We start from the raw sequence: 144,179 nt of genomic DNA on the forward strand, positions 1-144,179 counted from the left end.
ATTTCCACTTTCTCCTTTCTTTTTCATTGTCTAAATTGCATGCTGACAAGAACAGAAGGGGGTCATGGGGTGGGAGGGAGAGGCATAGTATCAAATTTTCGTAAAATGAAAATACAAGAGAATGTGAGGCTTCTGAAAACAGACTTTCCCTAAGACTTCATTCCCCATTTGGAATGTAACGGGACATATTCTTGGCTAAGTTAAAGCAACTCCCTTTTTCTTTTCCTTCATGACCAACCAAAGCTATATTTTGGCTTACATATGGAAGGGTTTTCTGCTTAGCCTATGCAGTGATAAACCATACTGAGGACATCACCCTTTTCTACTGAGAATCCCTTTAGAGACAACACTGCACCATGGCAGTAATCCTAAAAATGCCCTATACAAATGTGACAACCTGGTAAAGATCCATAGAAGGCACACATCCTTCTAAAAGTGCTCTGTTCAAGTCTAGTACATTAGCACCTACCAGTCTGTGGGTACAGCACAATAAATCTTGAGCACAGATCAATTCCTTTCCTACGTACTTCATGTGCATTATCAGAATAATCATTGTCAATGAACTGCGCTCTCTGGGTGCACAGGGAAGAGAACGTGTCAAGAGACACAGTGAGCTCCTGTTATTCCTGATTCATGTCACATTCCACCTGACTATACTCTCATTCCCAATGGTTATGATTTTTAAAGTTCTAGAGAGCACCTGATGAATAAGGCCAATTCTGCTGCTTGTTCAGATGGGAGAGGACGGATTCCTCTCACAACTTATTTCCATAAGCCAGGTTTGCAAGTAGGACACCTTTAAAAGTTTTGTGAAGTTCAAAATGGCAGTCCATTAAAAAAATATTTTACATCAAAACTTTAAGAATATATTTTCAACATTGTTTGTTCGGAAAACAACAACAAAAAGAGAGGTTTATACAGGAGGGCTATACTTTTAATACTAAAATAAATACATTGGCCACAAAACTATGTGTTCACAGTTTTATATAGATGAGAAATGGATCCTCTTTTGTTGCCCTCCTCACAAAGAACTAGGGGCCTTATCAGAAGTACGATTTGAATCTATTAGTTTATCCCTTAATTATTTCCTAACAGCTTATTCACTAGATGATGTGCCCAATTGTATGTAACATTTCCACAACATGTTTAAAACTGGAAAAGCTGATTCTGGAGAGCTGATTGGAACCAGAGGAGGCGGCAGGGCTGACCTCCTTGAAACTTGCTCTTTAGAAGCATCAAATCTCAGTCAGTCACATTCACAGACCCTGCATCAGCTTCCTCTCTGTGTGGGTTCAAATGAAAGAAAACATGCACTGAAGCCCCCACAGGGGAAAATCATTGGTTGTGTGATTTGGGCTGAGGAAATTAAGGGTGTCAAAGAGGGTGGTGCAACATTAACTTTGGCCCTTAAAATTTTATTCTGGCAACATTTGCAATGCAGTTTAACAATGAAATGACCCTCTCAGTTAACAGCTCAGTGGCATCCCCTGCACTGCTCCTTTTAAGCATACTATTGCTGAGGCAGATGATTCTTCAACATCAACTTCATTGGACTGGTCATGTTGTACAGATTATCATCTTCCAAAGGAACTACAGTGGTACCTCGGTTTACGAACTTAATCTGTTCTGGAAGTCCGTTCTTAAACCGAAACCCTTCTTAAACCGGGGCACGCTTTCCCTAATGAGGCCTCTCGCCGTCGGTACCCTTCCACCATTCGGATTCCGTTCTTAGACCAAGGTAAAGTTCTCAAACAAAGACACTATTTCTGGTTTTGCAGAGTTTGTAAACCAAATCGTTCTTAAACCGGACTGTTCTTAAACCGAGGTACCACTTTATTCCGAACTTTAAAATGGAAACCGTAATTCTGGTGGTCAACAAAAGAGGTTTAAAGACTGTCTCAAGACAAATCTAAAAAAAAATGTAGTATAAACACCAACAATTGGGGGACACTTGCCTGCGAGCGCTCCAATTGGAGAACAGCCTTTACCAAAAGCATCTTTTCACCAAAGCCAGATTAAATGTATTCCCATCAGAAGTGTTAAATGGCAGACTGAGAGGTATCCCTTATCAAAATAGGATCTGTGTATGCTTTCAGAACGTCAACTGCATGAGGCATATTTTACTGCATTGCAGAAAATATGATCAAGCTAGGGAACAATTGATTAAACCACTATTGGCAAATTGGCCAGGTCAATCTGAAGCCTACTATATCAAATATCTTCTGGGTGACAAATCCAATGATATCACAGTGGCCGTGGCAAAGTTTCTTTCAGTAGTCATATGAATCAAAGATCAACATACCCGTGACTAAACAAATAACACTTCGGTTATAGACAACCCTAGGGGTATAGACAACCCTAGGGGGTTGTCTTTATGAATCTGTATTTTAAGCATGCTATGTGTCATTGGACTGCAATAAAGATTATTATTATATTATATTACTATAAAGTGTCATGGGCTTTGAAGACACTCGAACTCAGGACGCAAGGGAGAAACGTGCTAAGAGGAAGGCACACTTGGCAAATCCACACCGTGATCAACTCCCGCCCGGGAACCAATGTCCCCACTGTGGAAGAACGTGTGGATCCAGAATTGGCCTCCACAGTCACTTACAGACTCATTGTTAAAAGCGTGTTTATGGAAAACAATCTTACTCGGCTACGAGGGATCGCCAAAGAAGAAGAAGATAATTATTCACATTAATTTCTCTAGTAAGATCCTATTAAACTTGTCCCAGTCTATAAGCATGCATTCAAAAAAAAAAAGTGTTACAGAACATTGTGGTGCCTGAGGCCTAAAACCCAAGAAATGCCCCCATGGTGGCAAAGCTATACTAAATAAACTAAATAATTGACTATTCACTGTATTTTAGAATAACAGCAAAATCTTTCACTTGAGACAGACTGCCTCATCCTGTCTAATATGAAAGACAGCCTTATTATTGTTTTAAAATTAAGCATGCAGGGGTGGACTTTGGTAATCTTTCGTAATATAGTGCCCTGTGCTAGGCCAAAATTTGGTGCCTCCAATGGATCTTCTCAATTTTGTGCCCCCTCAGCTTGGAGCCCTGTGTGGAAGGACTGCTCACACCACCCTGATTCTGGTGTTGAAGCATGTGCTTACATTTGAAGCAATTTGGAAACTGAGGCAGGGTGTGAATGTGTGGGTCAGTCCTGCTGCAACTGCTTGTTCAAACAAGGTTTATGGTAATGATTACATTCACAAATATCTAGCAGTGTCCTAATGAGAAGGAAATAAGTCAGCAGAACATGATCTTTATGCTGGGTTTAGAGCCTTCAGTAAAAGTGCTTTTCAGGGGATGGATGAAAAAGACATTTTAAAAATGCAAAAAAGTGGCTTGAAAGGATGGTTGAGCAAACTGAGATAAAAGTGTATCTGTGCTCAATTTTCTACCCCATTCCCCAAATAATTCCTGAGTATTATTTAATGTCATCAGAGATGAAATGAATGGGTTTAGGCTTTGTTAAGAATTATGCTTTGCTTTGCTTGAAACATATTTATGAACAATGACCAGGATCCAAAAAGTCCAGTGTTCTGTTTGCACACCAGAGCATTTCCAGTCCCCTTCAATGTGCAGTGCGCTGTTCCCCTAAAAGGTGTCACCTGAATGTTGAAGTAGGATTGATGTCCATGAAGGATGCAGATTTTGGGGGGTGGGGGGAATCATCAACACCCCCCACCCCCATACCAAAGTATGGTATGGCTCTCATTGAAATCCTCATAATAGTTTATAATATGATGCCTAAAATTTTATGGGATAAACATTTAAAATCATAAATTTACCTCAGTACCTCAGTAAGTACTTGAGGTATGTGTACTATGACTGTATCTGTAGATTCTTGTTTAAGTCAGAGTTTTTTCCACAGACAAGTTTGTTTTTACTTTAGATCTTTGTGGCCTCTCTCACACATACATTATTGGCACAATACTTTTTTTGTATCTGATGTGTAATTGGTTTCTTTTGTGCAAATCAGAAACATACTAAAGAGAGTGAGCATGGCTTCACAAAAAGGCACCCCATTTTCACCCAATTATTCCAAGCTATAGAGTTACCAGCAGAGCATTTTGCAGCAAGCGGATCTAACTTTAGACAGAGCTTGAAAATGGCACCACCAATTTGCCAGCCACATAAACTTCTTCAATATTCCTGTCATCACCTGAAATCAGAAAAATGAAAGAGATGTATGCAATCTGTTCCGTCAGCCTTGATATCGATATTTTTCTAAGGACACAAACACACCATGTAGCTAAATTATGTACAGATTCACATGCTTCCAGGAACTGAACTTGACACCAGGACTTAGTTTATACTAGTAATTTCCCAAGTGCACATAGAAGGGGGGGCACATTAACCATCTCCCCCCCTCAACTGTTACGAATGTTCTCCTGGCCATCTCTTTTGCCAGGCAACTTGTTGGATGATGACCCCAGATGTTAAGGGGACATCTCTTTATAGAGATTCAATAATGCCTATTGAAATCAATTACAGTACATTCAATAGATTTCAATAGGGTAAATTTAACCATATAAAAATAAATAAATAAAATCTGGGAAGGGGAGGGGGTGAAATAATAATAATAATAATAATAATAATAATAATAATAATAAAAATCTTACATTTTGAAAGAAAGTTTTAACAAAAAGAGCACCTTCAACGCTTGTAGCAGAAAGATACTCATTTTGCAATTAGATGAAAACATCTGTATAGCAAGAACTGATACATACCCAGATATAGGAATTTCTGGATCATATCCTAAAAATATGGGAGAAGAAACAATTATTCAAAAGCAGTTCCTCCTTTGTAATTAAAGCAGCAAGATAAAAAGACTAATAGTAGCCTTTAAAAAACTAAGCAATATTAACATTTTAAAAGCAAAATCCAGATCCAACATAGCTATTTCCTTTAAAGACATGTGAGAATGAAGAATATTATAGAATGTTGAAAAATTACATTAATCAATCCTCAGCTGTAGATACCTTTTATTCAGTTGTTTCTTACACTGCCATATTATCCTATTCAGAGGTTGTTTTAGGTGGCGCGATTGCAGGGGTGACACTGGTCACCATGCTGCAACGGGAGCCAAAACAACGCTTTATAGCTCAGGCCTTTGGAAATAATATTGCCTGAAATGAACTAATCCAGTTTTTGTCAGTTTTCCAACAGGAATCTTCTGCAGACAATGGGTTGGATCCAGAGACAATTAAGCAGAACTCTATTCATGCAACAGGGTTTTGCTGGTTTTTCCTACCACCATTACAAGCCACTCTTGAAGATAACCCTGGAAGGGTGTGGGTCATGGGTTGTAGAACAGTTTAGAAGTGAGTTTAGAAGTGAGTAATTCAGTGTGGCGGGCATGTGCAAGTGGTAGTGCTTTCCTGTTCATGCAAGACATTCCTGGATCCAAGCCATTTAATTAATCAATATTAAATGGAACAAAAGAACAAAAGAAATTCCTTAGCCATAATTCTGTTGGGTAGAAGCCTAACCAACAAATTCTGTGGTGAGCAGCAAGCATCTTGTATAAGGGTTGCCAATAATCCACAGATATGAAGCAGCCAGAAAGCCACAAAGTCCAGCCCATTGGCCTAAAACAGGTTTCTCCAAACATGGTCAACGTATTTCCATAACACATTGTTCAGTTACCTCAAAAGCATCACAAGTGAACAGCTCAAAAGGACTGTCTGAGGCTTTGGTGTTGATAAGCAGTGCATCAAATTCTTTGCCAACTTCAAAGTTCCCAATCACAGTATCTAGCCCAAGGGCTATGAAAGAAATTTAAATAACAAATTACTCTTTTCTCATTCATAGAATAATAATGATGATGATGATGATGATGATGATGATGATGACAATAATTTATTTATTTATATTCTGTCCTCCCCAGCCAAAGCTGGGCTCAGAGTGGCTAACAACAGTAAAAACAGCACAGTTTCATAAAATCACAGTCAATTAATTGAAATACATTCTAAAATAAATTCAGAATCAAATTAATGGCAACCATTGGGCTAGAGTTCTATGAGGATTACAGAAGGAGAAAGGGGTCAGGCTGTGCCTTGGCCAAAGTCCTGGAGGAACAGCTCTGTCTTGCAGGCCCTGTGGGAAAATGTCAAGTCCTGCAGGGCCCTAGTCTCTTGTGACAGAGCGTTCCACCAGATTGGGGCCGAAAAAGCCCTGGCTCTGGTCAAGGGCAGCCTAATCTCCCTGTGGCCCGGGACCTCCAAGATGTTTTTATTTGAAGACCATAAGGTCTTCCATGGGACATACCAGGAGAGGCGGTCCCGTAGGTATGAGGGTCCCAGGCTGTAGAGGGCTTTAAAAGTTAAACCTGCAAACAAACATATGAAAACCTACTAACAAACATCTGATTCATTAAGTTGCAAGTATGATAACTTGTAATGGGAAGAAAAGAGTTATAGCATTTATGTTAGGAAATATAGCAAAAGTGAAGGTCAATATGGAGTTTTAATGTGTATCAGAGCGGGGGGGTCATAAGGTAGATCAGGCTTTACTGGTAGATCTCTGGGTGATTTACAATAGATCAAAAAGGGCTTCTGGCTCCCAACTGTTGAACAAATCAACAAAACGACTTTTCCTGTCTGTATTAGGCTGTGGAGATGGAAAAAAACTAAGCAGCAATGGACTTTTGTGTTAAAGAACTGTGAGCTCAGCTCAGTTCTAGCACAGAAAACAAAACCCCAGGCTAAGAATGTGCTCTGAGGCACCAGTATGTTTTTTCCATGTGGCTCTGATTTGTAGATCTTTGGTTCTAGTTTTAAAAAAAAAAAAGATCCAACAAGCCTGAAGCCTGCCCACCTCTGTATTACGATGGTGATGATGACAGATCAATAGATAGAGGATATTATTGAAAATTAATTTCTCTATTTAGCTTTATTTTACTATACTGATGCAAATGCTATGAATATAACTTTGAATTGTAATGGGTTTAAATTAAAAAACACTACAATTTACGTACATTCTAAGAGACTTGCACAGTTCCTCTTCTTCTCAAAGGCCAAACCAACAGTGTAGATTTACATCAGTTATGGTTTTACAGCAGTTTAGCTGACTGCCATGACCCCAGCATCTAATTCCTCACCTTCAGCGAACAAGGTTGGGAATTCAGAATAAGTATTGCAGCTTCTGGGAGCTTGCAACCAAGAGCTAGTGAACAGGACTCGCAAACGGGTGTTTGCAAGGATTGCTGGAGGAGACTGAAGAGAAGCTTGTGCCTTGCGGATTCTAGCTGGTTGCTTGAATGAAGAAGAGGAAGAGTTTGGATTTGATATCCCGCTTTATCACTCCCCTAGGGAGTCTCAAAGCAGCTAACATTCTCCTTTCCCTTCCTCCCCCACAACAAACACTCTGTGAGGTGAGTGGGGCTGAGAGACTTCAAAGAAGTGTGACTGGCCCAAGGTCACCCAGCAGCTGCATGTGGAGGAGCGGAGACGCGAACCCGGTTCCCCAGATTACGAGACTACCGCTCTTAACCACTACACCACACTGAGCTGTTTAGAAGCTTGACTGAGTGCAGGGCTGGGCCTGAGGGTTCTGCTGGAGCACGTGATCTGAGGGGGAGGAGCTACTGCTGAGAGGAAGTCAGGCTGAATGCGGAAATGAGTTGAGGAAGGAGTTAGCAGCCGGCAGCAGTGCAACTTCGCTCATTGCAGCTTCTGGTTGCTCAGAAACAGGGTTGTTTGTGAGGGTGTTTAGAGGGGGAATTTAAGGGGAGGCCCAGAGTATTGTCTCTCAGTGTGCAAAGGACCAAGGGACAAGGAGGGCAAGTGAGCTGCTGCAGTGACCTGCAACACCTGTGCTATGTTTGTCTTTCTGCCGGAGATCATGCAAGAGCACACCTGTAGCAGGTGCAAGCTGGTTGTCTTGCTGGAAGAGAAGGTGCAGCAACTTGAGGCTCACCTAGCCTCATTCTAGCTACAGGACAACATGCAGAGTTACTTGATAGAGCTGAGTGGACTGTGATGGAACAGCAACACTGCACTACAGTTCCCCAAGCTCCCTAGAGAGAGAGAGAAGTGGATATGGAACTATGTTATTATATAGTATGATATTATATTATATTTAGTACGATAAGCCCAAGGATACATCTCAAAACCAGGGCTCTTTCCCACTGGGAAAGGCTACTTTACCAGATGGAGGGGGACGCCATTCCTGACTGGAGACAGGCAGGGTCTTCAGCTTGCCAGGTCCTTTCCAGAGGGGACGAGCCCTCCCGTTTCTCCAGACTGACCCTGCCTGCTGCAAGGGATGGTTGTGTCTTTGTGTCTCTCTCTCTGTGTGTGGAAAGAAACACTTGCCTGAGGGCTTGTTTTTTGTGGATTTTCCCTTGTCTATTCTTCTCCTTATTCCCGTTTGCTAACAGGATCATCTTTCTGAGTGAGTTTTTCTGGGCACTTATGAATGCAACTTGCTTTAGTCCCATTTATTCCTGACATAATGGGCAGTGAAATGGAGATCCCTATTATGAAAATATGTGAGTAGATTCTTGTCTGCCTACCTTTATAAATAGCTTGGAAAGATTGATCATTTCAGAATATTTGAATGGAATTCAGGTACTGAAAGCTATTTATAAATTGAGACCAAGGTAGTTCCATCAAGCATTTAGTTTATATATACTGTAAAATAATAACTATTGTAATCTGACTTCAAGAAACATTGTTTGCCCGACACCCGTCAACACTAACACTGCTATTGCTAGGCTTTACAATATAAAAAAGAGTCAGGTCTTGGGAGATGTTAGGTAATCAAAGGATATTTCATTTGTTTTCCAGTTCTTATATGCAATAAATATTATTTACTATACCTCAGCATAAAATGCAACAGCACAAAATTTATTGTTTTACAAATTGCATGGAAAGCAAGAGCATTTCAGCCACAGAAAGTGAAATAGAATAAGGAGGGGGAAATGACTTTTTTAATTGTACCAATCTTGTTTTAATAATACTGAACGTTAGGCACTTAGTAAAATATTGTCAGCGTGGCAGTGTGTTACTTTTTTCAGTGATATCTTTAGTGCAGTTTTCACATTAAACACAAGAGGGTGGTAAGAGGTTAAAAATGATTTTTAAAAGGTTTATTCGACTATGTTTGAAGCAAGAGGAAGAATAAGCAATAGGATCTCTGTGGGGGGAACACGGAGAAATGCTATTGGGTGACAGAGAAAAGGCAGAACTCCTCAACACCTACTTTGCCTCTGTCTTCACCCCAAAGGAAAGTGATGCCCAACCTGGTGATAACAGAATAAATGATGTAAGAAGGGACCTGCAGCCCAAGATAGGAAAATAAATATTAAGGGAACACCTAGCTACTTTAAATGAATTCAAATCTTCAGGGCCTGATGAGCTGCATCCAAGGGTACTAAAGGAAGCTTGTGGATGTAATTTCAGAGCCTTTATCTATTATCTTTGAGAATTCTTGGAGAACAGGTGAGGTCCCTACAGACTGGAGGCGGGCAAAGTTTGTCCACATCTTCAAAAAGGGGAGAAAGGAAGACCCAGGTAACTACTGACCGGTGAACGTGACATCAATACCAAAGAAGGTCCTAGAACAGATAGTTCAACAGTCGGTCTGTGAGCATTTAGAAAAGGGTGCTGTCATTACTAAGACTCAGCATGGGTTTCTCAAAAATAAGTCATGCCAGACCAATCTGATTTCTATTTTTTGGGGAATTACAAACTTGGTGGATCAGGGAAATGCTGTGGACATAGTGTATCTTGATTTCAGTAAGGCATTTGACAACGTCCCCCATGATATTCTCGTGAGGAAGCTGGTAAGATGTGGGTTGAACGAAGTAGCTGTGAGGTGGATTTTTAGCTGGTTGACTGACCAAACCCAAAGAGTACTCATTAATGGTTCCTCGTTGTGGCATTTGCCCATTCACTGTGATTTTGTTTGTACAGGGGGGTGGAAATGGTTAATGTAGATTGACCAATGAGAAAGCTCAGAGGCAGAGCCTACCTGGTTTTGAGGCTCAGCCCAGGGGTTTCACCATTGGGAGATAGAGGAGTCCGAGTCAGACAGAGCCAGTAAAAGACAAACATAGCAGTTGTGACAGCTAGAGTGAGAGACAGGGATAGAACTGAGAGAGAAGAGTGTGACAGTGGGAGATAGTGCCACATCTAGTTATGGGCGTGCATTTGAGAAACCGTTCTGAATATATTTAAAACTTGTTTGTTCTTCAATAAACTTTAAACTTTGTTGTTGACATTACAACCTGACCGAGACTCAGTATTTCACCAGAAGAAACCTGGTTGGTGGCAGTGGAAGAATAAAGCAGTGGTGTACAGGTCAATAGTCCGTGAAACGACCGGGGGCTCTGTACGAAGGCCACACTCGTCATCCTGGGGAAAAGTGACCAGGGGGGGGCCACAGGGTTCTGTCCTGGGCCCGTTGTTGTTTAACGTCTTTATAAATGACTTGGATGAAGGAACTGAGGCGATGCTCATCAAATGTGCAGATGACACTAAACTGGGAGGGGTAGCTAATGCTACAGAAGACAGAATCAGAATTCAAAATGACCTTAACAGATTGGAAATCTGGGCCCAAAAGAACAAAATGAATTTCAATAGGGACAAATGTTGGGTTCTGTACTTAGGCAGGAAGAACCAGATGCACAAATACACGATGGGGGACACCTGGCTTACTAGCAGTACATGTGAAAAGGATCTAGGGGTCTTGGTGGACCACAAGCTTAACATGAATCAACAGTGTGACGCAGCAGCAAAAAAAGCTAATGCTATTCTAGGCTGCATCTAACATGTAATTCACGTTTGACCCCACTGAGAAATTTGTATCCTGTGTTGCCATTGAGATGAATTTTCACCTAGATGAATAGACCTGAGAAGACAGGGGATAGTTTCCATGTCATGCCTTTACATCACACTACTTTTAAACATCAACTTATTCCCCTAAAACACAGCTCTTCTCACCAGAAATCTGAGCCCTCAAGCATGAGTATGCAGAAGCCCTAAGTCCAAAATGGAAAATTCATTCAGAACAAAATCAAGTATCAAATATGAAATTCAAATTTTGAGAAATTCATATTATCAGACAGCCAGAAGGAAATCTTGTCAATTTAGAATATGAGGGAAGAATGTGTATTGCCTCTAACTTTGCACAAGTAGCTCCTTGATAAACCAAAGTTTTGACAGCTGTGCGTTCTAGGGTAGAGAAGTAAAAGAAGAAGAGGAGCTCCATTACCTTGACTCCCTCCAAGAGTTGCTAGTTGGAAAACTTCCTTGAGAGTTAAGCACGTTTCATCCTCTTTGTTAATATGAATGATGTTAGATACCATAATTGCCTTTCTGATAGCATCAAGCATAGAGGCTGAGTAGCCACCAGCAACATCTGAAATAGAACAGAAAATTAAAAGCATAGCCTGGAAGGAACAGTCTTCAGGTGAAAACATGAGTTCCATTAAATATGTGGGGGGGGGGTCCTTAGCATGGCGCAGCTGTGTTACGGAGCGGATATGAGCAGAAGCCTGTTGAGCAGCCTTGGTTACAACCCAGAATTCCTGCCTGCAGACAGGCGGAAAGAGGCACCCCATCGCTCCATCAGGGGTTTTGTTTCTTTTTAAACTTTAAATGCTTTTAAAATCTCTATTCAATAAGCAAATGGGGGGGGGGGAGTGTGGCCCTTTGTTAGCAGATGTTCCACGTGAAGATGCCTGTGAGTCTTTCCAAAATAAGCAGCTACGGAGTCAATGGCTCACCTGTGCCCAGGCCCAGCTTCACGCGATGCTGCAGAACCTTCCTTGCGTTTAAAAGGCCACTGCACAACCTGGATGGGAAGCAGGAGAAGGGGGAAATGTGCCATCTTCACAAACCAAAAAACCCATGTGTTGTCAAATGAGGCTATTGGAAGTCTTTCATAAAGGGAAGCCTAGAAAAAAGGTTTTATATAAACCTTGGCTAAGAAAAAGAGAGTTTTCTCCCATTACTTCCATTCTTTGTTGTTTCACTGTTTGGAACTGAGGTGTCCCACATATTCCCGTGACTGTAAGTTGTTTTAATTGTTTTTAATTCTGAATTATTATTATTAGTAGTAGTAGTATGTGTTTTTTTCAGTTTTTCAGTTACATCTTCTTGTCCATACCATACACAATAAATCTATTTGACTTCCCACCCAGCATTTCATGACATCTTATTTGGCTGGATAGACATTAGTTCAGGCATAGGCAAACTCAGCCCTCCAGATGTTTTTGGCCTGCAACTCCCATGATCCCTAGCTAGCAGGACCAGTGGTCAGGGATGATGGGAATTGTAGTCCCAAAACATCTGGAGGGCTGAGTTTGCCTATGCCTGCATTAGTTCCTTCACCCAATTTTCCACACACTTATATTTTATAAGGTCACAAAGTAACCCCTACTTTGAGGTCCAATTTTTGTAAATATTCCCCTAGGTTCTCCCACTCACTCCTTGTCACTTTATTGTCTTGATTTCTTATTTTAGATGCCATACTGGCAAGCTCTGCATATTCAGTTAATTTGTATTGCCATTGTTCTTTCCCTAGGATTTCTCTTAATTTCTAATAACTTGCATATATTTGCTGCCACTGTTGCATATAAAAATGGGTTGTGGGCTTTCTTAGGTAATTCATTCCCAATTACACCTAGAAGAAATGCTTCCGTTTACATTTCCACCATAAATAAATAAAGGAAAAAAGGAACCCTCTACTTCCAAACATTTCTAGCACACTTTTGAATTTTTTGGGTACATTTTAGTCAGCTTATCCAGTGTCAAATACCATCTACTGTATACTGCATTTTTTCTAATTTGGTAACATGCCGAAAAGTTCATTGTTCATTGCCATAATTTGTGTCTCATCCAAACCTTATATAAATTCCTTCTAATCATGTGATTTAAAAATCCTCTGTGCACCCTAGTTTTCTAATAATAATAATAATAATAATAATAATAATAATAATAATAATAATTTATTATTTATACCCCGCCCATCTGGCTGGGCCTCCCCAGCCACTCTGGGCGGCTTCCATAAAAACCAAAAATACAGTAAAATATCACACGTTAAAAACTTCCCTGAACAGGGCTGCCTTAAGATGTCTTCTGAATGTCAGGTAGTTGTTTATCTCTTTGACATCTGCTGGAAGGGCGTTCCACAGGGCGGGCGCCACTACCGAGAAGGCCCTCTGCCTGGTTCCCTGTAGCTTTGCTTCTCGCAATGAGGGAACCGCCAGAAGGCCCTCGGCGCTGGACCACAGCGTCCGGGCAGAATGATGGGGGTGGAGACGCTCCTTCAGGTATACTGGACCGAGGCCGTTTAGGGCTTTAAAGGTCAGCACCAACACTTTGAATTGTGCTCGGAAACGTACTGGGAGCCAATGTAGGTCTTTCAAGACCGGTGTTATATGGTCTCGGCGGCCGCCCCCAGTCACCAGTCTAGCTGCTGCATTCTGGATTAGTTGTAGTTTCCGAGCCACCTTCAAAGGTAGCCCCACGTAGAGCGCATTGCAGTAATCCAAGCGGGAGATAACCAGAGCATGCACCACTCTGGCGAGACAGTCCGCAGGCAGATAGGGTCTCAGCCTACATACCAGATGGAGCTGGTAAACAGCTGCCCTGGACACAGATTTGACCTGTGCCTCCATGGACAGCTGTGAGTCCAAAATGACTCCCAGGCTGCGCACCTGGTCCTTCAGGGGCACAGTTACCCCATTCAGGACCAGGGAATCCTCCACACCTGCCCGCCTCCTGTCCCCCAAAAACAGTACTTCTGTCTTGTCAGGATTCAACCTCAATCTGTTAGCCGCCATCCATCCTCCAACCGCCTCCAGACACTCACACAGGACCTTCACCGCCCTCACTGGTTCTGATTTAAAAGAGAGGTAGAGCTGGGTATCATCCGCATACTGATGAACACCCAGCCCAAACCTCCTGACGATCTCTCCCAGCGGCTGCATGTAAATGTTGAAAAGCATGGGGGAGAGGACAGAACCCTGAGGCACCCCACAAGTGAGAGCCCAGGGGTCTGAACACTCATCCCCCCCCCACCACTTTCTGAACACGGCCCAGGAGGAAGGAGCGGAACCACTGTATGACAGTGCCCCCAGCTCCCAGCCCCTCAAGACGATCCAGAAGGATGTTATGGTCGATGGTATCAAAGGCCGCTGAGAGATCCAGCAGAACTAGGAAACAGCTCTCACCTTTGTCTCTAGCCCACCGGAGATCATCAACCAGTGCGACCAAGGCAGTTTCAGTCCCATGATGAGGCCTGAATCCCGACTGGAAGGGATCCAAATGGTCCGCTTCTTCCAGGCGTGCCTGGAGTTGTTCGGCAACCGCTCGCTCAATCACTTTGCCCAAGAATGGAAGATTTGAGACTGGGCGATAGTTGGCCATCGTGGCCGCATCTAAAGATGGTTTTTTAAGAAGCGGTTTAATAACCGCCTCTTTCAGCGGGTCTGGGAAGGCTCCCTCACGGAGGGAAGCATTCACCACCCCACAAAGCCCATCGCCCAGTCCTTCCCGGCTAGCTTTTATAAGCCAGGATGGGCTGGTGGTTGGTTTCACTCATCCAAGCAGCCTGTCCACATCCTCGGAGGTAACAGATTGGAATTGATCCCACTCAACTTGACTAGACAGAACTCTAGCACTGTCCCGCCCCGGCCCTGCTCCCACGGTGGAGTCTACTTCTTCCCGAATCTGAGCGATTTTATCTGCAAAAAACTTTGCAAAATCATTGCAGGAGAACATGTGGCCCATACTGGGCCCCAATGTTGCAGGTGGTTCCGCTAAATTGTGAACCACCTGAAAAAGTCTCCTGCTGCTGTTTTCTGCAGATGCAATAGAGGCGGTGAAGAAATTCTTCTTCGCTGTCGCTATCGCCACTTGGTAGGCTCGACGTTGAGCTCTAACCTGTGTCCGGTCAGATTCGGAATGAGTTATCCGCCACCGGCGCTCTAGCCGTCTCAACGATTGTTTCATTGCCCTCAGATCCGTGGAAAACCACGGGGCTGTCCGGGCTCCATGCAATCGGAGAGGGCGCTTCGGAGCCAAACAGTCAATAGCCCTGGTTAACTCCACATTCCAGCGGGCCACCAGGGAATCAGCTGAAAGGCCATCAACATGGGATAAAGCATCCCCTACCACTCTCTGGAAACCATTTGGATCCATTAAGTGGCGGGGGCGGACCATCCGAATTGGTCCCACCTCCCTGCAGAGGGGATGGGTCGCAGAGAAGTCCAGTTGCACCAGGAAGTGATCTGACCATGGCACTTCTTTCGTTTCGCTTTTACTTAGTGTCAGATCACCAACATCCATAGAGGTAAACACCAGGTCCAAGGCATGTCCGCGGCTATGGGTTGGGCCAGACTTATTCAGGGACAGCCCCATGGAGGCCATGCTTTCCACGAAGTCCCTAGCGGCCCCTTGTAAGGTCATGTCGGCATGGATGTTAAAATCCCCTAGGACGACCAAGCTACGTGTCTCCAGGAGAACATCCGCCACGACCTGAAGCAGCTCGGGCAGGGAATCCTTGGTGCAGCGGGGAGGTCAGTACACCAAAAGGAATCCTGTACTGCCCCTATTGCCCAACTTCCAGAACATGCACTCGGAAAACTGGGTCTTCCCAAAGGTACGCATGTCATCTGTAGATCAGGTCAGCTCCTTCTAAGTCCAGCACATTTATATCCTTCAATTTGATCCACTCCTTCATCCAGCTTAGGCAGGCTACTTCATAATATAATTTCAGACCTGGGAGAGCAAACCTCCCTCTGTGATCCTCATCTATTAATATTTTGTATTTGATCCTTGGGGTTTTTCTTTGCCATAAAAAGTTTAGTATATCTTTTTTCCATTTTGTGAAGCAGTTGGTGTTGGATATCACTAGTAGTGATTGGAAAAAATATATAATTTTGGGAAAGACATTCATTTTAACTACAGAATCCTGCCCCCAAAAGACAAATTCATTCACTTCCATTTTTAAAGTCTTTTTTATCTCAGTCCACACTCTATTATAATTATCTTGAAATAGATTCAGATTTTTGGATGCAATCCACATTCCTAAGTATTTAATTTTTCATTCCATTTTGATTCCTAGGTCATTTTCCAGTTCTCTCTCTGTTTGATTATTTATATTCTGAGTTAACTTTTGGCTTTTTATTATACAGAATCCTGCTAGATTGTCAAATGTTGTGATAGCTTCCAAGGCTATTGGTAAACTTATGGATGGGTTCTCTACCGTTATTACTCTGTCGTCTGCAAAGGCCTTAATTTTATACGTTCTCTGTCCAATCCATGTGCCTTTTATTCTCTTCTTCTCCCTAATCTTTCTTGTAAGTACTTCCAATACCAAATTAAATAATAATGCAGATAAGGGACATCCTTGTCTTGTACGTTTTTTTATTTGAAATTTGTTGGTGATGTTTTTGTTAATAACTATGTTTGCTGTTTGTTGCCTTAACAGCATTTGTAAAGGCTGGTCCAAAGTCCATATAGTCTAGAATCTTTGTCATGAAGATCCATAAAATGTTATCAAAGGCCTTTTCTGCATCTAGAGACAGGATTGCTGCTTGCTTCTCCCTCCTTTTTTCCACGTATTCAATTATATCCAAGATATTTCTGTTTTTCATTTGTCTTGATGGCAAAAAGTCGGCTTGGTCTTTGTGGATTACCATATTCAATACCGTCATCATTCTCTTAGCCATAATGTTTGCAAATAATTTATAATAATTGTTTAATGGAGATATTGGCCTGAAGTTCTTTGGGTGTGGAGCTATGTATCTTGTTTTGGAATTAAAGTTATACCTGCCTTTTTCCATGAAGGTGGAACTGGGTTCATTACCTCTGTCATTGGTCGTGCTAGTGTTTCTTAGAATCATAGAATCATAGAATCATAGAGTTGGAAGAGACCACAAGGGCCATCGAGTCCAACCCCCTGCCAAGCAGGAAACACCATCAGAGCACTCCTGACATATGGTTGTCAAGCCTCTGCTTAAAAACCTCCAAAGAAGGAGATTCCACCACACTCCTTGGCAGCAAATTCCACTGTCGAACAGCTCTTACTGTCAGGAAGTTCTTCCTAATGTTTAGGTGGAATCTTCTTTCTTGTAGTTTGGATCCATTGCTCCATGTCCGCTTCTCTGGAGTAGCAGAAAACAACCTTTCTCCCTCCTCTATGTGACATCCTTTTATATATTTGAACATGGCTATCATATCACCCCTTAACCCCCTCTTCTCCAGGCTAAACATGCCCAGCTCCCTTAGCCATTCCTCATAAGGCATCATTTCCAGGCCTTTGACCATTTTGGTTGCCCTCCTCTGGACACGTTCCAGTTTGTCAGTGTCCTTCTTGAACTGTGGTGCCCAGAACTGGACACAGTACTCCAGGTGAGGTCTGACCAGAGCAGAATACAGTGGCACTATTACTTCCCTTGATCTAGATGCTATACTCCTATTGATGCAGCCCAGAATTGCATTGGCTTTTTTAGCTGCCGCGTCACACTGTTGGCTCATGTCTAGTTTGTGGTCAACCAAGACTCCTAGATCTTTTTCACATGTAGTGCTCTCAAGCCAGGTGTCCCCCATCTTGTATTTGTGCCTCTCATTTTTTTTGCCCAAGTGCAGTACTTTACATTTCTCCCTGTTAAAATTCATCTTGTTTGTTTTGGCCCAGTTCTCTAATCTGTCAAGGTCGTTTTGAAGTGTGATCCTGTCCTCTGGGGTGTTAGCCACCCCTCCCAGTTTGGTGTCATTTGCAAATTTGATCAGGATGCCCTTGAGTCCATCATCCAAGTCGGCCCAAGACAGAACCCTGTGGCACCCCACTAGTCACTCTTCTCCAGGATGAAGAGGAACCATTGATGAGCACCCTTTGGGTTCGGTCAGTCAGCCAGTTACAAATCCACTGAGTGGTAGCATAGTCAAGACCGCATTTTACCAGCTTCTTTACAAGAATATCATGGGACACCTTGTCAAATGCCTTGCTGAAATCAAGGTAGGCTACATCCACTGCGTTCCCTTCATCTACCAGGCTTGTAATTCTGTCAAAAAACGAGATCAGGTTAGTCTGACATGACTTATTTTTCAGAAATCCATGCTGACTATTGGTGATCACAGCATTCCTTTCTAGGTGCTCACAGACTGTTTGCTTAATGATCTGCTCCAGAATCTTCCCTGGTATTGATGTCAGACTGACTGGGCGGTAATTATTTGGGTTCTCTCTTTTCCCCTTTTTGAAAATAGGGACAACATTTGCCCTCCTCCAGTCTGCCGGGACTTCGCCTGTTTTCCAGGAATTCTCAAAGATGACTGCCAGTGGTTCTGAAATCACATCTGCCAGTTCTCTTAATACTCTTGGATGCAGTTCATCTGGCCCTGGAGACTTGAATACATCTAGACTAGCCAAGTATTCTTGTACCATCTCCTTAGTTATTCTGGGCTGCGTTTCGTCTGCTGAATCCTTTGCTCCAAATTCTTCAGGTCGGGCATTGTTTTCTTTATCGGAGAAGACTGAGGCAAAGAAGGCATTGAGAAGTTCAGCCCTTTCTGTGTCCCCTGTTTGCATTTCACCATCTTCTCCTCTGAGTGACCCCACTGTTTCTTTGTTCTTCCTTTTGCTATGAACATACCCATAAAAGCCTTTTTTGTTGCTTTTAACCTCTCTAGCAAGCCTGAGTTCATTCTGTCCTTTAGCTTTTCTGACTTTGTGTCTACACGTGCTGGCTATTTGTTTGAATTCCTCTTTGGTGGTTTCCCCCCTTTTCCATTTTTTGTACACATCCTTTTTTAATCTTAACTCAGTTAAAAGTTCTTTAGATAGCCACCCTGGCTTCTTTAGGCACCTTCCATGTTTCCGTCTCATTGGTATTGCCTGAAGTTGTGCTTTTACTATCTCCCTCTTAACAAACTCCCAGCCATCATGAACTCCCTTTCCTTTTAGTATTACTGTCCATGGGATCTCACCCAGCACTTCCCTAAGGTTTATGAAGTCGGCTTTCTTAAAGTCAAGAAATTGAGTCCTAGTATGCTTGGCTGCTCCTTTCCGCTGTATAGTAAACTTCAGAAGAGCATGATCACTCGCGCCTAATGATCCTTCCACTTCTACCCCACTAACCAGGTCATCAACATTGGTTAGGACCAGATCTAAAATGGCTGTTCCTCTTGTTGCTTCTCCCACTTTCTGGACAATGAAGTTGTCTGCAAGGCCAGTGAGGAATCTGTTTGACCTTATGCTCTTGGCTGAGTTTGACATCCAACAAATATCCGGGTAATTGAAGTCCCCCATTACTACTATCTCCCTTCCTTTTGCATGCTTGGCCATCTGTTCCAGGAAGGCATCATCTATGTCCTCTGTTTGGCTTGGGGATCTATAGTAAACTCCCACAATGAGGTCACTGTTATTCTTCTCTCCCTTAATTTTGACCCAAATGCTCTCACTTTGGCTTTGAGGTTCTAAATCTTGGATCTCTTCACAGGTATACACATCCCTGACATATAACGCCACTCCTCCTCCTTTCTTGTCTGGTCTGTTTCTCTGAAATAGATTGTATCCCTCCATTATTACATTCCAATCGTGGGACTTATCCCACCAGGTTTCAGTGATTCCTATTATGTCATATTTAGTTTGCTGTACCAAGAGCTCAAGCTCATCTTGTTTATTTCCCATGCTTTGTGCATTAGTGTACAGACATTGAAGTCCATTAATCATTCCCCCGTGTCTCTTATTTAAGGATTTTTTCCTCCCACCACTAGGTCTGCGTGCTGTTTGCTCCATTCGGTCTATGACATTTGGATGATCATCTTCATCAATTGATAGACTCCTACCTTCAGGAGCACTGTCTCCCTCCCCCACATTAGTCAGTTTAAAGCCCTCCTGATGAGGTTTCTGAGATTTTTTGCAAAAACATTCCTCCCAACCGTTGTGAGGTGCAGCCCATTGCTTGCCAGAAGTCCATCTTCAAGAAACTGCATTCCGTGATCTAAGAATCCAAACTGTTCCTGTTTACACCATTTGCGAAGCCAGTTGTTCACTTCCACTATTTTCCCCTCTCTCCCTGGGCCATGTCGTTCAACTGGGAGGAGAAATGAGATGACAATTTGTGCATTTAATTGCTTTCCTGCCCAGAGCCTCGTAGTCTCTTTTGAACTTCTGGAGGCTATTGCTTGCAGTGTCATTGGTTCCCACATGAACCAAGAGGAAGGGGTATTTGTCAGTGGGTTTTATGATTCCTTGAAGTCGTTCAGTTACATCTTGGATCTTAGCCCCGGGGAGACAGCACACTTCCCGAGACATCTTGTCAGGCCCGCAGATCACTGCTTCTGTTCCCCTCAGTAGGGAATCCCCTATCACCACTACACGCCTCCTCTTAGGTCTGGTCAGGGTTCTTCCGTGAGCTGTCTGTTCCAAGGTCGCCTGGACATTCCCTGAGGACTGCCTTTGCTGCTCGTCTTCATATACCTGATCGACTGTAATGAGTCTGCTCTAATGGAGTCTGCTCTTCGTCTTCCATGCTAGGGGAAAGGACCTCAAAGCGATTGCGTATTTCTAAACAATCAGAGCGAATCCTGGGCCCCCTACTTCTTTGAGTCACGTTTCTCCATATATCTGGCTCCTGTGTTGGTGAACTCTCCTTCTCAGGGGAGTCCCCTGTCTCCTCCTTGGTGGAGACGGTGTGCTCTGTTGCTTCCAAGAAGAGCTCCAGCTCTCTAATTCTTTGGAGCGTAGCTACACGTTCTTGGAAGACTTTATAATACATCGGAAAAAATCCATCAGCTCCAAGCGATTTTCCTAACTTAGCTTTTTTCATGACTATATTAACCTCCAATTATTCAATTATTAATATTAAATATTAATATTGATTAATGTGAATAAGTAATATTAATTTCCGTGTGCTCTGGCTTCCATCACGGTGTCCCGTTGTGCCAGAAGCGGTTTAATCATGCTGGCCACGTGACCCAGGAAGCTGTCTGTGGACAAACACCGGCTCCCTCAGCCTGAAGTGAGATAGGCGCCGCCCGTAACCTTCCAGGGTTCCTTTACCTTTCTTGGAGTAATAATTCCAAAATTCACTTCTAATGTCTTTAGGGTTGGATATTATTCTGTCCCCTATTAGGACTTTGTTTATGATATTTGGTTTCCTTCCTTTTGATAATTGCCGTGCCAGGAGTTCACCAGGTTTATTAGCATGTTCGAATTGCTTTTGTTTTAAGGCTTTTATTTTTTGTTCTATTTCATTCTGTGTTGTAATTGCCGGTTGTGTTTGTAAGATTTTAATTTTCTGTGTGGTAGTTAGGGCTCTGGGCTTATCTATTACTGTCTTCTCATAGTTCTTCAGTTCATCCATTAGCTTTGATATTTCTTTTCTCTTTTTCCTATAAAAGACATTCTGTTGTTTTCCTTCAGATCATATAAATCTTTCGCCCATTCTGTATTTTAAATTGTCATAAACACCAACCCCAGGTCCTGCTGGTGAAGGGAAGTTTAGTATTAAAAGTGATAGCTGTACAATTATTATTATGTTCTTATGTTCTTTGTATACTGTGTTAGTTTTATGATGTTAGCTACCTGGAGCCCGGCTCTGGCTGTGGAGGGCGGGGTACAGATAGAATATTATTATTATTATTATTATTATTATTATTATTATTAAAGAAATGAGTGTTGCATGTTATATGCAAGAATCAGGTGTAATCAACACAATGCCTTCCAGATGCTTAGGACCCCAACTCCCATCAGCTCTGGCCAGCTTTAGCAATAGTGAGGGATGATGGGAGTTGTAGTCCAAAAACCTGAAGGTTACAGAGTTGACCACAAAAAACAGCAGAGTCAAGGAAATTCATGATGTGATAGCATCACATCACATGGTGAACATTCCTACATAGGTGTCAGGGAACTGCCATCGGAGAAACAGGAGGTGAAAGGGCTCACAGAGGCTGAGAGAGACTTATCAGCTGAGGAGGGAACCAGCAGGGGGAGAGGAGGAGCTCCAAGGGAAAGTGAGTCGGAGGGAGGGCTCAGAGACACGTCCAGCGAAAACAGTGGGGAGGTTTCAGGACCTCCCATAGGGACACCCACTCCTCGCTGGAAACTGTCATGCCGAGAGTCCAGAAGACGCGTTTCCGTTAAGGAACTTTTATGCTGGAAGAAGTTCCATAAACGCCCACTGTCTGATTCTACCAGCGACTGATGGAGCCATGCTTAAGGAGCTCCGTCACAGACAGAGGTTTGTGGACTTAGCCAAACTCTGAGGGACTAGGAACTTCACGCACAAGCAGCTCATCATCCCATCACAGCAATCAGACAGTCCCTGAAAGCGGCTTGTGCAGAGAGGCATCATGAGCAACCCAGCCGGAACCGCAGGAGCAGGAGGAGCTGGAGAGGGTCCAAGCCTGGAAGAAAGGTACCGGGTGTTGGAGGTCCAGCTAGCGCTGCAAACGGCGAGGCTAGAGGAGAGGAGGGCGCAGGATGCAGAAAAGGCAAAAGGCGCCCCACTAGCAAGAAAGATGCCAGGATTGGTGCAGAAGTTTGGGGGGGACCCCAGGAACTATCAAGCCTTTAGGACAGAGATGCAGTATGCTCTCAATCTGCAGTTTGACGACTTTCCCGACGAGGAATCGCGAGTGGCGTTTGTGGTGGGCCATCTCGAAGGGGGGGCGAGAGACTGGGTTAGACCCCTGATGGCAGGGAATAATGAAATCCTGAAGGACACGAGGAAGTTTTTTCGCGCCATGGACTTGATGTTTTCCAGCGAGATTGAGCAGGGAGTGGTGCGCAGACAGTTGATGGCTTGTAAACAGGGGAGCCGATCTGTTCGTGAGTACTGGACTGAGTTTACCATGCTGATACATAAATTGGGGTGGGACCTATCGGCGGAACCCATTCAAATGCTTTTCGAAGAGGGGCTTTCTTCGGCGGTGAAAGACGAACTTTCCCGGGCGCCCAGGGTGGAGTCTATGGACCAGCTGACCAAATCAGCGCTGACCATTGGAGCGCGCCAGGAGGCGAGAGCCTTGGAGAAGCGGGAAGGGAAAGGAGAGCGTTGGAGGGATTTCTGCATTCCAGAGATTCCGGAGCCAACTTTCCCGCCGGGAGAGCCGATGGAAATTGGAACAGTGCGCGCGCGCGCAGTTTCAAATCCCAGTGAAGGGTGGAAGAAGGAGGGGAAGAGCGCCAAGAAATGTTATCTCTGCCAGCAGCCAGGTCACTTTGCCAGTGTCTGCCCGCAAAGAAAGGAATGGCAAGGGATGGCGGGAGCTGTTGGGGGAAAGGAGGAGGAAGCCCAGGAGCAAGTAAAAGCCAACGCCTGGCTGACACCGTCAGGGCACAGCAGCCAGGCCAAGGAGCAGTAAAAGTGCCCACGCCGGAACCTCCAAGACCAGCCCTAGTGATAGAGGTGTTGCTAGAGCTGGCAAACGGACACCCACTAAAGACAAAGGCGCTATTGGACTCAGGCAGCTCCTGTAATTTTATTAGTAAGGAGTTTGCAGCTGAACACCAGATACAGACACTCCCTTTAAGTAACCCCCTGCAGGTGACCATGATCGATGGGAGGGAGCTGTTGGGAGAAGTTAGCCTACAGACCGTCCCAATGGTTATGAGGGTGGCCAGGCACACCGAAAGGATAGCGTTCAATGTGGCCACCCTGGGAGGGGCTCCCATTATTTTGGGAATGAGCTGGCTAGCGTTGCATGATCCGCTAGTGGGCTGGCATCAGAGAGTGGTCTCCTTTGGGTCAGCCCATTGCCTGGAACACTGCAAAGAGGGGAAGGCGCCAGAAGGGGCAAAAGCCTTTCTAGCAGGGACGGAAGTAACGGACAAAGGGAAGGTGCCCAAACAATACGCTGACCTGAGCAAGGTCTTCAGCGAAAGGGAAGCAGACAAATTACCACCGCATAGAGTCTTTGACTGCCAAATCAATCTAGTCCCTGGGGCCCAGCTCCCAGTGGGCAAGCTGTACGCCATGTCAGACAGGGAAATGCAGGAGTTAAGGGAGTTTATTGATAAAAACCTGAAGAGAGGTTTCATCAGAGAGTCCAGAGCAGTGGGGGGCAGCCCAGTGTTTTTTGTGGACAAAAAACACACGGATAAACCGAGACTTGTAGTGGACTTTAGGGCCCTAAATGCAGTGTCAGAACCAGTGGCTTTCCCCATGCCCAGAATTGATGACATTTTGACCAGGGTGAGGAAGGGAAAGATATTCACTAAACTGGACCTGAGGGGGGCATACAACCTGATACGGGTAAGGAAGGGGGATGAATGGAAAACCACCATGTTCACCCCTTTGGGGGCTTTTGAATATCTCGTTATGCCCTTCGGATTACAAGGAGGCTCAGCATGTTTTCAATCGTTCATGAACCACGTCCTGGGACCTCTGCTCTACAAGAATTGCGTGGCCTTCCTAGATGACGTGTTAATATATTCAGAGAATGAGGAGCAGCATGTAAAGGATGTCAGGGAAGTGCTGAGCCAACTGCAAGCAAACCAGCTGTGGGTGAAATTGGAGAAGTGTCAGTTTCACACCAAGGAGGTGGAATTCCTGGGGTACCGCTTGTCAGACAAGGGATTAGCCATGGATCCAGGCAAGGTCCAGGCGGTGCTGGAATGGAAGACGCCGAAAACAAAAAAGGATGTGCAAAGATTCTTAGGGTTTGGGAACTTTTACCGTAAGTTCATCAAGAACTTTGCCCACTTAACGGCTCCCATCACGGACTGTCTCAGCAGCAAGAAGAAATTTGTTTGGACGGCGGAGGCGGAGCGAGCATTTGAGGAATTGAAAAGGGCATTCGCTTCGGAAGAACAGCTCCTGCATGTGGATTTACAAAAACCAATGAGAGTGGAAACTGATGCATCAGACCGAGCGGTGGGGGCGGTGCTTCTTCAGCCGGGGAAGAATAAGTCGGAGTGGAGACCGTGTGCCTTCTTCTCGCGTAAGCTAAACAAATCCGAGAGGAACTACACCGTATATGACCGAGAACTACTCGCCATTCACGAAGCGTTCCGGAGATGGAGACACTTACTAATTGGTGCACAACATAAGGTGCAGGTGTGCACGGACCACAAGAATTTAGAGTATTGGAGAACGGCACGAGTGCTCAACCAACGACAAGTGAGGTGGGCCCAGGAGTTCTCCAAATTCCATTTTGAAATTTGCTATGTGCCAGGTCCAGAAAACGTCAGAGCGGACGCTCTCTCACGCAAACCTGAATATTTGGAGGGGGGGAGCACCCGAAGAGAGACATATCATCCCAGAGGACCGCTGGGTGTGTGGGGCGGCCTTGGTGGGGCAAAGGGAATTGGTAGAGGGAACGGTGAATGATGAATACACCCAGAATAAGCTCAGAGGTTTAACAAGAGAGGGAGAAGACCCCGGAGGTTTTGAAGAAAGAAACGGGGCATTGTATTACAAAGGGGCACTATATATACCCGAAGGGGAATTGAGAGGGAGAGTACTCAAACAGCTGCACGACAACCCCACAGCGGGGCATTTTGGGCAACACAAGACCATGTGGTTGGTTACCAGGGAATTTTGGTGGCCCAAGGTAAGGGAGGATGTACGGGAGTATGTAAGAAGGTGTGACCAATGCCAGAGAGCCAAAGGAGAAAGGCGGGCACCGGCGGGGTTATTAGAACCGTTACCCACACCAGAACGACCGTGGGAGGCGGTATCGATAGATTTTATGACTGATCTGCCGAAATCCAAGGGGAAAACCGCCATACTGGTCGTAGTAGACCTGTTAACTAAGATGGGCCACTTTGTAGCTTGCTCACATGCAGTCACGGCGGAAGAGACAGCGAAATTGTTTGTAGAACATATTTTTAGGCTGCATGGCGCCCCCTTGAGGGTGGTCTCAGACAGAGGGAAACAGTTCACGTCCAGGTTCTGGAGGAAGCTCATGAGCTTACTGCATGTAGAGGTCAATTTTTCGACTGCCAGGCACCCTGAAACCAACGGGCAGGCGGAGAGAGCAAACGGTATCCTCCAACAATACCTGAGGTGTTATGTCAATGACAGAGAGAACGATTGGGTCGAAAAGTTGGCGCTAGCGGAATTTGCCTACAATAATGCGGAGAATGTGTCCACCGGGATGAGCCCCTTTTTGGCTAATTATGGGTGCCACCCCAGGGCGTTTCCAGGGGGAGGAGGGGAGAGATGGAGTGTCCCGGCCGCCGAACATTTTGTAGAAGAAATGGAAGCGATCCATCGTCAACTCCAACTCAACTTAGAAAGGGCCAAAGAAGAATATAAGAGGCAGGCAGACAAGAACAGAAGGGAAGGTGAAACCATTAGGGTGGGGAGTCAGGTGTGGCTGTCAACCCAAGGGTTGCCGTTCAAGGGGGGTTGCAAGAAATTGAGACCCAAAAGATTGGGACCATTTGAGGTCATTCAACAGGTCAACCCAGTGGCTTTCAGACTCCGGTTACCGAACCACATGAAACTGCACCCAGTATTCCACAGGTCATTACTGTCACCGTATAGGGGGGAAGGTGAAGGGGTCTCCACACGGGGGCCAGTCTTAGAAGAAAGGGAAAGCAGCAACCATGTGGCGGAAATCATCGACTCCAGGTGGGAGGGTAATCAGGTGGAGTATTTGGTCGCGTGGGAAGGGGAACCTGAGTCGGAAAACGCCTGGGTGACGGCAGAGGAGGTCAATGACGAGATCTTGATCGAAACGTTCCACCAAAGGTTCCCCAGGAAACCTCAGTCAGTAGCGAGGTTCCGGAGGGAGTACTTTGGCACCACCGACGAGGAGGAGGAACTGGAAGGATTCAGGGAATCGGAGTTGGAAGAAGGAATAGACTCCGATGAGGAGGAGTACTTAGAAACCAGAAACAGCAACCGGTGGAGGGAAGTGTTCGAGACTTCGGAAGATGAGGGAGGTTCTTTCAGGGGTTTTGCTCCCTCGCCTCCCGCAGAGGAGGGGAGGGGAGGTGGTGAAGGGGGCCCTGGAGGGGAGGTGGATGTCAGGGAACTGCCATCGGAGAAACAGGAGGTGAAAGGGCTCACAGAGGCTGAGAGAGACTTATCAGCTGAGGAGGGAACCAGCAGGGGGAGAGGAGGAGCTCCAAGGGAAAGTGAGTCGGAGGGAGGGCTCAGAGACACGTCCAGCGAAAACAGTGGGGAGGTTTCAGGACCTCCCATAGGGACACCCACTCCTCGCCGGAAACTGTCACGCCGAGAGTCCAGAAGACGCGTTTCCGTTAAGGAACTTTTATGCTGGAAGAAGTTCCGTAAACGCCCACTGTCTGATTCTACCAGCGACTGACGGAGCCATGCTTAAGGAGCTCCGTCACAGACAGAGGTTTGTGGACTTAGCCAAACTCTGAGGGACTAGGAACTTCACGCACAAGCAGCTCATCATCCCATCACAATAGGTTATGGTGGAGAAAGGAGCAGTATTCATACTTGTGCAGGAACTAGGATGTCAGAGAATTCTGTCAGAAATGGGAGCAAAAAATGCCTCACTTTGCATGCTCATCCCAAGCCAGGAACAAAAATCAGACAAGTGAATATGAGCAATATTTACTATCTTTATTTTAATCTATGAATGTTATCTAAATAATTACATTATTTTCTGCATAGTTTTTAACCTTTCCTTCCACTGAAAGGCTTTGAAATTAATTAAACAATTAATTAAGAAATGAATAATGTAAGTTTTGGCTGGAAGCTGAACTGTAGGAAATGGAGACAGTGCTGATGGTGACAGAGAACAGGGTGGAAATCCTTCTTCCTTACATCCCTAGTAGGAACTCATACCATGTGATATTATCGCATTGTGAATTTTCTTTATTGTACTGTAAATCTACAAGACGACCCGGCTGGTAGCCAGATTCTGCGCCCAGATTTGTAGGCACAGAATAAAATAGCTTACTAGGGAAATGCTGAAGTCGTCCTTTGGGGTGCCTCAGGGTCAATTTTTTATGATAGCCCAAATCTCAGTTGTACGGATGTATGTATATATCTCAATTTTAACTCATGAGCTATTGCTGCGATCTGCTCCAATTGTATATTTTATCTTTATGAACGCTGTTTTTATTGTGTTATGTTATGTGAGCTGGTCTTTGACCGTAATAAATTCTCTATCTATCTACTGTAAATCAAAGGCTGCTGGTAGTGGGAGAATTTGCATCATGTGAAAGACACAACAGAGCATATTATTGGGGTGTCATTTTCAGAGGTATCTCCCTAGTACATTATATGTCTTGTTGTGGTCTAAGGCACCATGTTTCTGTTGGGATGCTGCCAGGGAGACACAGTCCATCATAGCCCCCAAGCCGGCTGCCGGACGATCCATCGATCTCCCATAGACACGCAGTATCAGCAATTAGCGACACGAAGCCTCAGAAATAGTATTCCACATTCTTTTTTCTTTTTCTTTTTTTATAAATTTTTATTCATATTTGCACATATATCCAGGAAAAACATAAACAAAAAATCCACCACATACCTTATACAAATTATATCCACTTCACAAATCATAAATAAAATACATAACTGAGTTAGTCTCAACTGAGCCTTGGACTTCCCTCCACTCCTTTGGTAAGTATTGAATAAATTATATAGTTGCGTACTTTTTAACTCTTTTACATAGGCCTTTCCCACTGTTAGAGTTATTTCAACCCCGCCAGTGTCACTTGAGATTTAGATTCCATATACATTAAATATTTCTTCCAATTATCATGAAATTTCTGTTCGTCTTGGTCCCTTAATCTTCCTGATATTCTATCAAGCTCAGCATAATTTATCATTTTAACCTGCCAATCACCTATGTTGGGTATTCTAATTTCCAATTTTGTGCTAACATAATTCTTGCAGCTGTCGTAGCATATAGAAACAAGATCTTGTCTTCTTTTTTAATTTCTTTACCGACCATTCCTAACAAAAAAGCTTCTGGCTTTTCGGGAAATGTATATTTCAAGATTTTTTTAAGTTCATTATAAACCAATTCCCAAAAGCCTCTCACTTTGCAACACGACCACCACATATGGTAGAGGTCACCTTCTACCTCTCTACATTTCCAGCATCTTTTATCCTTCAACTTATAAATCTTCGCTAATTTCACTGGTGTGTGATACCACCTGTAGATCATTTTCCACAGGTTTTCCTTTAGTGCCGTGCATGCCGTAAATCTCATATTCTTGTTCCATAGTTCCAACCACCTCTCAAAGTCGATGTTATATCCAATATCTATTGCCCACTTAGTCATAGCCTCCTTCACCTCCTCATCTTTTGTATACCACTCCAGCAAAATATCATACATCCTTGACAAATAGTATTCCACATTCTTAGGCTGGTGCACACTCTGTCAGCAGACTTCACACAGCAAAAGATGCACAGCAGGAGAGCATATTTACAAGTTTATTCAACGTTGGTCAGAACAAAGAAAAGACATGACCGCCTGCTTCAGCGTTCAGGCACGAAGAAGGAAACGAAAGCAACTGAAAACATAAACATCCTGTGCAACAGGAAATACGCAGACTCTGTGACTCACAGCCTGCTCCCTTTTAAGGTGGAACGGATATATCCTAACAGTTTCTTGCCAGTAGTGAGGAATGCAGCAGCAGCAGCAGCAGCAGCAACAACAAGCATGCCTCCCAGCTACTCCATTTCAGAGAAACTATCTGTTTTTGAAACTTTTCACTTCTTGTCTCAAAGAGAAAGTCCTGCCATCCCAATTTAATGCTGCAAACAAACAGGCGGCTTCATAGATTACTGCTCTACTTGTAGCTTTCAAAACAGCACTCACTATATCAATAAGAAAATCCCATAACTTCTCACAGCTCTTCCCTTCACTGCATCCCAATGCCAGTTCATTTTCATGCCTCAGGTTGACTTTTGGGCAGTGGCATAGCGTGGGTTGTTGGTGCCTGGGGCAGGGCAAGTGTTGCACCCCCTGGTGGGCTGGGCAGCTGGGGTAGAGGCACATGATGGGGGTGCATACATGGAGCTCCTCGCCCGCTGCCTCCGTCCACCTGCTGGACCCTGTTACGCCCCCCACAAATGTGCGCCCCCCCTGCCCTCCCTGTGCTTTGCCTCTACTGCCAGGGGCACAGGCACAGGGCTGGTAAAACAGATGGCCACTTCAGAGCACCCAGATTTATATCTGTCTTGGGGACATCTGGAAACAGGCTGCTTTGACCCTTCAAAGGGGTACGTGCAAACATCTATTTTCTCTGTGAAGAAGCTGGTACTGTGCCGATTCCATCATCCCATGTTAAAATTATCTAAACCTTCAAGCTATCCGCACTGAAATGTGGTGAACTTTAAAACACAAATATGAAACACAGCATTATCTGAAACACACCTCTATGAGGTATTACCTACTGTAAATGAATTAACTTATTTTACTTACGATATGTTTGAATTAGGGCAATGTACAATGGCAGCTCCTTTAAGATTAAAAACTTGCAGTTCTTCATCAGAAAGATGGCAGCCATGAGCCATTATTGTCTAAAGAGTAAAACAAAAACAGTGTAATTTGTATTTTTATTTTATTCTTAACTTTAACTATCATTTTGCTTCTACTTATACCTAGAGAGGACAATACCTAGACAGGGCCCTGGTGCTATGAAGAATTATTGCCTCTGTTCATTCCTCATAACTCTGCTGTGAGCTCATTTGCTCTCTTCAAGAGAGCCAAATAAGATGTATTATCATTCACACAATTAGGAATGGTGTAATCCTGTGTTTACAAAGGTTATCACGTGCTAGAACGGCTACTTCAATGGGCTGTTATGTGTCGTTCATACCGTTCATATTTCTTTTCCTGACCTCTTAAATGACCAAGGTGAACTGCCCATATATCCCAGTAAATTTTATCCAAACAACTAAAATACGAACGAAAAGTAGTGAAATTGAGTCTATTGGGCTTTTGTTGTGGTTGTTTAATGCTACCTTGAATGAAGGTTATTCTTTATAATAGAAAGTACGGTAATGTTTGTTTCTCAGATAATCAAAGGAAGCACATCAGAGCCCTGCCATACGCAAACTTTTAAACTCTTGGTAGTAAACCCTCATCATTAATGCCTCTATTTAGAAGCATTGTGCTTAAATTTGAATCTCATTTATGTGATTAATGCTGTGTATACAATCTGCTAATTGACACTAAGTCAGCTAATAAAATGCTATGCAAATCTTAAAATCCAAAGGGAGAATTTCAAAGACAAATGAGACATATTCCCTGAAGATTTTCAGAGGCAGCTGAAAATGCCTTGCATGTCTTTGAAAAATCTCCCTCACAAGTGTAATTGAAAAACCTAAGTTTGCCTCAAAGTCAAGTTTATTAATTTCAGAGTGCTTCTGTGGGGAAACAATCACAAAGAAAACTGTCTGAAAAACCTGGGGATTCACACTGCTTTAATTCAAATGCAGACAAGTGTGTTTGTGTGTGTGTGTGTGTGTGTGTGTGTCTGCACACGTTCCTCCACTTTTTAATCTGTGGGAATTTGCTAGGGTTGCCTTATTTTAAAGAGCAAAAAAGAGGAGACGCACACATGTAAGCACCCCTCCAAGCAGCCAGTGGCCAGGATGTTTTGCGACTCCCCAACACACACCCCACCACCCCATAAGGGGCCTCAGACTATGTTATTGTGCATTGTGACCAAAGCAAAGTGGACAGAGGTGCCTCAAACTCTTCTCCTTAACCCACACACCCGATACCTTGCCGCAGCCACCCTCCTCCCAGGTCTTGCCCAGGCAGCTGGTGGAGGAGAGCCGGCAGGGAGAGATGGAGGCTGGGCAGCGGAGGCGCACGGTGAGTCTGGCCAGCCGTGCTGAGGAGACACATTGAACACCTCCTCACACTGCCCAACCATGAGCAAGGGCGCACACACGCCTTTCTCTGCCTCTCACCTCTGAGAGGCCTTGTGCCCCCCTTCATTGCTGCTTCCCTCTCTCCTCCTCTCTCTCCTCACAAACCTGGTTCCGCCTCAACGCTGCCCACCAATTGGGGGGGAGTGAGAGGGAGAAGGGCTGCCTGTGGCCCTGATCCCAGGGAAGAGAGCCTCCTGGTGCTGGAGCGGGTGGACCCATGCTCGTTTTTCTTGGTGCCCACCACTCCGGAACAGGAGCCAAGCGCCCCGACGGCGGGCTTCCCTTCCCGAAGTAGATCTCCTTCTGGCACTTGGGCATGGCGGCAGCAGCAAGCACTCAGTCACCGCAATGGAGGGTGGCAGCAGCAGCAGCAGCAGCCATAAGAGAGCCAGGACTCTGTCTGCTAGAAACCCCACCAAATGCATCCTCCCCAATAACATATCTAAGTATTCTGTAAAAACACTCTACCTTGTTTGTAAGAAGATTGTTTTTATCATATAACTCTGTATAGTTTTGATAAGTAGGGAATAATTTTTCTACGAGTTTCATTTCTCCTTCACTCTCACTTATGTGACTCTGTAAGGAGAAATGGGGTTCAATTACAATGGTCAGCATTTCAATATATGGTTAGCTTGAACAAAAAGACACCATAACTCCCCACTCCAAACAAGTGTGTAATGGCTTTGATTCTACAGAGCACATCACTGTTAATTATGAAGACCATCTTCCATATTATCTTCCCAGGTGACAACATAAAGATATTCTAGTCAAGGGAGTAGCCAGTTTGCAAGGAAATGACACACTGCATATATTATAGATCTATATAAGTATCGGTGTCTCTATATAGATAGAGGCTCATTAGAGAGAGATTTGTGTGGTGGCAGGAGCACATAGCCTTGGAAAAAATATCAAGGAGGGGGGAAGAGGTCAAAGGCTCACAAAATAGTGATACGTTCTTTGGGAAAGCGGGAAAGAGGGAAGAAGGAACTAGCACTGCTGGCTTTCAGCACTTCTTGATTTGTTTCCAGTGCTATTTTGTGCATGCTTACTCAGAAGTAAGTTCCACTGTGTTCAATAGGCCTTGCTCACAGACAGGAGTGGCAGAGGTGTGGCAACTTTCTCCTGGGAGTGGAATGGCTGCTGCTTACTGACCACAACAGAGATGAGGTCTGCGTGGATGGCATCTGCAGGGAGCCCATCTGGCACTCCTGTCAGTGCATCTGTGCAACCCTTAACTTGCTACTGCCTCACCTCTCCCTGACTTGTTAAGCAGCAGCAACTGTGGCTCCATCCCACCAGACAAGCCACTCTTGCTCACAAATACAGCATGAAGAACTGCAGCTTTTGTTCCATTTTGAAGGACTCTGTGGAGTCTGCATAGCACCCAAAATGGTTTAAATATTCATAAAATGGGATTGGATAGGAAGTGTGTGTTGATCATTACAAATGATGTCATGGGCACTAATCATTAGGTCTGTGACACCTGAAAAACCACATTTCACACAGCATTACAAATTGCAATAGGTGTGCAAACGGAACCTATTTTCCTGGCACAATGTATTACTGTTCAGAGTGCTGGCAAAGGTTCCCCACAAAAAGCCAGACTGAGCCCCCAGCAATAATTAACCACACTGCACTTTTATTATATAATGAAATAGTTATAAAGAATGGCTCCCATTCCTATTTAAGTACATTTGATTCTACAGTCAGACAAATGAAGGACATTGTAAGGGACAGTCGCATGGAAATTACATTAAAAATATTCTAAATACAAAGCTTCTTGCTGTTTCCTGATCTAAAGTTTGTGCGCATTGCAGAGCAAAAACTAAGCCCTCTTAGACAGCTAACTCTTCAACTCCCCTGGGCAGACTTCTTGCCATAAGAAGGATTACTCAGCGTTAAGCTGATCCTTATGGGCATGAAAAAAATTGCACTGGGTTTTCCATTTCCCATGCATATATCATGACTGCAGGGCCTGACATCAGGGCTGGTGGCCTAAACAGAGTTGGTGTTTCCTAAGCTACAGTGGGGTTGCCATATTTCAAGAAGTAAAAATCTGAACACAAAAGTTGTTAAGCTTTTTCTTTGGGGGGGGGATAGCCCAAAAAGTTGTCATTTGAAATTGCTGCATAGATGAGTTTTCACTAAATATGATATCAAAAAACTTACCTGCACATGAAGGTCATGAATCTTTGCCAGCTTACCAAGGCTATTAAGTAGTTCCTCTGTACAGGATGGTCCAAAGCGGGGCGTTACTATGGGGTGAACCCTTGGATACTGGGGAAAATGTCAAAGATAGACAATAGACATTTGTGTATAACAGCATGTTAAATATACCTATTCTTAGCTTATTTCTTAGGCAAATTATTAAAAATGGGAACAAATTAAGCCTGTACAGATTACTTTTTCCAAGGCACACAGTTTCTGTTCTGTTATGGCTAAACCACAATTTCAGATAGCTAAACAGTGACATCAGTTAGCAGGCACAAAGTGCTCAGCATGTGCAAATTCAGGCTATAACCCATCATTCTTTACAAGGAGCGTGATCCACATATGGCTTAGTTCCTTGCAGTCTCTCTGACTTCACATTCCCCTCAGCCTGGCTCCAGGAATGGCAATGAGTCTGGAGTGGGGTTAAACAGAACTACAGTGGAACCTCAGTTTTCGAACGTAATCCGTTCCAGAAAACTGTTTGACTTCTGAAACGTTTGAAAACCGAGGCGCAAAGGGTGGTCTGCAAATTTACAGAGAAAACTGAGAAAAATACAGTGGAAGCCGTTCGACTTCTGAGGCGTGTTTGAAAACAGAAGCATTTACTTCTGGGTTTTCGGCATTCAAGTTCCAAAACGTTAATCAACGAAGACGATCAAAAACTGAGGTACCACTGTATCCCTCTCCGTTTCAAATGATTGGGACAGATCAGATAGATGGGTCTGTCTCCATCATGTCTAGTTCAGCTCAAGGGTGAGACGTGAATTCTGACAGGATCACCAGCCCAGTGTCTGTGGGGTTCCCCTGGCGCTCTCTCTCTCTCTCTCTCTCTCTCTCTTTCTTTCTTTCTTTCTTTCTTTCTTTCTTTCTTTCTAGTTCCTATCCCTCTTAGAAAGAAAGTAATAGGGCAAAATGTGCAGGTGCCTTCCAAATGATTTCTGTGAAATGAGGAGAGTAGTGTTGTAACCTTGTGTATTTTTCCTGGTACTGAGGAAAGTAACAGCATCAGTGTGTGTGTGGGTGTGAAATCAGTAAAAATCAATGTTGTGTGATCTACCCAGTCAGGATCAGGTAAGCCTAAAGATGTCGGGGTGGGCTGTCTCTCAATTTTTGTGTTTTGCCATGCTCCCCATGGCACCCATTTTGTGTTATGCCCTGCCCCATAGCGGCTATTTTGTGACCAGAATCCCCCAAACGCTGTCAAATTAAAAATGTTAATGACCCCTACCATACAGCCTAACCTTTTACATAGAAATATGCATGCCCTGGGAGTACAACATGACCAGTTACTGTTCTGGGAAAGGAAAGGAAATTCTACTTACTTTCTTGTCCAGTACTCCTCTAACAAACCTGAAAGGATTGGGGTAGGAAGTTAAAATATATAAAAAATATATTCATCACCATAATCATCTAGATTTCTCTGTCCTTTAATATGAGGTCCCAGGGTAAGTTACAACCATTCTTAAAATTAGCATTATATTTGTAGATATTAGTCCCTCTGTGTTTCTGTATCAGGGGTGTACCTTGTACCTGTGCATTTTAACAAAATTCTTATCTGTTTCTGAATTGTTGTGTGTCCTCTCTGCTTTGATTTGTATTCTGGGTTCTGAGCATCTCTATATAAAACAAAGTGGTCCCCAATCACTATAATCACTATAATCGTGAATTTAAAAATGGTTACAACTCCCTTCCCTTTTGGCCAAAGTGGATGAATTTTACAGAAACACTGAGTCCCTCCAGAGTGGATTACACATCAACTCAATTTGCCTCATTATTCAGCCCCCACATGCAGGCTACACCCCCCCATTATGTGTACAAACAGAAAGATATTTTCGTATGGATCATTTGACAATGTGATCACACAGTAAATCATCACTTTTTCAGTGAGGTTAATAGGACTGTACAAATGTACAGCAGCTAAGGATCTTTATCTCAAATCTACACAAGCTGTTGGTAATTAACAGCAGACAAGTGGTCATTACTATGCTTCCTGTGACAACTAAATAGATAACATGTGAAATGAAGTGAAAACGTAATTATATACAATGGCAGTATTTTTCTTTTAAAAAGTAAAAACTTAATTTTGGCTGTGTATCACAAACCTAAATGAATTCTATTTTTATTGCCTTATTTTTAGATGGCAAAATCGATGTTTCATTTACAATAGTTATGTCCACAAAAAAATTAAGCTCTAATTTAAGATCTGTTTTTCATTCATTTCTTTGATATCTACCCTCCCCTGCATCTCCTTTAAATAACATTTGTTTTCTTTTAAAGTATGTAGAAAAGATTTCCTTGAAGGTTTATGAAGACAGGTTAATTAACTAAATAAGCAACATTAGCAGCAGTTTTTCTTTGATACTGTGGGTGAGTCACACACAAGTACAGCACATGTTGTAGCAGCTGTAAGAAAGCAGGTTCCTTATCCACCACATGTATATTGGATGCCACTAAAAGTCATCCTAATTGTGGGCACTAGAAACATGCTCCTGCCCATGGCAGCGCCTGCACGGACATGAAGAAATTCCAAGGAGCCATTAGAGACACGTCCCAATGGGGTGTACACTGGTATTGAGTCTCTCAGATGCACACATAAAACACGTTGGCACTTTATTGCTAGGTTCAGTTACGATGTTTAACAATATGCCTTTAAAATTTGGTTATTCAACACTTTTAGAATGAAGCTAAACATGATAGAGAAGTTCTGCCTGTGACCCCTATGTGTCTGTGATTCCTGCATGGCAGAGGGTTGGACCAGATTGCCCTCGAGGGTACCTTCCAACTCTACAATCCTATGATTCTTTTTATCAGTTAGCATAATAGTCTGCCTTTTTCCTTTTGGGCACAAGGGGCTGCGATAGGGGCAAGGAGGAATCCACTTGCACCTTAGATTTCAGCAACAATCAAACAAAAGTATGAACAATAAGACAGGTACTGCCATCAGGATTCCAATTTGAGGACACAACACAAAAGGGAAAGTATCTGAGAGGGTGGAGGAAAAAGGAGGAGGACGAGGATGTGATGAAGAAACTCCAAAAGCAATATAAGAGGAACATTATTTTTTTTAGCTTAAAAATCTGTAAAGACAGAAGTATAAATAATCCTCAAAATCTTTTAAACTATCCAAAATATATTGTTATGTATTTTTTTATATATTTACCATTTTATGTTCCAAAAAACATGACTTCAGTGACCCAAGATTTGCTAACAACGTTATATGCACAATACTTAGATATTTAATACTATCCCCCCTTTGTTTTCAACAGGCTTATTTTGATAACTCTCTTTGTAAACCGGATGCAAGCTAAATCCCTTCTCTTCTGATATATAGTAAGCTGTTAAAAACATGGAAGACAGAAATAGACACCTTATGCTTAAAAAAATTAGAAGTGCATTTAAAAATTTATTCAAGAAGAAATGTGTCTCTGTCGGTTTACTTCAAGGGTAAGTATTGTTAAGAATGTAACATGGTTATAAAAATAGCTGTAGCAGGACACTTAGATTCTGTCGTCATGTTACAGCTCAATATTTATGTTTTAATCAAGTCTTCTATTTAACTTTTAGATTCTATGTTTTACCTATTTCATTACTTTTAGAAAAATATGCTACCTAATTTGTACATGAAGAAAGCATTTTACCTTTCCGTCTCCTTGATTGATTCAGTGGTGGTCTCCTTGTACTCTTCAAAACTCTCATTGATGTCCATGCAAACTTTACCCACAAATGCCCTCTGGCCAAATTTATCTGTAAAGAACAAAACTCAAAACAATGCTTTCAATTCACAGTTCTGGCAAGCCTTTCTTTTTAAAACCTACTAAGAAAACTCTCCTTGTAAACCCAGCCTGTTAGCCCTGATCTCCACAGCTAACCTGCAACCTTCATTTTGCTGAAGAAAAATAAGACGTGGTGTTTAGTCTCCATCATGCTGTCTGTGAGCTTTTCTAGAGAAATCAGACCACCCATTGTGAGAGACGCCATATACAATCAGAGTGACACTTCATCAGAACCAGCAACCTAATTCTTATGTTATTTAAGTTGTGGAGAGCCATTATCATTTTACCTATAATATCAGCGAGAAGCAAAGAAGCATCTGTGTGAATTGTTCCAAAGTAGCAGGCTGTAGTTGTGCCATTCTTAAGCGTTCGCCTCTGTAAAAAAGAACTCTGTTTCAGTTATTTGCAGAAACAGTCCTGCAATGAATGCTAGACAAATTTGTTTCAGGTGCAAATTTCAGGAGTCACCATAGACGACACAGATTTTTGTAATGTGCAAAAAAGTGGCCAGAGGCAACAGAAAAAAAGAAAAGAAATGAGTTTATATATAATGGAAAAAATGTTTCCGTTATAGCATCTTCAACTCATTTTAAAAAGATTCCCTGTTTCTAACTTGCATGGTACATTTATAACATGTCACCCATGTTTCTAAATTTCTACTTTGTGCTTGTTTTCCTCCCCTTGCCTTTCTCCTCCCTAGTATTCTAATTCTTTTAAATATTTATTTAGTATAAAAAAGTGCAAGGTAATGTGCAAATTCCATTTCTTCTATCATTTCTCTATCTTAGCTTCTTTTTTATCAGTCTGCTATTCCATTCTGTCTCCCCACTCCTTTTTTACTGGATTTAAAACAGTGTATCATAACATACAACATCATGTTGCCACATATATCACTGAATTTCATTTAGGCTTCATACTGACCACCACAAACGGTTCCAACAATTGAGCCTTAAGGTAAAGGTAAAGGTACCCCTGCCCGTACGGGCCAGTCTTGACAGACTCTAGGGTTGTGCGCTCATCTCACTCTATAGGCCGGGAGCCAGCGCTGTCCGGAGACACTTCCAGGTCACGTGGCCAGCATGACAAGATGCATCTGGCGAGCCAGTGCAGCACACGGAACGCCGTTTACCTTCCCGCCAGTAAGCGGTCCCTATTTATCTACTTGCACCCGGGGATGCTTTCGAACTGCTAGGTTGGCAGGCGCTGGGACCGAACGACGGGAGCGCACCCCGCCGCGGGGATTCGAACCGCCGACCATGCGATCGGCAAGTCCTAGGCGCTGAGGTTTTACCCACAGCGCCACCCACGTCCCTTAATTGAGCTTAGGTACTGCCTGAATAAGCATGCTTATTTCTGATAACATGTTCCACTGAAGATGGTAATATTCAAGCAACTTAACTAAGCCAAATTCTACCAGAGAAAGTGTACATGTGTGTCTGCCCATGCACACACACACACAACTGCACCTTGGGAGCCAGTCATCCATCTGGGAAAGGGTCACAGCTCACAGACAGAGCTCATGCTTCGTGTGCAAATATTCCCAGGCTCAATCTCCAGGTAAGACTAGGAAAGAGTTGCATCTAAAACCCTGGAAAGCTGCTGGCTTACTAGTTATTCAAGTTGCTAATGTTTTGTTTATAAATTGTTTACAAGCAAATGTTTGTCACCTACTGTACTTCTTATTGGAGTGTACATGTGGAACTCACAAGAAGATTAGAGAATCTAACGGGCTGCCTTTATTTCAGCATATCCACTTGAAATGCTCTTGCTTACAAAGGCATAAGCTATCCCAACCCTCAAGACAGAATATACTTACCACCACTCTAGTGTACACCTCTTCCACAAAATCATTGTCTTTGAATTTGGCTTCTGTTGGGTAGGTATATTCCTTCAACCACTGCAAAAGAGGCAGATCGATTCGTGTTCCTGCAAAAGAATACTGTGGAGCATGGATGTGTGCATCAACCAAACCTGGCATGAAGAATTCACTGAGGAGAAAATGCATGAAAAAATAAGAAGAAAAACAGGTTTTAAAATATTATTCCCATAAGTATCTTAAGCCCTGGGTCTTAATAATATGCCTGTGGAACAATCCTCAGCTTAAGCACATAGTAAAAAACAACAACACAGCACATAAATATCATATGTCACTTTTGAACAAAAGAGTAATCTCCATTTCACAAGGAACAATACAGACAAGTGTGGGGCTCTCAAGACATGGAGGGAGCACCCACTGCTTGCCCTACCCTTTATTCACCTCAAGCAGAGCCTAAAAGCACAGGCAATTGGGGACCCTGCATTTCTCCCTTCTCTCTTCATCAACACACTGATAACCCCACAAATGCCATTCGAAGAGGGCTAATATTTGTTTGTTTGTCACATTTGATAGCTCATTCTTCAGTTACATTAGAATTTCATTTCAGTTATAACCCTTCAGTTCCATTAGGGGAAGATGGCAGCTGTTAACACTAAGGACTAGATGCTGTCGACAGTTAAAAGGCACAGAAAAATATAAGGCCTTTGACCTAGTGAAAGAATCACATAAGCCTTGTGTGGATTGTGTCCATGATCTGAACATTGCAAGTGTTATACAATATTTGCTTTATGCTTATTGCTCCTATGAGTTATATAATACTGATTTGCCTCTCTCATGTCTACTCCTGCTATATTACACACTTCCTGTATTATTCTCAGCATTTCAGTCAATCATTACATGTAATTTATGAACATCCTGGCAAATACAGTGGTACCTCGGGTTAAGTACTTAATTCGTTCCGGAGGTCGGTTCTTTTTTTTTTTTAAAGAATATTTATTAAGTTTCCAATTTTTTAAACAAAACAAACAAACAAAACAAACAGAAACATTAAACAAAAGCATAAAATTCATAAACCATCCTTTTAAATAACAAATTTCTCAGACCTCCTCATACTTCTCCTTCTTGTATCCCAATTAAGATTATTTGTTCAGCAAATCCTTCATTTAAAGCATTACAGCTTGTAACATTACCTTATTTTTCAAACCCTTTCCCCCCCCCATCTATGTTCTTATATATCATTGCAGCTAGAAACCTCTCAATTTCAATCCAACACCATCTAACTTTCTTAAATTTTACAATATTTCTGTAAATAGTCCTTGAATTTTTTCCAATCTTCTTCAGCCGACTCTTCTCCCTGGTCACGGATTCTGCTCGTCAATTCTGCCAGTCCCATACAGTCGATCAATTTCATCTGCCATTCTTCCAGAGTGGGTAGATCTTGCGTCTTCCAATACTTTGCGATGAGTATCCTTGCTGCTGTTGTAGCATACATAAAAAAAGTTCTGTCCTTCTTTAGCACCACTTGGCCGACCATGCCCAAGAGAAAGGCCTCTGGTTTCTTCAAGAAGGTATATTTAAATACCTTTTTCAATTCATTATATATCATTTCCCAGAACGCCTTAATCCTGGGACATGTCCACCAAAGGTGAGAGAATGTACCTTCAGTCTCTTTACATTTCCAACATTTATTGTCGGGCAAATGATAGATTTTTGCAAGCTTGACTGGGGTCATGTACCACCTGTATATCATTTTCATAATATTCTCTCTTAAGGCATTGCATGCCGTAAATTTAATCCCGGTGGTCCACAACTGTTCCCAGTCAGCAAACATAATATTATGTCCAACGTCTTGTGCCCATTTAATCATTACAGATTTAACCGTCTCATCCTGAGTATTCCATTTCAGCAGCAAGTTATACATTTTTGACAAGGTCTTAGTTTTGGATTCTAGCAATTCTGTTTCCAATTTAGATTTTTCCACCTGGAAACCAACTTTCTTGTCCAAATTATAAACCTCCCTTATTTGGTAATAATGAAGCCAATCTCGCACTTTATCTTTCAATTTCTCAAAACTCTGCAGTTTCCATCTGTCCCCTTCTAGTTCCAAAATTTCCCAATATTTTGGCCATTTAGCCTCCATGTTAAGTTTTCTCTGAGCCTTAGCCTCCATTGGTGACAACCACCTTGGAGTTTTATTTTCCAATAGATCTTTATATCTAGTCCAAACATTAAACAGTGCTCTCCTGACAATATGATTTTTAAAAGCTTTGTGTGCTTTCACCTTGTCGTACCACAAATATGCATGCCACCCAAAAACATTGTTAAAACCTTCAAGATCCAAAATGTCTGTGTTTTCAAGAAGCAGCCAGTCTTTCAACCAGCAGAATGCTGCTGATTCATAGTAAAGTTTCAGGTCTGGCAGGGCAAATCCACCTCTTTCCTTTGCATCAGTTAATATCTTAAATTTTATTCTAGGCTTCTTGCCCTGCCAGACAAATTTAGAAATGTCTTTCTGCCACTTCTTGAAACAATCCATTTTGTCCAAAATTTGCAAAGTTTGAAACAAAAACAACATTTTAGGCAATACATTCATCTTTATAACTGCTATTCGTCCCAACAAGGAAAGCTTCAAATTTGACCAAATTTCTAAATCTTTTTTCACTTCAGCACAACATTTTTCATAATTGTCTTTGAACAAATTCCCATTTTTAGCTGTCATATTAATCCCCAAATATTTCACTTTCTTAACCACAGTCAGGCCTGTTTCATTTTGGAACTTTTCTCTCTCTATCGGTGTTAAATTTTTCTCAAGAACTTTGGTTTTTAACTTATTCAATTTAAATCCTGCCACCTGACCAAATTCTTGAATTAGTTCTAAAACTCTTTTAGTACTAGATTCTGGCTCCTGTAATGTCAAAACTAGATCATCTGCAAACGCTCTTAATTTAAACTGTTTGGCTCCGACCTGTATACCTTTAACCATCCGGTCCCTTCTAATCATGTTCAGCAAAACCTCCAGGACCGAGATAAAAAGCAGAGGGGAGATTGGGCATCCCTGTCGTGTCCCTTTTTCTATCTTAAACTGTTCTGTAACCACATTATTTACAATTAGTTTAGCCATTTGTTCTGAATATATTGCACCAATACCATTCTCAAAACCATGGCCTACCCCCATACCCTGTAGGTTCTTTTTCATAAAGCTCCAAGAAATGTTGTCAAAGGCTTTCTCCGCGTCCACAAATATCAAAACAGCCTTAGTGTTTATATTCACTTCTAACTTCTCCAAAATGTCAATTATATTCCTTAGATTATCCGAAAGATGTCTCCCCGGAAGAAAGCCCGCCTGGTCCTTATGAATCTCCTCAATCAGTACTTTTTTCAATCTCTTAGCTAAAATGTCAGCAAAGATTTTGTAATCCACATTTAATAGGGATATGGGACGGTAGTTCCTAAGTTGAGTCTTTTCAGTCTCTGTTTTTGGTATTAGTGTAATGTAGGCCTCTTTCCACGATTCTGGTGCCCTTTTCCCCTCCAAAATTTCATTACAAACTTCCTTCAATGGTTGCAATAGCCACTCTTTCAACAATCTGTAGTAGCAGGAAGACAACCCGTCCGGTCCTGGAGACTTGCCCACTTGCATATTTAGAATGGCACCTTCTATCTCCTGGTCGGTTATCTCACAGTTCAGCATGAGTTTACTTTCTTGTGAAATTTCTTGTAATCCATTCGTCTTCAAAAATCGGTCTATATCCATTTCGTTCTGTGGCCCTTGTGCATAAAGTTGTTTAAAATATCTCTGGAAGCAATTTCTGATCTCATTTGGATTATGTATGTCTTTCCCTTCCACTTCCAGATTTGTAATTGTATTTAGTTTTTGTCTTTTTTTCAGTTGCCATGCCAGTAATTTCCCACATTTGTTTGCTGATTCAAATGTCTTCTGTCTCATTTGTTTAATTTTCCATTCTATTTCCTGGTTCATCAATTCCATATATTGTACTTGAAGTAACTTTATTTCTTTCAACATCTCCTGTGACTTTGGCTTTGCTCTCAGTTTCTTCTCTCCTTCTTTTATTTTCTCCAGAATTTTATCCTTTTTCTCATTTCAACTTCTCTTCTTTATTGCATTCTGTTGAATCAGAAACCCTCTCATCACGGCTTTACTAGCATCCCATATTACTCTTTTTTCAACATTAGTGGCCAAATTCACTTCAAAATAGTCTCTCAAGGTTTTTTGGGCCTTTTTGTATACTTCTTCATCTCTAAATAAGGTGTCATTCATCCTCCATCTAAAGGAGCCGGGTGTCATTTGTTTCATCTCCATCCTTACTGCATTATGGTCGGAGCAAGTTTTGGGGCAGATTTCTACCTTTTTTATCTTCGGTGCCATTCCTCTAGTAATCCAAATTTGGTCAATTCTAGTCCAGGTCATTTTTGCTTCAGAGAAAAAAGTTCCCTCTCTCTCTAGAGGGTTCTTAGTTCTCCAAATGTCAATCAGGTCCATATTGTCAGTCAGTTCAAAAAAAGTCTTTGGTAATCTCCCATCTTTGGTGATTACTTGTCTTTGTGCCTTATCCATATTTGTAGAGACAACTCCATTCATATCTCCCATTAAGATTATATTATAATCCATATAGTCCAAAAGAACCTCATGCAACTTCTTAAAAAATTCAGATTTCCCCTCATTCGGTGCATACACCCCTACAATCAGAAATTTTTCTCCTTGAAGTTGAATTTCAATAGCCAGATATCTTCCTTGTTCATCTTTAAAAATTTGTTTCGGTAAAAGTTTCTCCTTTGCATATATCACAACTCCTCTTTTTTTAACCTTGTCCGATGAAATAAATTCTTGTCCCAATCTCTTATTGATGAGCAGCTTCCTGTGTGACCTCATTACATGTGTTTCCTGTAGACAAATCAAATCCAATTGTTCTTTCCTTAATATATGGAAAACACTTTTCCTCTTTCGAGGGGAATTGATCCCATTACAATTCCAGCTTAGAAGTTGCAGAGCCATGGTAAGTTATTTGTTCTTCCCTCCTACTGCCCCGAGTTGCTCTTCTTCCTCAGTCGGTGGTGTGTCTTTCCCTGGTTCAGCAAGTCCATATGACAAATTTGCTACATCCAAAGTTCCTTGTGAGTCAGTTGGGTCCTCTCCAATCACTCCCTTCTGCAGGTTCTCGCCTTGTTCATTAAGAAATTTGTCTTTATCCTCCACAGTCCTTATTCTTATTTTCCTTCCTTTAAGTTTAAAGGATAGGCCTTGAGGAAATTCCCATCTAAAAGGAATTCTATTTCCTTTCAGTAGGTCCACCAGATCTCTGTAATGGGCCCTGACATCCAAAATGAGTTTAGGGATATCCCTAAAAATTTCCACGAAAGAGTCTCCAATTTCCAAACGTCTTTGATACTGTAAATTAAGAATTTTATCTCTTTCTTCTTTTGATCTTAACGAGATCAGGCAGTCCCTTGCTTTATTCTTTCTTTGTTTCCTACCAATCCTAAAAGCACTCACTATCTTAATTTCTTCCTTTCCCAAGTCCTTTTGCCAAAATTCAGTATATTCTTTCATAAGAAAATCCGCCAAGTTGTCTTGTTCCTCTTCTGGTACCGCCTGAAGTCTCAAATTCTTCTCTTTCCCTTGAAGTTCCCACATAGACAGGGTCAAGTCATGGTCCTCAAGTTTCTTATATACCGGTGGAAACCTCTCCTGGGTAGCAGTTGCAATTTCTTTTGCTTCTTCGGCTAATTTCCTGGTGGAGGCCGATTCCTCTATAAGTTTCTCAATAAATTGTGTATTTGAATTCACCTTCTTCCCCAATTCATTTATGCTTGTAGTATTCAAGTCAATTTTTGCTGAGGCCTCCGCTACTTGCTTATTTGTCTCTGCAACTTGTTTAGCTAGGAATTCCAGTGATGTATTAATTTTACTTAATGCCTGGGCGATTGGATCTTGAGATGACATAACTTTTGGTCTTTGCTGTGGAACTGTAACTCCTGATGAACCCGCTGGACCAGATGTTGAGGCCCTTCTCTGCTGTGTAATGTCGGTTTTATATTGTTTCCCAGATCTAAGCTTTTTTTCTTCCGTTTGTTCTATTTTTCCCTTCTCATCTGCCATATCACTCCCATACAACAATCCAAGGTCAGTCTCACGCTTGGTTACTTTGTTTTGAAAGGGAATTTTCCAGGCTCTGTTATTTTGTAGCACAAAGCTTATTGCAACAAATCTCCTCTAGGGGGACACAGTTTCAATTTCAATTTCAGTAGTAACAAATATAGTCCTAGTAGCTCCTCTTTGTTCTTTAACCAAGCACACTTTCCACCAAAAATAGCTTTTTCTGTCCAAAATCTCTTTATAAGCAATTATTCCCTTCACAGAGTATCAACGTTCTTAACACTTAGCACTTTGACAGCTGTCAAAAGCAGTCCGTTCCAGGTTTTAGAGGCAGCCGATGGAAATGCCTCTCGTTGCCTTTGCAGGAGGAATAATCGTCAAATTTCTCCCCTCTGCCCCTGCTAAGCGGAGGGGGATCCTTTTTCTTTAGTGTTGAATTAGAGTCTTTCAGTACGTCTTTCAAAGTTTCTGCTTTATATTCTCTTTGCTTTGTCCTGTCTACAAATTGGGAGAAGCAGACTTCCTGTTGGTACTTCCCCTTTTCAGTGCCAAATTGCTTAAAAATTTGTATAAATTTGTCTTCTTACCCCTACTCACGGGTAGTTGTTTTCAGTCCGAATTTCCAGAAAGGAATCGACGCTCTCCGACAATGGCTTGCGGCTTCGCCCCGTGAAGACGGTACGATGGTGCGCAACTCTCAGCTCCGCGCCACTCACCCCCGCTCTGTTCAGAAGCCTTTAAAAAGGCTTCCTTGCAGTCGGGGGGGCGCAAATGGAGCCCACCGAGCCTCCGCGTTCGCAGGCTTCACCGCCTGCGATTTCTTCGGGTCTCCGCTTCGCCGCAGCAGCCAGACCCACGCTCCACGGGGCCGGTTCCCTCCGGAGCTCAGAGGGAACCCGCCATTAATCGCTGGCATCGACCGGAAGTCTCCGGAGGTCGGTTCTTAACCTGAAACTGTTCTTAACCTGAAGCACCACTTTAGCTAATGGGGCCTCCTACTGCCGCTGCGCTGCCGGAGCACGATTTCTGTTCTCATCCTGAAGCAAAGTTCTTAACCTGAGGTATTATTTCTGGGTTGGCAGAGTCTGTAACCTGAAGCGTATGTAACCTGAAGCGTATGTAACCCGAGATACCACTGTAGTCAATTCTTTTTCTGGTTGCATTAATTCTGAAGCAGCCCAATCATAAACCAGGCCTCCATTATACAGAACACTTTTAATAAGATTTGCTTTCCATGATACTAGTAAATCTTGACAATCTTAACATTCAAAGAAAGCAAACCTGAACAGAGTGCAAACCATTATTATATGGCATTCTAATTTTAATGAACTTTGCCGAATTGTGTGTCAATGTGTTATTCTCTCAGCTGGGTTTCAGAAGTGTGATCTGCACAAATGTTTCTTGCGTAACTGAAATGTAGCCTCCTTTCTATTGCACAAGATGGTAAAACAAAGAGATATCATGCTGCTCTGCCAATTTCCCTCTACCCAAGTCACCCTACACTTATTAACTCAGCTAGAATCTGCAGTCAACCTGTTCTGGCAATGCTTTATAAATGCAAATCAATAAAGATGAAAATAAAAATCTTGCCATTTTAAAAGAACATTCCGTCTTCAGTACCAATTAACACCCCAAACCTAAATGCATTTACTTGAAAGTAAGGCTCACACCCTTCAGTTGTAACTACTCACTTTGGAGCAGTACCCATAGACTGGCTCTCTCTCAGGTAAATGCTTTGCACATTTAACTGTCTTCTGTCAATGTAAGCAAAATTTGTCTACAATGCCCAATTACAAAGCTGCTTCGGATGGGACACTTTGGAACAGAGAAGCAGCTGGGAAAGTGTAAAGTCAGGTGTTTAATGTGTCTTTGGAACCATACAGGAGAAAAATGGTTGGGAGTACTGTTGCATCCATTTCCTCCAATGGGTATTCCATGTCATCATTTTCAACATGTAACAACATTCTTAAACGTTCATACTCAGCATTATACCCATCCTGCAAGGGAAGAAGATTGGGCTGAACGTCAAGGCAAAATGTTGATATATGAAGGTCAAACTGTATACAAAAAACAGTATTTATCAATAACATGGAGAAGAAGTTATTTAGCCTGGAGAAGAGGAGGTTAAGGGGTGATATGATAGCCATGTTCAAATATATAAAAGGATGTCACATAGAGGAGGGAGAAAGGTTGTTTTCTGCTGCTCTAGAGAAGCGGACACGGAGCAATGGATCCAAACTACAAGAAAGAAGATTCCACCTAAACATTAGGAAGAACTTCCTGACAGTAAGAGCTGTTTGACAGTGGAATTTGCTGCCAAGGAGTGTGGTGGAGTCTCCTTCTTTGGAGGTCTTTAAGCAGAGGCTGGACAACCATATGTCAGGAGTGCTCTGATGGTGTTTCCTGCTTGGCAGGGGGTTGGACTGGATGGCCCTTGTGGTCTCTTCCAACTCTATGATTCTATGATTCTATGAAGTTAAGGTGGGAGCCATAATATATGGTTTCCTTGGTTTTTAGAACATGAATAAATTTGTAATTGCTTTAATTTAAGCCAAAGGTCTCTCTAACAACTAGATTCTAACCCAACACCCTGTATTCCGCATTGGCAAACCAGGTGCTTTCCATTCTGGGAACTTTCCTCCCTGTACTTGAGCTCATGTTTGTGCATGCAATCCTGTTTAGCAAGTTAGAAGACAACTGGAGCATGACTTGTGAGTGGCAAGGCCCCAGTTCAAATCTCAGCAGACCACGTACTTACCCTATCTGACAACATCAGCACCCCCACTTTCAAAAATATAGGGATATTACGTAATATATAGATAGTTGTACTAATCTGACTGTTAGAACTGTTGTGGGGATAACAGGAGAAAATGCAAAGCAGACCAAACACTCAGCAAACACTCAGAAAATACAATTCGTTATCATTATCAGCAACAACATTATTGAATATGATAAAGACGAAAATATCTGATGACAAAAGTAAAATAAAACATAATGCATACTTATTACTGAGCTCTCGGATGTCAGATGCTTTGAATCCCCACTTCTTTGCCAGTTTCTCCTGCTCTTCAGCTGGTTCCAAAAATGCAATCTAAGGAGGTGAAAAGAGTATAAGGCATTCAAATGTTTGTTTTTGATATGACTCTGTGTGTTTCACGTTTAGTGTAGATTCACATGAAGGAAAATTAGTCAAGGCTAATTTTAAAGAATTTTAAGTTACTTCATATAAGGTATAATTCATATTAAAGGTTCCACTTTATTGCTCTTCCAATATAATTCCAAACTATTGCTCTTCCATAAGACTGGTGACTTTAGTGTGATCTCATAATTCAAATGCTATTTCCTGTAACCTAAAGTATTCTTGTGCTGCTCCTGTTTTTCATCTGTATTACTAAGGAATGCAACTCTAATCATACCAGGGAAGAAGTGGGGCTTAGAAGAGCAGCGGAGCAACCAGCACAGCTCAGCCCCATCACTTGCACCAACAAGGGTGGAAGGGGGTAGGAGATAAACTTGTATTTTTACTACACTAAATATGCTGTGACTTAAGATCCAGCAGATTCTTTGCCAGCCCAGCTCCAGCCCTTCCCAGCCTTCCAAATGCCTTGTAAAGGCAGTAGGAGTTTGCACCCAACCAGGGGCGCCAACTTGAATAATATATTGGGGGGGGCAGGTAAGCCCCACCCTGCAGAGTCAATCACAAGTTGCAGCACACACACACCATCTGAATGGCAATGCCCATCAACTTTGGGGAGGTACAGCCCCCTCAAATATTTTATTGGGGGGGGGGGACAAAGCTCCTAGGAGTTGGCTCCTATGCACCCACCACATCACTCACAGGTCCATAAAACAGCTCTGTGGCGCCAAAGTCCCCATCTGGATTCTTTGCAGGAAGCCATGAGCATGAAAGTGGTGTGAAGAGTGCTTTAAATGTATGGTGCATGTATGATCCCAGATAACAGAAAGTATGGTTTTTACCAGGAGGCTAGAAAAATAGTACACTTAGAGGCACTTAGCCCTAGGCTTCTCTCTTGTGGCGTTCCAGACACACTGGTGCTTTTAGGGAGAACTCTAAAAGGAAGACACTCAGAAATATACTCTTTGATAGGACTTCTGAATGAAGAGTATCAGAAAGAATAGCAGTTGTGTGAAGGAGCTTTAATACATATAATTATTAAATTTCTATAGTATAGAACTATATTAATATAGAAGAGGGGGATTAAAATGTTTAAATGCTTAAGATAGGTCACATTAACTGAAGCATAATATCTTGAATAGCTGAAAGTAGAAGTCTAACTGCAGTGTTAAGCAGAAGTAACAGAATTAGTAAATATGTTCAGGATTGGTAACAAATGGATGTGGAGAAGGGCATTAGTGAACAAATGGCACAGCAAGAACAGCACACCTGTTTGGTTGTGCATCGGGGCATAACAAGATAGTGCCAAGATGGCACAAGCAGATCATGAACTCCTTATATGCCATAAGGTGGAGATCAGGTAGGACCCATCTGGGCAAGGAATTATGGGGGAAAGTCCAGCGTTAATCTTCAGGATACACAAACATACACTTGAAAAGGGATCGTACCTCATCTAACTCCAACAATGCCTGGCTTTATAAGATTCTGTCCTACTAATTGGCCTGATCAACCAATTCATGCTGTATTGGGGTAGTACAACTACTATCTGCTTAACGTGTCAGAGTATTAGAGTAGGTGGTACGTTCTGAAGTATTGCTTTATTAGAATTGTATTAATCAATATAAGAGTGAATAAATATTTTAAAAAGCATGTTGTATCTGTCTTCTCTTAAGTCCATACAAAAGGAATGCTGGTGGTAACTGGGCACTGTATAACATTCCTTTTAGTACAATCAGACATTCCAACCATAACCATGAAAATTGGCAAAATCAATAATTGGTGATCAATAACCTGATTGGCTAACAACAAGCACAAGCATGGGAGACTCAAATTAGTATTAGCAACCCCATCCAGAACAGGCAACTGTTGAGCATGCAAACTTAGTCCTATGCAGTGGACATTCGCTGCAAGATAAGAGGGTAGGATAACAAAGTAAAAAACAGAAACCAGCACAAAAGGGCAATACCCACACGACTCAGGGAGTCAGAGGCAGCCAATGCTGAGCTGCCCATACAGGCACACCCCTAACAAAATCCTAGCATTCCTCTTGTGTCACAATGCACAAATCACACACAACACCACAATACCTGCAATGCAACAGCCCTTTTGAGAAGTTGGAGACAGCCGTTTGAGCTCCCAGGAGAAAATGGGAAATGGCTCCCACTCAGCTTCTGTATGCTAGGGAAGAAACTACAGTCATGGGGGGGTGGGGGTGGGAGCCCCCAGAACTCACACCCATATGCCACACACCACAGTGCCAGCCCCACAGCAGCAGTCAGTCATCATGCACATCACTGGAGATTAGTTTTTCCCTCTGCCTTCTTTTTTATGTTGAATAATTTTTTATTAATTTTTCATTAATAACAATCCAATATAAGCCACATTAATACAATACCAAATCATAATACAATTAAAAGAGACAATTATCCAGCTCCAAATTAAGCAATTTGGGGTGACTTCCCGTGTTCTGATTATCAGATGATGATGATGTTATTCCTTGGTCCTTCTCCAGTCCTCTTAATCCAAGTACAACAGTTCCAATCTTAATTCTTTATTTTAACAGCCACTGGTGTGACAACTCTCGTTCGTGTTTAGCTATTCCATAGCCATTAATTTGCAAATGAAGTTTATATCCTGTAACTTTCTGTGTGAAATATTTGTTTGCATTTGTCCTTCGCTTCATGTTGTAATCAATCAATCATCTTCAGCATCGCGCCGCCTCTTTCAAGGGCTGAATTCTCAATTACGCCATGGCCTCACGCCATCTTGCCTTTTCAAACCGAAAGTGAACTGACATCTGACCATGGCTCCAGGCAGACTTCCAGCATTTTCTTCTTTGATCCTTTCCAATCTGCTAACAAGCTGGTGTGTTGCCAAAACCATAATAAATCAAAGTTAGTGCCCTTTTTAGAAGGTAATGCCACCAATTCTCACAACATTTTCACACAGTCTATTCATTCAAATAATCCATAAAAAATATGAAGTTCTTGTTAATTCCTTCTTACATTCCATTAATAGTCGTAATCCATTGATAATTAGATTCCATTAGTAATTAATTCTTCTTCAGTGAAGGTTTGCCGAATCATAAAACAGCAAATACAATGTAGAGAGAGAACAAAGGCTCCCCTTCACTTACATTCCAATCCAATTATGACAAAAATACTTTCCAGATCAAAACCATGCCACTCAGTGGCTGATTCATTTAGCAGGTTATCTTGTCTCTTTCGTCTAAAACACACCTGTTTCTTAAGTCCAAATTCAAACCCATCTTAAGATAACAGAAGGATCTCCACACACGGTTGAAGAGTTTCTGATACGTGCAGTGCTATGCACTCAGCGTCCCTGCCCCCTGCATTCCGTCGGAATAAGAGGCAGATATCAGATGATCTGTGAGTGAGAGCTCACCCACCCACCCCCGACCCTGGGAGGGGGCTTGCAAGGATAATTACTCTCAAATTATCCTTAATTAGCTGCACAGCGGGCATCCACTATTGTAGGAGCTGCTGTTCACCATGGCGGAAAACACCGGAAGTCCGTTCCCTCTGCCTTCAACCCCAACCTTCAATTATAAATGCTAGTGGCACAGGAAGCATCATAAATGCTCAGCAGGAACCCTGGTCTGGAATAACAATATATGTTCCTGATCAATCTCAGGGAACAACCCTTCACTAGACAAGAGGAAAGGCCCCAAATGTAGCCAGACCAAAGCCAATGTGGAGGACAAGTGCAGGTGCTGAAAGCTTAGAGACCTTACAAAAATTGGCTTTTACGATATCGCTGCTGAAACAGACATACGGTGAAACGGAACAGGTGGGAGTGTCTGCGGAATTTTAAGGGAGCGGCTTATATTCGGGTATTGTCTTTTTTTCTTTTTCCCTTTTGAATTTTAAAGGTGTGGCTTATATTCAGGTGTGGCTTATATTCAGGCCAATATGGTACTGTCACAAAGTGTGCAAGGAGTCTGCATGGAGCAAGCAAGTCAACAGTCCCATGCAGGAACAGCCAGGAGCATCGTGGTCAGTGCTTGTGGTTAAGGAGTGGGCTTCCCTCAAGGCCTACAGAGATCCTTAACCTGGATCCTTAACCTGTAGGAAAGCGGGCTATGGAGAGCATGGTGAGAGACAGAGAAAGCAATCAGCAAATCAGCAGCTGGCACCATATGGCTCTGGAGTCTAAGTAGGTGTTTGTGAGGAAATGAAAAAGAAGAGCTGATGAAATCTGAGTGTTGTGCTAGAGCTCTCCACTAGCACCACTGGTAAGGAGGGGGAGAGATACAGTGACTATGAGTGTACTCACATTCCTCCCCTGGAGGGCTACAGTGAAAGGCTCAGTGTATGGTAACAGTTTCTCCTGCTTACTGCATCTGGGCTGCGAACCTTGCAAGGCAAAAGTGTGCATGAGTGGCCAGCAGTTGCAATGGTTGGAGTGGATGATCTGGCTTTTGCTGATGGAGACATTAGCTGCAAGTGGGGATGGGTGCCTCCCTTTCATTTGGACAACATTGCTGTCTGCTGTGTGTGGAGAATCTGAGAGCAACACAGTTATGACAAGACACAGGAATCATACAGTGAGACAGTACCTGCTCAAGGTGCTCTGTCTTGGCACCCCCAGTTGCTGGAGTGGAGTCTATTGCTCGCTCCTTGTGCCCCTGTTGTACAAGGCGCTCTTTCTCCATTGCATCCCATTGCCAGAGGTCCTCCTTATGAGCTCTAAGTGTTTGTGACAGGAGGCCTAAGAAATATAACCTCATACTATGTGCCCAATCATTTGACTTTTGCTCTGCCAGCATTGGGTTTACACTGTATTTGAGTGGAGGCGTGCTGTGCTTAAGTGCCAGATAACACCAAATCCGTGGCTCTTGACCTGTGCCTCCTGTTTTAATTGCAGTGCGGCTTGAATAGGATTATTTTATTGTATATCTTAATCATGGAGTTTATATCTTAATTTATGGTGTGTTTTTAATTATTCTGTATTTTAACAATGTAGTGCGATTGGTTTTTATATTCTGTAAACCACTGAGAATACATTTGAACATTAAGCAGAATATATATGTTGTTTCGAGCCTGACCTGGGGGTGGAGAGGGGCTGCGGTGTGCTCGCCCCGGGTGTGCTTTGCAACGTGAGTCGCAGCAGGCTGCCTCTGCACCCTGCGCCCCTGGGGGTGTGCCCCACTTGCCTCCCCTAGGCAGCATTAGCTTACACTCTGCCACTGCAAATGTGTCCTTCAAATATTTGTTGTTTTAAAAAGTAAAGGTAAAGGGACCCCTGACCATTAGGTCCAGTCGTGACCGACTCTGGGGTTGCGGTGCTCATCTCGCTTTATTGGCCGAGGGAGCCGGCATGCAGCTTCCGGGTCATGTGGCCAGCATGACTGAGCCGCTTCTGGCAAACCAGAGCAGCTCATGGAAACGCCATTTACCTTCCCGCCGGAGCGGTACCTATTGATCTACTTGCACTCTGACGTGCTTTCGAACTGCTAGGTGGGCAGGAGCTGGGACAGAGCAACGGGAGCTCACCCCGTCGCGGGGATTCGAAGCGCCGACCTTCTAATCGGCAAGTCCTACGCTCTGTGGTTTAGACCACAGCTCCACCCACGTCCCTAATCTGTATCTAACATGCTTACAAATATATCAATTGAATCATATTATTTGACATCCTACTGTCCAAGTGGAGGCCACACACATACACTTAAAAGTTTCAAAAATCTACCCTTGACCTTTTCCTCTTGGGAATATGGGTTGGTTTCTAAGCTATATGGGGAACTATAGCAAACAATGTTGGGTCCTTTGTCTAGTTTAAAAATGATCTGGTAGGCAGGTTTAGGTTGACCAATATATGATAATGTGACAATATCTGTATGTCTAAACCTGCTAAATCAGTTTCAGCATATGTTAGGGAGAAAACAATTAAACTCAGGCATAGGTGGCATAACACACCTGCACAACCCTAACCCTAACACACTTGCACTTTGACGTGATTTCGAACGGCTAGGTGGGCAGGGGCAGGGACCGAGCAACGGGAGCTCACCCCGTCGTGGGGATTCGAACTACCGACCTTCTGATCAGCTAGCCCTAGGCTCTGTGGTTTACACCACAGCACCACCCGCTGATACTCAGTTGTAAATATTTGCTGCTGGAAATAATAAATGCAATCTGTAAAATTATCTAGTAACAGTTCATTCAAGGTAACAAACAACTCTATTATTATTATTATCATTATCATTATTATTATTATCATTATTATCATGCTTTGGCATATAAACATTATATAACAGATGTATGTGCTTTATAACGCAGATCTTTTAATGAGCAATTAAAAAATGTCACAGAAATGCTGGAGTGAAGCTGGGAGGAGAATGACTAATACCACTTACTGAACACAAAGTAGAAAACGAGAATAAGTGAAGGAAAGACAAGCATGCTACACCAGATGGGAAATGTGGAAAGCAGGCTTGTTGTCATGGAAGACGAGCTGCCTATACAGTATACATAACAAGGCAACTTTAAATAGTTCCTTTCAGGAGTAGCAAAATGCATCCTATAAATGTCACTTTAAGAAGAAAGAAAATATTTAAAAAGCAAAGAGGGAAGAACAGTTATTAAGAACAAGTTGTAAAAGGTTAGGCTATCATCTGGTTCAGATGTTCTGCTTCTTTTGTAGGCCACCCCAATTGGTCAACACTATTCCAGTGAGGAAGGGACGCGGGTGGCACTGTGGTCTAAACCACAGAGCCTAGGGCTTGCCGATCAGAAGGTCGGCAGTTCGAATCCCCGCCACGGGGTGAGCTCCCGTTGCTCGGTCCCTGCTCCTGCCAACTCAGCAGTTCGAAAGCATGTCAAAGTGCAAGTAGATAAAAAGGTACCACTCCAGCGGGAAGGTAAACTGGGTTTCCATGCGTTGCTCTGGTTCGCCAGATGCGGCTTAGTCATGCTGGTCACATGACCCGGAAGCTGTACGCCGGCTCCCTCGGCCAATAAAGCGAGATGAACACTGCAACCCCAGAGTCATCCATGACTGAACCTAATGGTCAGGGGTCCCTTTACCTTTACCTTTTAATCCAGTGAGGATGATGAAGCAAGGGTCAGTTCACACATGCATGTTCAATATTATTTGATTGCCCTTTTTTTATTCACACATATGTATCTCTGCCAAAGCATCTCCTTAGATCTGCCAATGGAGAGCACTAAAGTAAGTGATTTATTGTAAAATATTCTACCCGGTTGTACTTAGTACTTTATCAGGAGTCATCTGTACACAAAACATACCAGCTTAAAACCAGAGCAGCCATCAAAAGGCGTTCCATCACTTCTCAAAACCTTGCCAAGTCTCCAGGGGACCCTCACTGCTTATCAGCAAAGTTGGCAAGATAATGTTTGGAGTTAAACCATAATATACAGCCCATGTATTTGTCTATGTGTGCGTTTGCATTTCTGCAGCTCTCTGAAATACTTGCTTGCTACTGATTAAAAGGCAGCCAAATGATCAGTAAGTTTACTGAGAATGATACAAGCTGTTCTTGTATTGTACAAAGATCACCATAAGAGCCACCCAGGCGAAGCACAGTGAGTTGCTGCCAACTGAGTTCTACTCAGAGTAGATCCACTGGAATGAACAGGCCTAAGTTACACATGCCCATTAATTTCAATAGGCCTACTATTAGTTGAACCAGCATTGGATTCAATCCAATAGTGTGGGGTGGGGAATACAGATATATTTTATTTTTATTTTTATTTTTATTTTTTTTAGCTTTGATTGGGCATATTTTTTATTTTTATTTTTTTTCCACAATAATATTTATTATTTTCCATACATAAACATAACAGAAGAAAAAGTTAACAATAATAAAGGAAAAAGAATGAAACGGGGGGGGGGGGAAGAATATAAAACATAAAATACAAAAAATAAAAAACATAAAATTTTATGTTTTAGGAATACAGATATATTCTTATCCCTGAATACAACAAACCTGAGGGGGGAAGTTGGGCTTTTTGGCACTTTTATACCTTCCAGGCCCCTCAAGGTCAGCTTTAGGTGCTTGCATTTCAATTCCTTCCTTCTACAGGCCACAATGATATACACATACACAAACATTTCCCATTTGGTGGGACAAGAAATTGCAGCAATCGAAATAAAACAGCTGTTAGGAACTTGGTTTGTCATTCAACCCATTAAGCAATACATGTGGCTCCCTGGAAGGCAGAATTTAAGAAGCCTCCGGCCACTCTGGAATCACAAGCCAGGGCTTGTTTCCCCAAAGCTTAGTTTCATTTTTCAGCTCCTTCTTCCTTGTGTAGCTTAGTGAGCATGTGGAGTGGTGCAGCCCAACAAATCATGTTTAAGCAAGGCTTTTGGGTTCAGAGACAACACCAAACCATAGCCGGATTCCTGACGGCTGTGAGTGCTGATGGCCACTCCCTGGAAGGCCCTTTCCATCTGGCCTAGGGGGCGGGGTCCAGGCTCCCCTTGCCCTACAAAAGAGGCTCCGGAGGGACTGCAGAGATTCCTGCTGGCTGTGGGTGCTGACGGCCCCAATGTTTAGTTGGGGTTGGGGGTTTGTTTAATTTTTAACATAACTATGTACTTTTTTTGTTTTTGTTGTTATTGTTTTATAAAGTTTGTATTTGGTTCTTAAGGAGAGAGGGTCAGGGCTGCCAGGGAGTGGGCCCAGCCAACAGAATGGCTGGGGCATTGTTCCACAGGGGGGGGATGCACTGGGACAACCGATCTCAGTGATCACGGGTAGGAGGAGGAGTTACGCTAAGACCAGACCATGTCATTACCAAGGAAGCAGGCTTAGTCGTTGTCTGAGGACTATCCCTGCCTCCAGGTCTGGTCTTGACTGGAAGGATACTGGAATCAACAAGGGAGACCCACATGACCTGAAGGTGCTGCTGCGCAATGCCAGGTCAATGATTCATAAAGCCACTGCCATCCATGACTTGATCATGGATGGAGGACTTGACCTGGCATGTGTAACAGAGACTTGGTTGGATGAAGCAGATGGGTCTGTCCTTGCCGCTGCTTGTCCACCAGGTTTCTCTTACGCACAGCAACCCAGGTCATGTGGGCGGGGAGGGGGGGTTGCAGTGATTTTTAGGAAGTCATTAGTTTGCACCAGGCGTTCTATTGGGAAGACCCAGTTCTCTGAGTGCATGTTCTGGAAGTTGGGCAATAGGGGCAGTACAGGATTCCTTTTGGTATACCAAGCTCCCCAAGGATTCCCTGCCTGAGCTGCTTCAGGTCATGGCGGATGTTCTCCTGAAGACACCTAGTTTGGTTGTCCTGGGGGATTTTAACATCCATGACAACACGACCTTACAAGGGCTGCTCGGGACTTCGTGGAAAGCATGGCCTCCATGGGGCTGACCCTGAATAAGTTTGGCCCAACTCATAGTCATGGACATGCCTTAGACCTGGTGTTCACCTCTATGGATGTGGGTGATCTGAGACTAAGTAAAAGTGAAACAAAAGAAGTGCCATGGTCAGATCACTTCCTGGTGCATCTGGACTTCTCCACAACCCTTCCCCTCTTCAGGGAGGTGGGACCAATTCAGATAGTCCGTGCCCCCCCCCACTTAATAGATCCAAATGGTTTCCAGAGAGTGGTAGGAGATGTTTTATCCCATGTTGAGGGCCTTTCAGCTGATTCCCTGGTGGCCCACTGGAATACGGAGTTAACCAGGGCTATTGACTGTCTGGCTCCAAAGTGCCCTCTCCAATTGCATGAAGCCCAGACAGCCCCATGCTTATCCCTGGAGCTGAGGGCGATGAAACAATTGCTGAGACGGCTGGAGCGCCAGTGGCGGAAAACTCATTCTGAATCAGACCGGTCACAGGTTAGAACTCAATGTCGAGCCTACCAAGACTTTCTTCACTGCCTCTATTGCATCTGCAGAAAATAGCAGCAGGAGACTCTTTCAGGTGGTTCACAATTTAATGGAACCATCTTTGCCATCAGGGCCTGGTAAAGACCCCAAGATCTCCTGAAACGATTTTGCAAAGTTTTTTGCAGATAAAGTCGCTCAGATTAGGGAAGAGGTAGACTCCACCGTGGGAGCAGGGCCGGGGCGGGAGAGTGCTAGAGTCCTGTCTGGTCGAGTTGCATGGAATCAATTCCAATCTGTTACCTCCGAGGATGTGGACAGGCTGCTTGGACGAGTGAAACCAATCACCTGTCTCCTTGATCCTTGCCCATCCTGGCTTATAAAAGCTAGCCGGGAAGGGCTGGGCGATGGGCTTCATGGGGTGGTGAATGCTTCTCTCTGTGAGGGAGCCTTCCCAGACCCACTGAAAGAAGCGGTTATTAAACCGCTTCTTAAAAAAACATCTTTAGATGCAGTCACGATGGCCAACTATCGCCCAGTCTCAAATCTTCCATTCTTGGGCAAGGTGATTGAGCGAGAGGTTGCTGAACAACTCCAGGCACGCCTGGAAGAAGCGGACCATTTGGATCCCTTCCAGTTGGGATTCAGGCCTCATAGGCCTTGGTCGCACTGGTTGATAATCTCCGCCGCAGCTTTTGACACCATCGACCATAACATCATTCTGGACCGTCTAGAGGGGCTGGGAGCTGGGGGCACTGTTATACAGTGGTTTCGCTCCTTCCTCCTAGGCCGTGTTCAGAAAGTGGTGATGGGGGATGAGTGTTCAGACCCCTGGGCTCTCACTTGTGGGGTGCCTCAGGGTTCTGTCCTCTCCCCCATGCTTTTTAACTTCTACATGAAGCCACTGGGAGAGATCGTCAGGGGGACTGGACTGGGTGTTCATCAGTATGCAGATGATACCCAGCTCTACCTCTCTTTCAAATCGGAACCAGTGAAGGCGGTGAAGGTCCTGTGTGAGTGTCTGAGGTGGCTAACGGATTGAGGTTGAATCCTGACAAGACAGAAGTACTCTTTTTGGGGGACAAGGGGCAGGCATGTGGGGGGTACTCCCTGGTCCTGAATGGGGCAACTGTGCCCCTGAAGGAGCAGGTGCGCAGCCTGGGAGTCATTTTGGACTCACAGCTGTCCATGGAGGCACAGGTTAATTCTGTGTCCAGGGCAGCTGTCTACTAGCTCCATCTGGTACACAGGCTGAGACCCTACCTGCCCGCAGACTGTCTTACCAGAGTGGTGCACGCTCTAGTTATCTGCCGCTTGGACTATTGCAACGTGCTCTACATGGGGCTACTTTTGAAGGTGACCCAGAAACTACAACTAATCCAGAATGCAGCAGCCAGACTGGTGATTGGGAGTGGCTGCCAGGATCAAATAACACCGGTCTTGAAAGACCTACATTGGCTCCCAGTACATTTCTGAGCACAATTCAAAGTGTTGGTGTTGACCTTTAAAGCCCCAAACGGCCTATGCCCAGTATACCTGAAGGAGTGTCTCCACCCCCATCATTCTGCCTGGACACTGAGATCCAGCACCAAGGGCCTTCTGGTGGTTCCCTCACTGCGAGAAGTGAGGTTACAGGGAACCAGGCAGAGGGCCTTCTCAGTAGTGGCGCCCACCCTGTGGAACGCCCTCCCATCAGATGTCAAAGAGATAAACAACTATCTGATGTTTAGAATACATCTGAAGGCAGCCCTGTTTAGGGAAGTTTTTAATGACTGATGTTTTAATGTACCGTATTTTTCCGTGTATAAGACTAGGTTTCGCCCCCTAAAAATAATGTCCAATATTTGGGGGCATCTTATACATGGATAGATCTTCCCCCATTTTCTTAAATCGGAGTCCCCTAAAATAGGGGGTGTCTTATACATGGGGACATCTTATAGACGGAAAAATACAGTATTTTTTCATCTTTGTTGGAAGCCGCTCAGAGTCGCTGGGGAAACCCAGCTAGATGGGCGGGGTACAAATAATAAATTATTATTATTATCATTATTATAGCTAAAACAAGCCACATTTCATAAGTCAACACCACACCATGACTTGTCAGAAAACAAGTCATGGCTTAGTGCCACATGCAAATTAGACCAGAGTACGTAAAGCAAGCTTTGCAAAGCAATCTTTACAATTATATGAATTGTGGCAGAAATAGAATATGTGGTCATGTCGTAAGGAAGAAACGAACTGTATTAAACAACAGTCAGAGCAGCAAAAGTAGGTATCGTTCTTCTGCCAAGCATCCATTTATTAGTCACTGCAATCATTCAAAACTGTATGGAAATGCACAATAATACACTCCATTAAGCTTTTAAAGGAATACTTATCCATGAATGTGGAACATATATTAATTATATCTCTTGTTAAATGAATATTAACTGGACAAGAGTTTGCTGGCTCTAAAAATATATAAGGCCAGATGGTCAAAGCAGCAGAACCCAGCAGCTTTGTGTGTCTAATGGTTGAGCAAAAATTGTTGTTGGAGGTTGGCCAATGAAAGAGGAAACATCTTAACAGTATTTAGAGAATCTGTGAAAAGGTATGCGTGAAATGGCTTTCTGCAGCATTTTATATACACAATAAAATAGCATTAAGCATAGAAGTCATGTACAGTGGTACCTCTGGTTATGAACTTAATTTGTTCTGGAGGTCCGTTCTTAACCTGAAACTGTTCTTAACCTGAAGCACCACTTTAGCTAATGGGGTTTCCTGCAGCCACCGCGCCGCCACAGCACAATTTGTATTCCCATCCTGAAGCAAAGTTCTTAACCCGAGGTAATATTTCTGGGTTAGTGGAGTCTGTAACCTGAAGCGTCTGTAACCCGAGGTACCACTGTACTACTTAGGATAGGACAATATGTTGGGGTCAAAGCAAGAGAGATGAGGACACAAATCCCCCCAAGAGATACTGAAAAGGCTCCTTGAAACAATGTCTTTTGTAACAAAGATTCCAGGGGGTGGGGGTTTTAAAGCCAGTTTTGAGGCCATATGTTCTGAAAGCTATTTATAAAAAGATCTGCCGATGAATCATCTCAGTTAATTCTCATCTTTACAGGAAGCAGCTTACAGAAACAATGTGATTATCTGGAGATACTGTAAGGATAAAGTCATTTTTTACCACAGAAAATTAGTATCATAGAGGCCATAATTTTACATTTCAAACTTTCACAAGAAAAAGATGTGTGTAAGAATATATTGCATGCCACCTCTGCTTTTATATTACTAAAATTACCGAAGCCTACAAAATTATGTGAATATCTCAAAGACATGTTCCCAGGTGTATATCTAACATCACCCAGAAAAACCCATAATAAACTACATGCACAACAATCTTCTATTCAACTCCATCAACACAAGCTGTTAAGTACTTGAAATATATGTATACAAAATCAGGATGGAAAAAGACTTGCAAGTGCTTCACGGTTTTCCATGCATATTTATTTAGTATGGTTTCTAATCTGTGTTAGTATGTAATGATACATGATCAGAGAGCAGCAGTAAATGGTTCATAATTTCTGTCACACTTTTGTTTTGGTGCTTTATATTCGCTGCCTTTAAAACAATCTCTCAAAAGGCTCACGAGTTCATATTGCGCCTGAAACGCTTCCGAGCACTATGGAAGCCGACCTGGGCATCATCGCTGATCTTTTGGCACTTGGCGTCATCGACTGACATTGTACTATTAATAACCCTACAAAGAGCTTCCTGAAGACCATTTTAAGACGGTGGCATATTGCGGATGGGCTTCCACGCTGCCATCTTCCTCGCCCCCCTTTCCTGGTGGTGTTTTCAGAGCCAAAGACGCACCCGGAAACTAGAAAGCCAGCCGGCTGCTTCGCGATTTGGGGCTGTCCCGGGAAAAGTCCCGAGTCCGAGTCCCTGTCCAGCACTCTTCGCTCTCCTGGCCCCGAAGCACGTCTGCTCCGAAGGAAGCCCTCCTGCCCCCCCCCCGCCAGGCGGCCTCGCTTTCTTCCCGCCCAGCCGCGCGTCCCGCTTACATAACCCTCGGAGCACCGTGACACACAAGGGCACCTCCTCCCGGCCGGGCACATGGCGGGCTCGGGGTTTCCCCCGCCGCTCTTCCTCCTCGAAGCCCCTCGCTCCCCTCGGCCGCCCCGTCCCGCCTGGTCTTCGCCGGGCTCGTCCCGCGGCCGCCCACGTGCCGGGCAAGGCGGCAGCCGGCATCCCCCTGGCGCCCTCCCGCCCGCCTCACCTTGCCGCTCTCGTCGACGCCCAGCAGGTGGCCCGCCAGAATGTCGAGGGGCGAGGAGCGGCTGGAGTGCGCGAAGGTCCCTCGGAAGAGGAGCGCCAGCGAGCCCATGGCGCGCGCCTCTCCCGCGCCCTAGACGGCACCAGCCTGCCGCTCCTCCCGGCCTCCCTTGCGGCGCAGGTGGCGGCGGCGGCGGTGCCTCCTCCTCCTCCTCCTCCTCCTCCTCCCGGGAGCCCGTCCTCCTTCGGGGCCACGAGCAGCTCCCGCGGTACCTGCCACCATCTCTCCTCCTCCGCCCGGCGGGGGCGGTCGCCGCCAGCGCGGCTCGGCACGCCAGGCTCCCGCGCTCCTCGGCCCGCCCCGTCCAGGCGCCTCAGCCGAGCGGCCGCCGAGTCCGCGCCGGGGAGACGCCTCAGTTCTCGAAGCCGCTGCCACCCGGGCGGCCGAGAGCAGCCGGAGGCTTCTGCTGCTGCTGAGCCCAATGGCGAGTCTGCTTGGGCCCTGACGGCGCCCCGGCGCCCCACGAGGCCTCGTCAGGAGCGACCACGGAGACAGCAAGACGCCTCTCTCCACTGGCAACCCAGCTGGCCTTTCTGATCCAGGAGGCAAACAGTCCAACTTCCCACCCCGGAGATAGTCCGGTGTCCCTAGAATTGGGCGGCAGGTGATTTGGCTTCTTGGGGGAAAGGAGTTGGATATGTGTACCTCACTTTGTAAAAAGAATATCAAGTGGCTTCATCAAGTGGGCTTCAGCTTTCTTCTAGCCAAAATTTGCCCGCACTGTGCCACAAAACACGAGGGGGCAACCAGCACGCCCAAGCCAGCTTAGTCCTTCATCTGGCACTTTGAAATTTTGTATACAGTCGTTCCTTACTCTCCGTATTGTGCAAGGCTTAACCCTGTCGTGACCGCTGTTTGCAGGGGAAGTAGGAGCTGAGGAAAAGAGCCTTTCCCATGGAACTTGTACACATATTCCCCACATCCCAGGCCACATCTGCAGCCAGACAAGACTAACCTCCATGACTGCTCTTCAAACCACGTCTTGTGGGGCAGATGCTGGATGCTGCTCAATCTCTTGAACTTGCTGTGGGCTCCATTTGAACCTACAAGTCTGCCATGGTGGTGAAGATACACTACTGTAGTCTAGTCTGTAATTCTATCTGCCTGCCCATTTTGAGGCAGCTGTGAAAAATGCAAACTCAGTGCTAGGGATCAGAAAGGAACTGAAAATAAAACTCTGGTATCATGCTGCCATTGTACAAATCTATTGTGCAACTGCATTTGCAAGGCTGCATACAGTTCTAGTTGCCTCACCTCAAATGGGATATTGTAGAGTTGGCAAAGTTCCAGAAAAGAGTAACCAGAATGATCATGGGGATGGAGGAAAGGCAGAAAGGTTGCAGCATTTGAGGGTTTTCAGTTTAGAGAAAAGGCAAGAAAGAAGGAGGGGTGACACGATATTTTATAAAATTATGCACAGCATAATGGTTCTCCCTCATAACACTAGAGTTGTTAAAGTTCAAAGGACATGTTTCTCTGAATCTAGGAGAAACACGTGCTACTGTTTATCTGAGTTGAACAGCATATTTCAACTGTTAACTGCAGTTCAAGGACTATATCTGCCAGTTTTCCTGGAATTAATGAGAAAACTGCCAAGGACACACTGGGCAAACCATCTAGTGAACTATTAATTTAAGGCCAGGGCATGAGTGTAACAAGTTTAAGCATACTGTCCTTGGGTAATCTTATTTTCATGTATTAAGTTGCTGCAGTGCACCATTCACCCAAGTATGGTTTTGATTTATTTTATATTTGTCATTGATGATTCATGGTGCCTTTGGCTCGGCCTTCCTCTCCCTCCCATTGCCCCTGCGTGGCAATTAGGCTTTGGAAAAAAGGTCACAATTTTTGCAAATGGAATTTTAAAAATATTTCTGGCTAAGCCTAGTAGCTTGGGGGGACATAATGGTGAGTAGCACTAGTAGCACTAAACAATGGTTTTGATTAAATGTGCTTCCAGGTTAGTATGTTTTTATCCTTACTATGTTAGTATGTTTTAGGGACACGGGTGGTGCTGTGGTCTAAACCACTGAGCCTCTTGGGCTTGCTGATTGGAAGGTTGGCGATTTGAATCCCCATGATGGAGTCAGCTCCCGTTGCTCTGTCCCAGTTTCTGCCAACCTAGCAGTTTGAAAGCACACCAGCGCAAGTAGATAAATAGGTACCACTGTAGTGAAGAGTATTTACATGCGCTCTGGCTTCAGTCACGGTGTTCCGTTGCACCAGAAGTTGTTTAGTCATGCTGGCCACATGATCTGGAAAGCTGTCTGCGGACAAATGCCAACTCCCTTGGCCTGAAAGCCAGATGAGCACCGCAACCCCATAGTCACCTTTGGCTGGACTTAACCGTCCAGGGGTCCTTTACCTTTTTTACCTTTTATCCATAGTCCTAATAAATATCTGTTTTGTACAGATTAGTGGTTGACAGGCAGCTACTGCTGTGCATAGTAAAAACCAATCCCTTACTGGCTTTTATAATATTATCTGTTTATATCCTCAGTTCTGAGGAAGTTACAAACTTTAGGGATGAGTGGATTGAGTGTTTGGCCTTGACCACGCCATTCTCTTCTTCTTCTTCTTTGGCTATCACTTGTAGCTGGGTAAGATTGTCTTCCATGAACACTATCTTAACAGTGAGTCCGTAAGTGACTGTGGAGGCCAATTTTGGATCTATACATCTTTCCACAGTGGGGTCATAGGTTTCCAGATGGGAGTTGATCATGGTGAGGGTTTGCCAAACATGCCTTCCTCTTAGCACGTTTCTCCTTTTCACCCTCAATATGAGTGTCTTCAAAGTCTTTGGTAAAGGCTGTTCTCCAATTGGAGTGCTCACAGGCCAGCGTTCCCAGTTGTTGATGTTTAGATTTGCCTTGAGAGAGTCTTTAAACCTCTTTTGTTGACCACCAACATTACACTTTCCATTTTTAAGTTCGGAATAAAGTAGTTGCTTTGGAAGACGGTAATCAACATGACCAGTCCAACGAAGTTGATGCTGAAGAATCATTGCTTCAACACTGGTGATTTTTGCTTCTTCCAGTACACTGGCATTAGTTTGCTTGTCTTCCCAAGTGATGTGTAAAATTTTTCGAAGACACCGTTGATGGAATCTTTCAAGGAGTTGGAGATGGCATTTATAAGTGGTATTTATAAGCATACAGTAAGGTTGGTAGTACAATAGCTTTGTAAACAAGCATTTTGGTTTCCCTGCCAATGTTTCGGTCCTCAAACACTCTGCACCTAAATCGGGAGAAAGCTGCACTCAAAGAGCTCAGGCAATGCTGGATTTCGGCATCCATGTCTGCCCTTGTAGAAAGATAACTACCCAGGTAGAGGAAGTGACCAACATTTTCCATGATTGAGTTGGATTTGTGGTGCTGCAGAGGGGTTGTTTTGTGCTTGTTGGTGCAGCACTTTGGTTTTTTTGGATGTTTAGCGATAGGGCAAGTTTTTTTGTAAGCTTCTGCAAAGATATTTTGGATGGTTTGGAGGTCATCCTCTGAGTGTGCACATACTAGGTTGTCATCAGCATACTGAAGCTTGATGATGGAGGTTATGGTAACATTACTCTTTGCTTTCAGCCTACTCAGATGAAAAGGTTTTCCATCTGTTCAATATATGATTTCTACTCTGGTGGGGAGTTTCCCTTCAACAATGGCAATGAAAATAATAATAAACCCTGTTTAACACTTGATCCCGCTGACAGATGCAATACGGGATAAACCTAAAAGATTGGTGAAAGAAGAATGGGAGTGTTTAAATAATTATTTAGGGGACAAGGGTTCAACAAGACCTGGTTATGTTTAGAATGATACCGCATAGAGAAATGTTCCCTGATACCAAGATGAGGGATTCTTTGGAATGCAGATAGAGAGAATTGATAAGAATAATGCTCTGTTGTGACCTTGATGGAAGCGTACAATATGTTCTGGAGGTTTTACTAAATATGATCAGGGGTGACCAGCTGGTTAAAGGGATTCAGGTCGGAGCCAAACAATACAAGTTGAAAGCGTTCGCAGATGATCTAGTTTTAACTTTGCAAGAGCCAGACACTAGTACAAAAAAAGTTTTGGAGACAATACAAGCCTTTGGTCGAGTGGCAGGTTTTAAGTTAAATAAACAAAAAACAAAGGTATTGGGAAAGAACCTAACAGTGGAGGAAAGAGAGAAGTTTCAGAGTGAAACTGGATTAATGGTAGCAAATAAGGTGAAATATCTAGGGGTTAATTTAACAACTAGGAATGTGAATCTATTTAAAGACAATTATGAGAAATGCTGGACAGAAATTAAGAAAGATTTGGAAATATGGTCAAATTTGAGACTTTCCTTGTTAGGCCGAATTGCTGTTATTAAGATGAATGTTTTGCCAAGAATGCTGTTTTTGTTTCAAACATTGCAGATTGTGGACAGAATGGATTGTTTCAAGAAGTGGCAGAAAGATATATCGAAATTTGTCTGGCAGGGCAAAAAGCCCAGAATAAAATTTAAAATATTAACTGATGCAAAAGAAAGAGGGGGGTTTGCCCTGCCGGACTTAAAGCTTTACTATGAAGCAGCAGCTTTTTGCTGGCTGAAAGATTGGCTACTTCTTGAGAACACAGACATTTTGGATTTAGAAGGGTTCAATAATAGATTTGGTTGGCATGCATATATATGGTATGACAAGGTAAAAATCCATAAAAGCTTCAAAAACCATATTGTAAGGAAAGCATTATATAATGTTTGGAGTCGGTATAAAGACTTATTGGAAAATAAAACCCCTAGGTGGCTGTCACCAATGGAGGCTAAGGAAGTTAAAAAACTTAATATGGAATCTAAATGGCCAAAATATTGGGAAATTGTAGAACAAGAAGGTGGAAATGTGAAATTACAGAGTTATGAGAAATTGAAGTTTAAAGTAAGAGACTGGCTACATTATTATCAGATAAATGAAGTTTTTAAACAGGACAGGAAAATCGGCTTCCAGGTGGAGAAGTCAAAATTAGAAACAGAATTGTTAGAACCCAATACGAAGAATCTGTCTAGAATGTACAACTTGCTGCTGAAATGGAATACACAGGATGAAATGGTTAAATCAGCTATGATTAAATGGGCACAGGACATTGGTCATGACATTATGTTTGCTGACTGGGAACAGTTATGGACCACCGGTATAAAATTTACGGCATGTAATGCCTTAAGAGAGAACATTATGAAAATGATTTATAGGTGGTACATGACCCCAGTCAAGCTTGCAAAAATTTACCACTTGCCCAATAATAAATGTTGGAAATGCAAGGAAACTGAAGGTACTTTCTACCACCTTTGCTGGACGTGCCCAAGGATTAAGGCCTTCTGGGAAATGATCTATAATGAAATTAAGAAGGTGCTTAAGTGTACCTTTCATAAAAAACCAGAGGCTTTTCTCCTGGGCATGGTAGGCCAATTGGTGTCAAAGAAAGATAGGATGTTTTTTATGTATGTTACAACAGCAGCGAGAGTTCTACTAGCAAAGTATTGGAAGACACAAGAACTACCCACACTGGAAGAGTGGCAGACGAAGGTGATCGATTACATGGGACTAGCAGAGATGACGAGCAGAATCCGTGACCAAGGGAAAGAGACGGCGGAAGAAGATTGGAAGAAATTTAAACTTTATCTTAAAAATACTTGCAAAATTATTGAGTGTTAAAATGTCATGGGTAAAGCATAACAGATTTGCAGCGATAAATGATTGGATAAGAGTTAAAGATAGGAATTAATAATAATTTGGACCAGGGGTTGCTGGAAAAAAAAAAGTTCAAAATAGAGATGCAGAAAAGGGGGGCATGGGGAAGTCGCTGAAATTGGGTATATGAAAAAACCTATGAAATTTTACATGTTTATATGTGTGTTTGTTTGTGTCTGTCTTTTGTATTGTCTTATATTATATGTGGAAAAACCAATAAAAAATTTTATAAAAAAAAATGATGGAAGCGTACAATAGATGAGCTTACCTGTGTCTTGGCTCATCTTCCTTTCCCCCCCACTGTGATTGGTTCATTTTCTGGGCAGCCAATTTTCAGAAGGACAGTCCACAGGGCATTACCATTTATAGTGTCGAAGGCCTTAGTCAGGTCAATAAGTGCCATATACAGGGATTGGTTTTGCTCTCTGCATTTTTCCTGAAGGTGTTGAGTGGTGAAAATCATGTCCACTGTCCCCATAGAAGATTGAAAACCTTTTTGGGATTCAGGAAGGGTAGCCTCTGATATTGTTAGGAGATGGTGTGCTAAGATCCTTGCAAGAATTTCACCAGCCGCAGCTAATAAAGAGATGCCTTGATAGTTTCCACAAACCGTTCTATCACCTTTTTTTAAAGAGATTGATAATTTTGGCATCCCTAAGTCTCCTTTCTCTCCCATATTTTTTCAATGAGTTTGTGAAGTTGTTGTGTAAGTTCAGTTCCGCTCACTTTGAAGACTTTGGCAGGTATCCCATCAGGTCTGCTGGCTTTGTTGTTTTTCATTTGGTTAATAGCCGTATACAACTCTCCCAGATTTGGAGATACTGCAAACTCATCTCTAACATGTTTTTGCGGAATTTGTGAGAGGACCTCAGCAGCTACGTGGAGTTCACAGAGAAACTTTTACAAGTTAGCACAGGCTTCCTTAACCTCGGCCCTCCAGATGTTTTTGGCCTACAACTCCCATGATCCCTAGCTAGCAGGACCAGTGGTCAAGGATGATGGGGATTGTAGTCTCAAAACATCTGGCGGGCCGAGGTTGGGGAAGCCTAAGTTAGCACATACCTATCTCCACATGGAAACACAGAGCCTACAGTCGTACCCAGACGTACCCAGCATAGGTGTCGTAACCCAGTTTTTATTTTTCAAAGATAGAATAGGTTTCTAGCACTTGTAGAACTTCAGATATGAGGCAAAATATATGAGCACTGTTGTAATTTGTTTTGTTAGCTTGCCTTTCAGTTGTACTTCTTTGTTTGTTTGGAGTATTCACTTCCCTGCTCCCTGAAAATATTTCTGTGGGTGTCCATGGTACCCACAATAAGGTTTGTAGATTTCTTTCAGATTCTATATCTGGTCTTAATTCTGGAACAGTTGTATAAAGTTAAGTTTCATTTAACACAGAGTTGGTTGCATTATTGGTTTCTAAAATCTGTGACATCTTTATACCACTTACTTATCACCCCTAACTTTGTAAATGATCCCTTATGTCCTTGACAAGTGGTACTTGGTGAAGAAAAGGACTAGGTTCAGATTTAGGGATTTTTTACAAAAATGAGACTCCTATTACAGTGGTGTAAACCACTGAGCCTTGGGCTTGCCGATCGGAAGGTCGGCGGTTCGAATCCCCGCGACGGGGTGAGCTCCCGTTGTTCGGTCCCTGCTCCTGCCAACCTAGCAGTTCGAAAGCACGTCCAAGTGCAAGTAGATCAATAGGTACCGCTCCAGTGGGAAGGTAAACAGCATTTCCGTGCGCTGCTCTGGTTCGCCAGAAGCGGCTTAGTCATGCTGGCCACATGACCCAGAAGCTGTACGCCGGCTCCCTCGGCCAATAAAGCAAGATGAGCGCCGCAACCCCAGTGTCGTCTGCGACTGGACTTAACTGTCAGGGGTCCTTTACCTTTACCTTTTTACGAAAATGAGACTCCTATTACTTTTCATTGGCAATCTGTATCTTAAAGGTCAAGGTCAAGGTACCCCTGACCATTAGGTCCAGTCGTGGCCGATTCTGGGGTTCCGGGTCATGTGACCTGGTAGGCAGGTTTGGTTGACCAATATATGATAATTAATGTGACAATATCTGTATGTCTAAACCTGCTAAATCAGTTTCAGCATAAGTTAGGAAGAAAACAATTAAACTCGGGCATAGGTGGCATAACACACCTGTGCATCTTACCCACATAACATCAGGGATCTCACTGAACTCATGGCATAATTGTGTGATTCCCATCTCTGGTGGGAATGTCCAAAGGTGGTAGATTCTGGGGAGATAGTGCAACAGGATGTTGCTGGTATATTGAAGAAATAAATTTAATTCACACTGCAGTTGCTATCACTATCTGTTTTTAGGGTCCTAGCACTGACAAGAAGTTTAAGGAACTACCTGTCTTCTTAATCATAGTAGCTCATTTATCAGTTGCTCAGACTTGGAAATTTTTATTGGGCATGGACATTGCTTTATGACATAAACATGTATGCAAAATTGTGATTGCAGAAAAGATAACACATAAAATACAAATAGCTAAAGCAAAAGAAGAAAGCTTTTTTGCTGTGTTTTAGCACAGTGTGTATTTTCACAAATCAGTCTGTAATGGATTGTGTCTTTGCTATAGCTAGTCTCCAAATCTGGGTCTCATTATAAGTAGACCCTGAAAGATTTCTCTGGTAGGCTCATGTTTATGGGACACTCTGCACAGGAAGAAAAGAGAATTATAGTCTAGTCAGTTATAAAACAACTATATTGCAATAACCATTTGTTATATTTAAACCTTCACATTTTTGAAGGTTTTATACTGTTGCTGTTATATAGAAATACACACACACACACACAGTGGGACCTCAGGTTAGGTACTTAATTCGTTCTGGAGGTCCGTTCTTAACCTGAAACTGTTCTTAACCTGAAGCACCACTTTAGCTAATGGGGCCTCCCGCTGCTGCCACGCCGCCGGAGCCCGATTTCTGTTCTCATCCTGAAACGAAGTTCTTAACCTGAAGCACTATTTCTGGGTTAGCGGAGTCTGTAACCTGAAGCGTATGTAACCTGAGGTACCACTGTGTGTGTGTGTGTGTGTGTCTATCTATCTATCTATCTATCATCTATCTATCATCTATCTATCTATATCTATCTATCTATCTATCTATCTATCTATCTATCTATCTATCTATCATCTATCTATCATCTATCTATCTATCTATCATCTATCTATCATCTATCTATCTATCTATCTATCTATCTATCTATCTATCTATCATCTATCTATCTATCTATCTATGACATCTCGGGCTTCTGTTATAAAGGGCCTCTACAACTTCTATAAAATCAAGCCAACCGATGCCAGCAGTTGGCTAAGTCATGGCCCCTCATCAGCCAGGCCTGGCTATGATTTTATTTACTACCTATTCCACTGGACCCCCAGATGCTTTTCTGAAGCAGACAGGTGTGTCTCTTTTGAATGCAAACCAAGCTCAGGTTCCATCCATGGGAGTTGTCTGCCATTTTTAGTTACCCCAAATGTAAAGTCCTGGCCCCTAGGTCTATGAAATTTATTGATTTCACACATCTATACTCAGGTAGGCATTTGCATATATTTTTTTAGCTTAAGGTGGTGGCAGCCACCATGAATGTGAGCCAGGCTTAGCTCCCATTCAGAACTTTGCCACCTGTCCAAGTCCCCAGTGGAGGATGGTGAGTGGCACTCCACCAAAACAGAGGCAGCAGAGAAAATGCATGGTGGCAGCTGCCATAGCCATGACAAGCAGGGCTGAACCATGTGCTGGTTGGAGGGTCTTTTGTTGGTGCCATGCCAAGGGGATCCAGAAGTCTGACCCCAGCTCTGTGGAAAATGGGAACACCATGTAACTAACTCAGTATGTTATTGTGAGAACGGACAAGGTAGGAAAGAACTAAAATGTGCTGTGTAAATTACCCACAATTATTAAAATGTTTCAAATATATGTTATAATAATAATATGTTGTTGTTGTTGAACTTAAAAGGGAGAAAGAAATCTACCCAAGTGTGATTTTGTAGGTTGCCTTTAATAAGGCTGTTGCAGTATCATAAAACAACAATGTGATTTCTGTATGTGGTTTGCTTTGAGGATTACTCTTTGCTGCCTTTATGTTACTGGCTGCATTTCAGTAGCAGAAATCTTTGTTATAAGAACATGGGAAGCTGCCTTATATTTGTCCATACAGCCCACTATTGTCTACTCTGTCTGGCAGCTGTCCAAGGTCCTTAGACAAATAACTTTGCCATCGCTTGCTACCTGATCCATTTACCAAGACCTCCCAGAGTTTGGCGCAGAGACTATGTGCTTTTCCACTGAATTGTGCTTCCATCCCTTTGCTTTCTTGTGCTGAGGCTAGTGTTCATATTCATATTGGAAACTAGGTTGCACAAGCAATTACTGCACAAACCATTCTTTCAATAACAGCAGTAAGAAGGCCACAGTTGTAGAAGGTGATAATTCATCTGTTCTTTTCCTTTCCGCTGTCTGAATCCTCTTAGTACATTGTACTCAATGTTGTACAGGAAAATTATTTAAATGTGTTGTTTTCTGGCAGCTGCTAGGTAGAATAAATAAGACCCCAACAGTGTTTCTAGCAGAAAGAGATTCACATCAAGCCTTGCATTACTATGGTATCATAAATGTGGACTGATGGCTAGTCTTTGTCCATAGTATACACATTTGGTATACTCTGTGGATTCAACCAGGACTTAGCCTGGTTCAGAGTAGACCCACTAGGAATTACTAACTTAAGCCCCACTTATTTCATTGGGTCTAATCTAAGCACAGGTAAGTCTGGATCCAATTCTGTGACATGAACAGAAAATTCTATGAACCCATGGAATTTAAAGCATTTCCTTGGGAAATAGATGTTCCTCTTTATGGTAGTTAATCATTATCCTACCACAGAAGTCTGCTAACTTTATAAGTGTAGGTCTTGATTATGCAACTGGGTTAGAATAAAATATTTATCAGCTGGAACTTTGAACTCTCTTTGTTCCAGGCACCCCAGTCCCCAGGCTGTACCCTTCAATAGCTCTGCTTCACGCCCTTCACGGGAGTTTTTGCCTGAATGGAATGTGCCATTTAATTCTGATTTTAAAAACCCTGCTTGTCTGGTTAGAGAATAGAGAGGGCACATGCAAGTGTGCATTACAAAATTAGCCTTCTCTAGAAAGGTAACATATGTTGCTTGACCATCTTTTGCCTCGGCCGTTTTTTACCTTTGGCCAGGGGAGTCAACTTGGGCCCCAGGTTATGGGTGCCCAGTGCGCATGACATCATAACATCACGTGCGACATGACGTCATGATGTCACAAGCACAAGCTTCCGTGGCACTGGAAGTCGGGTTCCAAAGTCTCGCAAAGCCTCAGACATCATCTCTGATGCCTCACAAGGCCTCAGAGATGCTATCCGAGGCTTAGTGAGACCTCAGATGTTGTGTTGGGGCCCTGCGGTGTGGGTGCTGAGCACCCACAACAATTTTTTTGTAGGTGCTCAGGCATCCAGAGCCCCCTGTAGTTGGTGTCCCTGCCCTTGACTTTGCTTGCAGGGGTGTCCAACCACCTGCCCTCTTGATCTTTGCTCATGTTGACTTCTTATAGCTAGCCCTCTTGACCTTGGCCATTGACTGGATGAGTCGGGTAGGGAATCCAGTAAAATAATAATATCCACAACACAGCTTTGAAAAGACAAGATGACAAAATAGAAAACTGAGGAATAGAGTGAACCAGCAGCGGCATTATCTGTATTATCTGGGGAAACTAAGTGAACAAGTCATAAAGGGCTGGTTTGGAAGCAATCTATGTATGCCATAATTCCGTTGCACACCAAAGTAGTGTGAGATTCCAGGGGTCCCAGGTGCTTACTCAGGGTCTGTGTTTCCTTTTGGAAATGAGGCTCAGCAAAGACTGTGGTGTCTTTATGATATATGGTTTATTTACACATACATACATACATACATACATGGCATGCTGGTTTGGTATCTACAGAGTACCTGACAGAATGATATGGACAATACTCCACACAATTGTCTTTTGATCCTCATCTTCTACTCAATGTTATGCCAAGCTGAGCCACCTGGTGCTCTTAATTGCAGAACCTACCCAGTTCCTGGAGAGGAGAGCACCAGCCCATATTCAGAGTAAGCTGCTCTGCGTTTTCAAAATCATAGAATTGTAGCGTTGGGAGGGACCATGAGAGTCATCTAGTACAACCCCCTGTAATGCAGGAATCTTTTTGCCCAACTTGGGGCTCAAACACACAACCTTGAGATTAAGAGTCTCATGGGCTACTGAAACGAAATATATTTTTAAATAAAAAAAATAGATTCAAAAATATATCCAATATAAAAATAGATTCAAAAATATATCCAAGCATCTAGAGCACTTCAATTCCTCTGTGGGGCATGTGCACACGTGGCTGCAAATGTGATTTAGAGCTTGTTGTCAGTGTTAGGGACAGATTTTGGCCAGTCTTTGTTCTTATTGTGGCATGTGTTACCCATTGCCAAGGTCACTGTTCTCTCATATGTTGATTGCTTTGCTGTAGCTTTTGTGTGTGTTTATTTTCACTTAGTGTGGGAACTAGCTGCCGCTTTTCAAGTGCAATTTCAGATCTAGATTTGTCTAGCTTGTCTTTATATTGCAGCTTTTTTTCCTGCTTGTGACTGTCAGATTCTGTAGACTCAAATTTCCTTTCGGTGTTGTTTAGCATTTCTTATAACTGGCTGAATGCAGTAGAGAATTGATGCCATGGCTTCTGTGATGTTGCCTCCTGATGTCTTCCTAAACATTAGGAAGAACTTCCTGACAGTAAGAGCTGTTTGACAGTGGAATTTGCTGCCAAGGAGTGTGGTGGAGTCTCCTTCTTTGGAGGTCTTTAAGCAGAGGCTTGACAACCATATGTCAGGAGTGCTCTGATGGTGTTTCCTGCTTGGCAGGGGGTTGGACTCGATGGCCCTTGTGGTCTCTTCCAACTCTATGATTCTATGATTCTATGTTAAACCTTAGAACCTTCCTGACAACAGATCACAATCCTAGTCATGCTTACTCAAAGTAAGGTCCACCACTCAAAGGTAGGATCCATTGAACTAAGTGAGACTTTCTTCTGGGTACATGTGCATAAGACACTTTCAAGAATGCAGTTAAATATGGCTGACCACACTGGAGAACATGTGCTGTACTGTTCCATTCAGTCTTTGATGCTGGATGACACAGTAAAAGGGAGGCCTCTCTAGTGAAACTGTCCAGTTTTAGTTTGGTCACAATTGTTAATGCCACTTCAAGGATACTAACATATCTCTCTGAAGGATATTGCTGTGACTCACAATTGACATGACTCAGAGAAACTTCTGGTGTAGATGTGTGTTCCAAACCTTAAATAGCTATAGCGAAGAACAAAAGTTCACGAGTGACACCTTTTTAAAAAAATGAGAATGCCACCCTTAAGCACTTTGTGTTCATTCAAAAGGTTCCTGTGTTAAAGTGGTTTTTTTGCAGGAGGGATAGTTTCGCTCAGGTACAAAAGATATCCAAAAACAATAATAGAACTTCACAGCTTCATTTTCTTACAAAAGAAAAATAAATACAGCTACCTATGCAGCTGTGGGAACAGAGTGAAGATCAGGGGAGCCAGCTTGGGCCCCAGATTATGGGTGCCCAGTATACGTGACATCATGACGTCACATGTGGTGTGACATCATGATGTGTGCTTTTTTTAATAAAAAAATTATACCATAACCTTGTGAAATTAATGGCATGAAGCTACAAAATTAGCAAATGCTTTGAAATCTATATACAAAACATAAATTACCTCTACTTTTAAACTCAGTTTTTTGTGCACCACTTAAAAATATTTTAAAGTGGCACCCAAAATAGCAATACACCACTCTAAAAAAGGAAATTGTTCCGTTAATATCATACCCTCCCATTTCTCCCAACACTCAGATCTCAATACACAACTAGTCATCATGTTCACAGACATTTTCAAGGTGATATTTCATGTTCCGTTCTCATAACTTCTGCTTGTCGGAAGTTTCCTTGGTTGAAAGAATTTGGTCCTACTGAAGTTGGAGTATCCCTTCCAATGTTCTTCATGCACATTTTAGCTTCTGGTGGCATCAAAAGAAAATTAGAGACCAGAAGAAGAAAGAAGTTTTGGATGAAATAATTAAGAAAAAGAGTTAGCTAAAAACCCCCAAAAGGAAAGCATTAAACAGACAATTAAAATATTACAATCACAATATTCAATTATAATTAATCAAGAAGTAGAATGGAAAATTAAAATACTAAAGCAAAAGAACTTGAGTATGCAAATAAGCCAGAAAAATTACTAGCAAGGCAATTAAATAAAAAGAAAACCAATAACCTGATCAACAAGATAAAAGTAAATGACAAAATAATAGATAACCCTAAAGAAATTAGGAATAAATTTGATAAAGATTTGTCAGATCTATACCATAAAGGCCCAGAAAACAAAATAGAAATTGAAAGATATATACAACAAAAAATGATAAATTAAATTTATTAAATGCTCCAATCAGTAATCAAGAAATTTTAGAAGCCATTAAACAAACCAAAACAAGTAAAGTCCCAGGCCCAGATGGGCTGATAGCAAAATGTTATAAAAAATTACAAAAATGGCTTGTTCAACCATTACAAAATGTAATGAATGGAATATTAGTAACAGGGAAAATACCAAAGACCTGGGAAGAGGCATACATTACATTAATTCCAAAGCAAGAGGTAGATAGATTGGAAGTTAAAAATTATAGACCAATTTCATTATTAAATTGTGATTATAAAATATTTGCAAATATTTTAGCAAAGAGAATGAAAGGTCTACTATTAGAAATAATCCATCAAGACCAAACAGGATTCCTCCCAGGTCAACAAATGAAAGAAAATATTAGAAATATAATAAATATCATTAAACATTTGGAGGTGAGAAATGATAAACAGGCAGCATTGATATTTATTGATGCGGAAAAAGCTTTTGACAATGTTTCATGGACCTTTATGTTGAAGGCCCTAGGACAGATAACTTTGAAATTTGTAAGAGGCATAGAAATTATCTACAGTGGTACTTCGGGTTACAGACGCTTCAGGTTACAGACTCTGCTAACCCAAAAATAGTACCTCGGGTTAAGAACTTTGCTTAAGAAGTACGTTTAAAGAATTTTGGGGGAAATGTCTCACCAATCAAAGAAAGGAAGTGATGTGAGAACCCCTACAGAGAGAAAGGGGTCAAAGCAAGAATCAGATTTCAAAGCAGAGATATTAAAAATGTTCGCAGATATTAGGCAAAGTGAAAAGAATTTGGAAGCAAAATTAGAACAAGTGGATACGAGGATTGGAAAAATGGATAAAAAAAATCGATGAGACAGTTAATAAACTGAAGGGACAAATCAAAGAGGTGTCTAGGAGAACACATTCATTGGAGGAAGGAATGAAGAGGACAAGACTGGAAATGAAGGAATTGAAACGGGAAGATGAGAAGACCAAGGCGGGGCTATTTGAAATAAATAAGGCACAGGAAGAAATGTGGGATGCGATTGCCATGATTGAGCTAAGACAGCGGGAAGTGAATTTAAGGCTGAGAGCCATACCAGAGGTTCAAGGTGAGAATATCAGACAAAAATTAATAACAGAACTAGCACAATGGTTGGAATTACAAATTGAAGAGGTGGCAAACAGAGTGCAGAATGCTTTCAGGATGAGAGTGAAAATGATTAAATCAAGGAAATTTCCAGGAGATTGTCTTATAACTTTCAAGGATAGAGAAATGAGAAATTTGATACTTCAGAAAAACAGAGAAAAAAGTCTATGCATTGATGGAAGTTACATAATCATTTTTAAAGACATCCCAATCAGATTGCTGAAGCGAAGAGACCCATATAAGCCCCTGGTACAAATCCTTAAGAAGAATAACATCGAATTCAAATGGGAATATCCTGAAGGGATTTCCTTTGTTTCAAAAGTAAGAGGCACAGGCTGATCAGTCCAGAGGAGATAGGTAAATTTCAGAGAAAATACAAGGAATTAACAACAGAAGAAGAAGAAGTGAAAGGTGCAGTAGGAGGAATTGGAGCCACAGGCGGGACGGAGTCAGACGAAAAGGAGGAGAAAAATGGAGAAAAGACAGACGAGGAACGGGAAGAAGAAGTAGATGAATTATAGAAAAATAATTTTTTTTAATCAGGAAGCATCATGGCGTTAAAATTGTGGAATTGGAATATTAATGGGATGAATGAAAGGAAAAAATGGAATAAAGTGGAACAATATTTAAAAAAGAAAAATTTGGATATTATCTGTCTACAAGAAACACATGTGGCAAGAAGACACAGAAAATTTTTGATTAATAAAAGACTTGGAAACAAATTCATATCTTCTGATAAAGAGAAGAAAAGAGGAGCTGTTTTCTATATAAAAAGGTGGGGAAAGGCCTGCAAGGCAGGGAGCCGGTCTTCCAGATCTCACAGCCAAGATGGCCAGTTGATGATGGCAGAGTCTGGGTCAGTTTTTATGGGGAGAGGCAGTCTTTGAGGTATGAAGTCCTGAGCCATTTAAGGCTTTCTAAGTCAAAAGCAGCACTGCTGCGGTGATGGAGGACAGAAATGAATAGGAAGCTGTTTGCCCTTGCTCCCAACAACATCTTTCCCTCCATCATAATCACCAGGGCCAGTCCTAAGAATTTAATCAAAATATTGGGCCAAAATATACTTCATGAGGCTCACAAATAGGCTGCCTGATTCCTAATTGTAGCAGGTTCAGTTATTGCATAGCTAGTCTGGATCAGGAGATATTGACAGGAGATATTGTTAATGTTAATGATTATATATATTTTTTATATATTTTTATTATATATATTGTGGTTTTTATGTTGATCTTTTCTGTGAACTGTCCTGAGACCTCCAGGTATAGGGCAGTATATAAAATTATTATTATTATTATTATTATTATTATTAAGAACAACAACAGCAACAACATGTCAGTACACTCTAGAATGCCATATTTTGTCTCCGCTATTTGATCCAGTTCTTCATACTACACACGCACACCAGCCAACGTATGTTGGTTCAGTGCCCTAGATAGCTGTCTTATATCCTTCCACAGTGAAGGTGGAATTATTTCCATCTTCCATTATTTCCATCTTTCAGCTTCTTTGCAATATTCATATTCCACTGCCTGTTGGTCCAAGCACTTTCCTGCTCTGTCTCCTCCTCTCCGCTGATGTTGCGCGGGGAGGAGGCTGAGCGCGGAGCCCAACTCTGTGCTCCCCATTCTCCACCTGGTGCGCAAGTGCCGGCATCGCAGCGGTGGGACGCCTGCACTCTCGTGCTAGGTGGGAGCGGGATGCATCACATGATGCGCCCCTGCAATATGGGGGGCACGTCGGTGCCCTTGACTCCAGCGATGGAAGGGCACTGACCCCACATCCAACAGCCCCTCAATTGGCCTTTGGATGCACCAACATGTTCCAACATGCACCAACCCGTGTTCCTTGCCTCTAGATACACATTGGCATGAAGGAAGGACTAAATTAAACGACATTACCAGAGAGGCAATGTCTGTTCACAGAATACTGACAGTTTTGGATAGTGCACTGTTAGATTTGTATATAAAATTAGAGCTGCTGCAATCACCATGGTTACCTACTCTGCCAAACAAACACAGTGCTTCTGGGATATAAATTGAGCTGCCCACATTTGGGCTCCAGTTCCCTCCTCCCTCACATTTCTTTGGATGGGTGTTTTGCACCTCAAAGAAAAATATCGACAGAATATTATCAGTGAGTCATTTTCAGTACAGCTGGATGTCCTGCTGGGAATAAGGGCATGGTGGGAACAAAGTGTCATATCTTCCGTTGAAGATAGGGCCGGCTCACCCACAAGGCCAAGTGAGGGGGCCGCCTCAGACAACATGGTCCCCAGGGACAGCAAATCTTGATGTCAGTCTCCCCCCCCAGCCCTTGTTTCTGATGTAGATCTTCGCACACTTGGCAAAACCTCCAAGTGTCCCTATTTTCCGGGGACAGTCCCAGATTTACAGAAGCTCTTCTGGTTTTTTTATATGATCCCAGAATGTCCCACTTTTCCTTAGGACGTCATTATTTTCATCGGAGAAATGTTGGAAGGTATGGAATTATGCAACCCCTGAGCCAAGAAATGCTTCCCCACTTCTCTTCACAGGAGAATTTGATGAGTAGAACTCTGCTTGTGGATCTCTGGATTCAATCTATTATAGTTGACTATACAAGTACATGTAAGATGTGCAGCCAGATTATTCAGGTCCCAGTGACTGTCAAAGTTGGTTAGGAAGAACTAAAAATTAGGCATGTTCAAATTCCTCAGAGTGGGCACCAGGCACCCATGGCCTAGAACACTTAGTAGCAATCTCTGAGAGTTGTGGTAGGTGTACTACTCTTGGTGTGTTGCATACACCTACAGCTTTTCTCAGGTTTGAGTGAGAACTACAATGCATGGCTGGATTGTGGTGCTTACAGAGATGAACACACAAATTTAAAGCAACATCACACATTCGGGAGAGTTGTGGTGGATCATGCAGGAAAATATTGGCATCTGCTAATTTTATAGCTCAGTACAATCTTGGGAGCAAACATTCCTTCCTTTACTTCAGTGACACCTAGTGTCCTAAATAATTTCTGCACAACAGACATTAACATAAAAAGGTAAAGGACATACCGGTAGGTGGATGTTAATTGCATACAAGAACGTCATTTGTTGACATATTAGAGGTATATCCTGCCCAAATGTTAAAATCTGGTCTCCTCAGCTACTTAATGAGTCACCAACCAGGCTTAATTACAATCGCAGTTATATGCAGTCCTTTCAAAATATGGGGTTTCTTCTTCTGGTGAACTGTTTTTGCACTTGAAGTAAATGACACTTGGGACAGTTTTAAAGGTCTTGGTTTTTCCAATCTGTGGCCAACATAGTGGTCCATTACTCTGTGTCAGACCATAGCTAGATGCATTCATTGTCTGCATTTCTGTTATTTTTATTCCCTTGAAAACTAATGTTTAAGGCAAGGGTAACCAATGTAATGTCCTCCAGAAGTTGTTGTCCTCTAATTCCCACCCCCACCTGAGCCAACATGCTCAATAGTCAGGGGTGATGGGAGTTGTAGTCCAAGCTGCTGATTTAAAAGGATTTGGAAATATGTCACCACAGAGATGGCTCACCTGTAGCCCTCCAAATGTTCCTGGGCTACAGTACCCATCATCCATGACCGCTGACTAAGCTGGCGCCAATCCAGCAATATCTAGAGGGCCCCCCGGGTTAGCGATCCCTGCCCTATGGGATATTCAAGCAGGCCTGTGGGGGTCCAGTTGGTTGCAGAGTCAACGATGTTGGAGGGGGTGTGGCCTTATGGGAAGGAGCAGCTGGGGGGAGGGCATATGCCCTATATATTAGCGCTTAAGGGGTTGGGCCAAAGAATTTCTGGCATATAATATTCTAGGAGGATTGTTGGCTTTTGGCTGCTGTTATAATGCTATCTGTATAGATATGCCCATAGGTCCTCTGCTTGTTCTGATATTTGAATACAGCCACTGGGGCCTGGTTTGCACATTGGCTTAATGTGAATCATGAGTCTGGGGGCTCCCAAAGAATTCCCAGCTGCCCAACTCCTCTCTGGTTGTTTTGCTGCTACGTCATGCTGAGCTTCGTGTGGCATTTGAACCCTGGCTTGTGGTTTAGCTCTCTATTGTTTACAGCTCATGGTTTTTCTGGGAGAACTAAACCACAAGCCAGAGTTTGGACACCACACTTAGCTCAGTGCAGCAGCAAAAGAAGTGGACAGAAATGTGGCTAGGAGCCTCTCTCCAGAAGCCAGAATGTTCATGCTAAGCCATAGTTTGGCTAAGTGTGGTGCGTAAACTAGGCCTGTCTGAATTTCAGTAGCCACTCATAGCAGCCTCATCTGAAAGGACAACATCTGTTTTTCACTTGCTTTGATGTACATTTTTATATGCTTTAATAAATTGTATATTATGCATGATAGTTTTTGCTGCCCAGGCCTCCATCCAAGTGCCTAAAGATTAATGAGTTGGAGACAGAGGCCTGATTGACAGCCCTGTAAGATACTGAGGAGAAGTAGCTGCTTATGTGCATTCTTGCTGAATTGTGCAAATTGACTGGTGCTGTTTAAATGAGATGGTGTGCAAATGCGATTTTTGCCATTGTGAAGTGTGCTAAGGATAGTGTTCGTTTTTAAAAGAGAGAGAAACTTGAAGCTTCTCTGTTGCCAGGCCTAAACGGAGGACTGCCTTCAGCTTAGCAAATCTAGGCAGAAGCTTTTTCTTCCTGAAGCTACACAGAGCAGCCATTAAAATCAATGAGACATTTTGCTTGGAACAAAGGAGCAATGTGTGCCTTTGTTTTTAACGGCGTCTTGCATGGCACACTGAGGGTGACAAGAATGCCCACATTTCTCAGTTGATATTATTGAAAATGGCTGCATTTATGAGTGTCGTTTCTTTGGCCTGGATGGGGACCAGATGGCCCTCCAGATGTTGGCAGACTCCAGCTCAGCTCCACCCCAGCCAGCATGGCCAATGGTCAAGGATCCTGGGAGCTAAAATAGTCAGATGAAGGCAACACAGCCTAGCAGTCTATTTTGAGTGTCTGTCTCCTTGCAGAGTTCTGGTGACTTTAACTATGTCAATGTTGTTGTGCTTAAAAGCTGTGCACAACTCGCCATGTAAAGCTGCTTCTACATTTTGAACAAGCACCCACACCTCTGTTACCTATCTAATTGTGCCACATTTATTAGACATTCCAAGGGCTGTGCTGGTGCCCAGTGAAAATGAACCACAGACACAGCTCCACATTTGCAACCTGTTTGCATACGCATCTCCCTAAAGGGGTTGGGCAAATTTTAATTACCTGGATCCATGCCAGTCTGGGTTGCGGTCTAGATTTGGGACCAAACCAGCCTTGGTTGCCCTGATTAAATACCTTTATCAAGAGGAGGACAAACGTGGGTGCAACTCTGCCCCCTTTGCTCTCCCGGCCACTTTTTATACCATAGTATCCTTTGACTCTTGTGCGTTGGGTGTTGGTGGCACTAAGCTTGGGTGGCTCCGTTCCTACTCTTTTGTCCCCAGTATATGAAGTGATTGAGAGGGGTCACCAGGAGTTTTGGGGCAAAATATCACGAGTATTCTGATGACAGTCAGCTCTATTTCTCCATTATGTTTGAGTCAGCAGACACTGTGCAAGTCCTGGAGCGATGCCTGGATGCAGTGGGAGGCTGGATACAGCTCAATAAACTGAGTTTGAATCCTGGAAAGGCAGAAGCCTTGCGGATGGGTGGTTCCCGTGCCTGGGACATGGGTCAACTGCCTGTTCCGGGCAGGGTTGCATTCTGAAGGAGCAAGTATGTGGTTTGGAGGTAGTCCTTGATCCATCTGAGACCCAAATGACCTCTGTGGCCAGCAGTACTGGAATGAGCTCCAGCTGCTACACCACCTGCAGGCATTCCAGGACTGTGACAGCCTAACCACAGTGCCCTCGTAACCTCAAGACGTACTTACAGTAATCAACATGCTTTATGTGGGGCTGCCTTTGCATCTGGTCTGGAAGTTCAGCTAGTGCAGATTGCCAGCAACATGCTATTCTGCTGCTGAAAACTGCACTAGTTGCTAATTTGCTACTGCGCCAGGTTCAACAGGTACGTACTTGTGTTAATTCACAAAGCCCTACACAACTTGTGAATAAAAGTGCCTTAAGGAATATCAGATCCCCTATCCTCCACTTCACTCATTGAGATCTTCTAATGGGGAACTACCAGAAGATGCCCAAAGTCCGCAAGGCTCAGTGGGCCTTTACTAGAGTGGCAGGCCCTGCCCTGTGGAAGTCACTGCCAGAAGAAGTTTGGCAGGCATCACAGTATTGTTTAGCAATATGCAATAGCAACCTTTGCAATATGGTTTTATTTTTTCATTTTAACCAGTATTTACTGCTGTTTTTACTGCAGCATTTACTGATTTCATTATAATCTTTTGTATGTTGCATACTGCCTTGATGTACTTTTATGAAAGTGTGCATTATAAATACTTCAATAAATAAAAAAGAAGCACAATGCTGCAAACAACTTTAAAAAAGGATGACATGATTTAAATAAGCCGCATATGGAACAACCCCACATGGTTACTTTCTAAATGGGTATTCACAAGGCTGTATGAAAATTTGATTTGGGGCTGTGCCAAAGAGATGGTGCAAGACTCTGCAGCCAGCATTTTGGTAATGCTTCTAGATAGATAATATTTTATATTTAGGTATCCATTAAGTTTATGGCAGATATAGATAAAGGGTGTAACAGAAAAGTCACATTGTAGGAAGAACTAAATGTCGTCTTTCCTCCCCTCCCAATTCCTGTTTTGGCGTTTGGGGCATGCCATCTGCTTGCTATGGTTTGCCAGCTGTACTAACAGGCTTAGTCACTATTACAGCAAAAACCCCGCACTTTATTTCTCAGAGACTGGCAGTCTATGATGTGTTTTCCTACCATGGCAGGATTTCCTCTCACCTTTGGGTGTAATGGGCTGCATCATTAGCAGTTTTTTCCAACAATATTACATGGAAAGGATGATTGTCATATGTATATTACTCTCTTGAGTAAAAAAACTGGTTGCATTTGACAGTCAGGATTCTAGTTTCTGAGTTCCATGTCAACATTTCCAAGCAGGTGCAGTTATTTTTCGATACGCCAGTACCTGCACTGATGTAGAGACTGTAGGAAGGTAGGCAATACCTGCTGCAGCCCACGTCAGGAGGACCCCATGGGAGAATTTCTTTAGATAATAGTGAAATTTGTTCTTCAGTGTCAGAGTCCAAATTTCCACTTCCTATTTGACCAGACAGTCCAAGCCATAAAGTGCTGAGTTGTTGTTTATCCTAGAAATGGTTTTAAAAGTCTTTGAACAAATTGTTCCACAGTGAAGCAAACTTTCATTTGCTTTTTATCCATAAAAAATATCATCACCATTTTTTATCAATTGCCTTCTATACAATCTCAATTAAAAACAGCAAAAAAATTAAAACACAAAAAGCAGATATATACATTTAAAGCAAAACTAAGACCAAACAAAATAGACACTTGAGTCAAAGACCCATTTAGCCAGCTGGGAAAGCCTGCTGAAACAAAAATGTCTTCAGTCATTTCCAGAAAGTGCAAATTAGTGGGGTGGAAAAGCTGGAAAAAATTCAATTTTCTTTCATGTTTGATGCTGTTAAATTGAATGGGGGGTGAAGGTTTATGATCATTTTGGGGGGGGCAGATGGCCTTTGGGGACCCTTCCTACTCTATAATTCTATGGTTCTATTATATTGGGGGGGCTAATCCTGATGTATATTTTGCTCTAGGTGGCTTAGTTTGGTCAGAATCGAGTATACACTTCCAGAGCTAATGCTAAATACCCATCTGCCAGAGGGCCGTGGACATGGGTCCTGAGCTTTTTATTTTTTTTTTATAAATTTTTTTATTGCTTTTTTCCAGAATCTAAATCCATCATCAATAACACAACAAAAGCGGTTTTACAGAAAGAAAAAGAAATTAAACAAGAAAAAATTCATTTTTCGAAGTCTTTTTTTTTTTTTTTCATCATCCACTGGACTTCCCCATCTCCTCCATCCCTGCATTCTTTATAATAAATATAAACAGCAAATTAATACCTTGTTTCCTGTGTTTTTGTATTTTCATCTAATTATTCACTCTGAAATTAAAACTTTTCTCAATCATTAACTTTGTTTCTATCAACTCCGAATTTCAATACTGAAGCATATTTACCTCAAACCTTAGCAAATTTTTAACATTCATATATCTTATAATGTTTTTGTAAATAGTCCTTAAATTTTTTCCAATCCTCTTCCGCAGCCTCTTCTCCCAGGTCTCGGATTCTGCCAGTCATTTCGGCTAGTTGCATATAGTCCATCAGTTGTGTGTGCCATTCTTCCAGTGTGGGTAGCTCCTGTGCCTTCCAGTATTTAGCTATGAGAATTCTTGCTGCAGTCGTTGCATATAGAAAGAAGGTTCTGTCTTTCTTAGGTATCCTCTGGCCCACAATGCCCAAGAGGAAGGCCTCTGGTTTCTTCTGAAAGGTATACTTAAATACCTTTTTCAACTCGTTATAAATCATTTCCCAGAAGGCCTTCACCCTCGGGCATGTCCACCAGAGGTGGTAAAAAGTTCCTTCAGCCTCCTTACATTTCCAACATTTATTATCAGACAAATGGTATATCTTTGCAAGTTTGACTGGGGTCATGTACCACCTGTACATCATTTTCATAATATTTTCCTTTAAGGCACTACATGCCGTAAATTTCATACCGGTGGTCCATAACCTTTCCCAGTCCTCAAACATAATGTTGTATCCAATATCTTGTGCCCATTTTATCATGGCTGATTTGACTGTCTCATCTTGAGTATTCCATTTAAGCAGCAAGTTGTACATTCTTGAAAGCACTTTCGTCTTAGGTTCAAGTAATTCTAGTTCTAATTTTGATTTTTCCACCTGGAAACCAATTTTTTTATCTTTTTTAAAGATCTCTAAAATTTGGGCATAGTGAAACCAGTCTCGCACCTTCCCTTTCAATTTTTCAAAGCTCTGCAACCTCCAAGTGTCACCCACTCTTTCTATTATTTCACAGTATTTTGCCCAGCCACCCCCCATATTAAGTATTTTTGTGGCTTTAGCCTCCATCGGTGATAACCACCTCGGAGTCTTGTTTTCAAATAAGTCCTTGTATTTAGTCCAGACAGAAAACAGAGATTTCCTTACAATATGGTTTTTAAACAACTTATGAGACTTTACCTTGTCGTACCACAAATATGCATGCCACCCAAAAGCATTGTTGAACCCTTCCAGATCTAGGACATCAGTGTTTTCTAGCAAAAACCAATCTTTCAGCCAGCAGAGGGATGCAGCTTCATAATACAACCTTAAGTCCGGCAGGGCAAAACCCCCTCTTTCCTTTGCATCTGTTAATATTTTAAATTTTATTCGGGGCTTTTTGCCCTGCCAGACAAACTTCATAATGTCCCTCTGCCACTTTCCAAAACATTCCACTCTGTCCACGATCTGTAGGGTCTGGAACAGAAACAGCATTTTTGGCAATACATTCATCTTTACTGCTACAATTCTTCCCAACAAGGAAAGTTTCAATCTTGACCAGATTTCTAGATCCTTTTTAATTTCAGACCAACATTTTTCATAATTATCTTTAAACAGATTCAAATTTTTCCCAGTCAAGTTGACCCCCAGGTATTTCACTTTATTAACAACGTTTAGTTCTGTTTCCTTCTGAAACCCATCTATTTCTAAAGGTGTCAAGTTTTTTGCCAAAACCTTAGTTTTTTGTTTGTTTAACTTGAATCCCGCCACCCGACCAAACTCAGAAATTAATTCCAATACTCTTTTTGTGCTGGACACCGGCTCCTGTAATGTCAAAACCAAGTCATCTGCAAAGGCCTTCAGTTTATATTGTTTTCCTCCGACCTGTATTCCTTCCACCTGCTGATCCTTCCTGATCAAATTTAGCAAAACCTCAAGGACAGAAATAAATAGCAAGGGTGATAGGGGGCACCCCTGTCGTGTTCCTTTTTCAATTTTAAACTCTTCTGTCACCACATTGTTTACTATCAATTTAGCCTTTTGTTCTGAATATATTGCATCTATGCCATTTTGGAACGCCCTTCCCACTCCCATCCCTTCCAAATTCTTCTTCATAAATTTCCAAGATATATTGTCAAAGGCCTTCTCCGCGTCTATAAATATCAAAACTGCTTTTGTATTCAAATTTGTCTGTAGAAGTTCCAGAACGTCAACAATGTTCCTAGTATTATCTGACAAATGCCTGCCAGGGAGAAAGCCTGCTTGGTCTTTATGAATAACTCCATTTAAGACTTTTTTCAATCTATTTGCCAAAATGTCAGCAAAAATCTTGTAATCCACGTTTAGGAGTGAGATGGGACGGTAGTTCTTAAGTTGAGTCTTTTCAGATTCCAATTTTGGTATCAAAGTGATGAATGCCTCTTTCCACGATTCTGGTGCCCCCTTCCCTTCCATAATTTGATTACATACCTCCATCAATGGCTGAGTCAGGTATTCCTTCAATATCTTATAGTATTTGGAGGTAAGTCCATCTGGGCCCGGGGATTTGCCTAGTTGCATGTTCTGAATGGCATTTTCGATTTCCTGTTGGGTTATTTTATAATTCAGGTCAGTTTGTTTGTCTTGTGTTAGTTTTTGTAGGCCATAGCTTTTTAAAAATTTATTTATTTCAGTCTCCACTTGGGGTCCTTGGGAAAACAATTTTTTAAAATATCTCTGGAAACACTTTCTAATTTCCTCTGGTTTCTGAATACATTCTCCTTCAACCTCTAGATTGGTAACAAAGTTCAGTTTTTGTCTCTTTTTCAGCTGCCATGATAGCAGCTTCCCACATTTATTTGCCGATTCAAATGATCTTTGTTTCATCTGTTTGATTTTCCATTCAACTTCTTGATTTATCAGTTTTGCATATTGTGCTTGATGGAATTTTATTTCTCTCAAAACTTCTTTTGATTTTGGATTTAGTCTCAACTTTTTCTCTCCGTCTTTTATCCTTTCCAAGATCTTGTCCTTTTTACCGTTCCAGAGTTTTTTCTTAATAGAATTCTGCTGTATCAGAAACCCTCTCATAACAGCTTTGCTTGCGTCCCAGATTGTTTTTTTTTCCACCGAAGTGTTCAAATTTAGTTCAAAGTAGTCTTTCATCGTCTTTTGGGCCTTCTTCACTATCTCCTGGTCTCTAAACAATGCATCATTCATTCTCCATCTGAAGGATCCAGCTGGTGTAAGTCTCAAGTCCATTTTCAAGGGGTTATGGTCGGAGCAAGTTTTAGGGCAGATCTCTACTTTTTTGGTCTTGGGTGCCAGTCCTCTAGATATCCAGATTTGGTCGATTCTTGTCCAGGATAGGTGGGCCTCAGAAAAGAATGTTCCCTCTCTACCTAGGGGGTTCTTTGTCCTCCAGATATCAATCAAGTCCATATTGTCTGTGAGTTCAAAAAAAGTCTTTGGTAATCTGCCATCTTTAGTCACATTTTGATTTTGTGACTTATCCATGTGTGTGGAGACAACCCCATTCATATCTCCCATCAGAATGATGTTATTATAGTCCATATGGTCCAGCATTGTCTCATGCAGCTTCCCATAAAATTCAGATTTCCCCTCATTTGGTGCATAAATTCCAATTATCAAAAATTTTTCTCCTTGTGATTGTATTTCGATCGCCAAAATTCTTCCTTGTTCATCTTTGAACACAAATTTTGGTGCTAGGCTCTCCTTTGCATATATCACGACTCCCCTTTTCTTTTCTTTAGCTGATGAAATAAATTCTTGGCCTAGTCGCTTGTTTATTAGCACTCTTCTGTGGAGCCTAGTCACATGGGTTTCCTGGAGACAAATGACGTCTAGTTGTTCTTTCCTCAAAATGTGAAAAATCCTTTTCCTTTTTTCAGGGGAATTTGCCCCATGAATATTCCAACTAAAAAGCTGCAGAGACATCCTGGATCAGCTTGTTAGCCGATGGGGTTGTCTCCCTTCTCGTCTATGTCTGGAGGTGGATCTTTTGTACCAGGCGTGGGGGGTGGCCAGGTACCTGCTGTCCCTTTTCGAAGGTCCTCCCCGTGATCGTTTAGGAATTTTTCTTGCTCTTCTGCTGTTCTGATTCTCACCTTCTTCCCTTTCAAATTAAAAGATAATCCTTGGGGGAATTCCCACCTGTAAGGGATTGTGTTGTTTCTTAATAATCTTGCCAGATCCTTGTATGTAGTTCTTAAGTCCAACAATTGTTTTGGTATGTCTCTGAAGATTTCTGCTGTCTTTCCCTGTATCACCAATGGGTTTTTAAAATGTAGGCCAAGTATGTTGTCTTTTTCTTGCTTGTATCTCAATATGATCAAGCAATCCCTTGGTTTATCTTTCTTGGCCACTCTTCCCAATCTAAAAGCGGTGACGATTTTGAAGTCTTTCTCTTCTGCCAAACCCCAGAACTTGGATATTTCTGCAGTCAAAAAGCCAGCCAAATCTTCCTTTTCTAGTTCTGGAATATTTCTAATCCTAAGATTACTTTCCCGGTTTTTCAGCTCCGCCATAGACAGATAGGCCTGTTGTTCAGTGACCTGTCTACTCAGTGGTCTTACTTCCCCTCTTAATTCCTCAATCCTTTTTTTGTTTTGGTCTGCTTTCGTGTTTGCGTCCTCAGCTAATTTTCGGTTCTCTGATATAGTCTTTTCAAAATTTCCTATCGCCTGTGTGTTTTGAGCAACTTGGTCTGTCAACTTATTAATCGTTGCTGTAACCTGGTCAAATTTAGCCGCTTGTTCATCAGCTTTCTTATTTAATGCTGCCAGTTGATCCAATATTTCTTTAGAAATAGGGTCTAATCCTCCTGCAGCCATATCCTCCAAAACTGGCTGTTTAAATTGTCCTTCTTGCAGACCTGTCACAATTGGAACAGATGATCTACGTGGCTGCACAGGCAAAGTTGATTGCAATAGTTCAGTTTGTTTTGCTTTCTTGGCAGCCCTTGTTTTTCCTGCCACACTCATTCCACAACTGTCTAGGTTTCAAGGTCAAATTGTAAATCCCATGGGAAAAGCAATCATCCAGGCAAAAAGATTTCCAAAACAACCAGCAGTTCTCAGAGGTTTATATTTCCACAATCCAGCAGGGGGAGCTCCCCAAAAGTTTCCACCATTTAATTCCCAAATATGGTAAAATCCAAAATAAGGGGGGGAAACCCTCTAAATTCACTTTAAACTGCAGATGATAAAGGTTCTTTGCGAAGGTGTGAACAACAGTTCCTTTTTTGTAACTGCAAAGTAGCCCAATGTAACTTTATGTCTCTATACACAGTTGCCACAATCTGATGTTACTTTGTATCCAGGCAGCCCGTGAGCTGGGGCTTATAACTTTATAATCCACAAAATATAGAGAGGTATAGCACAGTCTCACAATCAAATCCAAACTTGCAGGGTAAGTTCCAACTTCTTTTAAACTCCTTTCAACGCTTCCGCTTTAAAAAAACTTTGCTCAGTACTTTAAACAGGGACGGAAGACTGACTTCCTTTTTAGCGTCTCCCGCTTTCAGCCGAAATTCACCAATTTGATGTCCAAATAAAGCCTCAAATTTCTTACTCACGAGTTTGTTGTTTCCAATCAAATGTTCAAAGAAGAAAGGTCAGCGCTCATCAGCAGCAGCCGCGCGGCTTCGCTTCCGCGGAAAGAGCGATGGATTCACAGCACCGCTACCCCCTCCACGTTCCGGAGCCCCTTACGGGGTCCCTTCTGCGTATCCGAGGTCGCTCCTGGTGCCCGCCGAATCCCACGGCCACGGGCTCACTCTACCCGTGGTTTTCCTAAACGGGTCGTCGCTGTGCCGCAGCGCACGACCCTTTTCCGCGGAGCCCCTCTTCAACAACTGAAGAGGACCGCCATTGCTGTTTCGCGCCGCCTCCGGAAGTGGTCCTGAGCTTTTTAGACTCATCTGCCTATTGGTTGTCAGGTGTGAAATATATTGGCATTATTTTCAGCTCTCTCGCCCCACTAGATAGTGGGTACCTTTTGTATCTGAACAGAAATCCCATTCCACAGAACAAGGACAGCCACACCAGAAGCCCTGGTTAATGTTGCTTCTGAGATCTTTGGAACTTGCAGGATAAACTCTGTATTTATTTCCACTGTTTCAAATACTGGAATTAGCTATTTTATATTTTAATGTACATTCTGCACCATAAATGGGTAACTTACGTTCTGAGGCGAACCGGTCCTAAAGACAATTTTAACTCAGCTCTAATGTTTCCTTAAGGGAGGTGGCTGTAAAACTCTCCTTGGAACCACAAGATTATGGCTAGAGGCTTGCTGTTATTGTTCTTTTTCCTGGGCATGTTGCCCAAGTGGTTGCCATGCAACTCCAAACCTCCTGGATTAGTTTCCTCCCCACCCTCCCTCTCCCTGGACTCCTTTCAATTAGGCTTTAGGCCAAATATTGGCACAGCAACTGTTTTGCTCAGCCTGGGAAGATAAGGGGAGTGCAAACCTGGTACTTCTTCCTCTTATCAGCTTATAATACCTGCAATCAAGTGATCTTTCTAGACCAAGGATAAGGAATCTGCAGCGCTCCAGACATGGTTGTACTACTGGTCTCATAATCCCTGACCATTAGTCTGGTTGGCTGAGGCTACTGGGAGTTGGAGTGGCAGCATCATTGGGGGGGGCAAGTTCCCCATCCCTGTTCTAGATTGACAGGTTGTGCTGGGATAGAGGGCACTTTATTATGGTGGTTCTAAGACAACCATGTCCAGAATGCGCAGCTGGGGGACCACAGGTTCACTCCATGGATTCAACATGGGGACCAACATGGCTCATCTTGCCTGCACGCTTTTTAGCTTCTATATCAGGGTTGGGTGACACACGGCCCCCACGGTGTGCAACAACTCCACTATCATTGACCCATTAGTCACATTAGATGGGGCTGATGGAGGGGCACAGACAGCTGTTAAGGAATGGCACCTAGAGGGTTGCAGTAAGGTACTGTCATTTATATAAATGTTTGGATCAGTAATTTCATTCTTAACATCTTCCTGATCCAAGTAAAAGGCATAACAACTGAAATTCAAATTTGTGCTGTTGCCATATTGGTTGGAGCAACCCTGTCACACCAACACCCCTGGAGTTCTGTATTTCTGTATTACGGAAACATTATTAATTTTCTAACTGTACACATACAAAAGCACACCTTCAAAGTAAATTAAGAAGTCTGAATATTTTAATTCAAACTATGAAAATAGAAATTAAAGCAATTACAGAAACTGATCACTAGGTGATGCTCTCACTTTCTCCTTTGTAAGAACACAAGCTGTCAGTGAAGTGATAAGAGGCAATGTCTAGATAAGTCAGTAATTATTTCAGGTAACAAAAAAAAATTATTTTTGAAATAATCTGCTTTAAAAGGAAAGCTGAATTTAACATGCTTAAAGCCTATGCTTTAATGATTGTCTATCAAACACCGTATTAAAGAGCAGTAGTAAAGGCTGCTCTTCCACACAAGAGAAAATGCTATTAGTAATAAAATACAGAACATCAAAATGCTTGACCTATGATGTTATTTCTGAGACATACGTCACAAAGAATAATTGCTTATGAAGGTCAATCAAAAACAGGGCTTTCAAGCTCACAGCACAGTGTAAGCCAACAGAAAGTGGCTTCCACAATCCTCTCCAGTTTCCCCCCTGAACACTCCAACCAAGTGGCAGCTGGAGGACCATTTCTCATTTGACAGCTTCTAATGTGAGAGTGAATAGAAGAAGGGTGGTCAGGACAGTGTTGGATGGAGGGACAAGTAGCGTGTTGAAGGACAGTTGAGCGACAGTGAGGGACAGAATGAAAGCATAGGCAAAAAGAGTGAGGAGAGTCATGTTATTGGATATTAATAATTACCAGAAAAGTCCTTTCTAATGTTTCCCTTTCATCAGGATTAGAAACATTCTTTCCACAGTGGTCCCAAAATGCTGATGACAGGAAGCCTGCTATTCTAACAGGCATTGGCACTACGGCTTTCAATGGGGTCACCAGCCTTTTTGGATTAGTGGAGACATTTGCAAGCCAGAGAAAACTGTCATGGGCACCCCACACACCATTTGATTTGCTACAACCAATGGCTGCTTTCAAAGCCCATCTCCCCAGGGGCAGGAGCCCGTGGGGCCACGTTGGTGAACTCTGTTTTACATCCTTAGCACCACTTCACTCACTGAGATCTTCCGATAAGAAGAAGACAGGTAGGAAAACGAGACAGACAGGGAGGTCAGTAGGAAGCCGGGTCTGTTTCTTTCAGGCTGATTGTGAGATTCCCAGAAGCATATTTTTGTCATTGTTGGAAGGAGGATGCTGCACTAGCTTAACGTTTGGTTCAATCCTGTGGAGTTACTGTTACATTCTTATGGCAGGCCTTGATTTTTTAAAAGTAGTGATTATTGGGCAGAGAAAGGGTTGCTAATGACAAAGATATACAAAGATGGAACAACAATGATTCAGACAAGGCCTTGTTGATTTAGTCAGAACAGAGAAGAAAGCTGAAGGAGCAGAGTGAAGTCCCTTGACTTACCAACAGTTTTTGAAATTCCTCGGGCGCCAGGCATGTTTTGCTCCAGGTGCAGGTCCAAGGGTGACTACGTAGAGATTTCTGGGCATCAAGTTGGCAACTGACATCTCCACTGAGCAAGCCGACTCATGGGCAGCAAAAGACACCTGCCTTGTGCCTCTGCGCTGCCACACAAATCATGCACCCCTTGTGGGGCATCTGAGTCCTCCATCATCAAGGAAAGTACGGTAAGTGGAGGGCTGAGTATATTTGACTGTGCTGCAGCCTTTCCATAGACCACTCAAATGGAGCTCATAGACCACCGTTTAAAAAACTCTGCCTTAGTCGGACTTCCGGTTTAGCGCCATCGGCTAATGGCGGATTCCCTCCGAGCTCCGGAGGGAATCGGCTCCGCAGGATTGGGTCTTGACCGCTGCAGCGATGCGGGGACCCTCAAAAATCACAGGTGGTGAAGCCTGTGAACCTGGTGACTCGGCGGGCACCATTTGCGGCACCCCCGACCTGTGAAGGAGCCTTTTTAAAGGCTTCGGAGCAGGGGACGGGGTGAGCGGCGCAGTGCTGAGAGTCGACTGCTTCTCCTGCGGAGTGAAGCCGCACTGCCATGGTCGGAGAGCGCTGACTTCTTTTTGTGAACAATTGGACTTTAAAGCAACAACCCGTGAGTAGTACAGAAATTGGAAAGAATTTTTTTTATTTTTTTTGAATTAGGCACGATCGGGGAAGGCGCAAACAGGAAGTCCGTCTCCCCGTCTTGTAAATAATTTAAAGCAAGGACCTGCTAACTAAGGTCGAGAGAACCCTTTCTTTTTTACTTGGTAAAAGACATTAATTTCACGATTTGGCAATATAAGTAATCTTACTGGAGGATAAAGAGCTAATCTTGGGAGCTGAAGTGCCACCCCCTCGGACCCGGGAGTGCTCCGCGAGAGAGCCTGCTGATGAGGTATTGAAGAGTTTGACAGCTGTCAAATTTAGCTGTCAAGACGGGAAAAGAGAACTTTGTTTCTGTTGTTTCTGCTGGCTATATTTGTTACAATTTGGTTACAATTTGTTGAAAACAAGGAAGAACTGTTACAAACTAACTTGATTTTTGGATTTGAATTGGAAGGAATATTAAGTTACCAAAATCCCTCTAGAGGGGGATTTGGGACATTACAAGAATGGCTGGAGGAGGGAAAATTCAGGCTGGGTTGGACAAAGTTTTTGTTCTCTTGGGAAAGTTACAAGGCCAAATTGATGTTTTGGCTACAAATGTTGCAACTCTGAACTTAACAGTAAATAACATCACTGAATTTGATAAGGATTTGACTCAGGAAGCCCATGCAGCTGGACAAAAAGAGAAACTTGAGAGCTTTGAGAGTGTGGAGAAGGAGATATATGTTGTTCCTGAGGAAAAGGAAGGAGGAGCTGTAACTTTGCAGATGATAAAGGAGAGCCAGAGGCCTGACATGATGGCTACAAAGGAAAATAAGAACTTGATGTCGAAAATCTGGCTTGAATTGGAGATTGAAGAATGGAGAGATCTCCTCATGTGGAGATCTGAAGACCCAAGGATTACAAATTTGCTTAAGGTGGAAGTTGGAGCTTTGGGGACATTTGGACTTGAAAGGAATAAGAAACATGATTCGGGCTCCACTTTTAAGTATGGAGGTCTGGCTGGAAGAAACATGGATCCCGTTGGGCCAGAGCTTCTCCGAGATCTGGTGTTTAATATTAAGGACTATAAAAAAACCGGCAGAGAGGAATTGAGAGAGAATTAAGAGCCTCGGACGTGAGATCTCCAGGCTGATAGTAGACTAAGACTGATGGACATTTGTTGGGGATTGAAACCGGGAAAGGGGGGGTGGAGTTTGGGAATCCAAAGGGTGTATAATTACAATCTGTTTTATTTTTATTTTATTTTGTTATTTGTATGAAAATTGGGGAATTCGTGGAAGGGAAATTGGGTCGACGTTAGAAAAATGTTTTAAGAACGAGTATTGATGCATAAGTATTGTGTTTAAGTTTGGATAAGGCAAAATTGCTTTTTAAAAATGAACTAAATAGAAAAAGGTTAAAATTAGGGATAAGAACTTGCTGAACTAACATTTTGAATTGGAATATAAAAAGGGGAGGTGTGGGGAAGTCAGGGAAATATGTTATAGAAAAATAAGGATTGTGAACTTTATGTGTTTTTAAACCTTTTTGTTTTTCCTTTTTTGATTCTTTTTTAATGTATTAAAGTTGAAAATTTCAATAAATATCTTTAAAAAAAAAAAAACCTCTGCCTTAGTCCATTGTCAATACCATTTCCCTTCCTGCCGTGCGCGCTTCTCCTCCTTGCATACTGGGACAAGTGATTTGTTGTAAAAGCAGACTATAGTCAAGCAATGTGGTTGAGATCATGGAATCGTAGCATTGGAAGGGACCTCAAGGGACATCCAGTCCAACCAACTGGTGAATAGACATTCCATTGTGGCGACTGTAACCGAGGTTTCAGGTGTCTTTGGTGCCTAGCTTATCTATCTGAGCTTCTTCCACTGTGTTTTGGGAAAGGCGAAGGGGCAGGCGCCCGGGGGAATCAACAAGCAATGAAGACACTCATTTGAATGCACAAAATTACTCTAATCCATTTTTAAAGAAAAGTTTATTAAATGGTAGTATTCTCTACCAAATTTTAAGAAAATGCAGGCATAAGGTTTGTGCTAACCATTCCAGATACCATGAACCTTAAACTGCAAAAGTGTCCAATAATAAGCAATCTCCTGGCTGGAAATGGAATTTGTACCCAAACTCTTCTCCCTGGAGAGATAATTAGACTCAGGTCCTTTCAGGCTTTAAGTTTATAATTTTCTTCACCAGTAAATCCAGATCGTCATCTTCCTCGCCACTTAAGTCCAATTCATGGCTTTCCTCAAATTCAACATTTCTGTTTCTTGTTTGATCGTTTTTGGAAGGTTCATGCTCAGTGTTCTCTAGACTTTTCTGAATCCTATGACAAAATACACAAAGTATCATTTCTCCAGCTTTCATCCCTGAATTTTGAAACTGGGATGTGATGCAGGAGGAGAAGAGACTTTTCATACAAATATTTCATACAAATATTTTTATTGACTTACGTATTTACTTACTTACTTACTTACTTACTTACTTACTTACTTACTTAATATACCGCCCTATACCCGCAGGTCTCAGGGCAGTTCACAGAATAAAATCAAAATATAAAACCACAAAATACAATATCAAAATAAAAACAACCACTACCCAATAACCTCCCTCCCTTAAAAAACACACATTTTGATATCAGCCAAATCAACCAAAGGCCTGATTAAAATGGAACGTTTTTGCCTGGCACCTAAAGGTGTACAAAGAAGGCACCAGGCGAACCTCCCTGGTAAGAGCTTTCCACAGACGGGGAGCCACTGCAGAGAAGGCCCGTTCTCATGCTGCCACCCTCTGGACCTCTTGAGGAGGCAGCACACAAAGGAGGGCCTCGGAAGATGATCTCAGGATCCGGGTAAGGTCATATGGCATAGACTAGGGCAGGCATGTCCAACTTGGAGTAGCCTGTGGTCTGCGATCCACTATAAAAACTGGCAGTGATCTACCACCCAGGGATGGGTACAGGGTGGGTGGGTGCGCACCGCCGGCTGCTTCTCCTGAGGAGGCAGGGATGGGTGGGCACTGGCTGTTTCCCGAGGGGACAGAGATGGGTACAGGCTGGGCGGGCACTGGCTGCTTCCCCTGAGGGGGCAGGGCTGGGTACAGGGTGGGTGGGCGCTGGCTGCTTCGCCCGATGCCAGATGCTCCCCCCGCCCTTGTCAAAGGGAGCCGTGCAGGCAATCCTGATCCCGCCTCCCCCCTCAAAGCAGATGGGCTGCAGAACTCTGGGCGATGCTTCTCCTCTCCCCCACCCCCCAACCAGCGCTCTCTCTCTCTCTCTCTCACACACACACAGCATGCCTTTCCGTCTGCGTGTGCCTCCGCCCTCTTCCTCCTCCCGCCGGCTTCTCCTTCTGCCTTTGTTGTGCGCGTGCATCTTTCACGCCCAGCTCCCGTTGCCTTTCTGGCTGGTGAGGAGCCTCCTGTGCTCTGGCTGCCTCGGCCCGCGATCGACCAAGATCAACCCTGCAATTGACCAGTCAACTGCGGTCGGCAGGTCCGACATGTCTGATCCGGGGCAACCATGAGGGTAATGCAACCTCAACCCGTCAGTCATGCTGGCCAGAACAGCACAGTAATGCTTCGTGGGAAGCAAGGAGAAACTGCTGGTGTGGGGGTAATAAAGAGAGCTGTTCTGCTCTATATAGCCTAACCTAGGTCCGGTTTCTCTTTTCTGTTTAATGTATTAACTATGAAGCATCATTTGACACATCTAAGGCATTTGTCATCCATTTTTTATCTGTCTCAGGATTGCAGTACCTCAAGGACCGCCTCTCCCCATGGGAACCAACCTGCAAGAGATTTGGAGGGTGGCAACATGAGAGCGGGCCTTTTCTGTGGTGGCTCCCCACTTGTGGAATGCTCTCCCTGGTGAGGCACATTTCTCTTTTCCCAGGTCTTTGGCTAATTAAACAATCTATGGCTTTTTAATCTGGGGGGAGGTAACTGTTTTTGTTTCTTACTATGTTATTCATTTGGGGGTTTTATACTGTTAATTGTCCTGTGATCCTTGGCAGAAGGGCAGCAGAAAAATTTACTAAATGAAATAAAGAAATAAAATTTTGTTTAGTGTTCGCATGTGGGCAACAGTTTTAATCATAGGCAGTTGACCAAAATGGGAAGGTATTTTTTGTTATTAAAAAAAATTGAGCTGTGCTCTCATATGCCATTAAAGGAGAGTGCCCACAATTCACATAGCATATCACTGAATACCAGTATCTCCTCCTGGTTTATTTTTTAATGCCTAGGTAAGTGCTGACCCTGCTGTAATATTACTGGAAACAATTAGCCTCCAGATCTGGAAGCATTTAAGAATATAGGAGTTCCTGAAATGACCCAGATATTATGTGTTTTGTGTGTGAGAGAAGAGATTGCTCACTACAAGTGAGGTCGGCATCCAGGTAGTTATCAGTCATATAACCCATTTCTGTAAAAATGCTATAGATATGCTAGTTAGGAAGAAAACAGCATTTTTCCAGTAACACATTGTTGTCTGACTGTTGCAAAATTGATGCATATCAGAACAACTATATTGAAAAAACTCATAGCATGTTTTAAAAGCTATTGTGCTAAAAATCAACATTTGGTGAGGTGCTTAAAAATGATTTCCACAAACAGCTCAATTAGGTTAACTCTGGTAGTTCCAGCCTAGTCATGTATATAAATAGATGCAGCCAAGGTGTGAGCATTTGCATTACTAATGGAACTCCTTTATGTAACCAAACTCGTAGTTTCATCAATGTGCCCCATTTTGTTGTAGCAAATTACCATTTGGCCACTTTACTGGAAAAGGGAAGGGTCCAAGCCTGTGGTTAAGATGGCAAACCTAGGCATCCTCATGTGGAAGCACTGAAGTTGATGACTCCTCCTCTCCCACAACTGTCTAGCAACAATCATTCCATCAGGATACAAAGACCTAGGAAGCAAGGCCACTCGGTTGGCTCTATTAAGAGACCAGATTCCTCTGGTTCCCTCACTCTCTTCAAACAGTTTCCATTCATACTGGTTATTATGAGACTTTGGTGACTTCAATAACTGGTGCCTGACTTGGTTAGTTTTCCTCTTCCTTCCTCTTCCCGCCTTTTGGAAAAGCTGAAGAGGAGGCGGCGTAAGAGGCCACACTTACTTCTCCAACCAGCACTGCAACACATCTGCCCAAAGAGAGATGGAGGTGCTTCACATGCAGGAACAGCATTTGCACGGCACAAGGAGACCGTGCCAAAAGACACAAGAGCTGCATTTTGGCCGTGATAAACAAGACACATGGAGCATGGCAGATGCTTGCGTTTCCTTCCCCTTCCACCTCACATTCAAAGCTACTCCAAGACCAGTTAAGATGATTATTACACACATCAAATCTAAGGTATAGATCACGAAATAAGCAGGGCTGGACAATTTAACTTTCACTGCCACTGTGAGGAGGAACCTGATACTTCCTCCCAGCTCTGGAGCTTGGTCCAAGCCTGGATTCTGATGTGGCTTTGAACTTGCTCCCGCCTGCCCATTAGGCAAGGAAGGTCCAGGCATCAGAATGTTTCTGGCTGGACACCAAAGTTTGCCAACACCTGTGTGAAATAAATTGGGATACACAAATGTTAAGTGAAATGCTTACGGAATCACAATTTCTTCTTTCTTTCCACATTTAGCACACAGCTCTAATTCATGAGCACACAGTTTGCAGATGATGTGGTAAGAATCCTTTACAGTCTTCTTCAGACATTTGACACTATTAAAAGAAACACAAAAGTTGAATTAAAATGGTTAACCAGACTGTTTGTTACAAAAGATCGCTGCATATCTTTCAAATTTCAGATAGCCGAGTAAGAGAGATGTTTGAATGATTTTCAGAAGCTTTGAAATCCTGTGAGAATGAGAGGGTTTTGCTTGTTTCTTTCTTCTTCATTTTGCAATATGTAATACCTCCTTTCTTCCCAAAGGGTTAGAGAAGGTTCCCCTCTCCTGCATTACATTCTACATCCCTGGCACAAGGCTTCTTGAAAGCAGATTTTCCAGCTGCACATATTCCCCAGACGCACAAAATGTTAAAAAGACAAACCAACACAAAGAACACTTTGCTGGTTGCTTATACCCTGTATCAGTGGCAGTTTCTTCAGGAGTCAGTAGTTCTCATCTTCTCTACAGTAAGGTAACAGCCCAGTATAAATCCCAACTCAGTGACACTGAGCAAGGGCCACTGGCTTACTCTGAAAGTTATCTATCAAATTCTGCTACTTCATGAAACTTGGGCCACCAAAACATAGCCCTGACTTCTAAACATAAAATTGCCTTGTACGTCCCAATGAGTTTGGCAGGACTCACTCCTATGGAAGTGTACATAAGAAAGCAGCCTGAGTCACAAAGGTCGTTTCAAACACACCCTTTCCTCCTCGCAATAGAGACTTTGAGTGATACAACACTTTCAAAAACAAAGGCAAGCCCAAAGATTGTCTATAACTGCAAGGCGTTCCTCTGTATGAATCACCTAGTGTTGCAAAGGTATTACTCCTTCTGAGAAGCAAATGACACATTGAGCAAAAACCACAAGTCACAAAGCCCAGATTTTTGTTTTGTATTAATGAAAAGCAGACAGGCTTGATTGTAAGTGAATGGAAAGGGAGTGCTTAAATCTCTCCCTCTCAAAACGGTTTCCTCCCCATGCAGGGTCCTGCATACCCTATCATTGCCCTGCTCAAAACTGCAGACTCCTGAGGTGCTTCTCATTTAAAAATAATACACTGAAGCTTATTTACATGCATGCCTGCATACATCATTTGTCTCTGAATGTATGGAAGAGCAACTAATGATTATTCAAGCAATGGAGGTCTAAGATAGTTCAAAGTCCACTGAAGACTATTCACCTAGATTAATTTTAAGGAAGTGTTCCATAGCTCCAATTTAATGACAGTCTTTACTTTGCATGGCTTTTGTATCAACATTTCTTCAGCATGCCTCATTACTCACAAATTTATTTCATGAAATCACAAGACTGTGGCTGTGTCCACACCTTGGGTCACCTTGACATCTGAATACAGTCAAGTATCTTCAGTACATACTGGTCTGCACTGAGCACATGTAATAACAGCAAAGTAGTAAGCTATGGAACAATATTTACTCACCATTTTTTAGGTTGCGTTAGTGGCTTGTATTTGTTGAATTTTACACGCCATTCCAGGACTTCCTTACAATGCTGACATAGCCCTTCATGGATTTTTGCATTAATTTTCTAAAAGGAATATGAAGAGTTTGCATTTGCTTAGTTGAACTTGAAATACAAAATCTCACAAATCAGTGACAACTTCATTATTTCTAGTTTTGAAAACTTTAAGAAACCATATGCGATGTAATGTGTATGATCTATGAAAAGCTGTTCAAAATTTTGTCAGCATTAGTTACACTGTTTTCTGGATTGCTTGAGGAAAGGCACATGCTATGATTTTTATGGAAAGAATGAACCAATCTACTTATTGTTTGACTGCAGACTTAGTTGGGTACATTCAAAAAAGCTTTCTGGATTGCAGCCAAAAGCCTTAGAAATACCTGGTGAGATTTCTCACGTCACCCTTTTAACCAAACACACAGTTCCATATTAAACAGCTTTTGGAAATCCCATCAGCTGTGAGTCAGACACATGTTGTCAGACACAGATGGCTGAAGAAAAGAACTAGCAATATTATACCACCACCAAGGGCTCCAAATAAAAATCACAACCATTCTCTGCTTGGCCTCCGTCACTGCAAGGCAGGGAGTTGCAAGGATGAAGGGAAGCATTTGCAAATGTTCTCTCCAATCAGTCAAAATTAACACTGCTAGCAACTTTCTTATTAGAGATGTTTACAGTAGTGTTAAGCATCATGTATTAGCATGTGAACATCACCATGCTAGGCTAGTTTGACACTCTGGCCAAACATCAGTGCATAGTAAATTTCCCCTTGTACCTACTGAGAGAGAGAGGTGACTCAGCTATTCCAACAGTGAGCAGGAAGCTACTCATCCTACTATCGCAACATTATCTCCGCAAGAACTCGACTCCTTGTTGACTAATCAGATTTAACTCCATAAGAAGAGCCTAATGCATCATGCCAATGGCTCATATATTCCAGTATCCTGTTATCACAATGGCCAACCAGATGCATGTGGGAAATCTGCAAGCAGGATTTGAGCACAAGAGCAGACTCAGGGTTGCCACCTGTATAACACAGGATTGTCCTGTATTTCAATGTAAAATTCAATGTAAAATCCATTGTGTGTGTGTGTGCGTGTGACAAATTCCAGAGATGCAATCCAGTTAGGTTGCAATAGATTGTAATGGGTTGCTTTCAAGTCACTTCAGCACCAGAATTTTTAAAAAAACTGTCCCCCAACCGCACCGCCCTACCCTGTCCTGTATTTTGCCAGAACAAAGGTGGGAAGCCTAAGCTCACTCGTCTCTTGTGGTATTCAGATGCATTGCTGATGTAGTGGTTAAGAGCAGTAGTCTCGTAATCTGGGGAACCGGGTTCACGTCTCCGCTCCTCCACATGCAGCTGCTGGGTGACCTTGGGCCAGTCACACTTCTTTGAGGTCTCTCAGCCCCACTCACCTCACAGAGTGTTTGTTGTGGGGGAGGAAGGGAAAGGAGAATATTAGCTGCTTTGAGACTCCCTAGGGTAGTGATAAGGCGGGATATCAAATCCAAACTCTTCTTCTTCTTCCAGCTGTGGAGGCACATCATAGTAAGCTCCTCCGTGAATTTGTCTGATCATATCGTCCTGCCGCCTGTGGGTGCTGTGTGAATAAGTATTTATTTTTATCTTCCCTGAACCTTCCAACATTCAGTTTAATTGGATGTCCGTGAGTTGTACTGTTAGAGATGGATAAAAACTCTTCCCTATCCACTTTTCCATGCCATGGATAATTTTATAAACTTCTCTAATGTCACCTTATACACAGATTCAGAATTCAAAATGACCATAACAGATTGGAGAACTGGGCCCAAAGTAAGTTTCAATAGGTACAAACAATAGGAGTCAAACTTACAAGAAAGAAGATTCCGACTAAACATCAGGAAGAACTTTCGGACAGTAAGAGCTGTTTGAGAGTGGACTGGACTCCCTCAGGACCTTGTGAGCTCTCCTTCCTTAGAGGTTTTTATGCAGAGGTTGGATAGCCATCTGTAAGGGGGTTGGGCTAGATGACCCTTGGGGTCCCTTTCTAACTCAACACAATTCTGATTCTATGAACATTTGGGAATCACATGTGCAGCTGATGGTCCCAAACTGCCAAGCGAAGGCTCTGATGAGTATTAAGATTGCCTTTGCTGATGTATTGCAGAAACAACAGTGAAAATTATATTTCATTAGGTACATGCACAATTCCTTTAGCCCCTTATAAGCATATTCTTTCTTGTATTTATCCTGTCCTCGGACCGTTAGGACAGCGTGGAGTTAAGACTGGCACTATGCTCTCAAGTTTATTTTTCACAGCCATAAGAACCAGAAACACAGTTTAAGAAACAAAGCAACAACTACCGGTAAATGTGAAAGCTGAGCTTTCACAATTATGAATTCCACATCTGCTACGGTTACCCAAATGATATTCACTACAATACAGCAGATCAGGAGAAAGTAAAGTAAAATAAATAAATAGATAAATAAATAAGAAAAAGTCAATGAAAAATAACTGCTTTAGAATGCAAACAGTTTTGTTTCTGTTTGTAAGGGTGGTTTAAATTGCCTGTATTCATCCCATTAAAGTTTCTTCATGGAAACAGTGTAAGCACTGAGAAAACTAAGATGACTCAGACTTCAAGGTCAAGTGTTGGCAGGAAAAACAAAGCAATTTTTTAAAAGAAAAAAATGCTTTGCATATTACAAATGTATACAGTTAAAATTACAAACAATTCATATCACAGAAAACACAAAGCAAAGAAGAATTTGCAGGGGCATGATAATAGCATCAGTAGAGATATAATGTGGAAAATAGCGCTTTTTTTTTTTTTTGCAAAGGCAAAAGAAAAACTTGGATAAGCCCAGTTCAAAAGCTAAGGTTGTAAGGCTTGGAGTGGGAAAGATTAACTGTAAGCTAATTTATTGCAAAGGCCATTGTGGCAATCATGATGGGTACAAAGATTTTAGACTAGAAGAGGAAGTTAGCTTTTAAGCCATTTAATTCACACTTCCTGAATATATTAGCTAGAATTGTGAGGTTTTTATAAGGCACTTAGCTAATTTTAACTGCACAATCCAAAGAAAGATGCTACACAATGAAAACTGTCTAATTCCTTCCTACAAGAAGCCTTCAGTATTTTGTTATTGTATATTGTTTACAACTGAACTAATTACAATCCAATAGATACATTTATGTGATTGCAATCACAATTTGTTATAACAAAATGTAATTTTAAAAAATATGAATTGTCAACATTCTGAGGATCGTAGTCTATAAATTTGAGAATTCTACAATGGTCCCCGTCACTTGATTCAAATGTTGTCACTATGTATTATTACATATTAAGAAAAGATAAAAGCGCTATTCAGTTTGTTAATGGTTCAGAAACTTGAAGGCAGAAGTTAAATGTGGAAAGACTAGAAGCAGGGACCCAAAAATGAGATGCTTAAGGGACACTTGACTAAATGGCATTCTCCTGAAGAAACAGAGGAGAATTGTAATGTCAGCAATTTTCTTGCATTGTTGTCACAGCTCGTGAGAAATGGGAAAAGGGCTGTGCTACCACAAAGCGTGCTGGTAGTCACATTACAGCCTTCAACTTATGCGAGACAATAGAATCAGAAATATTTATTTACCTGATCTACCTAGTGACATTTGCTTGTCTAGCCTTCCAAGTTCTATTATCAAACAAGAATTACAGCGGTAACTCAACTACTGAAGAGCCACTGTATTGCGGTTAAGGCTTACAGTCATACCTCGGCTTACAGACGCTTCAGGTTCTGTTTTTTCGGGTTGCGGACCGCCGAAACCCGAAGTACCGGAATGGGTTTCTTCCGGGTCTCGGTGGTCACGCATGCGCAGAAGCACTAAACTGCGCTTTGCACATGTGCAGACACGCCAAATCGCAACCCGCGCATGCACCAACATGCTGCTGTGGGTTGCGGACGCTGCGGGTTGCGAATGTGCATTCCGCACAGATCACATTCGCAACCCGAGCGTCCACTGTACAGGGAAATGATACATACAGTGGTACCTCTGGTTACATACTTAATTCGTTCTGGAGGTCCGTTCTTAACCTGAAACTGTTCTTAACCTGAGGTACCACTTTAACTAATGGGGCCTCCTGCTGCCGCTGCGCCGCCAGAGCACGGTTTCTGTTCTCATCCTGAAGCAAAGTTCTTAACCCAAGGTACTATTTCTGGGTTAGCAGCGTCTGTAACCCGAGGTACCACTGTAATGAAATGAAAAAGGTGTTTAAAATAACATTCGTAAAAAACCCAGAAGATTTTCTCTTGGGAATTACAGGGGCAGAACTACTTAAACTGTACAGAAACTTATTCATGTATGTGACTACTGAAGTAAGAATGTTACTTGCCCCAAAATGGAAAGAAGTAGTATTCCCAGCAAAGGAAGAATGGATACAAAAACTTATGGAATATGTAGAAATGGCGAAACTTACTGGAAGAATAAGAAATCAAGATAACCTTTTTATAAAAGAATGGAAATGGTTTATTGAGTATTTAGAAAAATTGTAAACAGATAAAAACATTGTTAGGATTATTGTAATAGCCTATAGTTTCATAAGAGTATATATTTAAAGAAGATGAATAAATGACCAAATTAAGTTAATTTGGATACGCAAAAGATATTAAAAATAAATTTAAGGAATCGCAGAAAGAGGGGGAAGGAAGTCAAGTTTTGAAATGTCAAAATGATTGTAAAATCAGTGAAATGTATAAATCTGAAAAGTATAAATGACTTTTTAAAAAGAAAGAATGGCAGGGATAGGAAAAGGCTGATTTCCAGTTTCCACAGGCTGGAATTATACAGGTGGGAGCTGGCTGCTTTGTATCTTATATTTCTCTCTGTTGCTTTTTTGCACTAAAAACATGGCATTTCAAGTGGGCAGGAATTAAAGTATCACTGAGAAGTTTAACAACATCCTCTTGCTTTTTAATTGTTTCGGTAGTATGTGGGCTATACCATTAGTTTTGGCTAACAGGTTTTTACATCTAGATACAGATCTCTGAAAAGAAACATCATAGAATCATAGAGTTGGAAGAGACCACAAGGGCCATCAAGTCCAACCCCCTGCCAAGCAGGAAACACCATCAGAGCACTCCTGACATATGGTTGTCAAGCCTCTGCTTAAAGACCTCCAAAGAAGGAGACTCCACCACACTCCTTGGCAGCAAATCCCACTGTCGAACAGCTCTTACTGTCAGGAAGTTCTTCCTAATGTTTAGGTGGAATCTTCTTTCTTGTAGTTTGGATCCATTGCTCCGTGTCCGCTTCTCTGGAGCAGCAGAAAACAACCTTTCTCCCTCTTCTATGTGACATCCTTTTATATATTTGAACATGGCTATCATATCACCCCTTAACCTCCTCTTCTCCAGGCTAAACATGCCCAGCTCCCTTAGCCGTTCCTCATAAGGCATTGTTTCCAGGCCTTTGACCATTTTGGTTGCCCTCTTCTGGACACGTTCCAGTTTGTCAGTGTCCTTCTTGAACTGTGGTGCCGAGAACTGGACACAGTACTCCAGGTGAGGTCTGACCAGAGCAGAATACAGTGGCACTATTACTTCCCTTGATCTAGATGCTATACTCCTATTGATGCAGCCCAGAATTGCATTGGCTTTTTTAGCTGCCGCGTCACACTGTTGGCTCATGTCTAGTTTGTGGTCAACCAAGACTCCTAGATCCTTTTCACATGTACTGCTCTCAAGCCAGGTGTCACCCATCTTGTATTTGTGCCTCTCATTTTTTTTTGCCCAAGTGCAATACTTTACATTTCTCCCTGTTAAGATTCATCTTGTTTGTTTTGGCCCAGTTCTCTAATCTGTCAAGGTCGTTTTGAAGTGTGATCCTGTCCTCTGGGGTGTTAGTCACCCCTCCCAGTTTGGTGTCATCTGCAAATTTGATCAGGATGCCCTTGAGTCCATCATCCAAGTCGTTGATAAAGATGTTGAATAAGACCGGGCCCAAGACAGAACCCTGTGGCACCCCACTAGTCACTCTTCTCCAGGATGAAGAGGAACCATTGATGAGCACCCTTTGGGTTCGGTCAGTCAGCCAGTTACAAATCCACTGAGTGGTAGCATAGTCAAGACCGCATTTTACCAGCTTCTTTACAAGAATATCATAGGGCACCTTGTCAAATGCCTTGCTGAGATCAAGGTAGGCTACATCCACTGCGTTCCCTTCATCTACCAGGCTTGTAATTCTGTCAAAAAACGAGATCAGCTTAGTCTGACATGACTTATTTTTCAGAAATCCATGCTGACTATTGGTGATCACAGCATTCCTTTCTAGGTGCTCACAGACTGTTTGCTTAATGATCTGCTCCAGAATCTTCCCTGGTATTGATGTCAGACTGACTGGGCGGTAATTATTTGGGTCCTCTCTTTTCCCCTTTTTGAAAATAGGGACAACATTTGCCCTCCTCCAGTCTGCCGGGACTTCGCCTATTCTCCAGGAATTCTCAAAGATGACTGCCAGTGGTTCTGAGATCACATCTGCCAGTTCTTTTAATACTCTTGGATGCAGTTCATCTGGCCCTGGAGACTTGAATACATCTAAACCAGCCAAGTATTCTTGTACTATCTCCTTAGTTATTCTGGGCTGTGTTTCCTCTGCTGAATCCAGAATATGCAGTTGGGCAAATCTCCAGGGCCGAATGGCTTAATCTCAAAATATTATAGATCCTTGAAGGATTGGATAATTCAACCACTAAAGGAGGTTTGTAATGAAATATTGGAGGGGAAAAAAGCGCCAGAATCGTGGAAGGAAGCTTATATTACGCTTATACCGAAAACTGAGTCTGAAAAGACACAACTTAAGAACTACCGCCCCATATCCCTGCTCAATGTGGATTACAAAATATTTGCTGATATTTTGGCTAAAAGATTAAAAAAAGTATTAGTGGAAGAGATACATAAAGACCAAGCTGCTTTCTCCCAGGTAGACACTTGTCTGACAACACGAGGAATATAATTAACATTTTGGAGAAGTTGCAAGTGAACATTAATACTAAAGCAGTCTTAATTTTTGTAGATGCGGAGAAAGCCTTTGATAATATTTCTTGGAGTTTCATGAAGAAAAATCTTCAGGGGATGGGGGTTGGTCAAGGGTTTGAAAATGGTATAAGTGCAATTTACTCAGAACAAAAGGCTAAACTAATAGTTAACAACGTGGTGACAGAGGAATTTAAGATAGAGAAAGGGACACGACAAGGCTGCCCAATTTCCCCATTGCTTTTTATTTCGGTCCTGGAGGTTTTGCTAAATATGATCAGAAGGGACCGCTTGATTAAAGGTATACAGGTCGGAGCCAAACAATACAAATTGAAAGCTTTTGCAGATGACTTAGTATTGACGTTACAGGAGCCAGAATCTAGTACTAAAAGAGTATTAGAATTGATTCAAGAATTTGGTCATGCGGCAGGATTTAAGTTGAACAAGTTAAAAACTAAAGTTCTTGAGAAAAACTTAACACCGTTTGAGAAAGAGAGGTTTCAGAAGGAGACAGGTTTAACATTGGTTAAGAAAGTAAAATACCTGGGGGTTAATATGACTGCTAAGAACTTAAACCTATTTAAAGACAATTATGAGAAATGTTGGTCAGAAGTGAAAAAGGACTTAGAAATATGGTCAAACTTGAAGCTTTCCTTGTTGGGTCGAATTGCTGCTATAAAGATGAATGTATTGCCAAGAATGTTATTTTTGTTTCAATCATTGCAAATTTTGGACAAAATGGATTGTTTCCAGAAGTGGCAGAGAGACATTTCTAGATTTGTCTGGCAGGGGAAGAAGCCCAGAATAAAATGTAAAATACCAACTGATGTAAAGGAAAGAGGTGGGTTTGCCCTGCCAGACCTTAAACTCTATTATGAATCAGCAGCATTCTGCTGGTTGAAAGAATGGCTGCTTCTTGAGAACACAGACATTTTGGATTTAGAAGGCTTTAATAATGTTTTTGGGTGGCATGCATATTTGTGGTATGACAAGGTCAAAGCACACAAAGCATTTAAAAACCGTATTGTCAGGAAAGCATTGTTTAATGTCTGGATAAGATATAAAGACTTACCTGAAAATAAAACCCCAAGGTGGTTGTCACCGATGGAAGCAAAGGCTCAGAAAAAGCTCAATATGGAGGCCGAAATATTGGGAAATTTTGGAACAAGAAGGAGACAAATTGAAATTGCAGAGTTTTGAGAAATTAAAAGATAAAGTGCGAGACTGGCTTCACTATTATCAAATAAGGGAGGCTTATAATTTGGACAAAAAAATTGGCTTCCAGGTGGAAAAATCAAAATTGGAAACAGAACTGTTAGATCCCAAAACAAAGATACTTTCAAGAATGTATAACTTGCTGTTAAAATGGAACACTCAGGATGAAACGGTTAAATCTGCTATGATTAAATGGGCACAAGATGTTGGACATAACATTATGTTTGCTGACCGGGAACAGTTGTGGACCACAGGTATGAAATTTACGGCATGTAATGCCCTAAGAGAGAATATTATGAAAATGATATACAGGTGGTACATGACACCAGTCAAGCTTGCAAAAATCTATCATTTGCCCGATAATAAATGTTGGAAATGTAAAGAAAATGAAAGTACATTCTTTCACCTTTGGTGGACGTGCCCAAAGATTAAGGCTTTCTGGGAGATGATCTATAATGAAATGAAAAAGGTATTTAAATATACTTTCCTGAAGAAACCAGAGGCCTTCCTCCTGGGCATAGTCGGCCAATTGGTGCCAAAGAAGGATAGAACTTTCTTCATGTATGCTACAACAGCAGCAAGAATACACATTGCAAAACAAAAAATTTTTTTCCTTCCAGTAGCACCTTAAAGACCAACTAAGTTAGTTCTTGGTATGGGCTTTCGTGTGCATGCACACTTCTTCAGATACACTGAAACAGAAGTTGCCAGATCCTTCTATATAGTGAGAAGGCGGGGAGGGGTATTACTCAGAAGGGGGGTGGGAATTTGTGATTGGCAGATAGCTGTGATGAGCCTGTTGACGACTCTTAACGACTGCAATAGGTCTTACAGGAAAAAGCAAGGGGTGAGAAGGTGAAAAATGGCTTTGTCATGTATAATGAGATAAGAATCCAATGTCTTTGTTCAGACCAGGTCTCTCCATGGTTTTAAGTTTGGTAATGAGTTGCAATTCAGCAGCTTCTCTTTCCAGTCTATTTCTGAAATTCCTTTGTAGTAAAACAGCTACTTTGAGATCTTGTATAGAATGTTTCCCCCCCAGGTGCGGGGCTGGGACGGGGGAAGCCCGAGCTTTCCCCCGACCCCAGCCCCCAGAACAGGCTGCTATCCGCTAGCCGTGGGAGAGCCGCGGGACTTCGCGCGGCTCTCCCACGGCTAGCGGAGCGCTGCGCGAAGCCCGAAGCTTGGGGCGTGCTGAGCTCAGCGCGCCCCAAGCTTCTGGGTGCCGGCAAGGTCTCCGCTAGCCGTGGGAGAGCTGCGTCTCCCACGGCTAGCGGATAGCTTCCTGAAACCTGGAGAGCGAGAGGGGTCGGTGCGCACCGACTCCCCTCGCTCTCCAGGCTTCAGCGAAAGCCTGCATTCACCCCATAGGCCGCACACACGTTTCCCCTTCATTTTTGGAGGGGAAAAAGTGCGTCCTATAGGGCGAAAAATACGGTAGCTGGGCAGACTGTGGAATTTGTGTAGCAGAAGGTAAGCCATATTGCATCAAGCACTGAGTCTATATAACCAGACACAATAAAGTAATCTCAGATTACTAAAGGAAACCAAAAAATAATGCAGCAATGCCACCAGCAAAATTCAACAGCAGATCTATCTTCCTCTTCTCTGCAGCATTCCAACCAAGGTGCTCCAATATAAAGTACTTCAATTGTGACTTTGAAACTACAACTAATCCAGAACTGGTGACTGGGAGCACCTACCAGGACCATATAACACCAGTCCTAAAAGATCTTCACTGGCTCCCAGTACGTTTCCGAGCGCAATTCAAAGTGTTGGTGCTGACCTTTAAAGCCCTAAACAGCCTCGGCCCAGTATACCTGAAGGAGCGTCTCCACCCTCATCGTTCAGCCCAGACACTGAGATCCAGAGCAGAGGGTGTTCTGGTAGTTCCCTCGCTGCAAGAAGTGAGGTTATAGGGAACCAACCAGATGGGCGGGGTATAAATAATAATTTGTTGCTGTTGTCCCTATGGAACACCCTCCCTTCAGATGTCAAGGAAATAAACAACTATCTGACTTTTAAAAGACATCTGAAGGCAGCCCTGTATTGGGAAGCTTTTAATGTTTGATGTTTTAGTATGTTCTGCTATATGCTGTGAGCCACCCAGTGTGGCTGTGGAAACCCAGTCAGATGGGTGGCATTTTCCTTAAAAAAAATAAAAAAATTATTCGTTTTCAAGCATATTATCGTACATACCACAAAATTTCACATCTTATACAATCTTTTTGGACTTCCATCAACACCTCTGATGATCCCCCATTTTTATTATATCTTCTGCATTTCTTTATATTCATATTGCCTTTAATTGTCTTGACTAACATCTTCCTTTTTGTCCAATTATGCAATAATTCAGATTATTCACCTCACAAAACTTCTTGCAAACCTACAAATGTAATCTGATCATCACAATTACTTTTCAAATAGTCCGTAAATTTACACCAATCTTCTGTGAATCTCTGGTCCTGCTGGTTTCAAATTCTTCCTGTTAATTTGTCTAATTCTGCATACTCCATCAATTTCATCCTCCAATCTTCTTTCATCGGTAATTCTTCTTGCTTCCATTTTTGTGCTAACAATATTCTTGCTGCCGTCATTGCATATAAAAACAGCTTACAGTCTTTTCTATTTATATTATCTCCTACAATGCCCAGTAAAAATGCTTCTGGTTTCTTAATAAATGTATATCTCAACATTTTTTCCATCTCATTATATATCATTTCCCAGAAGTTTTTCACCTTTTTACATTCCCACCACATATGATAAAATGTTCCTTCTTTTTCTTTACATTTCCAACATTTATTGCTTACCTTATACATTTTAGCCAATTTAGAGGTGTAATATACCATCTATACATCATTTTCATCACATTTTCTTTTAAAGCATTGCATGCAGAAAATTTTAAACCTTCCTTCCATAATTTTTCCCAATCGTTCAGCTGTATATTATACCCAATATCTTTAGCCCAATGAATCATAACAGACTTTACCTCCTCATCCTTCAAATGCCAATCAAGCAGCAATTTATACATTTTAGACAAAATTTTATATTTATTACTTAATATCTCAACTTCAAACTTTGATTTATTTTCATCAAATCCTTTTACTTTAAAATCCTGTTTAAACATTTCATTAACCTGACGATAGTGTAGCCAATCGTTTACATATTCTTTGACTTCCTCATATGGTTTCAACTTCCATTTACTAGATGGATGGCATTTTCTAGCTGCACTGGCTCCCGGTGGAGTACAGGGTCAGATTTAAGGTGCTGGTTTTGTCCTTTAAAGCCCTTCACGGCCTAGGACCCTCGTACCTACGGGACCACCTCTCCTGGTATGCCCCATGGAGGACCTTGAGGTCCATATATAGCAACACCCTAGTGGTCCCGGGCCCTAAAGAAGTTAGATTAGCTTCAACCAGAGCCAGGGCCTTTTCAGAGTTGTTCTGCCTGGCCTTTGGCTTGGAGTCAATTGATTCCCTCCCCCTCTTTCCTTTCTCCTCCTGTGATGAGGCTGTATTTTAATGTTTCAATGTTGTGTTTAATCTTCTTTTTAAGTTGTATTCATTCAACTTGATTTTATTATTGCTTGTTAGCCGCCCTGAGCTGGGGAGGGCAGGGTATAAATAAAATTTATTAATTATTATTGTTGTTGTTGTTGTAATAAAATCATCATCACCAAGGTTGTGGAAGGTGTTTCAACTACAGCTATTAGTAAGCTTCATTCTTTTTTAAAAAGATGCATATCCCCTTTTGTAGGGCATATGTTAAAGACAGCAGGACAAGCCATAAATTCCCCGGTTTTAACAAGATTGCCAGTCTTCTGAATAGACATGTAAGCAGAACACCATGAGAAATAGTTTTAAAATTCACAGCTAGCTTCTACTTACTCTTCCTCACATTTCTGGTTTGTATTCATTAGTATGCAAAAGCAAACAAATGAAAAGATACCGTATTTTGTATTCCTGAGAGCATTCTGGCATCTTTAACCATTTTAATAGTTTGGGGAGGCACCAGGCAAACTTCAAAACTGTTCTAGGCTTCAGCACTGAAAGAAAACTTGATGTTGCTAAGCAATGTCCTTTTTGCGGGGGGAGAGCTTTCCTTCCAAATACTTTGCTATTCCATTAAGGGAGTATGACATCACAACGGGAAAGGGAAATGTTTCAACGCTAAAGGCAGCCCAGAAATGTTAATCTACTTGAAATGCAAGCAGGCATGGCCAGAAGTGCTCTGCCTGAGCAGCTCTGAGAGGAGTGCAGACATTTCCCAAGGGCTACTAAAGTCATTCATTACCTATAGCTTGTCAAACAGGAATCTATGATAAAGCAAAAGGATCATTATTTTAATGGTAATGAAGCATGAAATACTGTAATTATGAAACCGAGGCACAACACCCACTTCCTGTTTGACCTATGCTTCCTATTCTAGACTTCTCTCTCTCTCTCTCTAGCAATCACTGGATACATGTATTGCTTTACATTAATAAGGAAGTATGTTTAATTTTCTTTTTAAAAATCAGCAGTATGTTTTTCTTTCTGTAACTCTTCCGTTTATGCTAAGGCTATTCAAAATCTTTATATTTGTAAATTATAGGAAGAGTAGAACTTCACCTTCCACTTTCTTTTTTTAAAAAAACCCACACACACAGACACAAAGACAGGAAGATGGATGAAAATGTACAGATTTATTGCAGTTAACACTACAAGTCTGAGAAAGAATATATATTTGAAGATCACACATCATTTCAGACAAGGACTACAATCTCTAGACTCTAGGGCAGTGTTTTCCCCTTTGAGAGCCTTGTCTTCCTGGTGTAACACTTCTCTGGGGGTAGTTTTAATAATACTATTTTATCCTTGAATTGTTTTCTTTAGCTAAAAAACTAGGGAAAATTACTGAGTGTACCATCTGAAACCCTTTCAAACGGTACCACACTGTGGAATGGCATTCTTTTATTTCACACACAGCGAATACTGTAAGACACTTTTCAGACAAGTATCATCACAAACTTGGTATATCCTGCAATTGACTTGAATGTCATACATAATCCTGGTACTTTTTTTCTTATGTTAACCCTGCTGTGTTCCTTATATTACCTTACTTACTTACTGCTATATTCATATTCCATACTAGCGGCTGCCATTCACACCACATCTTGCCCTGCATGTGGCCAACCCCTTTCCCTTTTACATGCATGCGTGACCAAGGCAGACAATGCCTAGTACCTAAAGGATGACAAAGAGAGTACTAGGTGGGTATGTCTAGGGAGGGTGTCCTACAATTTGGGAAACACCACAGAAAAGGTTCTTTCTCCAGTAGTCACCAGCATAACCTCTGAAGAAGTCATAATGCTCTTGTAAGCCAATGCAGCTTTCAGAAAAGTAGAATCAAAATTCTAAGGTCAGGTGCAAAGGTAGGGATGAAGACAAAAAGTACTGAACACCTGAATGGGGCTATTTTAGAAGCACTTGATTCCCCCCCCCCCCAGGCCATGCATGTGCCCAGCAAAGACCAAACCCGGTCTATCTGCACAGCAGATGAACATGGAGCCATGCCAAACACCTGCTCTAATCACATAAGATGAAGTCAGCATAGCTTCTTCTATGCCACAATCCTCCTTATTTGGGCCATTTCTCTTGTACTTCAAGTTTGGTGCCAGCATGTCAAGCCTGGAATGAAAGATGTTCCTGAGCAGATGCAGCCAGGGCCACTGAAGAGCCTGCTGCCTGCTATACTGCTCTCATGCCCTGCTTTGTGCAGTAGTGCTGAAAAGTGAAAGTGACTCAAGTCTCAGCAGAGCTCAACTGCAGGATAAACAAGAACTGTAAAGGATCAGTAGGTAAGATATGTGCACATGATAAGACACATGCTTATTAAGCATACAGTAAGTCATATGACAAAAGCGGTTTCTTACCTGATGACATCTGCAATAGAACATCTCAGTTTATGAGTACAAACAGAAAACTGCCTTGTTCTTTTTTTCAAAGCAATACTATAGTTCAGGGTTAATGTTAAACTTGCCTCATGGCTACATTTTTGCTTTCAAGAAAGCCAGGTGTACAGCATTAAAACTCAAATTCAAAAGGGGAGTGTACTAAAAGAGGAAACACTAAGATATTGTGCACTGGTGCTCTATCAGTCATGGAATCATAGCAAGAAACTGAGGCATACGCAGAAAAGAGAACTTGGTTGTATTCATATATTTTAACATGTCCCCTCTCACCACTGTAACACAAATCCATTATATGTTCTTTTGGATTATTCAAATAGTGAAGTACAGGCGCAATATTATATTTTAGTTGGAAAATTAAAAACAGAAGCAAAAATAAATAAAAATTAATTACAACCAAATGGCTTATACCAGGGGTCAGCAAACTAAGGTCCGTGGGCTGGACAAGGTCCGAGGGGCTCTTTAATACAGCCTGAGGACCCTGCTGCCCGTCTGGAAAGTCCCCACACTAAATTGGCATGGCGCAGCGACGCCTCACTGCATGGGGACTAACTTCCGCGACAGGCACACAGGCAGCTTTGGATTGGCTCCAGGAAGTTCCCACAGGCAATCCAAAGCCACGGATGCCTCTGGGCAGGTGGCGACGGTGGCCAATCCGAAGCTGCGCCGGGTTTCCTCAGCGCGCAGGTGGCAAGGCTTCGGATTGGCCAGGATCACGGCCATGGGCAGAGAGGCTGGCGGGTGTGTTGCAGGGCTTCGGCCAGAGCTTGGAACGCCTGCTGATCCCATGCCGGGTGCCCGGGAAAGCTCTCCCAGAAACAAGAGGAACCACCACCATCGTTGGGTCCCAACCACTGCCGGAGGAGATAGGAAAGCAGGAGGAGGGGCTGGGGGAGAGAGAGCAGCCCCCCTCCATCCGTGTGTGTGCACATGCATGTGTGTGTGGTCCGGCCCGCCAGAAGATTTGAGGGACAGTAAGCTGGCCTGCTGGTAGAAAAGTTTGCTGATCCCTGGCATACACCAATTAATACCCAGTGAAAGAGTAGCAGTGATGATGCCCAAATTTACAGAATTTATATGGTTAAGTGATGGTAAAAGAGAAGACAGCCATTTGAAATGCTTTAGTCTCCCTATGCTATACTAGATTCAGTACGTAGCCATGTTGGTCTGACACAGTCGAAATAAAAATTAAAAAATTGTCTAGTAGCACCTTATAGACCAGGGACGCGGGTGGCGCTATGGGTTAAACCACAGAGCCTAGGACTTGCCGATCAGAAGGTCGGCGGTTCGAATCCCCGCGACGGGGTGAGCTCCCGTTGCTTGGTCCCTGCTCCTGCCAACCTAGCAGTTCAAAAGCACGTCAAAGTGCAAGTAGATAAATAGGTACCACTCCGGTGGGAAGGTAAACGGCGTTTCCGTGCGCTGCTCTGGTTCGCCAGAAGCGGCTTAGTCATGCTGGCCACATGACCTGGAAGCTGTACGCCAGCTCCCTCGGCCAATAAAGCGAGATGAGCACTGCAACCCCAGAGTTGGCCACGACTGGACCTAATGGTCAGGGGTCCCTTTACCTTATAGACCAACTAAGTTTGTTCTGGTATAAGCTTTGCATGCACAGGAAAGCTTATACCAGAACAAACTATAAGGTGTTACTAGACAATTTTTTTCTTTTTTATTTTTATTTATACTATACTAGTTATATAAAGCCCCCCCATGGAATTGTTCAGAGCTTTATGCTCTGCAGAAATAAATGAAAAATACTTTTAACATGTTTTAAAATCTGCTCCATCTGTGGCCTTTGCGCACGCATGCGCGCACACCCACACACCTCGTGTTTCAGCTTTAGTTAAATATCAATGGTGTTCTTTCTTCTTTATTTGAGATATGTAGATTGGATTGCATCCAACAAAGGTGCCCATTAGCACCAGGTGTTCCACCTGCACAAACAGGACCTCCTCTTCCTCTCCTTTATCCCAATTTATATTTTCACCTCCGACTAAAACACTCCACCTTTCTCGTTAAATGTCAATGCCTGAAACTGACCTTTCCCATAGCAATGTGGTTTAGGTGTGTGATCAAACTGGACTCTACTGCCTGCAGTGTACAAATGTTTCTCTTTCAAGCCCTGCCATTAAGGTATGCAGCTATAGAACAATGACATGGAATGTCATAATACAAGAACAACCCTACAACTGCATCTATTCATGGTCAAAAACATGGTTGCCCAATAAGTAAATAACTTCAGAGGGTGGAATCAGCAACAGACTAACACATTTCCAGAGCAGCAAATGTCAGAAAGTAGAATGTCCACCATTTATAAAGACTCTCTACATATCTTCAACATGAATGTAGAAATTATTGGGAAGCTGCCCTCATGCAATTGTAGAAACAACAGTTCTATAGTAAAAAGTACTATTAAAACTGTTAAATAAAAATATTACTCATTTAATGTTTGCAGGCTTAGGCAGTTCTAAATCTTATTGAAAGAACTGGTATTAATATGAACAGTTAAAGGCCTTAGGCTACATTTCCAAGGACATATATTTCAAAGTACCGGTAAATGCCAACAGGTCACACTATCAAACAAATATAATCACAACAGGAGGATCAGTCATATTGACCACCATACACATCAGGCACACACAAAGAAAAGAGAATTCAGATGACAACAAAGTTACTTATTCAACAGTACACCCACACCACCCTGCTTGTACCTTAAGCTCTGCTTTGGAGGTTCCCTTTGTGTGCCCACCCATTACGTCAGAAAGTTGTGTGGCCATGACAGAGAGATCTTTCTTTATGGTGTTTCCACCGCTGTGGAATTCCCTTCCACTGGACCTGCACCCAATCTCTTTGCTGCAAGCTTTTTGGAAGGCCCTGAAAAATTTTCTTCAACTGGTTTTCCAGGCATGATGCCCATTCATTGGGTAAGGTTTTTTAATGTCTAGTGTTATGAATTTGGTGTGTTTTAAATATTATAGTGTTTCTATCATTTGTTTTTATTACAGTAATAATTGCTTGGGAAAATTGTTTGCTCAGAAAAGAAGCCTAAAATATTTACATTGTTATCATCTTGCAGTATCCTGGAGTTCATTGCTCAATGAGTATTTGGGGCTATTTAGTTGAGAAAAAAGGTAAATAAAAAGAGCTTGAGACAGACGTTCATGAAATATCACATGATATTATATCACATGCATAGCAGCTTCTTGTGCCTGTAACTGGTTACTCTGATTCTGCCAACTGGGAAACTCAGGTACCAGAGACAGTAGGAATGAAATTAAACCCAGGAATTTGGGCCTGTGCTGCAGTCCCCATTGAAACTCATCCACCCAGAGGTGGCATATTGGGAGAAGCAAGGTAGAGGGCCTGACATGAATTTAACCAGAGAGGGCTTTCTCATTTCTGGCACCTTGCTTATATGCTGCCTTCCCCATTAAGGCTCACCTGGCATCAAAACAGATGCTCTTCCAGTGCAGGTAGAAACTTGATTTACCTAGGCTTTTCAGCATCTGATTATTTTTATAGGCTGCTACTGGCTTTTATTTGTTCTGCCGTTATTAATTTACATTGTTTTTATTACCATTGCAAGCTAGTTTTGTTTAAACATGTAAACAAACTCAGAACTCCGCTTGTTTAAAAAATCCTCCTTGTTTTCAAAATAAAATTGGTAAGGCTCATCATTCCTTAGTCCACACCCAAACAAGAACTTCCACCTTAAACTCCGTCACAGGTGCATCTTCAGCCAGCCAACACTTCATAAGGGATGGTTACAGTGATGAGTATTTAAATTACACTTGAAAGATGCTGCTTTCTATGCATTGTGGGTCCTGCCTGACTAGAGAGATCAGTCTAATTAAGCCATGCAGAACAGGAACAGCAACCTGGGTCTGCAGTTCTGTGGTCACACACTTGGAAGCCAAACATGGACAGGCCTGGATTACATTGCATTTTAAATAGTTTGTTGGAATCTGCCCAGAGTGGCTGGGAAACCCGGCCAGGTGGGCGGGGTGTAAATAAATCATTATTACATGTCAGACACTTATCAGCCACTCTTCCTACCGCACACCTTCGGTCACACTTTCTCAACTCATCTGGGGGGGGGGGCTCTGGCCCTCGGGCTGCTGGTGGCTTCAGCTTCTCTCCTTAGGTGCACTCGGACCACCTGGAGGGCCAGAGGCGGCCCCGGCCCCGGAGCAAGTCTTCGGCTTATGCTTGGATGCGCAGGGAGAGAAAGGGGAGACGCGCCAGGCGCGCCTGCGGGGCTTCCGAGGAGGCCCCGAGGGAGCGGGGCGCCTACCTTGCGCCGGGCGCTGGCGTCGTGCCTGTCGTTGCGGAAGGCCTGCGCGTTCTGGTGCCGCTGCGGCCTCGTGCGCGCCACGTTCCCCCGCGGGCAGCTCATCCTCCGGCCCGGAAGTGACGCTGCCCGGCTTCCGCCGCTCGGCCCCCCGCCACGCCGAATGGGCCGCGCGCCGCAGTGTCTCCTGAGCGCCCGCATTGGCCCGGGGACGCCGGCGCGAGGCCGCGGATTGGCTGCGCCCGCGCAGAGCCCGCCCTCCCCTCGGCATCCCGCGAGGGCGACGCGGAGGCGACGGCGCCGCTCCATTGGTCGCTGCTCGGGCTGCCTCGCTCTCCCCGCCGCTCCGGCCGGAGTCCAGCCTCGCCTCGCCCCAGCCCGGCCGACGGCCCTCCTCCTCCCTGGGCTGCCCTGAGGGAGCGAGCGCGGCGCCCCGCCGGAGAGGCCCTGAGGCGGAGCTTCCAGGTGAGAGTCGGGGGGGTCTCGGGCCTGGCGGGGGGGGGGAGGTGCGCGCGCAGCCGAGACCCTCGCGGCCCCCCTCGGAGGAGACCCGGAGCCCACAAGGAGCGGCGCCCGCGCTCTCCCCGGGGGGGGGGGGTCGGGAGAAGCAGAAGCGGGCCGGGGCCTCGTTAACCCGCCAGGCGGCCGGTCTCGGCTTCCCCCTCGGGGCGGGAGCAGGGAGAGCCGCGGCGGGCCGCCTCCATTGCTGCTCGGAGCTCGCCTTCCCGCCCTCTCTCCGCTCCAGGTCCCTTCTCTGCCCGGAGGGGTCTCAAGACTCGGCAGCCTGGAGCGGAATTTGAACGATGGCAGACTAGTAAACAAGCATCTTTTGCTGCTTCCACTTCTCCGCTAAAATGAGTTGGAAAATATGTTAGTGTGTCATTGCTGCTGAGGCTGTGAGAGTCCCCAAGTCTTGTGATGGTGCAAAGAGGTACCAGTCTGGGATGCACACAATGTAGGATTTCAGCTGTTATGAATGGGCAGATTGTGTGCTTTTTTTTTGCTTTTTTTTAAACAGAAAGTGCTATAGTGTAGTTCTTTGGCATGTGAAAATGTCGAGTTGGGATTAGTTGCAGTATCATTCTGTTTCATTGATTTTTCTTGGTAACTTCATTCTTTCCTTGGGGAGAAAAACTTTGCTTACTTGAAACAGATCAGGTGTTCTTTAGGACTTTGAGCTAGACTTCTTGTGACACAAATCAGGAAAATGTTTCTTAATATTACTTGCCGTTAATTTCTACAGGAAGCATGTGTGTTAGTTCCCAGTTGCAATATACAGTGGTACCTCGGGTTAAGTACTTAATTCGTTCCGGAGGTCCGTTCTTAACCTGAAACTGTCCTTAACCTGAAGCACCACTTTAGCTAATGGGGCCTCCTGCCGCTGCCACCACCGCCGGAGCACGAATTCTGTTCTCATCCTGAAGCAAAGTTCTTAACCCAATGTACTATTTCTGGGTTAGCAGAGTCTGTAACCTGAAGGGTATGTAACCTGAGGTACCTCTGTACTTGCCATTTGGGGGCGGGGAGAGATAACTTTTTCCAATTGTGGGTTTCAGAAAATCAAACATTCATATAATGCTAACTGGACTACTGCAATGCGCTCTACGCAGGGCTACCTTTGAAGGTGACACAGAAACTACAACTAATCTAGAATGTGGCAGCTAGACTGGGGACTGGGAGTGGCCGCTGAGACCATATAACACCAGTCCTGAAATACCTACTTTGGCTCCCTGTACGTTTCCGAGCACAATTCAAAGTGTTGGTGCTGACTTTTAAAGCCCTAAATGGCCTTGGCCCTGTATGTATCGTTCATCCCAGACACTGAGGTCCAGCACCAAGGGCCTTCTGACAGTTCCCTCACAGAGAGAAGTGAAGCAGAGGGTCTTATAGTGAGGCAAAGGGTCTTATAGTGGCGCCCGCCCTGTAGAACGCCTTCCCATCAGATGGTCAACAAGATTAGTAACTATAAAGCCTTTAGAAGAAATCTGAAGGCAGCCTTGTATAGGGATGTATTTTAACATTTAATGTTTTATTATGTTTTTATCTATGTTGGAAGCCATCTAGAGTGGCTGGGGCAACCCAGTCAAATGGGTGAGATACAAATAAAATTATTTATTTATTTATTTTCCCTTAAATTTGGTCCATCCACTGCTTGTCAATCTAGTAAGCTAAATTGTACACCATAGTTCCCACTCCATTGTTTATTTATTTAATAGGTCTATTTCATTCTTTTTGACAGGAATTGTCAAAGTAGCTTACATTTATAAAACCCAACAGATACACACAAAAAATCATGTGCTCGGAAATGCAGGAGCAAGTATCAGATATTTCTTCCCATAGGGTAGTTGCTATAAGTTGGCTGGGAATGGGGAGCCTGGGGCCCAGTCCACCTGGACCATGCCCTCACAATATCTTGCCTGCCTGTCTCACTCCCTTTCCACAGTTGGCCCTGTGGGATTAGGGGAGCAGGGTATAGTTCAGCTCATGTCTATGGTTTAAGATATTCTCATCCAGACATTCTTACTTTTACGCACCTTTTATAATACTTTACCCCAGACTACATTTGCTTTTTCAAAGTAGGACTCTTGTTTTATTTGACTTCTAAATCAGAGCTGCCCTAAATCTTTTGTTGAGTTTGTCCCAAGCAACTACTGTTGGTAGCTATAACCTGTGTTCCTAATGTTGTATATTGATAATTGATTGATTGTAGTGCTTAAGAAACCTAGCTAAAAGGAAATAGTGCAGTGGGTAGAAGGAAATAATGTGCTAGCTGCTTTATTAAACCGTATGGAAATCTCAATATGGCAGATTCTGGTGTATTATTCTTATTGAAGAATACTCTTTAAAAGTAATATTACAGATTATGTTCATGTTTATTCTGCAAATGGTGCTAGGCAGAAGAAACATTTTGAAAGTGGCCTTGTTAAGACTTGACTTCATCAGCTCCTAATGAAACTGAAGTTTAACAAAGATGCATGGAAACATTACATAAAATATGGCTTTGTCACCACTTTTGAGTTTCCCATTAACTTCTGCTGAACAGATCAAATAGAGATAACATCTCTGAACTTAAATGACATTAGGCAGGATAAAATTTCACTATTTATGGGCTGTCCTTTGCTGCTGCCATGCTGGCTTCTAAAATGAATGGCAGAACACAACAGCTTTTCTCTGCTCTTGGATAGAATGGTTGGGGTGATTTATAACATAGAACACAACTACTTTTTAATATGATCATGAGACATCCAGAAAGTATAAAACAATACAGTTACATAAGAACAAGAATCATTTCCCAAATATAATTATAAATGAACCTCTTACATACGTACCTTAAGTATGTATTCAAACACAAAGAGAGTGGGTAATCTCATATACATTAAGTCTCATTTGAGACAAACTCACGCTCATCTCCTTCTCTGATCTTTCATATTTGTCAGTTTAAAATCCCTGTTCACAACAGTATGTCGTGGTGAACAGTAGAAAAATAGCCAATGCTATTCTCCATAACTGTGTTCAACCGGTGTTTCTGGATCACAACTAGGATTGTCCTCAGTATCAGCTGATGCTCTTGCTCTCGTTTTGAAAAGATACCCAGTGCTTCGTTTTTTAGGGGAAAAGGGTGCCAGTACTCACCATGAAGTTATTACAGTAAGTACCACATTTTGGGGAGGAAGGGTACCAGTACTGCGTACCCTTGAGTACCCCAGGGGAAAAAGCACTGAATATACCTATCCGTATTCCGCAAATTATTTTTTTATACTACTGTATACTGCACTAAAATGTTTAAATGTTCATTTGATTGTCCTTGAATCTTTCCACCACACTTGCCATCCTCTCTTGCCACACCCATGTGCCACTTTGAGAACCACTGTTCTATGCTATCCCCATCACTTTATTTCTCTGTATTTTCCATAACATATATATGTTATAATATATATTAGCTGATGTATAGTATGCTATTGCTTAACACTTGGCCAAATAATTCCTAGAAAGACTTCTGAGTAAGTGTATCAGTTTCTTTGAATGTAGCCCGTATAAATTGCTTCCTGTAGTCTGCCAGATATTTCCGTCATAAGAATTCCTATTCTGAGAGATTGTGTGCACCTTCAGAACTTTTGCTATGACTTCTAATCAGAACAAATTACAAATGGAGAACCAAGCAATCTTACAAAACCTACAATGAAAACAGGATCAGTAAAAAATACCACTGTCCCTCAGACCTTGTGGGGGCTGGACTATATTGGGGGGGATGAACGAATTCCTATGCCCCACAAATAACCCAGAGATGCATTTTAAATAAAATCACACATTCTACTCATGTAAAAGCACACTGATTCCCAGGCCGTCCGCGGGCCGGATTTAGAAGGTGAATGGGCTGGATCCGGCCCCCGGGCCTTAGTCTGCCTACCCTCGCTCTAATGCCTGGGAGAATCAGGCCAGGCACCAGGCAAGCAACCTGGGGGAACACATTCCAAAGTGAAGATGCAGTTACTGTAAAGCCCTTTCTCTGGCCATCTGCGTGATCTCAGATTCGAAGGCACGTGGTGAAGTTTCTCTAGCAGTGGTGTCCAAACGTTTTTCAAAGAGAGCCAGATTTGATGAAGTGAAGGGCCCAAATGGCCGACCAAAGTTGTTAACCCTTTTTTAGGATCGAAGTGTGTTTTTTTTAGGATTTTAGCCCAGGAAATAAACTGCCACAGGGGCCGGATTAAACCGACCAGCGGGCCGGATAGGGCCCCCGAAACGGACTTTGGACATGCCTGCTCTGTAGAGATGATGCTGTGAATTGCAGCAACCCTTTAAGAGACACCTCAAACCATTTTTAATGAGCAAGTAGGATTAGTATATAATGTATAGATGCCTGGATGTGAACTTCATGCAGGTCTGAATTGCGGAGTACACTATCCACTTGGAACAGTGTCTTTCAGAGATGTGGAAAGGTGGAATTGGCTGAGGATCCGTCACTGGACCTTTGTGGTGACACATAAACTTATCTGGAAACTTGTAATATTTCTTTCCCTGTTTGCAAGGAGCCTAAGCTCTATCTGGCGCTCTCCATTCCGCCTTGGGGTAGGCAAGAAAAACTTCAGCAGCGAACTCTCTATGGTTGGTTCCTCTGAGGGAATCATTAATCTCTGAGGAGAAAAAGCCTTTCATCCACGAAAGCAGTCTTCTGAAATTTTTTGAACTAAGGAAGGCCTCAGAACCAGAGAGGTGGTTCCCCCTACTCACTGGCACCTGTTCTGGGGAGAATCTTGGAGAATCCCCCAAGGCTGTGTGCCTGCAGTCTCCTCCTCTGCAGCAACATTGCAAGGAGCAAGGCTGCCCTGCGGAGGCGAAATCGTCCTGCATGCAGATGCAGTTGAAGGGCAGGAATGCGACTTAGGACACAGCAGTCACAGCTCAAATCTCCCAGTTGGTGCTGAGACCGAAAGTGCAGAGTGTGGGAAAGCACTAGAGCAACAGCAATCACATATCTAGGAGCTTTTGGGGTCTCCTGAAGAAATGCTGAGTTGCTGAAACAAAATGGCAGACAACAGAGCAAGCAGGCGGGGAACATGACGAGAATGAAATAGAAATGAAGAAGCTGGGAGGGAACAGCTAACAGGAAAACACAGTGAAAAAACTCATTCAGAATGATGATCTAGCAAACAGGATGAAGGAGAGGACTAGACAAGGGAAAATCCACAAAAAACAAGTGTTTCTTCCCACACAAGAGAGAGACACAAAGATGCAACCATCCCTTGCAGCAGGCAGGGTCAGTCTGGAGAAACGGGAGGGCTCGTCCCCTCTGGAAAGGACCTGGCAAGCTGAAGACCCTGCCTGTCTCCAGTCAGGAGGGTCATCCTATCAGGAATGGCGTCCCCCTCCATCTGGTAAACATTGCCGTGCGCCAGCCAGATAGTGGAGGTGTCAGTTGCCAAATGTGACAACAAGACATCTTCACTTGGTCACGGTTGGACCCGTGGCAGTCGTGAAACGCACCTGGTGCCTGGAGAATTTCAAACACTGTGCCTGGTACCTTCCCATCAGTGAGGATTTGTGGATTCTTTTTTTTTTAAAAAATACATTTTTATTAGTTTTACGTAAAGTTATACACAATAACTGTAACCATTCCAAAACATGAAAATAAAAAAGGTTCTTTCGAACCTGCAGACCTCCTTCCCTCCCTCCCTCCAGGGATTCCATTTCAAAAGGTTTATTCTTTTTTCCTGCGTCTTTTACCGTTATCCATCTATTACATAATCGTAGTAACCAAAGTTCATTTCACTTTACAAGTGTCATTGTATTCCTGCCAATGATTTCAGCTGTCTAAAGTGGTCTTTTAAATATATTTAAAAATTATTCCAGTCTTTTAAGAATACTTGGTCTTCCTTGTTTCTGATTTCCCCGTCAGTCTTGCTATTTCTGCGTATTCCATCAGCTTGGCCTGCCACTCTTCTCTGGTCGGTACTTCTCCTTCTTTCAATCTCTGGGCTAGAAGCATCCTTGCTGCCGTTATTGCATACATGAACAGTCTTTTATTTTGTTTTGGTAGTTCCTCACCTATTATACCTATCAAAAAAGCCTCTGGTTTTTTAACAAAAGTTTTCTTAAACATTTTCTTTTACTCATTATATATCATTTCCCAGAACACCTTTACCATTCCACAGGACCACCACATATGATAAAAGGTACCTTCTTTCCTTTTACATTTCCAGCACAAATTTGAGCTGGTTCTATACATTTTCGCAATTTTAATCGGAGTCAGATACCAACAGTACAGCATTTTCATATAGTTTTCTTTCAACGAACAGCAAGCTGTAAACTTCAATCCTCTTTCCATAACTTTTCCCATGATGAAAGTTGTAGATTATAACCAAAATCTCTTGCCCAATGTATCATCACTGATTTAACTTCTTCATCTTTAGTAAACCATTCCAAAAGTAATTTATACATTTTTGAAAATAATTTCACATTATTTTCCAACAGATCCCTTTCAAACCTTGACATCTCTGTCAAAACCCTTTTTGTGGAACCTCGGGTTACATACGCTTCAGGTTACAGACTCCGCTAACCCAGAAATAGTACCTCAGGTTAAGAACTTTGCTTCAGGATGAGAACAGAAATCATGCGGCGGCGGCAGGAGGCCCCATTAGCTAAAGTGGTACCTCAGGTTAAGAACTGTTTCAGGTTAAGCACGGACCTCTGAAACGAATTAAGTACTTAACCCGAGTTACCACTGTAATTTGAAAACATCATTTAATTGATGATATTGTAACCAATATGTTAATAACTTTATAATGTCTTCAAAAAATTCCAATTTTAATTGGTCTTCCACTTCTATTAGCAATTCTATGTAAGTTGCCTAACCACCTCTCATATTTATTTTTTAACCGATATTGTTTCTAATGGGGAGAGCCACCATGGTGTCCTCCACTCTAATAGATTTTTATACCTTTACCATACCTCGTAGATTGATTTTCTTAACAAGTTCAGGAATCCCTTATGCACTCTTGTTTTTCCATACCATCAATATGTGTGCCACCCATACCTGTTATCATGACCTAACATGTCTAATATATCTGTATTTTTAACACTATCCAATCCCAAAGCCAGCATAGGCAGGACGCTTCATAATATAACTTCAAGTCTGGCAGGGAGAAGCCACCTCTTTCTTTAGAGTCTATCAACAACTTATATTTAATCCTTGGTTTTTTCTCATGCCAGATAAATTTAGATATCATTTTTTGCCATTCTTTAAAGTGGCCTGCCCTACTGATCACAGGTATTGATTGAAACAGAAATAACATTCTTGGTAGCACATTCATTTTTATAACTGATATCCTTCCCCAGAATGATAAATTCATCCTTCCCCACAGCTCTATTTTTTATTTATTTATTTCCATGTAGGCATGTAATTGTCCTTAAAGATATTTATATTTTTTGTGGTTAACCACACCCTTAGGTATTTGACCTTCTTTTTTACACTTAATTCTGTGATCTGTTGTAGTAATTCTTAATAATAATAATAATAATAATAATAATAATAATAATAATAATAATTTATTATTTGTACCCCGCCCATCTGGCTGGGTTTCTCAGCCACTCTGGGCGGCTTCCATAGAAACAAAAAATACACTAAAATATCACAGATTAAAAACTTCCCTGAACAGGGCTGCCTTAAGATGTCTTCTGAATGTCAGGTAGTTATTTATCGCTTTGACATCTGATGGGAGGGCATTCCACAGGGCGGGCGCCACTACCGAGAAGGCCCTCTGCCTGGTTCCCTGTAGTTTTGCTTCTCGCAATGAGGGAACCGCCAGAAGGCCCTCGGCGCTGGACCTCAGCGTCGGGGCAGAACGATGGGGGTGGAGACGCTCCTTCAGGTATACTGGGCCGAGGCCGTTTAGGGCTTTAAAGGTCAACACCAGCACTTTGAATTGTGCTCGGAAATGTACTGGGAGCCAATGTAGGTCTTTCAAGACCGGTGTTATGTGGTCTCGGTGGCCGCCCCCAGTCACCAGTCTAGCTGCCGCATTCTGGATTAGTTTCCGAGTCACCTTCAAAGGTAGCCCCACGTAGAGCACATTGCAGTAGTCCAAGTGAGAGATAACTAGAGCATGCACCACTCTGGCGAGACAGTCCGCGGGCAGGTAGGGTCTCAGCCTGCGTACCAGGTGGAGTTGGTAGATAGCTGCCCTGGATACAGAATTTACCTGCGCCTCCATGGACAGCTGTGAGTCCAAAATGACTCCCAGGCTGTGCACCTGGTCCTTCAGGGGCACAGTTACCCCATTCAGAACCAGGGAGTCCTCCACACCTGCCCGCCTCCTGTCCCCCAAAAACAGTACTTCTGTCTTGTAAGAATTCAACTTCAATCCATTAGCCGCCATCCATCCTCCAACCGCCTCCAGGCACTCACACAGGACCTTCACCGCCTTCACTGGTTCTGATTTGAAAGAGAGGTAGAGCTGGGTATCATCTGCATATTGATGGACACCCAGTCCAAACCCCCTGATGATCTCTCCCAGCGGCGTCATATAGATGTTAAAAAGCATGGAGGAGAGGACGGAACCCTGAGGCACCCCACAAGTGAGGGCCCAGGGGTCTGAACACTCATCCCCACCACCACTTTCTGAACACGGCCCAGGAGGAAGGAGCGAAACCACTGTATAACAGTGCCCCCAGCTCCCAGCCCCTCTAGACGGTCCAGAAGGATGTTATGGTCAATTGTATCAAAGGCCGCTGAGAGATCCAGCAGAACTAGGAAACAACTCTCACCTTTGTCCCTAGCTCGCCGGAGATCATCAACCAGCGCGACCAAGGCAGTTTCAGTCCCATGATGAGGCCTGAATCCCAATTGGAAGGGATCCAAATGGTCCGCATCCTCCAGGCGTGCCTGGAGTTGTTCAGCAACCACACGCTCAATCACCTTGCCCAAGAATGGAAGATTTGAGACTGGGTGATAGTTGGCCATACTGGCCGGGTCTAAAGATGGTTTTTTAAGAAGCGGTTTAATGACCGCCTCTTTCAGCGGATCTGGGAATGTTCCCTCACAGAGGGAAGCATTCACCACCCCACAGAGCCCATCGCCCAGCCCTTCCCGGCTTGCTTTTATTAGCCAGGATGGGCAAGGATCAAGGAGACAGGTGGTTGGTTTCACGCGTCCAAGCAGCCTGTCCACATCCTCGGGGGTAACGGATTGAAATTGATTCCATGCAACTTGACCAGACAGAGCTCTAGCACTCTCCCGCCCCAGCCCTGCTCCCACGGTGGTGTCTAGCTCCTTCCGAATGTGAGTGATTTTATCTGCAAAAAACTTTGCAAAATCGTTGCAGGAGATCTTGGGGTCTTTACAAGGCCCCGGTGGTAAAGGTGGTTCTGTAAATTGCGAACCACCTGAAAGAGTCTCCTGCTACTATTTTCTGCAGATGCAATAGAGGTGGCGAAGGAAGTCTTCTTCGCCGTCGCTATCGCCACATGGTAGGCTCGACGTTGAGCTCTAACCTGTGTCCGGTCAGATTCGGAGTGAGTTTTCTGCCACCGACGCTCTAGCCGTCTCAGCGATTGTTTCATCGCCCTCAGCTCCGAAGAAAACCACGGGGCTGTCCGGGCTCCATGCAATCGGAGAGGGCGCTTCGGAGCCAGACAGTCGATAGCCCTGGTTAACTCCGCATTCCAGCGGGCCACCAGGGAATCAGCTGAAAGGCCATCAACATGGGACAAAACATCCCCTACCACTCTTCGGAAACCATTTGGATCCATTAAGTGGCGGGGGCGGACCATCCGAATTGGTCCCACCTCCCTGCAGAGGGGAAGGGTCGCAGAGAAGTCCAGTTGCACCAGGAAGTGATCTGACCATGGCACTTCTTTTGTTTCACTTTTACTTAGTGTCAGATCACCCACGTCACTAGAGGTGAACACCAGGTCTAAGGCATGTCCATGACTATGAGTTGGGCCAAACTTATTCAGGGACAGCCCCATGGAGGCCATGCTTTCCACGAAGTCCCAAGCAGCCCCTTGTAAGGTCGTGTCGGCATGGATGTTAAAATCCCCTAGGACAACCAAACTAGGTGTCTCCAGGAGAAAATCCGCCACGACCTGAAGCAGCTCGGACAGGGAATCCTTGGTGCAGCGGGGAGGTTGGTACACCAAAAGGAATCCTGTACTGCCCCTATTGCCCAACTTCCAGAACATGCACTCAGAAAACTGGATCTTCCCAGTAGGACGCCCGGTGCAAGCTAGTGAGTTCCTAAAAATCACTGCAACCCCCCCTCCCCGCCCACATGACCTGGGTTGCTGTGTGTAAGAGAAACCTGGTGGGCAAGCAGCGGCAAGGACAGGCCCATCTGCTTCCTCCAACCAGGTCTCTGTCACACATGCCAGGTCAAATCCTCCATCCACAATCAGGTCGTGGATGGCAGTGGTTTTATTCATCATTGACCTGGCATTACACAGCAACACCTTCCGGTCATGTGGATTTCCCCTGTTGATTCCAGTATCCATCCGGTCAAGGCCAGACCTGGAGGCAGGGATAGTCTTCAAACGACGACTAAACCTACCTCCTCGGTAATGACATGGTCTGGTCTTAGCGTAACTCCGCCTGCTGCCCGTGATCACTGAGATCGGATGTCCCAGTGCTTCCCCCCCTGTGGAACTTGTCCCAGCCATCGTGTTGGCCGGGCCCCACTCCCAGGCAGCCCTGATCCCGCCCCTTAAAACAAAACACAAACTATACAGAACCAATAAAACAACAACAACAACAAAAGGAACAGAACAATTATACTAAAATTAATCCCCAACCAAATATCCATTACACCCACCCACCCCCAACAAAGGAAAAAATAAAAAAAAAAATTGCCACCGACTGCTTGAGGACATTTTAAAGCACATTAACCACCTGGAACAGGGAAGCAATGGCAGAACAATTCCCACACTTCCCCAAAAGTTTGTTCCAAATAAGGGCCTGGGCCAGTTGGAGAAGGCCCTGGAAGGGAGCAGGCCCTGCAGTCCTCACCCAGCCGATGGTCCGAGGCCTCACTGCAGCAGGAGTCCCTTTATAGCTGGGAGAGAGGGCCTGGCCCACACCCCCGGGCCAGTTGGAAATGGTCTTGGAAGGGAGCAGGCCCTGCAGTCCTCACCCAGCCGATGGTCCGAGGCCTCACTGGAGCAGGAGTCCCTTTATAGCTGCGAGAGAGGGCCTGGCCCACACCCCTGGGCCAGTTGGAAAAGGCCTTGGAAGGGAGCAGGCCCTGCAGTCCTCACCCAGCCGATGGGTGAGGACAGTAGATTATACTGTCATATTTTTCACCAAAATTTTGTTTTTTATTTTATTAAGCTTAAAACCAGCAACTTGTTGAAACTCCTGAATCTTTTCTAATACCTTTGGTACACTTACCAAAGGTTCCTCCACTGTTATTACAAGGTCATCTGCAAAGGCTTTCAGTTTGTATTCTCTATTCCCCACCATAATTCCTTTTACTCCATCATCTGCCCTTATGTTCCTTGCTAGGATTTGTGGATTCAAATAGTAATCAAGCACTGGCATTGGAAGAAGTTGGCATTGCTAGTGGTTCTTGTAAGCCCTTTTAGGCTGAAGAGCTGGATAGAAAGTTTGCATCAGTACAAAGAAACTTCTCGTTCTGAGCTTTCCCCAGATCAGGTTTGTGGGGTTTGATCATGTCATGAATCCAAAGTGAGTGTCTTCTGCTATTTTTGTGGCCATTGAGCACACTCATTTGTTGACAGGCGGTTCCCGTTTTGCATCTATAGCATAACATATTGTATGGGATTTCAGTTTGAGCTTTTTAATTTGGTTTTCAAATTATCAAGATAAGGTGTTTTTTGGTGTGTGTTTTGAGACTCTTACTTGAAAAAGTGTATAGTTCCTTCCAGATGCATTATCATCTCCAAACTTGATTTACTATGCTCCATTCTTGACTGTTCATCAGTTAAAATAATTCTTGGAAAAGCCGAATTGTACTGTATGCAGAAGAGCCACCTGGACTGTGAAACAGCAATATCTTTAGAGCAGGGACAGGGAATCTGTGGCTTCCAGGTGTTGTCTGATTACCGCTCTCTTGACCAATGTCCATGCTGTCTGGTAATGATGGGAGTTAGAGTACAACATCTGGAAAGCCGCAGGTTCCCCATTTCCTGCTTCAGAGAGAAAGAAGATCTGTTAGGAAGTTGCCTAATTGGTTTCAACCTGACTATTTTTTCTTAACTTGGATGCAACAAACAGAGCTGCTTAACAGATGCCTAAAACCATTCTATTGACGAACTTGAATTATTTATCCTAATATTGCTTTTGAAATAACTAAAATATATCACTTAGAATTTGAACTGCTTTAAAAATTACCAACTTAAGAGTTCATAGGAAGCACTGTTAATAGTAGGTAAGTCCTTTATTTAACATGCTCCTATTTCTTAATAAAAACAGAAAGAGGGTAATTTCTGCAGTGGTACTACTAACAGTAAAATTCTCTTCCTGGACAAATTATCCTGGCATTGACATTCCTTCCAATGTATACGCTGATGTTACTCTATATGCTATATGCTTTCTTTTCTTACCTGACTGTATAGACTTGTATGTTGGCTTTTTATTTTTGTAAACAGCTTTCAATAAAACTTTAAGTTGAAGAAATGTGTATACATTTCTTAAATAAGTATGTAGCTTTGTTTGAAATTACTGGCTTCTCAGAAAGATATAAGCGCTGACCAAGTGCTAACCTATAACAACCTAACATTTGCCTAACATTGAAAAAGAAAAATAGAATGACAAGTCTTTAAACGAGAATCAGTTGGGTGATAGCATACTTCACAATGGACCCATTGAAAAATGGACTTAAATTAGTAATGTTTGCTGATTTTGGTGGCTAATTCTTGGTTTGATGGAACTTAGCATGTTTAGCTTAGATGTGAAAAGTTTTTTTGTTCTGCAAATGTAGACAGGCAAATGAATCCCTGGTCTGTTAGTGTTTGATAACATGCATGTATGGGAATCTTACTAGAAGCTCACACTTTTCTCTCTTATTTCAGATTGGAAGATGAATAATCTTTCGTTTAGTGAACTGTGCTGCCTATTCTGTTGTCCACCATGTCCAGGAAAGATTGCTTCCAAACTGGCATTTTTGCCCCCAGATCCTACATACACACTGATGTGTGATGAAAGTGGGAGTCGCTGGACTCTACATCTTTCTGAACGAGCAGACTGGCAATACTCCTCTAGAGAAAAAGATGCCATTGAATGTTTTATGACTAGAACCAGCAAAGGTAACAGGATTGCCTGCATGTTTGTGCGTTGTTCCCCTAATGCCAAGTATACTTTGCTCTTCTCGCACGGGAATGCTGTTGACCTGGGCCAAATGAGCAGCTTCTACATAGGACTTGGTTCACGGATTAACTGCAACATATTTTCATATGATTATTCTGGATATGGAGCAAGTTCTGGAAAACCAACCGAGAAGAATTTATATGCTGACATCGATGCTGCTTGGGTAGCTCTCAGAACAAGGTAAATAGAAATGCATTATTTGTATGTGTATATGCATATGTATTTATGTTTAATTTGGATAAATGTTTCCATTTAATCAGGTGAGCTTTGTACATCAGTAGTCTGTCCCATATTTTGCCCTTTCACCTATCAGGAAGAGAGAGAGAATAATACTAATTCATTAAATAGCAAAGAAAAATAACAGTTTATATTGGCAGAACCCATAGCAAATGGATTAGTTATTTAGTAATTTTACATCAGGAAGGAGAGCCAAGTGAGAGTCTTCTTGCTCAAATTCTTACTGCTGATTCATCTGTTTAGAAAATATATATTTCTGTTCTGAAACTGAACCATTTCAGTCCAGTGGAGATTGAGTGTTTGAATGTTTCCTTATTTCAGAAAAGAATCTGCAGATATGTAGAGTCTGCATATTAAGAACTGGAATTCTAGCCAGCCTTCTTTCTGGCTTGCATACCTATAGCCATTCATTTGTGTTTACCAACACTGGGGGTCCTTTTCTAAACAAATGGCTCTGAATTCTTAAAAGGCAACTTTTCAGTCCAGCTGACTTTAAGCACGTCTTGCAAATCTTAGGTTTCCTGTTCGCCGCCATCTTTCCATTCACTTACATTTACATACATCTGTGTATACAATCAGACACAAGCACACCTACTAATTTTCTGATAAATTCCAATTTATCTCCTCCCCACTTTCTTCTTGTAATTGTGGCTGTCGCTCCTCACTCTTCAAGGATGGAAGAGACACTTGTTTCTCCATGATGTTTTTGACCCAAAGAGTGAGCACTCTGCAGCTGTGTGTACAGCCTCTCTGACCAGTAAGGGTTAAGCTGTGCGTGTGTCACACGTTCCAGGCTGGAAACAGCACTTTTGAAAGACAAAATAGAGTTTGTGGAGACCAGGACATGTTATTTACCTTGGACCAATTGCTATTGGTCCTAGTAAGTAGTGAATTGCTTCTTCAACTGTCACTGCAAGAAACAGGCAACATTTGTGAAAACCTGAAACTCAAATCTCTCAAATGTCTACTGAAGTTAGATACAGTGGTGCCTCGCTAGACGAAAAGAATCCGTTCCGTGATTCTCTTCGTCTAGCGGTTTTTTCGTCTTGCGAAGCAAGCCCATTGACAGCTTAGCGGATTAGCGCTACAGCTGTCAAGCGGCTTTTCGCGATCAGCTGTTAAGCGGCTTATCAGCGGAACAGCTGATAAGTGGCTTAGGAAAAGGGCGAAAAAACCCCGCGGGGGGACGCAAGATTTTTTCGTCTTGCGAAGCAACCCCATAGGGAAATTCGTTTTGCGAAGCGCCTCCAAAACGGAAAACCCTTTCGTCTAGCGGGTTTTCCATCTTGCGAGGCATTCGTCTTGCGGGGCACCACTGTATTGTTTAAAAGTTGAACAACTAAGGGTGCTTTCTGATCAAATAGTTAAGATTTCTTTAATATGAGGAGGCTGTTGTTTGTCCTTCATTTAAAGGAAATATACATTTAGACTGGTTGATATTTCTGAGGCATTGTGCAGAGATTAACTACTTTCTGCATTCATTATCTACAGGTGAATTTTTAAGACCTTTCTACTGCCAGGTATTTATCCTCTGCAGTGATCTAACATTTTAATTACTTGAAAATAAATCTAAGAGTAGGAAGAAGCTTTTAGGCTTGGTTCTGCTCTACCTTCTAACCTTTTTTCCACCTGGTAGAACATTTGCATTTTAAATACTTGCATATATAGAGATTTATGAGTAAAAATAGAGCTATATTTTTATTGTATAGGTTTCTGCATAAAATAGTGTAGAAAAAATGTGCAAATTGTATATTTTGCTAAGATTTGTGCAGCTTTTTTGTGTTCTGATACTTACTAGGAACTGGTCATGCACGTATTGACTAGAAGTGTGTAGGTAAAACTGGGTGTTAAGTGAAAGGATCTGGTAGTTGCACAGATACTGCAAAACATTCCCTGTCCTACAAGTTCCTGGGAGTCTTTCTCAGAAACCTTTTGAATTCATATGGCTCCAAACATTTAGGGATCAGTGATTCAGTGTCGTGTGAGTGGGTGTCAGCTCCTCTCTTGAGACTTCTCCTGTCTGCCTTTCCCTGTCCCTGTGGGACCACCCATAACAGATTGGGGAGGGCTTGAGGGGGAGAAGAAGCTGAACGTCTGGTTGTACAAGTAGATTTCCTTTGCACAAGAGAATGAACATCATTGAGTGTCACCTTAAGAGATTTATTTTATAGCAATAAGGGCTAGTTTTTGATAGTCATGAGTAACACATATATGGTAGTTGAGTGGTGGTATTAAAACAACTTGATAATGAGGCAAGACAGGCATTTTTTGGGAGGGTTTCCTATCTTTGGTAAATTCAAATTTGGAAGTGAGACTTAAATTTGAACAGAGAAAGTGATAGTTGTGGTGTGCAAGTATATTAAGTTTGTTACAAAAGTAGAACATTACTGAGGATTCTGTGTTGTGGTAGTCAAAGATCCTAAGCTTAAAAGCTGCATATTGAAAGCTTTGGGTATGGTTCCAAAGTTACAAGCCTGCCTCCCCCACTCCACCATTATTCACCTGCCGTTTTTCTTTTTACCCTAAGATTTATATGCCTGCCAAAATAATTATACCAAAGAACATTCACAATATGCACTCATATAGGTTGTGAGGCTAACACCAACATTTTCTTTATTGTTTCCTCCTTTCTAATATGGAGCTAGGAAACAGAAGAGAGAATGGAAAAAACCTCTTCATCCTAAAATTGTTTCCTAAACATTTTTAATGATTCATTATCTACAGTCTGGCTGCCCATAACTTTTATAATAAATGGTATTGTCAATATACTGTAGGCAGTGCCATGAGCCCCTTGATTATAGAAGTCTGCCATTTTAGCCAGTCGACATTAAATTAGTATCGCTCTTTCAAAGACCTAAGCACAAGCTATTCAAAATCATATTGCTGTAATTTAACTGGTGTGTACTCTGCACCAACTGCCATAATAATCATTCTCTCCATATTGTGTATGTTCAGGCATGAGTACTGCTGCATAAAACAGCACCTCTCATTCATGCAAGGGGGTATTGGTAGCCTTGGAGTACCCCAGGGTTTGCCAAAGTACAATTTCTTGCCTTTGGAGAAAATTAGTTGATGCTGTAAAACACCCACACACACCCTTGCGCCTGTATTTTATTAATGATTGGTTTCAAGTATTGTACCGTATTGGCCCGAATATAAGCCCCACCTGCAAATAAGCCCCACCTTTAAAATTCAAGGCTTATTTGCGGGTGTGGCCCGCCTCCCAGCACTACCGCCCTGAACGGGGGTAGCTGGCGCTGAACGCCCCTCTCCCCAAGCCGGCACCGATGCTCGATTTTGAGTGTGCTGTGCACCCGCCTCCTGGCACTACCGCCCTGGGTGGAGGGGGAGCAGCTGGCGCCGGCACTTGCTTCCGAGTGCGCTGCGTGCCTGCCTCCCGGCTCTACCACCCTGAATGGGGGGCAGCCAGCGCCCTGTTCCCCAAGCCAGTGCTTTGTTCCAAGTGCGCTGCGTTCCCACCTCCCAGCTCTACCGCCCTGAAAACTTAGTGTTCTATGGCCAGTGAACAGTTAGTTTGCAGGTGGTGATGGAATAGAAAACTGGGTGGATAGGAGAATGAAGTACCACGCAGAAGGGATGACTGGCTGCTGGCATGGCCAGTGAACAAGAGCTCTCCAAACTGCCATATTTTGCTGCCGATCCCACCAGTGTATCCTGCTTTCTAGCTTTGTTTCATGTTTGATACAATGAGTGCCTATTGGGTTTGAGTTGGTTGCAGTATGAAGGAAAAATGTTTTCTGTGTCTAAAAGGAGCAATTGGAGAGTAACTGGAAGGTTTGAGTCCCTCTTAGTTTGCTTGTCCAACTTCACAAGAGACACCACGCTAACAGTAAGTGTTAGCACTTGTATAGTGAATTCAGGTGTTCAGAATGTTTCACACGGGTTCCCTAGTTGTAACCCTAACGACCCTACCAGATGGCTTTCCTCAACCTGGTGCCTGCCTCCAGGTGCTTTGGATTGCAGCTCCCTCCAGCCACATTGCCAATGGGGTTGGTGAAGCTCAGAGAGGGAGGACCTTCCGCAGCATGAAGATTCACGGGGAACCTTCTAGAGGGGTCCTGCCAATGGTGGGTGCAGTCAGAGGCAAAAGTGGGTGGACTCTTAACCTTGTTACAGTTGGCTACATTTCAGTCAAGCAAAAATCAGGTTTCTGTGCACACATTATCACAGTTGAAGGTCAAGGTTTTTGCTAGGCAGAAGCACTTGCAGAGATCCCAAAGCAGGCCAGTAAAGGGGGTCACCCAGAGGGAGTCCTGAGAGTCAGATAGAGAAGCCTGGAGGTCCACTGTGGAATTTGCTCCCACAAGATGTGGTAGTGTCCATTAACGTGGACAGCTTTAAAAGAGACTTCCCCATATCCTATGTTTTGCCTCCCCTGTCAGAGGCATCTCTCTACGTACCAGTTGCTGGCAATAACAAGTCAAGAGCTGTTGTGCTCCTGTGTTCTCTGCATCTAATTGTCCAGTGTAAGAACAGGATGCCAGACTAGATGGGCCTTTGGCCTGATCCAGAACAGCTCTGGTACATTTCCCCTTCTTCCTTTCTCACAGTTGATTCCAGCGGCATAGCAGAATGGCTTGACTTCCTTCAGTTCAATAGTAGCCTGCTGTGTGGCATTGAAGGGGAGCAACACTGGGAAGTATTTAAGGGGTTCTCTGTAGCCTGGATACAGCCACTTGTAATATTTCTTCATAGAAATGTATTTGCCTGCCTTTTTATTACCTTCCCCTTCTGGCACACCCTCCAAGATAGGTAATAAGGCTTGGATATGGTTTTGGTTGCCCCTTTTAGACTAGTTTAGAAAATGTGTGTTTGTAAATAGTTTTTATTCCTGAATTTGAGAAAGAAATACAGACACTTCTGCCATGCAAGTAGTGAATGCCACTTTTATACAGCATGTCCGGGCTGTTTTTAAAAAGGAGCAGCATCTGCTGCATTTATTGGGTCTCAGAAGTATCATGTTTTACCTACACCTTAAAAAACCCCCTATTTTTAAAAGCAATTAATTTTATCACAAATTGCAGTATTTGCAGAAATCAAGTTATTTCCTGCCAAGTTTGTTACACTTGATGAAAGAAGGAAAAATGATTTATGTTTTGGAGTTTGTATGAGTTTTCTGAAGTGAACATTTGTATATTCAGTAATTTTACTCATGGAATAACGTGCTACTTACTTATTCAGGTACGGAATCCGCCCTGAAAATGTGATTATATATGGACAAAGTATAGGAACGGTGCCATCTGTGGATCTTGCTGCTCGTTATGAAAGTGCTGCTGTAATTCTTCATTCTCCTCTGACCTCTGGAATGCGTGTAGCTTTTCCTGATACCAAGAAGACCTACTGCTTTGATGCATTTCCAAAGTAAGCTGTAGTATTTTCATACAGTTAGATGAACCATCTAGTAAGCACTTCGTAAACAATGAGTAGGGAAGTCACTAAGCTTAAAATAAAGAAGCCTTAATCAGTTCAAAGCTGCTTGATTTTGATTTTTGCTGTGAATGAGACTGTTTAAAATGTTGTGGTTAAAACAATTCCCCGCCCCCCCCCCCCCGTCGTCAAACTGGTAACTTCCATATGAATACTTAATACTTTCTAGTATGCCTCAACAGTCTCTCTGTTGGCATTGTGTCAGTTAAATAAGGCACACTTCAGATAAACAAAGAATTCAAAGCTAACAGGTGATAGCCAATATCCGCTAGGGTGGAGGGGCTTACCCTTCCTCTCAAGAGCCTGCACTCCCCACATCTGCTCTGGAGGGACCACCAACATGCTGGATCAGATTTGGCAGGCATACAGGCAGCTGCCAGGGGGCTTGGAAGGGGGCGCCTCAGTCTTCTCACCAAAGCCCACCCCCCTCACAGGCAGGCCCAGCTGGATATTGCCCAGTGTATATCAACAAATGTTCCAAGGATGGCTGTTTGTGAAGTTGTATACCTTTGCATACTGATTTGTTTTTTTGTGTTCCTATAGCATTGACAAGATCTCTAAAATTACATCCCCGGTGTTAATAATCCATGGGACTGAAGATGAAGTGATTGACTTTTCACATGGCCTAGCATTATTTGAGCGCTGCCAAAGACCCGTTGAGCCACTGTGGGTAGAAGGGGCAGGACACAATGATGTTGAGCTTTATGGACAGTACCTTGAAAGATTAAAACAGTTTGTATCACAGGAACTGGTGAATTTGTAAATTGCTTTATATATTATTTGCTGTTGAATTTCATGGCAGAACTGTAGATCTTTATAGCCACAGCATAAAACCTGATGGTTTTGTTTTCAAATTGGGTCAGTTGCCTTCAAGCGTGTACAGGTAATGATTTGTAAACCTAATTAATGAAGATTTTAATACCAGTATTAGCTGGAACAGTGGATGTTGGGGACAAGCTTGTGTAGTTCATCTATTTTTTGCAAGTTTTCTTAGACTAATACATAAGTCAATTTGAAAGTTTTTCTTAAGATGTACAAAAACCATAGAAAGGAAGGAAAATTTTAATTATGTAAAATCAAATGCTGTAAAAGTGTTGCCAAATGCTTTAGCATATCAAACAAGTTTATATACAATATTTTTAAAACATCTCAAACTGTACTGTGATCTACTCTGTTGCACAGGTATAATTGAAGCAGTTGTAAAGTATAAATAGGCATTATATTTGAAGGAATAGGAAAAAGGAAAAACAACCACTGGAATTTACAGGCCCTATTATATAGGGAGCAAGTCAAAACATGTGTTTTATTATCTTTCATGTCTTGTTCTCAATGTTTTTCTCTTTTCCTAAGTGACTAATGGCCAAAAATGCTTATTTAGCCATTTGTGTTGCTCTGCAAAACAAAGGCACAAAATTGTGATTTTTAGAACTACCCCTGTTAACAGGGTACATATTAAAGCAACTAAATGCAGTGGTTTCTCTTAAATCGGTATGAAATATGAATATCATTGTAAGTGGCCATTTGAAAATCATCATGTAAAGAAACAGAACTTGGATAATAATAAACTAATATTTCTCTAACTTTTTTGTACTGGCAAACATGCAAAGTTGCAGTTGTCATTTCAGATTTGATTTGAATGTTTGTAAGTGTAGGACTAATTGTTTCAATTATTATGAAAAACCTACTAATGTACTCCTATATAGTGAAATGAATGTTGACAACTCATAGTAAAATAAGTTGCCTTTCCCTTGAAATTTTTTTGCTTGAATAAAATATAAAATAGACCTAAAATGTAGCCTAATTTGTAAACAAAGTAATACTCAAATACACACTGTGCTTCTCATTTTAAAGCCTTACATAGTTTACTTGTTCAGCTCGTTTTTGTGATTGTCTGGGGAAAATGTATTCTGTATTGTGAATGCCTAGATTCTGATATGTTTAACTCAAATAACAGAAATTCCACACACTTGATACTGAGCTTTTCCTGCAAAGCATAAACAGCAAAGTTCCTGACATAGCACAATTCCCTATGTGACTAAAACATCTTGCCAAAATCTGCTGCTTCCATTATCTTGACCTCTTTCTCCAGCTCTTTGCTATTTTCATAATCCATTTCTACTTGAGAGAGTCAGCTTGTCTCAGTATACACTTTGCTTAAATGAAGTCATGCTAGCATTTAATTAAAGCTTAGAGTAGCTTTAATGTTTTCATAAATGAAGGAGTGGACATATTAAGCATACAGGGTAAATGATTTATGGCTTCTCACAGTGCGTAGCAAATATGCTGAAGTTACTGGTTGGATTCAGAGGTGTATCCTATTGGTCCGTCCTACTGTATATAAACAAACATCATGCAATATAGTAACACATTTTGTGCCCCTCCCCAATAAACAGAACAAATTATGCCATGATCTCCGTCCTTGTTGCAGGCAGTCCCCCTGTTCCACCTGCATCGCACTGAAGTTGTCCCTTGACTATGTGGAGGAGAGTCAGTTGCAGCAGGCGGGGGGGGGGGGCTAAGCAAGCAGACAGCATCTATGAACTGACCTGGAGTTGTGCTAGTTGAGTTAAAAACTTTCTGCTGTTGCTAATTGAAAGAACACACACTCTGTGCTTAAGACTTTATAGATGCCATTATGATTCTGTTTGTTAAATAAGTTGAGACCACAAATTAGAAATGTATGCACTAGCGTAGCATCATACTCTTTGAGGTAGTTTGACTCAACATAATGTTAAGTGCCTATGTAAATTTTGGCTTACAATACTGCAAAATATGCATACATTCATATTAGTTGGGCCTTTGAAAGTGTTTCACTGAACTTACTGGAGCTGTTGTATACTGTGAAAGTTGAGTTTTTGTAGCTTGATAAGGGACTATAAGGTACGCGGGTGGCGCTGTGGGTTAAACCACAGAGCCTAGGGCTTGCTGATCAGAAGGTCGGCGATTCGAATCCCCGCGACAGGGTGAGCTCCCGTTGCTCAGTCCCAGCTCCTGCCCACCTAGCAGTTCAAAAGCATGTCCAAGTGCAAGTAGATAAATAGGTACCGCTCCGGTGGGAAGGTAAATGGCGTTTCCGTGCGCTGCTCTGGTTCTCCAGAAGCGGCTTAGTCATGCTGGCCACATGACCCAGAAGCTGTATGCTGGCTCCCATGGCCTATAGAGCAAGATCAGCACGCAACCCCAGAGTTGTCCGCGACTGGACCGAACGGTCGGGGTACCTTTACCTTTTTAACTTTACAGGTGTCTCTTTACTCCTCTGCACTAGTGAAATAAAAATGTTTAGTTGTTATACTTTACTGAAAGCAGAAATCTATTTAGTCATCAAACTCCAGCTTCACTCCTGTGTATTGTTTAAACATTCAGTAGTTCTAAAGAAGCTCTGCTAAATTTTCTTCTATCTGGTCACTTTGTCAGAAATCCATCCCTCAAACATCATTCCTCAAATTGTTTTTATCCAGATGCCCTGTTTTGACATGAGGGGCAATTGGCTCAATTAATTGCTGAGAGAAAGCTTAACAGTTGACTTTCACCTCATA

General features: G+C 42.8%; 3 protein-coding genes across 6 annotated transcripts; 1 reads left to right on the forward strand and 2 right to left on the reverse strand.

Moving 5' to 3' along the window:
* Positions 1 to 3,262: 3,262 nt before the first annotated feature.
* GDA (guanine deaminase) lies at positions 3,263 to 63,204 on the reverse strand. Of its 3 annotated transcripts, none has more exons than XM_053407783.1 (14): positions 62,946 to 63,201; positions 48,724 to 48,812; positions 39,607 to 39,778; positions 38,078 to 38,165; positions 37,656 to 37,761; positions 35,340 to 35,367; positions 33,976 to 34,083; positions 32,275 to 32,382; positions 30,347 to 30,444; positions 11,752 to 11,819; positions 11,238 to 11,384; positions 5,667 to 5,785; positions 4,748 to 4,775; positions 3,263 to 4,179 (listed from the first exon to the last, which is right to left on the reverse strand). In XM_053407783.1, exons 1-14 carry the CDS (start codon positions 63,051 to 63,053, stop codon positions 4,109 to 4,111), a joined length of 1,338 nt encoding a protein of 445 aa, XP_053263758.1. In that variant the 5' UTR covers positions 63,054 to 63,201; the 3' UTR covers positions 3,263 to 4,108. The 3 variants fall into 3 exon arrangements, with proteins under 3 accessions (XP_053263758.1, XP_053263761.1, XP_053263760.1); XM_053407786.1 differs by lacking the exon at positions 62,946 to 63,201 and adding an exon at positions 50,945 to 51,030; XM_053407785.1 differs by lacking the exons at positions 3,263 to 4,179; positions 4,748 to 4,775; positions 5,667 to 5,785 and adding an exon at positions 9,206 to 9,264 and having other exon boundaries at positions 62,946 to 63,204.
* Positions 63,205 to 97,491: 34,287 nt separating this feature from the next.
* On the reverse strand, positions 97,492 to 121,287 carry C11H9orf85 (chromosome 11 C9orf85 homolog). The gene is made up of 4 exons (XM_053407789.1): positions 121,143 to 121,287; positions 102,640 to 102,746; positions 101,136 to 101,249; positions 97,492 to 97,853 (listed from the first exon to the last, which is right to left on the reverse strand). Exons 1-4 carry the CDS (start codon positions 121,242 to 121,244, stop codon positions 97,682 to 97,684), a joined length of 495 nt encoding a protein of 164 aa, XP_053263764.1. The 5' UTR covers positions 121,245 to 121,287; the 3' UTR covers positions 97,492 to 97,681.
* Positions 121,288 to 121,542: 255 nt separating this feature from the next.
* On the forward strand, positions 121,543 to 142,499 carry ABHD17B (abhydrolase domain containing 17B, depalmitoylase). Of its 2 annotated transcripts, none has more exons than XM_053407787.1 (4): positions 121,543 to 121,604; positions 134,664 to 135,138; positions 140,398 to 140,577; positions 141,187 to 142,499. In XM_053407787.1, the coding sequence occupies exons 2-4, from the start codon at positions 134,672 to 134,674 to the stop codon at positions 141,404 to 141,406; spliced, it is 867 nt and encodes a 288-aa protein (XP_053263762.1). In that variant the 5' UTR covers positions 121,543 to 121,604; positions 134,664 to 134,671; the 3' UTR covers positions 141,407 to 142,499. The 2 variants fall into 2 exon arrangements, with proteins under 2 accessions (XP_053263762.1, XP_053263763.1); XM_053407788.1 differs by lacking the exon at positions 121,543 to 121,604 and adding an exon at positions 133,137 to 133,284.
* The last annotated feature ends 1,680 nt before the right edge of the window (positions 142,500 to 144,179 follow it).

This window comes from Podarcis raffonei, chromosome 11 (genome assembly GCF_027172205.1).
Source record: "Podarcis raffonei isolate rPodRaf1 chromosome 11, rPodRaf1.pri, whole genome shotgun sequence".
Taxonomy (NCBI): Eukaryota; Metazoa; Chordata; class Lepidosauria; order Squamata; family Lacertidae; genus Podarcis; species Podarcis raffonei.

Excerpts from the sequence above, each read along its gene's own strand:
- GDA (XM_053407783.1), bottom strand. The coding sequence starts at position 63,053 with ATGGGCTCGCTGGCGCTCCTCTTCCGAGGGACCTTCGCGCACTCCAGC. Across the intron at positions 32,383-33,975 it reads TTCATGACCTTCATGTGCAG|AGTCACATAAGTGAGAGTGA; the intron begins GTAAGTTTTTTG and ends TTCTCCTTACAG. Across the intron at positions 30,445-32,274 it reads ACAATCTTCTTACAAACAAG|ACAATAATGGCTCATGGCTG; the intron begins GTAGAGTGTTTT and ends TTTACTCTTTAG.
- C11H9orf85 (XM_053407789.1), bottom strand. The coding sequence starts at position 121,244 with ATGAGCTGCCCGCGGGGGAACGTGGCGCGCACGAGGCCGCAGCGGCAC. Across the intron at positions 102,747-121,142 it reads ACGCCAGCGCCCGGCGCAAG|AAAATTAATGCAAAAATCCA; the intron begins GTAGGCGCCCCG and ends TATTCCTTTTAG. Across the intron at positions 97,854-101,135 it reads AAAGAAGAAATTGTGATTCC|GATTCAGAAAAGTCTAGAGA; the intron begins GTAAGCATTTCA and ends ATTTTGTCATAG.
- ABHD17B (XM_053407787.1), top strand. The coding sequence starts at position 134,672 with ATGAATAATCTTTCGTTTAGTGAACTGTGCTGCCTATTCTGTTGTCCA. Across the intron at positions 135,139-140,397 it reads TGGGTAGCTCTCAGAACAAG|GTACGGAATCCGCCCTGAAA; the intron begins GTAAATAGAAAT and ends TTACTTATTCAG. Across the intron at positions 140,578-141,186 it reads TGCTTTGATGCATTTCCAAA|CATTGACAAGATCTCTAAAA; the intron begins GTAAGCTGTAGT and ends GTGTTCCTATAG.